This window comes from Mustelus asterias, chromosome 8, assembly GCF_964213995.1.
Source record: "Mustelus asterias chromosome 8, sMusAst1.hap1.1, whole genome shotgun sequence".
Taxonomy (NCBI): Eukaryota; Metazoa; Chordata; class Chondrichthyes; order Carcharhiniformes; family Triakidae; genus Mustelus; species Mustelus asterias.
The window spans coordinates 25,041,610-25,185,788 of record NC_135808.1 but is presented as its reverse complement, the minus strand read 5'-3'; the positions used below and the strand labels follow the sequence as shown (position 1 = coordinate 25,185,788).

General features: G+C 47.1%; 2 protein-coding genes across 2 annotated transcripts; one reads left to right on the top strand and one right to left on the bottom strand.

Annotated features, from left to right (window-relative positions):
• The first annotated feature begins 11,054 nt into the window (after nt 1-11,054).
• Nucleotides 11,055-12,461, top strand: LOC144497856 (muscarinic acetylcholine receptor M2-like). The gene has a single exon (XM_078219294.1). The coding sequence runs from the start codon at nt 11,055-11,057 to the stop codon at nt 12,459-12,461; it is 1,407 nt and encodes a 468-aa protein (XP_078075420.1).
• A 10,294-nt stretch (nt 12,462-22,755) lies between these two features.
• Nucleotides 22,756-78,898, bottom strand: LOC144497687 (netrin-G1-like). The gene is made up of 6 exons (XM_078219129.1): nt 78,656-78,898; nt 54,306-54,949; nt 50,880-51,052; nt 46,945-46,971; nt 28,098-28,196; nt 22,756-22,907 (listed from the first exon to the last, which is right to left on the bottom strand). The coding sequence occupies exons 1-6, from the start codon at nt 78,896-78,898 to the stop codon at nt 22,756-22,758; spliced, it is 1,338 nt and encodes a 445-aa protein (XP_078075255.1).
• Between the last annotated feature and the right edge of the window lie 65,281 nt (nt 78,899-144,179).

Here is a 144,179-nt window from a genome sequence, read left to right as displayed (position 1 = left end):
CCAGGTCGGAGGTGATGAACACAAGGGGTTACGGGTTCAAGGTGAGGGGGGCAAGGTTCAACACAGATGTCAGGGGGACGTATTTTACACTGAGGGTGGTGGGGGCCTGGAATGCACTGCCAAGCAAGGTGATTGAGGCGGGCACGCTGGGATCGTTTAAGACTTATCTAGATAACCACATGAACAGACTGGAAATAGAGGGATACAAAAGAATGGTCTAGTTGGGCACATGAGCGGCGCAGACTTGGAGGGTCGAAGGGCCTGTTCCTGTGCTGTATTGTTCTTTGTTCTTTTGTTCTTTGTTCAGATGGCCAAGAGAGAGGAGGTTGTATTTGTGTATGGAATCAGTTTAACCTCGGAGTATGGTGGCCATTTTGGGTTATGGGTGGCACATGATTCATACATGATGAAGTATATGCTGTGATGATAAAGACATTCGATTGTAAATGGTTAACTGAACCTGTCTGTTCCGTGACTGTAATTAATACCAGTCTCCATGGAGCTGATCTATGTCTCTTGAGGGCTCCACTCTGCTATTAATGAGAGACACCTTTCAATGTGAGCGGGAACATCTCCTTTGACATGAACAATGATCAGTAGCTCCACGGGAATGGACCAATTGAAGATAATTCATTTCATTAATGACTTAGAAAAGATTTACTACCGTCTCCTTGCTGCTATTGGTGTTCCACGTAAGTCTCAATATCGTGGTTTTAGTTCGACAAAATGTATTTCAAGTGCATCACTGACTCATCATTTAAAATCAGCAGTTCCAGCGATTACATTTAGTCAATGATCTTATTTTGTTCTGTCATGCTGTTTTAATTTCACTTTGTTGGATTACTATAAACCAATCCTTTAATCCTGATGACAATGAGTGACACACCCTCACTGCGATCATTTCTGCTACCTGATTTATTTTTCCTAAAATTAATTTAATTTCTGAGTTTCCAACACAGATTATCAATCAGGAATCCGATTGCTATAGATAGAGATAAAAATGCCATGAAATAGAAACTTATATGTGTGCAGGCAGACAACAGATAAACGCTGAATCATTTTGCTCTAATGAATCATGATCAAGTTTCAATAATCGAGGTCACTTCCTGTTATATTTGATCTTGTTACTTCACACAAGCACTACTTTCCATTTGGTGATCACTTTAATTTAATATTAATCACTTTCTGCTGAAGATAACATTGTGACAGTTATATTTCGATAATTGATGCAGATTAATACAGTCAAGGGAGTAGCTAAGTGAATCCTGTCAATTCCTTTCTAGTCGATCCCTTTCTCTTTATCGTCTTATTGTCTATAGTATTTGTAACACTCAGCCCCTTTTACTGGAACAAGTAAAATCTTTTTGTTTCCCAATTCATTCATGGGATGTGAGAGTCTCTGCCTGGGCCTGGAGTCACTTATATCTCAGACCACCTAAGAGCAGATAATTATCTTCCCTCAATGGACATTAGCACTTGAGGTGGGTTTTGATGATGATCAACAATGGTTTAATCGTGATTCCAGGCTGTTTATTAAATATTAGTTGCATCTTTTTCTGTAGTAAGATTAGGACCCTGTTCCCAGAGAGTTGTCCGGAGTCTCAGGATTACTAGTCCAGTGACAATGGCACTTCGCCACCATCTCCCGAGCTTCTTTACTTAGTTGAATGACAAACAAACAGATTCTGGAAAGGAAAAGTCTGCTTCATTTGTCACTCATGAAATTGTTTCATCCCATAAATGTGCGTTTTCTCTACCGGTACCTAATTATCAGGGCTGGAACTTCTGAAACAACACTCTGGCATGATGGCAAATTTCTGACCACAGCTGATGTCCCCATTTACATTGATCGTCGGCTAGAGATCCCCTCTTCTGGACTTTCATTGTGAGGGCTATCATTTCTCTTTTCAATATTTCCAACAATCGGAGATATATGTGCTCTCTGCCAACTTTGCCCGATTTCCTCCCGATTAAGCACACCTTTGGGGATGCAACCATCTTCAATCCTGAATACAAAAGATCCTGCACACATGTCCAGGCCACTGCTTATCATTATTTGCTTGAATTGCACGAGCGTGCTTCTGACACTTATTTCAGAAAGTATTTGTGTTCTGAAGTGATGCCATGGATATATTACAGATTTGGAAGTTAAACACGATTGAGCCTTTGTTATTGGTAGGTGAAGGTCGGACATGCTTCACAGCGACACCGCAAAGGCATGTAGATTCAGGTCTTGTGAATGAAGCATTCTGGCCCTTTATGTCAGTATCTGTTTTTTTTAAATATCTCTTTTATGAGTCGATTATACATTTATAAATATTTCATATATTGTGCTGAGCTCGGAGTAAAATGATTGGTTTTTAGTCACCAAAGTTTCAAAGAAGCAGAACATTCTGGCTGCTTCAATATTGTGTTTTGAGTTTGGTCACAGTCAGAGAAAAAAAAGCCCCATGGTTGCAGAATTCTTGACAATGATGGAGAGTGTGAAAAGGGCACAGGTGGTGCGGATGATCCAGGAGACTCTGAAGCTGATTACTTGACTGTGTAACCAGTGCAGCCTCTTCAGCATACAGAGGTTTTCTGATTAGAGCATGTCACTCTTTACTGTTGCCTTTCAGGCTTGATAGGTTAAAGAGTTTCTAGTCTGATCATGTGTGGAGGTAAGATTCTTCCATATCGATGGGGAAAACACAGATCAGTTGGAGAATAAAGATCATCAGAGCTGAAAGAACTCGATATATCGTTGGAGATTTTCTTGAGTTTGAGGAGAGGAGAGCGTATATACATGGCACAGATGATCCATGAATATTTGATGCTGGTCGTTAGTCTAGCCAACTAATGCAGCAAGATCAGTATACAGAACGTTTCTAATCAAAACAGTCAAAACATTTCCTGGGCTCTCCATCTTGGTAGTTTCAGGAATTTGATGACCAATCCTCTGTGGAAGCAGATGCCTTGCACGTAATCAAGGAAAGCATAGGTCCATGGGACAGAGAGGAAGACACCGGGATAGCAATATTTCAATATGTTACTGGATGTTGTCAAAGCTGTTGACTTCTCAATAAGGTCATAGTGAAGTGGAAGCATTGAGTCAAGCCTGATATATAATCTCCATGTTTCTATCTCTTTCTCATAGTTAACGTAGTGACAATGGTGATCCTGTCCCGGGGAAAGTGTAGTCTCTCCAAATGTGTTACACGTTATCTGGTGGCCATGGCAGCAGTGGATCTACTGTTTGTTATTATCGACATGGCAATAAGACACATTCTGATTGTTGAGCAGAAACATTTTATTTTCGTGTATGTCATCCACGCATGCAATATCCACATCACTCTGCTTCATGTAGCCAGAGACTGTTCTATCTGGTTCACCGTCACTTTCACCATGGATCGGTTTGTGGCAATTTTTTGTGAGAAGCTGAAAAGTAAATATTGCACCGAGAAAACAGCAGTTTTGGCTCTTTCGACAGTGACGGCGCTGATTTCCTTAAAGGATGTCACATGGTATTTCATGCTCATAGACGAATTTCGGCTGTGGAATTCCCCCTGGCTTTGTTCCATACCAAACAATATTAAACAATCACGAATCTGGTTACTGGCCGAATTCATCCACTACATTCTTACACCGGGAGTCCCTTTTCTTCTGATTCTGCTTCTCAATGCTTTCACCGTTGGACACATTTTATTGCCCAATGGGGTCCGAAGGAGACTCCAGGATCGCAGCAGTAGGGAGAGTCCCAGAGTCCCAGAGGTGGAGAGTCATAGAAAATCCATCATTTTATTGTTTGTTGTCTCTGGGAATTTCATCTTGTTATGGTCAGTACATGTGTTCCATTCTATATGGATTCGAATGTGGTTTTTAGGTTATGAGTCTCTATTCGTGTCTCACTGTCTACAGGAAATAGGGTTCATGTTGCAGCTCCTGCGTTGCTACATGCATATTTGTATTCATGCCGTGACTCAGAACAAGTTCAGAGAGCAGTTGAAGTATATGGTCAAATATCCATTTGCTCAACTTGTTAAATTCATTAAATGATGACAAGAACTGGAGAATGTCCTAAATTCTCTGCAAATCCAGTACTCATATTTTTTACAAGCATCACTGACTCACGTGTGGAGGGGAGGGGAAAGGGGCGGCGGGGGTTGGAGGGGATTTCTGTCAAGAGGAAATTGTGAAAATGGTCAGTACTGCGGAGAACAGCAACAATTTACGGCAGGTCATCGATCATCTTGCAATAAAGGAAAATTATGCCTCCGGTTGAGTTTAGTTCGAGTTCAAAGCCACAGCTATCTCGACAGAAATAATCGAGGGATTGAGGTCGAAATGCTGATTGCCTCACCACACTTTCAGGCAGTGCTTTCCGAACCTCGAACATTCGCTTTCAGAGAAGTTTTATCTTTTCTCTCACATCGCATTTGCTTCTTTTAAAAATCAGTTTAAATCTGTGCCCTCTCGTTTTTCATCATTTTACGAGCTGGAACAGTTTCCTTCTATCTACTCTGCTCAACCCCCTCATAATTTTGAAAATCTTCATCAAGTCTTCTCTTATCCTTCTTCACTCCAAGGAGGACAACCCCACCTTCTGCAACATGTTCTCCGATCTGAAGTTACTCAATCCTTGAACCATTATTTTTCCCTTGTTCTATTCATCATCTTGATTTTGTTCACAAGTCCCTCCACACTAAATTAATTTATTTTACAGTCTCTTAAAAGTTTATTTATTAGTCCCAAGTAGGCTTACATTAACACTACAATGAGGTTACTGTGAAAATCCCCGAGTTGCCACACTCGGGTACACTGAGGGAGAATTTAGCACGGTCAATGCATCTAACCAGCTTGTCTTTCAGACCGTGGGAGGAAACCCGAGCACCCAGAGGAAACCCACGCAGACACAGGGAGAACGTGCAACCTCCTCACAGACCCATGCCAGGAATTGAACCCATGTCTCTGGCGCTGTGAGGCAGCAGTGCTAACCATTGTGCCACGGTGCCGCCCCTCAGTTTTTCCATCTACTTTCTTACCTCACCTCCTTTCTTGGCCTTTTCAACGGCTTAGTTTTCGCTCCACTTACTGCAACTTTGCTGCTATCACATGGAGAACATAATGAGAACGATGGACAAGCTATATTGTTCTCATGTAAACAAGAAGGCGGAATATAAACAAAGCTTTAGAAACATGAATCAACATTGAGCCAGGAAAGCGAGGTTTGCAAAGGAAAATTTGGAGTGGATCCTTCCAATAGGTATAATTAAAAAGTAAAGTAAGAATTACATTTTGGGTGGAAATTGATCCTAACTGCTTTCATTGATGTGAACACAGTAAGAGTTTTAACAACACCAGGTTAAAGTCCAACAGGTTTATTTGGTAGCAAATACCATTATTTGCTACCAAATAAACCTGTTGGACTTTATCCTGGTGTTGTTAAAACTCTTACTGTGTTCACCCCAGTCCAACGCTGGCATCTCCACTTCATTGATGTGGACAGGGGTAATGAGAGATCATTCTACTCGCAATGAATCATGTGAAAAATTCATCTGAACTATTGAGTATCTCATCTGGCGATCCAGGGTCCTTGTTTCGGAATCATTTCATATGACTTGCCTAGTCCCCTTAAGGGATCTTCAGCGATGGTGGTGAACCAATCAGAGGATGCAAACAAAATCGTATGTTGTAAAATTTGAAAATTCAGTCCTCTGGGGCCAGCGGAAGCACAAGTTCCGCCGAAAGAGCTCGTTAGTTACCGATAGTCAGCCCCAGGCCCATGCTGTCGCTCTGTAATTACAGGACTTGAATGTTTTAATCCTGGCCCAAGAAAAGAATGACATCTAAGGAATCAGTTCCCCAATATCCAAAGGCCACTGTGCCCTGGATTTCCTCTTTCCCTATGCCAGCTTTAATTTGGCACCAATCAAAGCAATCTCCAGGTGTCATGAAGCAATTCAGGCAGCCAATCACATTGCATTTGGAATACTGCGTCCAGTTCTGGTCGCCACACTACGAGAAGGACGTGGAGGCTTTGGAGAGAGTACAGAGGAGGTTTACCAGGATGTTGCCTGGTATGGAGGGGCTTAGTTATGAGGAGAGATTGGGTAAACTGGGGTTGTTCTCCCTGGAAAGACGGAGGATGAGGGGAGACTTAATAGAGGTGTATAAAATTATGAAAGGCATAGAGAGGGTGAACGGTGGGAAGCTTTTCCCCAGGTCGGTGGTGACGTTCACGAGGGGTCATAGGTTCAAAGTGAAGGGGGGGATGTTTAACACAGATATCAGAAGGACATATTTTACACAGAGGGTTCTGGGGGCCTGGAATGCGCTGCCAGGCAAGGTGGTGCAGGCGGACACACTGGGAACGTTTAAAACTTATCTAGACGGCCATATGAGCGGAGTGGGAATGGAGGGATACAAAAGAATGGTCTAGTTTGGACCAGGGAGCGGCACGGGCTTGGAGGGCCGAAGGGCCTGTTCCTGTGCTGTATTGTTCTTTGTTCTTTGTTTGTTCTTTGAACCATTCTCACAGAAGACAAACCACGATGTGAAAACAACCAAAGCCCTTCACTTTGAATTTGAAATTTACAGATGGGAAGTAAATCATTGATAGCTACCATGAGTTGTGCACTGAAATCGGAATAGGATAAAACAAATAATTTGAAGTCATAACTCAAAGAAAATCGCATGGAATTCGGGCTGCCTAAATGAACACAGAACTGGCTAGGTTAGAGAAGTAAGGAGTAAGACAGAATAGTGGTGGAAAGGTGCCTTTCAGAATGGAGATCTGTAGCTAGTGGTGTTCCACAAGGATCAGTGTTGGGATCTCAGTTGTTTGCAGTAGATGCAAATGATCTGCAGGAAAATATGGGTGGTCTGATTAGCAAATTTGCAGATGACACGAAGATTAGTGGAGTTGCTGATAGTGCGGGGGATTGTCAGAGGATACAACAGGATATAGGTAGATTTGAGACCTGGGCACAGAAATGGCAGAGGGGGTATAATCAGGACAAATGTGAGGTGATGCATTTTGGAGGATCAAATTTAGGTGTGAATTATACTAAAAATGGCAGAACCCTTAGGAACATTGACATAGAGTGATCTGGTCGTGCAGGTCCACCGTTTCCTAAAAGTGGCAACACAGGTGGCCAAGGTGATTAAGCACGCATATGGCATGCTTGCCTTCATCAGCCGAGGCTTTGAATACAACAGTTGTTGAATCATGTTGCACCTATGGAAAACCTTGGTTATGCCACATTTGGAGTATTGCGTACAGTTCTGGTCACCACATTACGGGAAGGACGTGGAAACTTTGCAGAGAGTGCAAAGGAGGTTCACCAGGATGTTGCCTGATCTCGAGGGTGTTCATTGTGAGAGGTTGAATAAACTAGGATTGTTTTCACTGGAAAGACGGATGCTGAGGGGATACCTGATAAAGATCTACAAAATAATGAGAGGCATAGGCAGGATGGATAGTCAGAAGCTTTCCCCAAGGTTGGACACATCAATTACAAGGGGGCACAGATTTAAGGTGAGAGGGGGAAAGTTTAAGCGAGATGTGCGGGGGAGCTTTTTCATGCAGAGAGTGGTGGGTGCATGGAATGCGATGCCAGAGGAGCTGGTGGAAGCAGGCACATTAGCAACATTTAAGAGGCATCTGGATGGTTACACGAATAGGGAGGGAATAGCGGGATACGACTGGAGTAATGGTGGAAGGTTTTTTTTAGTTTAGATAGGGCATCATCATCGGGATAGGCTTGGGCGGTCAAATGTCCTGTGTTGTTCTTTTCTTTGTTCTTTGTTATTTGATCTCTAAGGGAGAAAATTGCCATTGTGGAAGTACAAAGCATGTAATTCCTTAATTATGAAGCTGTGGTAACAGAAGATTAAAACTTTTCACTTTGTTGGAAAGCCAGTTACACCTTATTCAAACTAATGTATGCTTTCCAGTATTTCTTACAAAATAAGGGATATTTTTCTTTAAAGAAGGTCACATTGGGATGAATTGTATGAGATGGATGACATTACCTGTGGTGTAACAGCATATGTTTTTATGGGGAGTGGAATTTGGCCAACCAGCTTCTCTGAAGCAATCTGTGAATCACAGGTTCATGGTGTCTCACATTCTTGGTGAGGCACTTCCTGGCTGTTTGCACATGTTTACATCTCTGTGTCTGCGTAACTAAGAACATCTAGAATAGTCACTTGTTTGCTCGCAATTTTGCAGAGCAGGATTTGCTGAGATGATGAAATTTAACAGCAAAACCGTGAATGTTAAATGGCTGCACTGCATGCTCGCTAATTTCACCCTTTCTCAGACTAAATTAGTCAATGTTCTGGGAGCAGTTATGCAAGTATCCATCTGGTGAACGAGGCAGGGAGGGGTTGGGGGAGCAATTGGAAAACGGAACACAATATTAAAGTTACAGAATGGCGAAATGGGTTTGAAATCGCAAAGTGTATGCTTTACATAAAGGTAGTAGAAACCATCGCATAATATAGCGTAAGTGGACGCCATTTGACCCATCCTGCCTGTGTCAACTCTTCGGATGATCTAGCACATTGGTCCCATTAACCTGCTTTTTCTCCATAACCTTTAAAAGTGTTCCCTTTTTACATATATAAACCGCCATCTAAATAGAACCCCCCAGACCGGTCTGCATTCTCCATAAATTGGAGAATTTGTTAAACAAATTGCCCAAAATCTAGGAATAGAGTTCAATTTGTCAGAATGAAATCGGTACTTTTTTGAAAGTAGGGGATGTGCAGTAAAGGCAGCTAATTGTGTTGAGGTACGGATCAACCATGATACAATTGAGTTGTGGAATAACTTTGCAGGGTTGAATGGCTATTTCTGAGCTTTTCGGACCTGTCATGGGATGACGTCCAGAACAGGAAGTGAGAGAGGCGCAGTGAGAAGGAAGGACATCTGAAAGCTGCAGGAAAAAATTCACAAAGCTTTTAAAATAAATACGAATGAGAAAAATGTTCTTTTTTAGAGTGCGTGCACAAGATGGTTGAATGGCAGAGTAGGCTGGAGAGGCCGAATGTCGTACCCCTGATCTAATGCCCTGTGTGCCTATAATAGGCAGCATTGACTTCAAGATGAATTTTTTCCTTGACCGACCTTAGCGCTTCGTTTAACGAAGTGACGGGGCAAGTCGACAATGGTAATGCAACCAATGCCATATAACTGGATTTTCAAAATAATTCCGAAAAATGTTGCATATTATACATCCCAGGGGTTACCATTGACGAGAAGATGAATTGGACTAGCCATATAAAAACTCTGTCTGCAAGACCAAGACCTAGCTTAGGAATCCTGCGTTAAATAACTCACCTAATGACTCCCAAATTCTGTCCAATGTCTATAAGGAATAAATTAGGAGTGTGATAGAATAATTTCGCCTGCCTGACGTGTGCAGCTTTAATCACATTGAAGAAGCTCCACGCCATCTAAGACAAAGCAGTCCACTTGATTGGTATCCTCTGTATAAATATTCAATCCCTCCAACACCAGCGAACAATGGCAGCAGTGCGTACAATTTTATAACTTACATTGCTGGCATGGCAGCGGCGGTAAGGTGGCACAGTGGTTAGCACTGCTGCCTCACTGCAGCAGTGGACCTGAATGTACGTTCGCCTCGTATCGGCATTGGTTTCCTCCTGGAACTTCAGTTTTCTCCGACATTCCGAAAGACGTGCTGGTTCGGTGCATTGCTCATGCTAAGTTTTCCGTCAGTGTACCCCAACAGGCGCTGGAGTGTGGCGACTTGGAGATTTTCACTGTAACTTTGTTGCAGCGTTAATGTAAGCATACTTGTGACTAATAAATAAATACTTTAGGATACACCAAGGGTTATTCGGCAGCACGTTCCAAACCCACGACCACTACCATCACCAGTTCCAGCGAGAGGATTGTCATTTGAACTATGTCCATTCAGTTCCTACGATTGCTTTAAAATACTATAAAGAGAAAATAACAACCTCGTAATTTATTTAATTCAGTTCACATAAGAAAGCTAGTCATATACTTACTGAAATTATATATTTAAGACCTGTATGAGGTCCCCTTAATGCGACCCATAAAAATCTGTTTTGAAATGAATGATATCCACAAAAAGTGACTCAATCCCAGATATCCCTCTCCCAGAGGTGAAATTTCAACCCTGTCTCACCTATCTGCCTCTGTTTGAGTGCTCATTGTCTAGCATGGTTACAATTTATGTGAGGCATGGATAGCACTAATGCATCTATTCGTCGTGCAACACTTAGAGTCATAGTCATAGAGTCATAGAGGATTACAGCATGGAAACAGGCCCTTCGGCCCAACTTGTCCCATGCCGCCCTTTTTTTAAAACCCCTAAGCTAATCCCAATTGCCCGCATTGGGCCCATATCCCTCTATACCCATCGTACCCATGTAACTATCTAAATGTTTTTTAAAAGACAAAATTGTGCCTGCCTCTACTACTATCCCTGGCAGCTTGTTCCAGACACTCACCACCCGCTGTGTGAAAACATTGCCCCTCTGGACACTTTTGTATCTCTCCCCTCTCACCTTAAACCTATGCCCTCTAGTTTTAGACTCCCCCACCTTTGGGAACATATATTGACTATCTAGCTGATCTATGCCCCTCATAGAGTCATAGAGGACTCACTTCCCTCAGTGATTGAAACTTTCAGCTTTTACTTGTGTTTGTGGTCTGGATGCATGAACTTAAATGAATAAAAAGGGTAAATGTATTCTACCGTAATAGTTAGAAGTTTGCAAAACACAAAACTTTCTGAACTATGAGAAATTGATCATTGAAAGCAAAATCCTGGTGGACAGGTTTGACACAAGCAACTAACTATTAGATATAATTGCATTATATGTGTTATTAGATTACATTACGGCCCGGGAAGATATTAAAGTTTCGAAGGAAATATGTGCTTTTATTATCTTACAGGTAGAACTTCAATCATCAAGTCTTTTGACTTCAACACATCTGAAATCTAGTTCAGGTTTATTATTTTATTTTCTACATTTAGGCCTCGTCAGTATCAAATACACATCAGAGTAAAATAATGGAAAACTCAACACAGATAGGTGAATCTCTCAACAATCAAACTGCTGAAAGAGGGAGTTCTTACAATACAGTCGAAGTGGTCTTCATTGTGATTGTGACAGGATCTTTAAGCTTGGTGACAATTATTGGAAACGTTCTCGTTATTGTGTCTATAAAAGTAAACAGACATTTACAAACCATTAACAACTACTTTCTTTTCAGCTTAGCCTGTGCTGATTTGTTTATCGGTTTGTTCTCTATGAATTTGTACACCATTTACACTGTTGTTGGCTACTGGCCGTTGGGCCCTGTTGTATGTGATTTGTGGCTTGCTCTAGATTATGTTGCTAGCAATGCTTCTGGCATGAACCTCCTTGTCATTAGCTTTGACCGCTACTTCTGCGTGACAAAGCCCCTCAGCTACCCCGTGAAGAGAACAGCCAAGGTGGCAGGGATTATGATCGCAGCTGTTTGGGTGGTGTCCTTTATCATGTGGGCTCCTGCCATTCTCTTCTGGCAGTTCATCGTAGGGGAGCGGACAGTCCGTGAGGGCGAGTGTTATGTGCAGTTATTCTCCAATCCAGCTGTCACGTTCGGCACTGCCTTGGTTGCCTTCTACCTCCCTGTTACTATCATGGTGATATTATATGTGCAAATATCTCATGCTAGCAAAAGTCGTGTCAAGGAGGGTAATAAAGAGACTGGGTCAAGCAAAGACACAGCTACTCAGAGTCAGGTGAAGGGCAAAATAATGAAACCGAATAATTGCAACATGTTCTATGTTCCTAATGGGTTGGCAAATGTAAAAATGCAAAATGACATAATAACTGACGAAATAACAATTGAGAATTGTTGCCAAGGAGATGAGATTGAATTATCCAAAGAGTCAACATCGTCCAGCGTGGTATCAGCAAAGGGGAAGGATGAAGGAACCATGCACGGGTGCAGAAATATTTGTGATGCTCAAAGCAGTTCCAGGATGGATTACCCCAAACTTACTTTCATAAAGGTTGTTCGCAAATATCAGAAAAGTGACTGTGATACCGCTGAAAGAAAAGTTCCAGGTTTCAAAGGCAAGAATGGGAATGAAAGGGACAAGAGAGCAGACCATAAAATTATTATAATGGCCAATGCCCCTGTGAACAAGAAGAAGGGAGCTGTATCTCGAGGGGAGAAAGTGACTCGAACCATCTTGGCCATTCTCCTGGCATTTATCATTACGTGGAGCCCATATTTCGTCACAGTGCTCATTAACACTTTCTGTTCAACCTGTGTCCCGAGCAATGTCTGGACTATTGGATTTTGGCTCGCATATATCAACAGTACAATCAACCCAGCATGCTACGCCCTGTGTAACCCTTCCTTCAAGAAAACCTTCAAGCATCTCCTTATCTGTCAGTACAAGAACATTGGTGCGACAAGATAAACAGAGCTATGAGAACAACTTTGTAAACACTCTGTACCCATTGATAGTGACTTTCATAATGTGCATCTAAATAATACTATTGTTGTGTGCATCTTATGGATCAAACTGCATCTAGTTAATGTTATGTTGCAAGCACATCTGAAATAAATTCAATTGATGCGTAACATTTAGACTCCGCCAGCATCATTCACTTCCTGACCTCATTTTAATCTTGCTTTAAGTATGGACAAATTGTCTGCACTTAGGAGGAGAGTGAAAGGTGGCTGCCTGTGAAATCAAGGCCACATTTGACAAAATGTAGCCTCAAGGAGCCCGAGAAAAATCTGAAGTCAGTGGAAATCATGGCGTAGAAATGGATAACGCAAAGAAGTTGGCTGTGGCTGTTGTAGGCCAGTCACCACAACTCCAGAGCATCACTGCAGGAATTAGTCAAGGCAATATCCAAATCCCACACCCCTTCGATTGCTTCATCAATTACATTACTTCTATCGTAAGGTCAGAAATGTGTATGTTCTCTGATGATTTCACAATGCTCATCGCCATTCGCAACTCACAAATGCTAAACAAGCAAAATCTGACCAATATCTAGACTTGCGCTGACACATGAAACGTAATATTCATGCCACGCAAGTGCCAGGAAATGAACATCGCGTCACAGAGTTTTGCAGCACAGAAAGAAGCCCTTTGCCCCTTCGTGCCTGTGGCCACCATCAAACACCACCTCTAACAAGACAGTCTCATATTCGCCCATTAGCATTTAATGTCATGACCGTCTCTTACTCCTTGGGGTAATCATTGACCAATCACGAAAGTGCACTAGCCATATAAATGCTGTGGCTACAAATGCAGAACAGCGTTTAGGAATCCTGTGATAATTACTCATCTCTTGATTCCCCAAAGCCTGTCCACATTCTGCAAGGCACAAATAAAGAGTGTGGTGGACTAACGTCCACTGTACTGGATGAATGCCGCTGCAGCAACACTCAGGAAACTTGAGGCCGTCCAAGACATGACAGTCTACTTCATGACTACACTATTCGCAAACACTCACTTCCGCCACCACTGATTCACAGTAGCAGCAGTGTGCATCGTCTACCAGATGCACTACAGGAACACAGTAAGGCTCCTTACAGCACATTCAAAACACGCAGCAACTAGCATCTTGAAGGACAAAGGCACCAGGCACATGGGCACACATGCACCCGTAAGTCCCCCTCCAAGCCACACAGCATCATGACGGTGAACTACATCACCGTTTCTTCACTCTCACTGAGTCAAAATCCAGAAACGCCCTTCCCAAGCAACATTATGGGTATAACTATACGATGTCGACGGCAGCGGTGCAAGAATGCAGCTCACCACTACCTTCTCAAGTGGAATTTGGGATTGGCAATAAATGGTAAACTTGCCAGCAACGCCCATATCCCATAAATAAAATAGTCACAAAAAAACACCCATCCTTGTTTCCTGCCATTGAGCCGTTCTGATTTCACGCCCCACTTTCCCTTGGATCCCATGAGATATTATTTTTTCATTAATGTGTCGTGTGGCATTTTGTCAAAAGCCATGTTACAAATCAGGTAGATGGCACAAAACGCTATCCTTTTGATTATCTCCTCAGGTCTTCCATTGCTTTAGTTATGCAGCAGGCTGAGAGGTCCACTCCGGTTCCTATACTTTTCCACACAATGCTCTATTCGCAGACAAGCCTGATTACCCTTTTTCCTTCTGGGTCTCTCTAAACAACAACATATATAATCTTTCAAAATTAGTTCCAATTGCTTTTCCACAACTTAGGGTATGCTATCTAACCTGTAGATCCTCAGGATGGTCTAACACAATCGTTGAGCCTGTCCAGGTTCTCTCGAAGCTTTTTTGCATCATTAACACAAGTTACGTTCCTGCTCATGGATATATCATTGTTATAGATTTTGAACAGCACTTGGGCTTGGCACTATTCTTTGCGCTACCCCAATAGTAATAGTCCATCCCATCCTGACAATGATCGGTTAGTTCATACTCTCCTCTTTCTCTCCTTTCTCTCTGTAATCTATTTTGAACAAAGACTAGTATATTTCCCCAATCCTATGTTCTCTAATTATGCTTCATTTCCTCCTATGGTAACTTATCAAAAGCATTCTGAAAATCCAAATACATCACGGCAACTGTTACTCCTTGATCTATGCTGCCATCCTAAAAAAAATAATTTGTCAAACACGATTTTCCTTTCATAAATCCATGTTGGCTCTGCCCAATTTTAGCATTGTTTTCTAAATTTCCAGTTGACACATTTTTTAGAATAAATTTCAACATTTTCCCACATACTGACGTCAACTCCATTGACCTCCATTCTCCCTCCTCCTATTGTCTGAAATAGTGACCTTACATTTTCCACTCCAGAATCTCTATGACCACCAGTGCATCCAGCTGCAGTATTGTGCACAGTTTTTGTCTCCTGACCTAAGAAAGGATATACTTGTCAGAGAGGGAGTTCAACAAAACTTTACCAGCCTGATCCCGATGTGGTGCTGTTCCTCTATGAGGAGAGATTGAGGATACTCGACTTACTGTCTAGGTACTAAACCTAAATTCTTGGTGGGCTGGGAAAAGTAGATGTATGGAGGATGTTTCCATTGGGTGGCAATGTCTGGCACCAGGTAACATGAACTCAGGGTTAAAGGCAGACGACTTAAGACTGAGAGGAGGAGCAACTTCTGCATTCAGAGTGTCGTGATTATTTGGAATTTTCCACACCCGAGAGTTCTGCAGGCTCAGTCATGTAGTTAGATCGATGTTTAGATGTTAAATATACCACGAGGTATGGGAATAGTGGAGGAACAAAGCTTTGAATTAGAAAATCAGCCATGCTATAATTGAATGTTAGAGTAGGCTAGAGGGGGCCCGTGTGGCCGACTTCTTTCCAATGCCCCATGTTCTAATGACTAGGCAGCATTGATTTTGAAAGGAAAATGTTTCTTCGCCTATCTTTGTGTTTCTTTTAATGAAGTAACGGGGGATGTGACAAGGGTAATGTGAGCAATCTACTATAACTGGATTTTCAAAACACCTCTGCAAAGTGTCGTTTAATATACATCCTGGACATTACTGTTGACCAGAAACTGAACTGGACTAGCCATATAAATACGGCGGCTACCATAGCAGGTCAGATGCTAGGAATCCTGGGGCGAATAACTCATCCCATGGCACCCCGAAACCTGTTCACCATTTAAAAGGCACAAGATAGGGGTGTGACGGAACAATCTCCACTTAATAAGTACAGCTCCCATAATACTGAAGTAGCGCAACACTATCCAGTCCGCTTGATTGAAATCCTAGCCATAAATATCCAATCCCTCCACTATCAACGAACAGAATGTGTCATCTACAAGTTGTACTGCAGCGTCTTACCACGGTTCCTGAGGCAGAACCTTTCAAACACATGACGAATACCATCTAGCAGGACAAGGTCAACAGACATATGGGAATTCCACCAAATGGAGGTTAACTTCAAAGTCAAATGAATCAATAGGAAAATAAAACAAGGAATCATTCCAGATTATGTGGAGTTCAGTGGAAAATGCCACGGATGCGTTGCTAACTGATGTGAATACAAATGGAAGAAAAGGGGAATGAAGGGTCGTTATGCAAAGAGCAGGGATGGTGAGTACTGAATAGGACTACAACAAATTACAGTTAGGCGTTACCAAACTCATAGAATGATAATAAGATTGCCAAATGAAGTTGAACAATGATAAAAATGGGATAGTACGTTCTGGAAGAAAGGATTTGAAGGACACTTACTCATTGGAAGTTGCAACAGGGTAATGGGCCTGGGCTGGCCATGCCAGCGAGCAGGACTTGGTCAAGGCCGGACAGTGATGGCGACTCACTGTCAGGCACACTGGGATCATGCCCTGGTGCCACACAAGTCTGATTCCTACCTGTGCTCGGACTGCACACTGGTACCTGGGCCACGTAGGAGTATAGTTTTGACCACAAGCGTGTGGACAATGGGTCGGGGTGTTAAAGAACAAAGAACAAAGAACAATACAGCACAGGAACAGGCCCTTCGGCCCTCCAAGCCGGTGCCGCTCCCTGGTCCAAACTAGACCATTCTTTTGTATCCCTCCATTCCCACTCCATTCATGTGGCTATCGAGATAAGTCTTAAACGTTCCCAGTGTGTCCGCCTCTACCACCTTGCCCGGCAGCGCACTCCAGGCCCCCACCACCCTCTGTGTAAAATACATACTTCTGTTATCCGTGTTAAACCTCCCCCCCTCACATTGAATGTATGACCCCTCGTGAACGTCACCACCGACCTGGGAAAAAGCTTCCCATCGTTCACCCTATCTATGCCTTTCATAATTTTATACACCTCTATTAGGTCACCCCTCATCCTCCATCTTTCCAGTGAGAACAACACCAGTTTACCCAATCTCTCCTCATAACTAAGCCCTTCCATACCAGGCAACATCCTGGTAAACCTCCTCTGCACTCTCTCTAAAGCCTCCACGTCCTTCTGGTAGTGGGGCGAGCAGAACTGGGCGCAGTATTCCAAATGTGGCCGAACCAACGTTCTATACAACTGCAACATCAGACCCCAACTTTTATACTCTATGCCCCGTCCTATAAAGGCAAGCATGCCATATGCCTTCTTCACTACCTTCTCCACTGAGACGTCACCTTCAAGGATCTGTGGACTTGCACACCCAGGTCCCTCTGCGTATCTACACCCTTTATGGTTCTGCCATTTGTCGTTTAGCTCCCCCCCTACGTTAGTTCAACCAAAATGCATCACTTCGCATTGATCTGGATTGAACTCCATCTGCCATTTCCTTGCCCAAATTTCCAGCCTATCTATATCCTTCTGTAGCCTCTGACAATGTTCCTCACTATCTGCAAGTCCAGCCATTTTCGTGTCGTCCGCAAACTTACTGACCATCCCAGTCACACCTTCTTCCAGATCGTTTATGTAAATCACAAACAGCAGAGGTCCCAATACAGAGCCCTGCGGAACACCACGAGTCACAGGCATCCAGCCGGAAAAAGACCCTTCCACTACCCCCCTCTGTCTTCTGTGACCAAGCCAGTTCTCCACCCATCTAGCCACCTCCCCCTTTATCCCATGAGATCCAACCTTTTGCACCAACCTACCATGAGGGACTTTGTCAAACGCTTTACTAAAGTCCATATAGACGACATCCACAGGGTGTTGTGGCGGGGCGGGGGGAGGGGGGCGGGTGGGGGGAGCGGAGAGCGATGCCATGGTGTTTGACAAAAGCTCTGGTGGATATTGGGGAAAGGAGGGCAAGCGGCCTGTAACTTTTGGCCGAGGGGCCAGTATTATGCAGCTCAGCAGTCTGCGCATTCAATGCTTGAGATCAGGGTACACTCAGCCCTGTGGAGAGAACATCAAGGACAGATAAGTAAAAGCTGTGACGTGGCCCTTCCTCCTCCGTCAGGGTGCCTATAGGCCCCGGGGACACTCCATGGGCGCCAGGACAGCTGGACAGAGCTCCACAAGCCTTGGTGTCATTTGGCTCTGCCGATCCTGGAGGCCCAGATGTGTCTGCCCTATGGTCTATCCTCCCTCTGAGCTGGCCCTCTGAGATTGGGCTAAGCTCTGGAGCCCCTCCACTACAGCATTATGTGAGTGATCCAAGCTCTGGAGCCCCTCAGCATTAGCCGTGCGAGACTGGGCTGAGTGTTGGCCTCGTTACCATGCTGTGCTGGCAACACCTCCTCCGAAAGCACTCCAACTCCTCAAAAAAGCCTTGCAGTCACAGCATCATTACTGATAGCTCATCCGCATTTACATGGTTCTGCTGGTTCAGATGATCGACCCATGAGGTTTGGCACCTGGCCTTGGGGATAGCTGAATCCTCCCCTCCAGTTGACTTTCGCATGCCTGAGTTCTTGGATGTTCCCACCTCCACTTTATGTGCATCAGGGCTGTCAAACGTTCATTAGTAAGTGACCCAGAAGCCTCATTACTAACATGGCCCACCATTGTGACTGTCTCGGTGTTGGCCATTTGTGTTGTTAATGCCTGTCCGATTCACTGGCGTTGTCCTCAAAGGATTCCTCAGGGCCTCCCTGAGATGTCGTCTGAGTTGTCCTGGGGAGTGTCAACAGAAGCAGTACTTGCAAAATTTGCAAGTACTGGAAGCTATGCATATTACTACACCAGGCCCCTTCTTTGTAGGAAACCAGAATATATATAGCATTTTGCCTGTTTCCACTAAAAACAATATATGACAGACATGCACTGACGTATTCCTCAGGGAAATTCCTTCACTAGTCATGTTCCAGCTCCCTGGTTTAAATTTTAAACAATGCTTGGTAGTTTACTGTCAATCAACTGTTGCTTTCTCCATTTCAACTTCTCTATCATTCAGAGTCGACTTGTCAACCAATCATGACATTTTTCTCATCAAGTATAAATTGTTGCTTTCCCCTCATGCTGGTATTCTCGGGAAGTGGCCTGATGAGAAATACGAAAATCTTCAACACATCTACTTTTGCAGCAATACTCAAGTTCTGTATTTCCAACTGACTATTAAAACACGATTAAATTTCTGAAGTATAATTTACATTTTGGTATTCTGCCATTCTCTTCAGCCAGCTTCTTAGTTGCCATTTCTTCACCAAAATGGTCTTTGCTGCACGAAACATTTCAGTAGATCATGAGCCATGAACTAGATATTGCTAATAAACACTTACCCTTCTCCCATTCTGCTTTCCCCAATCCAAAGTTTCCCCACTCTCCCTCCCCTCAAACCCCCACCTTTCCTCTTTATCTCTGTCTGGGGTGATTCTGCCCCCTCCCCCGTTCGGAACATTCTGAAATGATCCTGTGGTGGGAATAGAACAGCAGGCTGTAATTCTGCTGGCAGTGATGGGAGGAACAGAACAGGGACGGTCACAATGATTTTTCTTATGGTCGTATCTGATCAGTTTGAGGGGTTGTAACAGTTTGAGGGGCTGTGTCAGTTAGAGGAATTGTATAAGTATGAAGGACTCTGTTCGTTTGAGGGGCTATATTAGTTCAAAGGACTACGTCCGTTTGAGGGATTGTATTAGCTTGAGGGGTAGCATTAATTTGAGGGACTGTAGCAATTTGAGGAATGGTCAAGTTCCACACATATGAGGACGGCCTCAACCGGGATCTTGGGTTCATGCCACACTATCTGTAACCCCCACAGCTTGCCTGGACTTGCAGAATCTCACTGGCTGTCCTGTCTGGAGACAATACACATCTCTTTAACCTGTGCTTAATGCTCTCTCCACTCACATTTTTTGTACCTTTAAGACTTGATTATCTGTAAAGACTGCATTCCAATCATTATTCTGTAAATTGAATTCGTGTCTCTGTATGCCCTGTTTGTGAGCCTTTCTCCACTCCACCTGACGAAGGGGCAGTGCTCCGAAAGCTTGTGGCATTTGCTACCAAATAAACCTGTTGAACTTTAACCTGGTGATGTTAAACTTCTTATTGTGAGTTAATCACAGTGTGAACTCAGAGTTTTCCTCAATGTTCCTCGTAAGCTTTTCAAGCCTGCTTTTCAAAATTTCAGAACTTCCCTGGAGGGCTTTCCTGATGTTTGAAGCATAGTAATTCCTCATTTGCAAGGCACTGGTCCATTGCATCTGATCCAATGGGAGAGTTTATTCGACTGGAGGGAAGGGGAAAAGAGGCTGTGGGGAAAAAAGGAGGCCAGGAGAGGGCATGCAGCATCCCATTGACAGGCCTTTAAGAGGAGACGCATGGGCTCAGTTGCAGCAGGGACAGGAGGGAAGCCAAGTAGGGAGGGGATGCCGAAGACATCACTACCCAGTTGCTCGAGTGTACAGACAGCAATCCAACTACTTCCAAATGGTTGGGCTCCAAAGCTGCAGGAGGCTACGTCTCTCGAGGGACACAGTGACAACATTATACGACATGATAGGTCCTGAAATCGCCTCCAACTGACTGGGAAGGCCATTCCATGCCAGTGGCTTTGAAGGTCACCATGACCCTCAACTTCTACGCCTTTGGTTCATTTCAGGACTAACTGGAGGATTTGTATGGTGTCTCGCAATAGGTCGCGCCAGTGACTGATTCCATCTTTAAACATTTTGGCACATTCATCCACTACAAGACAGACAACTGTAGCCAGGCAGAGACAGCATGAGGTTCTGTTGCCTGCCGGTCATTTTCCCCACATCCACAGTGTCATAGTTTGCACTCAAGTGGCCAGCAAGGTGCCAGAAAGAATGTGGGGGACTTTCATCAACGGAAAGGGATTCCACTTAATGAATATGCAGATTGTAGGTGGCCATTATCCTGGGAGCTAACGTGATTCTTATATCCTGTATCACTCATAACGAGTCATGGCTCCTGCATCAATGGATCGCGACTCCTGTGTGGCAAGCGCTATCCCTTGAAGAGTTCGCTGCTAACCCTACACAGTCACCCAATAACTGATGCCATGGACAGATGCACTGGGAGTCATGGCTCCACAAGTGTGGTGGGGGAAGGACTATCAGACTGCTCGAGATGTGCTTCATATACCAAGACCAGCCCAGGGGAGCATAGCAGGGTGTTTTAATTGTTATTATTCATTTGCGGGACCTGGGCATCGCTGGCAGACCAGCATTTAATGCCCATGCCTAGTTGCCCGAGGGCAGTTGAGAGTCAACCATATTGCCGTGGCTTGGCATCACCTGTAGGCCAGACCAGGTAAGGATGGCAGATTTCCTTCCCTGAAGGACATTAGTAAACCAGATGGATTTTTCCGACAATCGATAATCGTTTCATGGTTATCAGTAGATTCTTAATTCCAGATCTTTGTTATTTCATTCAAATTCCACCAGCTGCCGTGGTGGGATTTGAACCTGGTCCCCAGAACATTAGCTGAGTTTCTGGATGAATAGTCCAGCGATAATACCATGCTAGGCCCTCAGCTGGGCGGACACAATAGGTAATCACCTCCTGCAAGGGGAGGTGATGGCCTAGTATGTCGGCTTCATCGTTATCGCATGCTGCACCAAGCAGAACCTGGCCCTAACAAGGGGACGGGGATGGGTAAATAGTAGAAGCTCAGGAAAGCAAGACAGCTCCATCGGCCAAAGAGGATGACAGTGCTGGAGGGTCAGAGGAAAATCATGGGAATGCACAGGGTGAAGTTTCAAGGTGGTTGGCAGGACGGTCCGGGGTGCAGGGGCATGAGCGATATCCTGATCCAGAGAACCTACAGCTCGGCAGTCAAGGCATCAAGGTTTATTGGGTCCAATAGCACTGTCTCCTTTTGCAAATAATCATTAAATTAGAAAGCAACCCATAATGTCTGCGCCACACAATGCAATATACTTACAAACTACTGTCACATCTGGGCACTGATTGCGGCCACTCAGCCCGTTGAAGTAAAGAAGATGTTTATGTTATTTCCCGTTAATACACAAAGAGTAAAAACATGTTAAAATGTAACAGAAACTTCCAAATAATAATTGCAAAAAATACTACCCATAACTGACCCCTGCTGCATAAACTTACACACTGCGTGTTGTTGCGTCATCACTACCATCTCCACCCTACCTCCCCTCCCCCATCCCCGCTCTTGCCCCCACCATCAACCCCACTTCCTCGCTGGCAGCATCATGGGCGCAGTCGGCAGACCTGCCCTTCTGGGTGCTGTAATAAACTCGGTGGTCGTCCTCGAGTCGTCAGAGCCTGAGTTGGTTCCAATCGGGACGGTGCACCCAACCCCATGGCTGGGTATTCCTCAGCCATGTGCAATGGTTACTAGACTAATTGCCCTCAACCCAGCGCTCTAAGGGGAGCTCAAAGGGATGGGAGGCAGCATGTCCACGAGCATGAGTTGCATTTTCCCCTCCCTGTTCACCACTGATGGACAAGCACCGAGCAGAGTGACCAGGTGCCCCACCTATCTCTCAAGCTGGCAGTCCCCTTAGAGGTCTTAGCCAATGTGATGACTTCCAAGACTGTGTATGAGACTGGATGGTGTCCTTGAAGTTGCCTCTCCCTCAGTGCGGGACTTTCTACGCTCAGTGCTCTGTGCCAATGCAGTGTTCATGATCCACACAGACTGGTCCATGATGGAGGCCATGGCATGCAGACCCTCATGCATCTCCGCCAGATCTCCCCACCCATCCCCCTGGACATAAAGCATCTAGCACTTGAGCCACTCCAGAGGCTCATCATCTGCCTCGCACTCCACGCTCTCGTGGGGTGCTGCAGTGCTCCCACTGTCGCCATCCTGAGACCTCGCTGTTTCTGCCATCTCATTACGTTAGTGCCCAAGCCATTGTGCAGCCAACGACCTCATGTCCAGCTGCATGTGGGTATCTGCGCTGGTACCTGGTTCTGAGAGATGCTGAGACACAGCTGCGGCTGCCAAATTGTGGTTCTTGGGCTCACCTGCACCTCCTGTGTTTGTCTCATCTGCGGAAGGAAGGCACAATATACTGAATCCAATCATCCTCATAATTATGTATGCCCGCAGGCCTGATGAGGCAATGGAAATATGCTGCATGGTGGTAACTGCATGGGAGCTTTTTTGGACACTCTGGCTGCCACAATGACTTTTTGATGAGAACAGCCCATGATGCTTCCCATACCTACGACACACGCATCTGGGTCTGCATTATTACCCTTATTCCAGACCTAAAGAGACCAGAGGAGAAAACTGGCTGATGGCACTCCTGCCCCAGAGCATCACGTTCGCTCCTGGTGAGAACCAGCAGATTTGGGACTCCCCCACCAATTCGTTGGTGCTCTACGAAGTTGTGATTTGTCTTCTACTGACAATAGAAAGCTTCATTAGGGTTCTATCTCCTTTAAGGTCCATTGGATAGCCACCCGCTGGCCACATTGGTATTTAGTGCGGCATTTCACTCTGGCACATTATTACAGTGAACAAACTGAAACATTTACGGAAAACCCATTGAACAATTACAATGTTAACTGTCGCCATTAAACATTCCCAGCTCAGGTACAGCCACTGGGTTAGTTACAGATTAAAGCTTCCTCTTCACTGTCCCCATCAAACACTGCCAGGACAGATACAGCACGAGGATAGACACAGAGTAAAGCGCCCTGGACACTGTCCCCATTAAACATTCCCAGGACAGGTAAAGCACCGGGTTAGATACCGAGTAAAGCTCCGTCTGCACTGCCCCCATCAAACATTCCCAGGAGAGACACAACACGGGGTTAGATATAGAGTAAATCTCCATCTGCACTGTCCGCATCAAACACTCCGAAAGCTTGTGGTTTTTGCTACCAAATAAACCTGTTGGACTTTAACCTGGTGTTGTTAAACTTCTTACCGCATCAAACACTCCCAGGGACAGATACAGCACGGGGTTAGATATGGAGCAAAGCTCCTTCTTCATTGTCCACATTCAAACACTCCCAGGACATGTAAAGCACCTGGTTAGATACAGAGTAAATCTCCCTCTGCACTGTCCGCATCAAACACCCCCAGGACAGGTACAGCACGGGTTAAATACAGAGTAAAGCTCCCTCTACACTGTCCCCATCAAACATGATGTGGAGATGCCGGCGTTGGACTGGGGTGAACACAGTAAGAAGTCTCACAACACCAGGTTAAAGTCCAACAGGTTTATTTGGTAGCAAATACCATAAGCTTTCGGAGCACTGCTCCTTCGTCAAATGGAGTGGAAATCAGATTTCCACTCCATCTGACGAAGGAGCAGTGCTCCGAAAGCTTATGGTATTTGCTACCAAATAAACCTGTTGGACTTCAACCTGGTGTTGTGAGACTTCTTACTGCCATCAAACATTCCCAGGACAGGTACAGGACGGGGTTAGTTACAGAGTAAACCTCCCTCTGCACTGTCCACATCAAACACTCCCAGGACAGGTACAGCACGGGGGTTAGATACAGAGTAAAGCTCCCTCTACACTGTCCCCATCAAACACTCCCAGGACAGGTACAGCACGGGGGTTAGATACAGAGTAAAGCTCTCCATTCACTGTCCAAATCAAACATTCCCAGGACTGTGACAGCACGGGGTTAGAGTAAAGTTCCCTCTCCACAATTGGTTCCCAACCATTAACGTCACGTGAACACCTTGCATGAAAATGTCCAATCTTGAGAAACACCTGGCAAAATTATATATTTTCGACGGATCTTCTCCCTTATCTGAGTATGACTTGGAAACAACATTGATCATGTGACACTTTATTGCCCTTAATGTCCCAAGATATGCAGGATAGATGGATTAGTGGGGTAAATGTATGGGGTCATGGAACTGCGGCAGGGGGTGGGCCTGGGTAAGATGCTCTGTCAGAGTGTTGGTGCAGACTCGATGGGCCGAGTGGCCTCCTTCTGTATTGTAGGGATTCTATGATGCTATGAATCAAACTGTAAATAATTACATTTATGTTTATCTTTGCGTGATTAGTTTTATTACACTTTGCCAAAAGCACCATCATAAAATATACCCTGCATAAATTTCATTTGCGTGACATCTCACGTTATGTAAGCCTAAACTTGTAGGTGGATGTTCCAACCTCATTTTCCAGTGCGACACACGAAGTTGGTTTGATTAGGATAGACTGAAACCGCTGAAGAAAGATGAAGTCTCAGGTTTGGTTTGAAATTCAGTGTATGTGTTGCTTCTCACAGAGCATGCCAGGAAAATGCTGCCTCGCATTCGGAAAATTGTTGAAAATGGTCAGAAAACTGGTGCAGCATTTTTCTGCCAGCAGGTGGCGCCGGTTCCTAAAGCTCGGCAATAAATTGAACGATGCCAGATTTCTGAAACGCATTATCGAATTGTAATCACAGGAGATCCTAACAATTGTTTTTATTTTCCCTCCATGCTCAATATTTAGGTTGCGAAAGCGGTATCGCCAAAGGAATTGTGAATCCAATCCATTATCGCCTGATATTAGTGAAGAGCATTTCCTAAACGCTGTGCAGTCTTATCTCGCAGTTATGTCGATTTTAGTTTCAAATCCAAACAAAGTTAATTTTCTGCCAGGAAGTGACGAAGAGAACTGAATTTCTGAGCCTGAAAGTAGCTGTTCTAAAACGCAGCTCTTACGGTGCTGCTGTTACGGTTCTTTACAGGCAATGGTCTTATTATTATTGCGGGTATTCGAGTGACTGAAGGTTTCAGCCAACGTTCGATACAGACTAAAGCTCCCTCTACACTGTCCCCATCAAACACTCCCAGGACAGGTACAGCACGGGGTTAGATACTGAGTAAAACTCCCTCTACACTGTCCCCATCAAACACTCCCAGGACAGGTACAGCACGAGGTTAGATACAGAGTAAAGCTCTCTCTACACTGTCCCCATCAAACACGCCCAGGACAGGTACAGCACGGCGTTAGATACATTGTAAATCTCACTCTACATTGTCCCCATCAACCACGTCAGGAATATACACAACACAGAGTTGGATACAAAGTAATGCTCCCTCAACACTGTCCCCATTAAACACGTCTGCGACATTTACAACACGGCTTAGATCAACACTAAAACTCTCTCTACATTGTCTCCAATCGAAAACTACCAGCAGAGGTACAGCGTGGGGTTAGATGGAGAGTAAATCTCCCTCCACATTGTCCCCATCAAACACACCCAGGGTAAGTGCAGTACGAGGTTAGATAGAGAATAAAGCTCCGGCTCCCCTGTCCGCAGCAAACACTCCCAGGATAGGTATAGCACGGAATTAGATACAGAGTAAAGCTCCCTCTGCACTGTCCCCATCAAACATTCCCAGGATAGGTATAGCACGGAATTAGATACAGAGTAAAGCTCCCTCGACACCGTCCCCGAAGACAGGTACAGCACGGGATTAGATACAGAGTAAAGCTCCCTCTACACTGTCCCCATCAAACATTCTCAGGACAGGTACAGCACGGGGTTGAATACAGAGTAAAGCTCCCTCTTCACTGTCCAAAGCAAACACTCCTAGGACTGTTACAGCACGGGGTATGATACAGAGTGAAGCTCCCTCTGCACTGCCCCCATCAAACACGCCGGTGAAATGTACAGCACAGTTGTAATTTAGGCTGAAATCCGTGCTGCATATATCATCGACGTGATATAAGGCTAAACTTGTGGATGCTACAAACTGCTCTTCCAGAGAAACAGATGTGGTTGGTTTGATCAGAATAGATCTGGCGAGGCTGAAATTGCTGGAGAAACATGTCTCAGAATTGGTTCGACGTTCAATAAGTGTATGTTGCTTCTCACACGAGCATGTCAGGAAAATGCTGCCTCGCATTAAGTAAGTTGTTGAAATTGGTAGGGAAACTGCAGCAGCATTTTTCTGCCAGCAGATGGAGGCGGTTCCTCAAACTCAACAATAAGTTGAACGTTTTCAGATTTCTGTAAGTCATTACGGAATTGTAATCACAGGAGAACTCAATTATTTTTCCCTCGATTCTCAATATTTGCATTGAGAAAGTGATATCGCCAAAGGGATAGTGAATCCAATCCATTATCGACTGATATAAATGGAGAGCATTTCCTAAACGCCGTGCAGTCTTTTCCCGCGTGTCAATTTTAGTTCCAAATCTGAACGAAGTTAATGTTCTGCCAGGAAGCGAAGAAGAGGATGCTGCCTGGTTTGGAGGGTAGGTCTTATGAGGAAAGGTTGAGGGAGCTAGGGCTGTTCTCTCTGGAGCGGAGGAGGCTGAGGGGAGACTTAATAGAGGTTTATAAAACGATGAAGGGGATAGATAGAGTGAACGTTCAAAGACTATTTCCTCGGGTGGATGGAGCTATTACAAGGGGGCATAACTATAGGGTTCGTGGTGGGAGATACAGGAAGGATATCAGAGGTAGGTTCTTTACGCAGAGAGTGGCTCGGGTGTGGAATGGACTGCCTGCAGTGATTGTGGAGTCAGACACTTTAGGAACATTTAAGCGGTTATTGGATAGGCACATGGAGCACACCAGGATGATAGGGAGTGGGATAGCTTGATCTTGATTTCAGATAAAGCTCGGCACAACATCGTGGGCCGAAGGGCCTGTTCTGTGCTGTACTGTTCTATGTTCTATGTTCTAAGAGAACTGAAAGGCTGAACCCGAGTGTAGCTGTTCTAAAACGCAGCTCTTCCGGTTGCTGCTGTTACTGTTCTTTACAGGCAATGGTCTTATTATTATTGTGGGTGTTTGAATGACTGAAGGTTTCAGCCAATGTTCGACATAGAGTAAAATTCCCTCTACACTGTCCCCATCAAACACTCCCAGGACAGGTAAAGCACGGTGTTAGAGACAGAGTAAACCTCCCTCTTCACTGTCCTGAATGGAGTTTTAATTCTTAATATGCTGAAAGATCATCAATCGAGCAAACCTGTTTTTTTTTTGGTTAAAGTTATTCTTTCACTAAGCTGGATTTTCCTCGTGGCCAGTGGCCTGGAATTTGTCAAAGGACAGAAGGTGTCAGATTCAACAGCTTGTCCTTGGCAGGGATGAGTTGTGAATCGACTCCTGGAGCCGTTGTTCCTTAGCTGGGCGTTGGAATGTAAACAAATTGCACTTCTAGAGATGATGAGACCTGAAATGACCAATGATATTATGGTTGGATTTGATTGGCCTAATCGAAAGATGCAATTGGAGTCCTGATCAATTCGTTGGCTGATTACCAAGGAACCTTTGAAGCTTTAATGCTGCTAATACAAAGAGCTTGTTCAGGAAGGCGGTGTGAAGAACCCAGGAACCAAGCTCACAAGAAGAGACAATATCTGGAAGGAGAAGAGAACAAAGACCTGATTCCCACTGACAACAAAATACTGTCCAGCTTTTAATTGCAAGTGGAATTCAACCTTAAGTTAAGTTAAGTAACAGATAGCGAGTATTTGGTTTATGCATTGCAAATATTTACTCCTGTTTAAGTAGCTATAGAATAAAGGAAATTGTGTTTAAGTATTTAAAGTCGACTTTGTGTCTTTATCCGCTGCAGAGGTTAAAACGCACAAGATTTGGGCAACACAGGACAGGTACACCATAGGGTTAGATAAAGAGTCTCTCTACACTGTCCCCATCAACCATTCCCAGGACAGACACAGCACGAAGTTAGATAGAGTAAAGCTCCCTCTACACTGTCCACATCAAACACTCCCAAGACAGGTACAGCACGGGCTTAGATACAGAGTAAAGTTCCCTCTACACTGTCCACATAACTTGATTTTGTGTCTCTGTGCCCTGTTTGAGAGCACATTTCCACTCCATCTGACGAAGGAGCAGCGCTCCGAAAGCTAATGGTATTCGCTACCAAATAAACCTGTTGGACTTTAACCTGGTGTTGTTAAAACTCTTACTGTGTTCACATCAACACTCCCAGGACAGGTGCAGCACGGGTTAGATACAGAGTAAATCTCCCTGTACACTGTCCCCATCGAGCACGCCTGTGATATATACAGCACAGTTGTAGTTTAGGCTTAACTCCGTGCTGTATATATCAACGAATTGACACAAGCCTAAACTTGTAGTTATGGTGAATGTTTCAATCTAATCTTCCAGAGAAACAGGTGAGGTTGGCATAATCAGGAGAGATCTGGCGAATCTGAAACCGCTGAAGAAAGATGTCTTAGAATTGATTCGACATTCAGAGTGTGTGTGTTGCTTCTCACACGAGCATGCCAGGAAAATGCTGCCTCGCATTAAGTGAGTTGTTGAAATTGGTAAGGAAACTGCAGCTGCTTTTTTCTGCCAGCAGGTGGAGCCGGTTCCTCAAATCAGCAATAAATTGAACGATGTTAGGTTTCTGAAGCTCATTATCGAATTGTAATCACAGGAGATCCCAACTGTGTTTTTTCTTTTCCCTCCATGCTCAATATTTGCGCTGAGAAAGTGGTTTCGCCAAAGGAATTGTGAATCCAGTCCATTATCGACTGATATAAATGGAATAATATTTCCCAAATGCCGTGCAGTCTTTTCCTGCGTGTGCACTTATGTTAATTTTAGTTCCTCATTCCGAACAAAGTTAACTTTCTGCCAGGAAGTGAAGAAAAGAACTGAAAGGCTGAGCCTGAATGTGGGTGTTCTAAAACGCAGCTCTGACTGTTACTGTTTCTGTAACTGTTTTTTATCGGCAATAGTCTTATTATTATTATGGGTGTTTGAGTGACTGAAGGTTTAGATACAGAGTAAATCTCCCTCTACACTGTCCCCATCAAACACTCCCAGATCAGGTACAGCACGGGGTTAGATACAGAGTAAAGCTCCCTCTACACTGTCCCCATCAAACACTCCCAGATCAGGTACAGCACGGGGTTAGATACAGAGTAAAGCTCCATCGACAGTGTCCCCATCAAACGCTCCCAGGACAGGCACAGCACGGGATTCGATACAGAATAAAGCTCCCTCTATCCTGACCCCATCAAACACTCCCAGGACAGGCACAGCACGGGCTTAGATACAGAAGAAAGCTCCCTCTACGCTGTCCCCATCAAACACTCCCAGGACAGGCACAGCACGGGGTTAGATACAGAGTAAAGCTCCCTCTACACTGTCCCCATCAAACACTCCCAGGACAGGTACAGCACGGGGTTAGATACAGAGTAAAGCTCCCTCTACACTGTCCCCATCAAACACTCCCAGGACAGGTACAGCACGGGGTTAGATGCAGAGTAAAGCTCCATCTACAGTGTCCCCATCAAACGCTCCCAGGACAGGCACAGCACGGGATTCGATACAGAATAAAGTTCCCTCTATCCTGACCCCATCAAACACTCCCAGGACAGGCACAGCACGGGCTTAGATACAGAAGAAAGCTCCCTCTACGCTGTCCCCATCAAACACTCCCAGGACAGGCACAGCACGGGGTTAGATACAGAGTAAAGCTCCCTCTACGCTGTCCCCATCAAACACTCCCAGGACAGGCACAGCACGGGGTTAGATACAGAGTAAGTCTCCCTCTGCCCTGTCCCTATCAAACACTCCCAGGATAGGTACAGCACGGGATAGATGCAGAGTAGGCGCCCTCTACCCTATCCGCATCATACACTCACAGGACTTGTAAGCACAGGGTTAGATGCAGACAAAATCTCCCTCAACACTGTGCTCATCAAACACTTCCAGGACTGATACAGCACGGTGTTAGATGCAGTGTAAAGCTCCCTCTACACTGTCCAAATCAAACACTCCCAGGACTGTTACAGCACTTGGAGACTAAGGCACCTCGTCGGTCCAATGCGACCAGTCGATGTCTATTTACCATACAATCAGCATATTGTTCCTTTTACACTTGGTGTTCTTGCCAATCTGTCCAGATGAGTGAAAGATGAAACAATGTGATGAAATGTCCTTTTTCCATCCGTGAAGCAATGCTCAAGTTTTATGCAGCCAGATAATAAGTTTTCTTGTGCCTAGAATTGAGTGGGTGGGAATCCAGTCAGGCCACCAAAGCTCCAGAACTACCGGACTTTCGACTGGACTGCAACACTGGGGTTAGGGGGTGGAAGATGTGGTGGGACGGAAGGAAAGGAAGCAAATCTCATCAACTTTCCTTATTGGCAGCAAGCACGGAGGTGGCAAGTGTGTGAACAGGATTTCCATTTGGCTGCCAGGTCAAGGTCAGGTAACCCGTGGAAACATCCTGTCAAATATTTCAGGTTGACGTGGTTTCTTCAAATGAAGTGAATATGTGGTCTGCAAAAGAGGAAGTGAAACTACTCATGCTCTTTGATGAAACCACAGCTATCAATTAGGTTATGGCCTATATAAACATTGTGGTTAAGCGCAATGGAGGTATTCAGATGCATTCAAGTATGAAGGGATATGTAAATAAACACAGCTGACTAGAGGCTGAGTGGAAATCCATTAAACTGTCAATAGAAGCATCTTTCAAAGCACTGATTGTTGAAATTAACAGAGGTCAAAGATTTCCAATGCAATACTGAGGATTTAAAAGGCGAGGAAGTCTCAGAGACTTCAAATCAAAGTCATTTGAAATCGATGTATCTTCTCTGTCAAAGGACTTCATAGGAGTTTCTTCACACCTGCAGTTTCTGATGGCAAGAAAAGGAAATTATCTGCTGCATAATGGGGTTATGTAATGATGTTACAGCCTGCCAGGTGACCAGGAGGCATGGAGATTAATGTGACCAGGTGACTTCAAAATGTTCAGAGCTTACAGGCGTGTCAGATGTTGATGAAAGGGCTGCCTGAAATCATGCCAGGGTTGATTTTTACGTCTATCAAGACTAGAAGGGGCAGTAAAGCCACGAGGTCATCATCCCGGGGGAGGGTGGCAATATCAAGCCCTTGTTCCCAGACCAAATCCACCTCACTCCAGAACACTTGAGGGACCCTTTCACTTCAGCCTAGCAGTGGCAGAGATGCAGATGATCACTAGATTGTACCTCCTTGATTCCCCTCGGGGCACAGGTGCCAGGCCAGGGTGTCAATACCAGGGCGCCCAGAGGTAGTGCACTATTGACACTGCAACGGCACGTGACCTGAAGGTGGACCAGAGTGGAAGTCTGAGGGAAGGGTTGGGGTGGGCTGTGGGGAAAGGTTGCTGGGTGGGGTCTGTATAGTGAGGAGTGCTGAATGGGGAACTGAGTGGGCAGAGGTCCGAATGGGAGATCTGAGTGGGGAAGGGGACTAAATGTGTATTTTGACTTTCAGAAGGCTTTTGAAAATGTTCCACAGGTGCAAGTAAACAAAATTGGAGCAGATAGGATTGGGGGTGACATACTGGCCAGGATTGAGGAATTGAGGATTGGTTAACAAACAGAAAATATTTAGAAATAAATAGGTAATTTCCGGGATGGCAGGGTGTTAGCAGTGGTCTACCACAAAGGACGATGCTGGAGCCATCACTGTACAGAGTCCGTGTAAATAGTTTAGATATGGGGACCGAGTGTAACATTTCCAGTTTTACTGATGACACAAAATGAGGTGGGAATGTACGTTCTGAGAAGGATACAATGGGGCTGCAATGGGACTTGGACAGGGTAAGTGAATGGGCAAGAAAATGGCAATATAATGTGACTAAATGTGAAGTTATCCACACTAGAGGGTGGAGGAGTGGCATTGTTGATCAAGAATAGTTTAACGGCTGCGGAAAGGCACTTCGAGGGGGATCTGCACACTGAGGTAATATGGGCTGAGGTTAGAAATAGGAAAGGAGCGGTCACGTTGTTAGGAGTTTACTATAGGCCCCCAAATAGTAATAGAGATGTGGAGGAAGAAATTGCGAAGGAGATTATGGATATGTGTGGCGGTCACAGGGTAGTTGTCATGGGGGACTTTAACTTTCCAAATATTGATTGGAACCTTTGTAGGTCGAATAGTTCGGATGGGGCAGTTTTTGTGCAGTGTGTGCAGGAGGGTTTCCTGACACAATATGTGGATAGGCCTACAAGAGGTGAGGCCACATTGGATTTGGTACTGGGAAATGAACCGGGCCAAGTGTTAGATTTGGTTGTGGGAGCGCACTTTGGAGATAGTGACCACAATTCGGTGTCTTTTGTTATTGCAATGGAGAGGGACAGGGCCGTACGGCAGGGCAAAGTTTACAATTGGGGGAGAGGTAATTATGATGCGATTAGGCAAGAATTAGGGGGCATAAGTTGGGAACAGAAACTGTCAGCGAAAGGAACTAATGAAAAGTGGAACTTTTTCAAGGAACAAATACTGGGTGTCCTTGATAGGTATGTCCCTGTCAGGCAGGGGAGGAAATGGCTGAGTGAGGGAACCATGGTTCACGAAAGAGGTGGAATGTCTTGTGAAAAGGAAGAGGGAAGCTTATGTAGGGATGAGGAAACAAGGTTCAGATGGCTCGATTGAGGGTTACAAGTTAGCAAGGAATGAGCTGAAAAAGGGGCTTAGGAGAGCTAGGAGGGGACATGAGAAGTCCTTGGCGGGTCAGATCAAGGAAAACCCCAAGGCTTTTTACTCTTATGTGAGAAATAAAAGAATGACCAGGGTGAGGTTAGGGCCGGTCAAGGACAGTAGTGGGAACTTGTGTATGGAGTCAGTAGAGATAGGCGAGGTGATGAATGAATACTTTTCTTCAGTGTTCACCAAGGAGAGGGGCCATGTTTTTGAGGAAGAGAAGGTGTTACAGGCTAATAGGCTGGAGGAAATAGATGTTCGGAGGGAGGATGTCCTGGCAGTTTTGAAGAAACTGAAGGTCGATAAGTCCCCTGGGCCTGATGAAATGTATCCTAGGATTCTTTGGGAGGCAAGGGATGAGATTGCAGAGCCTTTGGCTTTGATCTTTGGGTCCTCGCTGTCCACGGGGATGGTGCCAGAGGACTGGAGAATGGCGAATGTTGTTCCTCTGTTTAAGAAAGGGAATAGAAATGACCCTGGTAATTATAGACCAGTTAGTCTTACTTCGGTGGTTGGTAAATTGATGGAAAAGGTCCTTAGGGATGGGATTTACGACCATTTAGAAAGATGCGGATTAATCTGGGATAGTCAGTACGGATTCATGAAGGGCAAGTCGTGCCTCACAAATTTGATAGAATTTTTTGAGGAGGTAACTAAGTGTGTTGATGAAGGTAGGGCAGTTGGTGTCGTATACATGGATTTTAGTAAGGCGTTTGATAAGGTGCCCCATAGTCGGCTTATGATGAAAGTGAGGAAGTGTGGGATAGAAGGAAAGTTGGCCGATTGGATAAGTAACTAGCTGTCTGATCGAAGACAGAGGGTGGTGGTGGATGGAAAATTTTCGGATTAGAGGCAGGTTGCTAGCGGAGTGCCACAGGGATCAGTGCTTGGTCCTCTGCTCTTTGTGATTTTTATTAATGACTTAGAGGAGGGGGCTGAAGGGTGGATCAGTAAATTTGCTGATGACACCAAGATTGGTGGAGTAGTGGATGAGGTGGAGGGCTGTTGTAGGCTGCAAAGAGACATAGATAAGATGCAAAGCTGGGCTGAAAAATGGCAAATGGAGTTTAACCCTGATAAATGTGAGGGGATTCATTTTGGTAGGACTAATTTAAATGTGGATTACAGGATCAAAGGTAGGGTTCTGAAGACTGTGGAGGAACAGAGAGATCTTGGGGTCCATATCCACAGATCTCTAAAGGTTGCCACTCAAGTGGATAGAGCTGTGAAGAAGGCCTATAGTGTGTTAGCTTTTATTAACAGGGGGTTGGAGTTTAAGAGCCGTGGGGTTATTCTGCAACTGTACTGGACCTTGGTGAGACCACATTTGGAATATTGTGTGCAGTTCTGGTCACCTCACTATAAGAAGGATGTGGAAGCACTGGAAAGAGTGCAGAGGAGATTTACCAGGATGCTGCCTGGTTTGGAGGGTAGGTCTTATGAGGAAAGGTTGAGGGAGCTAGGGCTGTTCTCTCTGGAGCGGAGGAGGCTGAGGGGAGACTTAATAGAGGTTTATAAAATGATGAAGGGGATAGATAGAGTGAACGTTCAAAGACTATTTCCTCGGGTGGATGGGGCTATTACAAGGGGGCATAACTATAGGGTTCGTGGTGGGAGATACAGGAAGGATATCAGAGGTAGGTTCTTTACGCAGAGAGTGGTTGGGGTGTGGAATGGACTGCCTGCAGTGATAGTGGAGTCAGACACTTTAGGAACATTTAAGCGGTTATTGGATAGGCACATGGAGCACACCAGGATGATAGGGAGTGGGATAGCTTGATCTTCGTTCCAGATAAAGCTCGGCACAACATCGCGGGCCGAAGGGCCTGTTCTGTGCTGTACTGTTCTATGTTCTACTAAAAAAAACCAAAGATGCACTGTTCATAAATGGGGAGTTGTTGATGTCCAAAGGGACCTGAGTATCGTTGTGCATGAGTCACTTTGTATGTCAGCCTACCTCACAAGGGGATTCGACTACAGGAGTAAAGATGTCTTGGTACAACTTGATAGAACAGGCTTGTCCAAGTATAAACCCAGAGTCAGATGTACCTCTCCCCTTCCCACTCTCCCCTCACCCCTCATCACCCCCCACCTCCCCTCACCCATCACTATCCACCCCTACCCCACCCCCATTTCTCTGCACAGTTTTCAAACTCCTGGTCGAAGATTTGACTTTTATGGAAAAGTCTTGTTTGACCTACTCCTCCAAACACGGGACATGTTTCTCGGGATTTTGCTCCTGATAGGCGGGCTAGTGTGCCATTCAGGGGAAAATGAGGGTGAACACCATCTCTGATTGGAGGAGCAGTGAACACCGGCACTGGTTACCATGGTTGGCCAAGTGAAGTGAGACAACGGCGTGGCTGCAGTTCAGGGAGCCAGGTTCATCTGAACCAAACCCTGGGAAGGCCAAATACGAGTCGGGGCTGGGAGCCCCAGGTCGTGTAAAGAAGCGGCAAGGAAAAGGCGGCACGGTGGCACAGTAGTTAGTGCTACCCCACAGTGCCAGGGACCTGGGTTTGATTCCGGGCTTGGGTCTTTGTGGAGTTTGCATGTTCTCCCCGTGTCTGCATAGGTTTCCTCTGGGTTCTCCGGCTTCGTCCCACAATCCAAAGGTGTGCGGGTTAGGTGGATTGGCCATGCTAAATTGCCCATCAGTGTAAGGGAGACTAGCCAGGGGTACATGCATGGGGTTATGGAGATCGGGCCTGGGTGGGATTGAGGTTGCTGCAGACTTGATGGGCCGAATGGCCTCCTTCTGCACTGTAGGATTCTATGATTCTATGATTTGGTCGTGCTGAAAAAGAGATGTGCCATGGTGGATATGGAGGTGGGAGTGTATGTATGGTAGTGTGAGAGTGAGTTTTGGTGGGAATGAGGTGAATGGGTGTGTGGGAGTGTGGATAGGAATGGGTGAGTTTCTGTGTGGTGGGAGTGAGTGCGTGCGTGGGAGCGAATGAGTGAGGATAGGACTGAGAGTCCGGTGTGAATGTAATTATGTGTGCATGACTGTAAGTGTGAATAGGAGTGAGAAATGTCTGTGTGTGTGTGTTAATCAGTGTGTAGGTGGTTAGAAATAATGCGGCTCAGAGTGATTGTACACAGGAATGAGGGATGAGTGAGGGGGCATGTTTGAGTGGATAAGTGTGTGAGGGGGCTGGGTGCGAGAGCTGATTGAGTGAGGGGCTGAGTGCACATAGCTATTGAGTTAGGAACTGGGTGCAAGTGGATGAGTGAGTGAGGGGATGGGTGTGAGTGGCTGACTTAGTGAGGCAGATGGGTGAGTGAGAGGACTGAGTGTGAGTGAGGGGGCTGAGGGCAAGTGGTTAAGTTAATGAGGGGATGGCTGTAACGAGCTGAGTGAGAGATGTGGACTGACTGAGTGGCAGAGTGAGTGCTGTTGGTGAAAGGCTGTTGGTGAGACTGTGCCTGGAGTGTTCAAATTGGTTCTTATGATCGAAGGAAGGATATTCCTGCCGTCGGGCGCAATGGAGTTTCACCCGACTAATACGTAGGGTGCAGGGGGAGGGGGGAGAACTTGTTGATGATGTGTCCGACAACCGGGGGATACAATCTTGGATTCAGGGCAGGCTAATTAAAACTGAGATGAGAAGGAATTTCTTCACTCAGACGGTGCTGATTCTTTGGATTTCTTTATCCAGAGGGCTGTGGAAGCTCAGGTATTGAGCACATTCAAGACAGAGTGACATCAAGCAATTATGGGTATAGTGCAGAAAAGTGGCATTGAGTTAAATGACAGAGCGGAATCGATGGGCCAAAAGGCCTATTCTTGCCCCTGCACATGCATACAACCATATACACTTCAACAGCACAAGCACATGCACACATCCACACCCACACACCGCACATGCACACACCCATCTGCACACCCACACACCAGCACACACGCCCGCACACACACCAACACACGCATCCACACGCCCACACACACACCAGCAGACACCCACCAGCACACACATACCCTCACACACACCAGCAAGCACACACACCCACACACCATAACATGCACCCCACATGCACACCCACACACCAGCACACCTGCCCGCACGCCCACACACACACCAACACATGCGTCCGCACGCCCACACACACGCACGCACACACGCCAACACATGCATCTGCACACCTGCACACACACCAGCACATGTGCCCACACACCAGCACACACACACGCCCACACACATACCAGCACACGCACCTGCATGCCCACACACACCAGCACATGCATCTGCATGCCCGCACACACACCAGCACACGCGCCCACCTGCCTGAACACACACACCAGCACACGTGCACGCACACACACACCAGTATACTTGCCCGCATGCCCGCACACACACCAGCACACATGACAGCACGCCCGCGCACACACACCAGCACACGCGCCCGCACGCTAGCACACATACACCAGCACACGTACCCGCATGCCAGCACACGCACACACCCACACCCGCACATGCACACACCCACATCAGCACACTCACGCACCAGCACACGCACACCCATCTGTTCTGGGACCCTTACTCTTTGTGATTTTTATAAATGACCTGGATGAGGAAGTGGAGGGATGGGTTGGTAAGGTTGCTGATGACACAAAGGTTGGAGGTGTTGTGGATAGTGTGGAGGGATGTCAGAAGTTGCGGCGAGACATTGATAGGATGCAAGACTGGGCGGAGAAGCGGCAGATGGAGTTCAACCCAGATAAGTGTGAGGTGGTTCATTTTGGCAGGTCAAATAGGATGGCGGAATATAATATTAATGGTAGGACTCTTGGCAGAGTGGAGGATCAGAAGGATCTTGGGGTCCGAGTTCATAGGACGCTCAAAGCAGCTGTGCAGGTTGAGGCTGTGGTTAAGAAGGCATATGGTGTACTGGCCTTCATCAATCGAGGAATTGAGTTTAGGAGTCGTGAGATAATGTTGCAGCTATATAGCACCCTGGTCAGACCCCACTTGGAGTACTGTGCTCAGTTCTGGTCGCCTCATTACAGGAAGGATGTGGGAGCCATAGAAAGGGTGCAGAGGAGATTTACAAGGATGTTGCCTGGGTTGGGGAGCATGCCTTATGAGGATAGGTTGAGTGAGTCCGGCCTTTTCTCCTTGGATAGACGAAGGATGAGGGGTGACCTGATAGAGGTGTATAAGATATTGAGAGGTATTGACCGAGTGGACAGTCAGAGGCTTTTTCCCAGGGCTGAAATGGTTGTCACAAGAGGAGACAGGTTTAAGGTGCTTGGGAGTAGGTACAGAGGAGATGTCAGGGGTAAGTATTTCACTCAGAGGGTGGTGGGTGCGTGGAATGGGCTGCCAGCAACGGTGGTGAAGGCGGATTCGATAGGGTCTTTTAAGAGACTTTTAGATAAGTACATGGAACTTAGTAAGATAGAGGGTTATAGGTAAGCCGAGTAATCGCTAAGGTGGGGACATGTTCGGCACAACTTTGTGGGCTGAAGGGCCTGTACTGTGCTGTAGTTTTTCTATGTTTCTATGTTCCTATCCACACACCAGCGCATGCGCCCACACACCCGCACACACACCAACACATGCGTCCACACGCCCACACACACATCAGCACACACGCACGCACACACGCCAACACATGCGTCTGCACATCTGCACACACACCAGCACATGTGCCCGCACGCCGGTGCACACACACGCCCACACACATACCAGCACATGTACCTACAAGCCCGCACACACCAGCACACGCATCCACATGCCAGCACACCCACCAGCACATGCACCCGCATGCCTGAACACACACACCAGCACACATACATGCTCACACACACACACCAGTATACTTGCCCGCATGCCTACACACACACCAGCACACATGACTGCACACCTGCGCACACACACTAGCACACGTGACTGCACACCCACGCACACACAACAGCACACGCGCCCACATGCTAGCACACACACCAGCACACGTGCCCGCATGCCAGCACACGCACACACCCACACCCACACCAGCACACTCACGCACCAGCACATGCACACACACCCACAGACACCAGCACATGCACACACACACCCATACACACCAGCACACGCACACACCCACACACACACCAGCAAATGCACATACCCACACACACCAGCACACGCACACACACACACCAGCACATGCACACACCCACCTGTACACACACGCACACACACCAGCACATGCACACACACCAGTATATGCACACACCCACACACACACACACCAGCACACGCACACACCCACACACACACACCAGCACACGCACACACCCGCATACACACACACACAATACACACCAGCAGACACACACGCCCTCATATGCACCAGCACACGCACACACATGCACATGAGTACATACACACCAACACACATACTTACACACCAGCACACACATACACACCAGCACATACATACACACCAGCACACACATACACACCAGCACACACACATCCACTCACATACACACCAGCGCACAGACACACCGGCAGACACATACACCCTCATACGCACCAGCACACACACACACACACACACGTACACACCAGCACAAACACACACACGTACACACCAGCACACACACACACACACACACACACACCAGCACACAGACACACACACGTACACACACGCACATACCAGCACACACACATACACACCAGCACACACACACACACACAGTAGCCCACATATACACTCATATATAGACCAGCACAACAGACCCACATACATGCCCACATAGACACTAACATATGCACACAGCAACAAATACACACACCAATACATACACACCAGCCCATATACACACCCACATGCACACCAGCACATACATACATCCACAGATATACCGCCACATACACACCAGCACATATACACCAGCACATATACACGCCAGCACATACGTACATCCACATGCACACCAGGCACATACACACCAGTACATACATACATCCACATGCACACCAGCACATACACACCAGTACATACATACATCCACATACACTGACCCTCTCACACAATGGCTACTTTCATTACTTTTGTGTCAAACTCAACAATTTATTACTGTGACATTGCTGTACCTTTGCTCAGCAATTGTTGCTTTCATTAAAATGTCTTTTTTTTGATGGAAATCAGTTTACTTTTGTTCCAAACCTTTTTTCTGAAATTTACCCATCAGTCCCTTGAGTGCGAAAAACATTTAAATATGTTCCCGAGTGAACAGGTTGGGACAAGCCTGTTGGTGAGACCCCGCCTGGAGTATTGTGTTCAAATTGGTTCTCATGGTCATAGAGAGGATATTCCTGCCCTGGAGTGCAATGGAGTTTGACCAGAATAATACAGAGGGCATGGGGTGGGGGTTTGGGTTGTTGTTGGTGGATTCCAGAACCGGGGGATACAATCTCGGATTAAGGGACAGCTTATTTGAAACTGAGATGAGGAGGAATTTCTATACTCAGAGGATGATGAGTCTTTGGCGTTCTCTATCCCAGAGGGCTGTGGAAGCTCAGGCATTGAGCATGTTCAAAACAGAGTGACATCAAGCAATCATGGGTATCATAGAGTCCGTACAGTGCAGAAGGAAGCCAGTTGGCCCATCGAGTCTGCACTGACCACAATCCCACCCATAACCCCACATATTTACCCTATGAATCCCTCTGGCACTAATTTAGCATGGTCAATCAACCTAACTTGTACATCTTTGGACTGTGGGAGGAAACCGGAGCACACAGAGGAAACTCACGCAGACACGGGGAGAATGTGTAAACTCCACACGGACAGTGGCCTGAGGCTGGAATTGAACCTGGGTCCCCGGCACTGTGAGGTGGCAGTGCGAACCACTGTGCCCCCATGCTGCCTCAATAGTGCAGAAAAGTGGCATTTTGCTAAATGGCAGAGTGGACCCAATGGGCCAAAAGGCCTACTCTTGCCCCTGTGCTCCAAAGACAAACTTGGGAATATTCTCGCACTCATTCATGCAAAGTTTTTTAAAATTCATATATGTGATATGGGCATCACTGGCTGAGCCAGCATTAGTAGCTAACTGCCCTCCATTATAGAGGGAATTTCGCATTGCTGTGGGTCTAGTACACATGTAGACCAGACTGAGTAATGAAATTTCTTCCTCAATGGACATTAGTGAACCAAATGGGTTTTTATGACAATCAATAAAGGTTTCATTAGACTTTTAATTCCAGATTTTTATTGATGTCAGATTTCACCACCTGCCATGGTGGGATTCGAACTCCCGTCCCCAGATCTTACCCTGGATTTCTGGATTACTAGTCCAGTAAAAATGCCGCTGCACCACCACTTTCCCTTATTAATGGCTATTAGCCCTAATCTCACTGCCGTCAATCAGCTGAGGTCTAAGGGTAAAGTTGTGTTGAAATGATTGTGAGCAAGGAATCCTGTGCTGTTGGAGTTGAGTACATCTCCCATTCCGCACCGGCTCCATCATCCCACCAAGCACCTCGCCAAGGCTCCTTTTGGCAGCGCAAGCAAATGATAATTCTGTACCATAAATCTTCAAACAACCTGTTGCCAAGTGTGGAGTGTTCAATTGTGGTAAGGTGCCCAGTGGAGACATTCAGAACCTGTTCAGTGATTTTACAAAATGTAATTATCTGAAATGTCAGATCAAGGAGCTGTGATGATAATTCTTCCAAACTAGAAATATTCCACAGGAGTTCCCGATACAGATTAGGAAGTGATTCCGCTGAACAAGAAATCAATGATGACTAATATCCCCGTCTGGTACACGATCGAATGAAATTTTTGCAGGGCACAATATCTCTTCCATTTTATTGCAGCTAAAGCTTTGAATCCTCTGTGTAAAATAAACTCAGGACAAAGTGATGCAGACAGATGGAAAACTGCCTCACCAGCAATAAAACACTTCACAAGTGCAGTCCCTGTTATTATGTACGAGATACAGCAGCTACGTTGGGGACAGCAAGATCCCACAAACAGCAGTGATTGGCCAGCATAACTGCCCCCCACACCACCACCAGTGCTGCCACTAATGCTCCAGCCCTTCCCCCCCTCCTTGAACCCAATTCACCCCTCCCCTCACTCCAGATCAGGCATAGGCTGCCATTGCCGGGATTTCCACAGTGACAAATATATCCACCAACACAGACCACTATTCAGACAAGAATCACATCGCATTGTGCCATTACAACTAAATAACTTCATCTTAGTACGAAACAATGAGTAAACACATTTACGTTGTGGTCACTGTTCAGGATTATTCCCATGCAGAACCAATGCGGTCTCCATTGATGGAGGTGGAATCTCGTAAGAAGCAAGTCTGGGAAAGTGATTCCACAAAGACCACAGTGGCCAGGATTACAGAGTAACGCTCGCCAAAGCTCAGACTGTGGGGAACTTGGAACTTCTCCTGACATTAACTCAGTTGTTGCCTGGTCCGCACTCAGCAATCCCTCAAGGGAGGGAGGGAGGAAGTGAGGGAGAGAGGCAGAAGGAGGAAGTGGGGGGAAAGAGGGAGAGGTGGGAAGTGAAGGAGACATGAGGGGGAGGGAAAACAGAGGGAGAATGTAACGGAGAGAGAGGAAATGTAGGAGACAGCGGGAAGGAAGGAGAGGAAGAGGGAAGGAGGGAAAGATGGATGAATGATGGAGGGCAGTGGAGGAAAAAGGGAGAAAGTAGTGGCTATTCACAAGAGGTAAAATCTACCAATGAGACCTTAAACTGAAGCTCCTGTCAAATGGGGGTAAGATCCCACAGTCACTAATTGAAGAGGAGCAGGGGAATCTTCCCAGTGTGAATATTGATCCCTCCATGTCTATCATTGAAACAGATTATGTGGTCATTAACCCATTGCTGTTGATTGAACAAGTCCCACATTGGCTGGAAGAGAGCTTTGGGATGTCCTGAGGCGGTGAAAGGTTCAGTAGAAATCCAAATCCTTTCTTTGTCCCAAAGCTGGACATGGGTTGAGTGAGCGGCGATTGGAGAATAAAGATGAGCAGTTGCCTGGGTCCCGCCAGGGGGAGATTCAGAGAGTCCAGTTCCTCTGCACTGTCTGTCCATTCCTTCCCATCTCTGAAATCCAGCCACCCTGGGTGGACTCCGGCCTTGGTTCCAGTTTATCATTCCCGGGAATGCGTGGGGAGCAGGAGGGGAGAGTGTTTTGTTTTTTTCAAACAGTGACTCAGTCAACACCGGATTATCCTTCTGCTGCTCGCACCTTCCAGCGAGCGGCCAGTGCGCTGGGAGTGGATCAGAGCCGGGGGTGGCTGTTAGCAGCAGTGAGCAGCACAGTCAGTGACAGCAGCGCCCGGTGTAAGGTGGGGAGCGGAGGGGATTGTGATGCACATCCTGCCACTCCCTTCGCGCACTGGACTTTCTCACACAGGAGGCCGGTATAGGGAGCAGGGCAGAGACACCTCCCGTTGTCCTCACACACTCCTCCATTCTCACACCGTGTCAGCAGGTTATCACACACGCCCACTGTGAGAGAGCAGAGAAATAGAAAGGTCAGCTCATTAAATAAACTCCCCACTTCACAGATTGTTTCAACTGTCCCACTCTCACTTTTACAAAAAGATTTTAAACAGAGGAAAAATAATTAGAAACCAAGAATATTGCAATGATTAATCAGCTCAGATTCCCAAGGGAATACCGCAAAACCATAAAAAGAGGCCATTCAGTCCATTGTGTCTGCACTGGAAGAAAGATAAAAATTAAATACTCCCTGCCCACTCTAATCCTACCTCCCAGTGATTGCCTTGAATGTTACAGCAGTTGAAGTGCAGATCCAGGTACCTTTTTAATGAGTTTGAGGGTATCTACCTCCACCAGCAAACGAGGCAATGAATTCCAAACACCCACCATCCTCTGGGTGAAGAAATAGTATGCAAAATAGAGTCTTTGAATAAATTAATTAACAATGAGGAAAATGCAGTGGGATTGCAGTAAATAAAGAAACACAGGAAATAAAATTAAGTTGTAAAGTATTCAACAAGAAACTTAAATAATCAACTGGTTTATCAGGGCAGAGAAAGTGTCACTCAGAGGTGACAGAGAAATGGCAGAAATATTAAAATACTTTGTATCAGCATTTCCCAGGATGAATAACATGGAGGAGGCAACATTAGGAGAATAGATTAAAAACGGACATTAATTAAGGGAGGATATCATTGATAAGAGAATCAAACTTAGAGAGGATAACACCCCTGGTCCAGATGGATTATATGTATGGCTATTTAAAGATGTTAGGAAGACATAGCCGAGGCATTAGAACAGAGACAGTAAGATTAATCAGGAATGGGAATACTTCCAGAGGACAAGTGCACAGTTAATGTAATTCCAATGTTTAAAAAATGGAAGAGCAATCAAGTCCAGCATTTGATAGACTGATAAGATTACCATTCCTAATAAGAAGCATAATGGAATCCTTATCCAAAAATGTTGTAGTAAAAGCATCTAGGACTAAAATTATAACAAAAGATATTCACATCGATTCAAAAAAAGAATGTCCTTGTTCTGCACTCTCAGGACAAAACAAGCAGTAATTGCACATGTGGGGTCGGATGCAAACAACAACATGGGTTTATTTAATAGCTGTTAACTCCACAGAGGCTCGATCCAGACTGAGGCAAAGACTGAAACTGTCGATGACAACACAAACCATTCACATGGCTGGACTTGCAAAGTGCCTCTTAAAGTGAAAGAGAACAACTCCAAATAAATAACTGTTCAGTCATATATTGGTTCCACACACACTCCCGGCTCACCTCGGCACCTGTTCCACACTCACTCCCTGTTCACTCCTGGTCCACAAACATTCGCTGATCACTCCTCCACCTGTTCCACACTCACTCCCTGCTCACTCCTACACCTGTTCCACACTCACTCCCTGCTCACTCCTACACCTGTTCCACACTCACTCCCTACTCACTCCTACACCTGTTGCACGCTCACTCCCTACTCACTCCTACACCTGTTCCACACTCACTCCCTGCTCACTCCTACACCTGTTCCACACTCACTCCCTGCTCACTCCTACACCTGTTCCACACTCACTCCCTGCTCACTCCTACACCTGTTGCACGCTCACTTCCTGCTCACTCCTACACCTGTTCCACTCACTCCCTGCTCACTCCTACACCTGTTCCACACTCACTCCCTGCTCACTCCTACACCTGTTCCACACTCACTCCCTGTTCACTCCTACACCTGTTCCACACTCACTCCCTGCTCACTCCTACACCTGTTCCACACTCACTCCCAGCTCACTCCGACACCTGTTCCACTCACTCCCTGCTCTCTCCTACACCTGTTCCACACTCACTCCCGGCTCACTCCTACACCTGTTCCACACTCACTCCCTGTTCACTCCTACACCTGTTCCACACTCACTCCCTGCTCACTCCTACACCTGTTCCACACTCACTCCCAGCTCACTCCTACACCTGTTCCACACTCACTCCCTGCTCACTCCTACACCTGTTCCACACTCACTCCCTGCTCACTCCTACACCTGTTCCACACTCACTCCCTGCTCACTCCTACACCTGTTCCAAACTCATTCCCTGTTCACTCCTACACCTGTTGCACACTCACTCCCTGCTCACTCCTACAGCTGCTCCACACTCACTCCCTGCTCACTCCTACACCTGTTCCACACTCACTCCCTGCTCACTCCTTCACCTCTTCCACACTCACTTCCTACTCACTCCTACACCTGTTCCACACTCACTCCCTGCTCACTCCTACACCTGTTTCACACTCACTCCCTGCTCACTCCTACACCTGTTCCACACTCACTCCCTGCTCACTCCTACACCTGTTCCACACTCACTCCCTGCTCACTCCTACACCTGTTCCACACTCACTCCCTGCTCACTCCTACACCTGTTCCACAATCACTCCCTACTCACTCCTTCACCTTCTCCACACTCACTCCCTGCTCACTCCTGCACCTGTTCCACACTCACTCCCTGTTCACTCCTACACCTGTTCCACACTCACTCCCTGCTCACTCCTACTCCTGTTCCACACTCACTCCCTGCTCACTCCTACACCTGTTCCACGCTCACTTCCTACTCACTCCTACACCTGTTCCACACTCACTCCCTGCTCACTCCTACACCTGTTCCACACTCACTCCCTGCTCACTCCTACACCTGTTCCACACTCGCTCCCTGCTCACTCCTACACCTGTTCCACACTCACTCCCTGCTCACTCCTACACCTGTTCCACACTCGCTCCCTGCTCACTCCTACACCTGTTCCACACTCACTCCCTGCTCACTCCTACACCTGTTCCACACTCACTCCCTGCTCACTCCTACACCTGTTCCACACTCGCTCCCTACTCACTCCTACACCTGTTCCACACTCACTCCCTGCTCACTCCTACACCTGTTCCACACTCACTCCCAGCTCACTCCTACACCTGTTCCACACTCGCTCCCTGCTCACTCCTACACCTGTTCCACACTCACTCCCTGCTCACTCCTACACCTGTTCCACACTCACTCCCTGCTCACTCCTACACCTGTTCCACAGTCAGTGAGAAATGAGGGAGGTTTGAGTGGAGTTTTTTTTTCAGAAAAGTATTCTGGGATCATAGATCTGATATCAGAGAGCATTGTTTATACTTACAGCCCCTGATGACAATGTCCGGGAGGCCTGGAGAGGGAAAGAGAAACAAAGAGTCAGAGATAAGTCTGAATAACAGTCTTTATCTCTAAACATACCAATACCACTCCCCACAGTCAGTGATCATGAGGTCGACCTCACTCAAACTCATGGACAAAAATTTCTCCATGGTCTTTGAATAATATGCTGCATTTTCTGACCACTCACAGCAGCCCTGGGTGAGACGAGATTGAGTTGCTCAATCAGTTTAGTTTGATGCAAGTGGGTATGTGGATTCCAGTAACTCATGATTCATGTGTAAGTGCACAGGGTTAATATGTGAGTGTGTCAGTAATCACATAGAGCCCTCTCCCATTGCTAATTCATGTCACTATCTGTTGACTGAACTCGGTGTGTTCCACACACAGCAATGACCACAAATATCCCTCCCAAAATTCACTGCCCGATTCACTCACAGAGATTTATTATAAAGAGATGTGTTTGCCTTCAACCCTGCCCCAGCTGTTTCCCAGATGCTCATCTAGCTATTAATATTCCATACGCACATTAGTCTTCACCGCATTGCTGCCTGTATATCTGTGTGTGTGTCCGCAATGAGATTTCATCATATTTATTCCAATAGACTATTATAACCTCACCCTCTGCAGAATGTCATCAATTCCACCTTGCCCATTGACTCTGTCATACCTTCCAGAGAGGGGTTCAAAAACCGGAAAAGGCTCTGATAGAGAAAATAAGGAGAATGAGTTTTCAATTGGCAGGAGGATCGGCAACCAGAGGAGACAGATTGAAGATAACTGGGACATGAGCCAGAGAGGGAGATGGGGAAATATTTTTAACTTAACAGGCTGTTATCACTGGAAATTGTGGGAGTGCAAGATCAGTAATTCCAATAGTAACTTTCAACAGGGAATGAAGGAGAACTTTATAGGGTTATGGGGAATGAGCAGGGGAAGTGGGACTATTTTGTTTGCACTTGTTTCATCAAAGCAAATGAATAGGAGCAGGAGGAGACCATTTGGCCCTTTGCACCTGCTCCGCCATTCATTATGATCATTCAACTCAATAACCTGATCCCGCTTTCCCCCCATATCCATTAACTCCCTTTGCCCCAAAAGCTATATCTAACTCCTTCTTGAAAACATACAACGTTTTGGCCTCAACTGCTTTCAAATCCCACAGGTTACCATTTTCAGGGTGAAGAAATTTTTCATCTCAGTCCTAAACGGCCTACACTGTATCCTTCGATGAATAGGCCTGGTTCTGGACTCTCCCGCCATCGTGAACAACCTCTTCCTGCATCTACACTGTCTGGTCCTGTTAAAAAGTTATAAGTTTCTGCGAGATTTCCCCCTCATTCTTCTGAACTCCAGTGAATATAATCCAAATTGAATCAATCTCTCCTCCTTCTATAACAAGTACATCCTTCCTTAGAGAAGGAGACCAAAACTACACACATAATTCCAGATGTAGTCTCACCGATGTCCTGTATAATTGCAGCAAGACATGCCTGCTCCTGTACTCGAATCTTCCAGCTAAGAAGGCCAACATATCATTTGCTTTCCTTAATGCCTGCTGCACCTGCATACTTACCTTCAGTGACTGGTGTACAAGGAAATTCAGGTCTTGCTGCCCTTTCAGATAATGATCTGCCTTGCTGTTCTTGCTACCAAAATGGGTAACCTCACAGTTATCCACATTACACTGCACCTGTCTTGCATTTGCCCACTTAATCAGCTTGTCCTCCTCACAGCTCACTCTCCTACCCAACTTTGTCTCCTCTGAAAAGCTGGAGATATTGCATTCAGTTCCCTCATCTAATTCATTAATATATAATCATGACTAGCTGGGGTCCTAGCACCAGTCCCTTCAATAACCCACTCGTCACTGCCTGCCATTTGAAAAATGACCCATTTATTCTGACTCTGTTTCCTGTCTGCCAACCAGATTTCTATCCATCGCAATACACTACCCCCAATCCCATGTGCTTTAATTTTACACACTAACATCTGATGTAGGACTAGGTCAAAATCCAAATAAACTACATCTACTGGCTCTCCCTCATCAACTCTACTCGTTACACCCTTGCAGAATTGTTTTAGATTTGTCGAGCATGAGTCCCGTTTTGTAAATCCATCTTGATTCAGTCCAATTCCAGCACTGTTCACCAAATGCTCTGCTATAAATTCTTTGAGAATGGACTCTAGAGTTTTTCCCATTGCTGATATCAGGCTGACTGGTCTATAATTCCGTTATTTCTCTACCTCCCTTTTTAAATAGTGTGGTTACAGGAGCTACCCTCCAATCTGTAGGAACTGTTCCAAAGTCTGTAGAATCTTGGAAGTTGACCACCAGTGCTTCCACTGTTTCTGTGGAGATGTCCTTAGGTACTCTAGAATATCAATTATCAGACCTTGGCATTTATTGGCATTCAATCCCATCAATTTTCCCAACAGAGGAACAGTTGGATCTTTGGGTACTTACTCACAGATCCCTGAAAGTGGAAGAACAGATGAATAGGGTAGTAAAAAAGGCATATTGCACACTTGCTTTTTCCAGTTGTGGCACTGACTATAAGAGCAAGGAGGTAATTTTGGAGGACATTGGTTAGGATACAACTGGGGGACTGCATGCAGTTCTGGTCACCTCACTATAGTAGGATGTGATTGCACTACAGAGGAAATTCACTGAGGATGTTGCCTGGGAAGGAGCACTTAAGCTATGAGGAGAGACTTGATGGGCTTGGATTGTTAACTTTACAGCAGAGGAGGCTGAGGTGGGGCGGGGGGCGGGGGGGGGGGGGGGGGAGACATGATTGAGGTGTATACGATTATGAGGGGAATGGACAGGGTGAATAGGAAGCAGCTGTTACCCTTGGTGGAGGGGTCAATCATGAGGGGGCATCGTTTCAGGGTAAGGGGCAGTAGATTCAGAGGTATTTGAGAAAACATGATTTCACTCAGAGGGGAGTGAGAATCTGGAATGCACTGTCTGGGAAAGTTGTGGAGACTGGAAATCTTACAACCTTTAAAAATATTTGGATGACCACTTGACATATGATAACATTCAAGGACATGGGACAAGTGTTAAAAAATGGGATTAGAGTGACTTTAGTGCTAGTTGTTGCTGGGCAGACTCGATGGGCCAAATGGACATTTCTGTATGTATAACTCTGTAACACCATTTTTCTGCTAATATCGATTTCCTTTCATTCCTCCCTTTCACTGAGCCCTATAGTCCCCAACATTTCTGGTACATTATTTGTTGCCTCCATTGTCAAATCAGAACCAAAGGATGTATTTAGTTGTCCAGCCATTTATGTGCTCCCATTATAGATTTCCCTGTTTCTGACTGGAAGGGACCTACATTTGCCTTCACAAATATTTTACTCTTCAGATAACTATAGAAAATTTTACAATCAGGTTTTTTTTATATCCCCGGCCTCTTTAATCTCATACTGTATTTTCCCCTTGTTAATCAATCTCTTTGCTGTATGTTAAACTGCTCCCAATCCTCAGGTCTGTTGATTTTTTTTCCAGCCAATTTGTATCCCCCTCCCTTAGATCTATGACTAGCTCTAATTTCCCATGAATGCCATGGTTTCCCATTTCACTTCTGCACCAGACAGGGATGAACAATTGTTGCAGTTCATTCAGGCACTCTTTGAATATTTGCCATTGCCTATCCACGGTCATCCATTTAAGTATTGTTTCCCAATCCGTTATGAGCCATCAAGAGTTTCAGAAAGCTAGCACAGGCAGGTCAGCCCGAAGGGCAGCCTCTCCCCATGCTGTCTGATTCCCTATCTCATCTCCAGCTGTGTGAGTCTCAGTTTGCAATGAACACAGTCACAGACATCCCACTGAGTTGGACAATGGAGAAGTTGGTGGGAGTGGAGAATGAAATCTGGGGGTGAATCTCTCCGCCTGTTTACTCACAGATATTGGCCGTCCCTTTGGGGATTGGGAGGTAGGAGCCAGCTCTCCACCGCCGCCCTTGAAAGCCTTTCCGGCATCTCCCGCAGTCCGGCCCCGTCGTGTTGTGCTCACACACGCAGCTCAGCCTGTCCCGCTTCATGATGCAGTTGTTGGCGTGAAGATTGCACTTACACCTGGAAAAGAAAGGAGAGCGGGAGATTGTTCAGCACCGGATGGAACCCAGGATTCTCCACTTCCCCCTCTCACCCTTCATCAAGCTTCACCCTGGAGGGACACAGCCACATTTCTCAATGCAGGGGCAGCAGGACAGTTCTACTGATGTTTCTGCCCATTGATTCCGAGCAGCAGCAAGTTAGGGGGGAGTTTGTAATCAGCTCAGCCCCAAACCCTGCAAAGAGAGAACTTGGATTCTTATAGCGCCTGTCCCTTCCTCAGGACCTCCCACTAACGGTAAAGCTCTCTGTAAGTGTACTGGCGAAATTGCAGAATCTTCCTTTCTTAATAACAACAACAACACCAGTACACTTTCATTTCTCTAGCGCCTTTCAATGTAGTTTTAAAAGCCGATCCCAAACTGTTTTGACAGGAGTTTTATTTTAAATCAGCATATATTGCCCATCCCTAATGTTTAGCACTGTGGTACAGTGGTTAGCACTGCTGCCTCACAGCACTAGGGAGTTTGCACATTCTCCATGTGTCTGTTTCTTCCGGGTGCTCCGATTTCCTCCCACACTCTAAAGATGTACAGGTTACGTTGGTTAGCCATGGTAAATTGCCCATTAGTGTCAGGGGGATCAGCAGGGTAAATCCGTGAGGTTACGGGGATAGGACCTGGGTGGGATTGTTGTCAGTGCAGGCATTAAGGGCCGAATGGTCTCCATGCTGCACTGTGGGGATTTTATGATTCTATGCATTCTGAGAATCAACCACATTGCAGTGGATCTGAAGTCACATTTCGGTCAGAACTTGTCAGTGGGTTTCTGGATTTCTTGTCCAGTGACAATTCCACTGCCTCCCCTTGAGTGTTATCAAATCAAATATAACCATTGGTGTCCGTGACTTCAGCTGCCTGGGCCCTCAGCCCTGGAATTCACTGCATTAAACCTTTCCCAATTTGTCAGTGGCATAGTGGTTAGCATTGCTGCCTCACAGCACCCGGGACCCAGGTTCGATTCCCGGCTTGGGTCACCGTCTGGAGTTTGCACGTTCTCCCCGTGTCTGCATAGGTTTCCTCCGGAAAGACATGCTGGTTCGGTGCATTGACCCGAACAGGTGCCGGAGTGTAGTGACGAGGGGAATTTAACAGTATCTTCATTGCAGTGTTAATGTAAGCCTTAGTTGTAACTAATAAATAAATAAGTTTTAAATAAATAAACTTTTAAACTCCTCGAACAGTTAAACTTCCCTCTTCATCCAATCTTTAATTCACCTGTTCTAATATCTCCTCATGCAACTCAATGTTCCACTCTGTCTGATTTACTCTCCTGTGAAGCATTTTGGGACATTTCCCTATTTCTAAGGCGCCATATAAATGCAAGTTGTTGCTGTTTAGTGAAGACAATTTGCAAAAGCCCAAGCACAAAGGGTCACCCTGACCCGAAACGTTGGCTCTATTCCCTCTCCAGTGAAGCTATCAGACCTGCTGAGATTTTCCAGCATTTTCTGTTTTTGTTGTGTTGGGACCGCTCAGATTGGAGGAGGAGGGTGTCAGTCTCTGCAGTGAATTGTGAGAATGTGGCTCTCGGTGACTCTGTGTTAGCAGCTTTGAGCCGCTGTTTCACTCTCTGCTGAAGAAAAGCTTCAAAATCTGCAGTTTGCTCATTTTGCACAAATCCCCAGTCCTGCCAACTTTTTATTTTATTAAATTCAGCAAAACCCAGATTGTTCCTGGGAGACGGCTGAAAGGCAGCGTAAACATTTTCCAGCTTCTGGTCTTTAATTAGTGTCTGAAAATTCTCCAGGATTAAGAACTCTGGTGAGCCTCCTGGAAGCCTGAGCGAAGGGGAACGAAGCCCGGAATCCTGGAGATTGTGCGATGGGCAAATGGGAACGCACTGATACAGATTGAATGGACATTGAACAGGAAGGAAATCCGAAGTCAGAATCATTTACTAAATCATGGACAATTTTGATAGAGTAAATGAGGAGAAACTGTTCCCATTGACAGGAAGGCCAGTAACAGGATGAATTAATTAGGAAAAGATCCAGAGGGAGAGATTTTTTTTTTTACACAGAGTGTTGTGATCTGGAATTCACTGTCTGAAAGGACGATGGAATCAGGCTGAATAATAATTACGAAAAGTTAAGAGGGTGATGGGGAAACAGTGAGGGACTAGGTCTAATTGGATATCTTTTACAGATCTAGCACAGGAGTACATTGACGCAACAGCCTCTTCATCTTCACTCTGATTCTCTGATTTCTGTTGAGACTGGAGGTGGGCGGTGTTGAGAGTGAAGGAATAGGCTTTGTTCACTTGCTGCTGAGAGATTGGCTGAAGAGTGAACGGGAAATTATTCCCTCAGCGTGAGCCAGCCAGCAGAGCAGAGAACTCACCAACAAGCCCATCACCAGAGGCAGGGGGAGCTGTTACAATGCTGGAGTGCACGCACTGCCTCAATGCTAGAGTGTATGCACTGCTACAGTGCTGGTGTGTACGCAGTGTCACAATACTGGACTGTACGCAACGTCACAATGCTAGTGTGTACACACCATCATGATGCTGGTGTGTGCGCAGCGTCACGATGCTGGTGTGCACACACTATCACACAGCCATTCAAGAAAGGATTTAGAGTCAGCACTCAGGCAGCACATGGTGCTGAGTGGCCACAGTAGGGGTGTGCATGAGAAAGGAACTGGGTGATCCCAATCTGTCCGGTAAATCCCTCACCAGTTACTGAGCACTCATTCCAGAAACTCTGGGCAGAAGCATCGAGGAGCTCTCACCCCCTGAGAAACTTCCATAGAATGAGAGTGACTCGAGATGTTAGACTGGCAAAATGATCCAGATGGCCAAGTCTGGCCTACATGTAACTCCAAACCCACAGCAATGTAGTTGACTCTTAACTGACCCTCTGAAATTGTCTTGTAATCTCTTCAGTTGAAGGACAATTAAGGATGGGCAACAAATGCTGTCTTTGCTAGCGATATCCTTACCCCCCAAAAAAAGATGGTGACACTGACTCAATGTTCCCCCTGATTATACTCCACAGATGTTGACCTTGATCCAGTGCCACTCACATCTTCCCCTTGATCATGCTTCTCAAATGTTGATCCAGTTCCCCATCCCCGACATACTTGACCATGTTGGGGCACCCCCCAGATGTTCCCTCTGATGGTGTGCCCCAGATGTTGAGCCTGGCCCTTTGCTCCCTGGAGCTGAAGTCTGGTCTCAGTGACTCTGCCCAGAAGGGTTGGGGAGCTCTCACCTGCCGCGGATGTCCAGGTTGGAGATGGCGTAGAAGTACTTGGACAGGTTGAGTGGGTCGACACTGGTGGGTCCAGTGGCCGGCCGGAGCAGCCTGAGCCGCAGGTCGGTCAGGGTGAAGAAGTCCCTCAGCTTCTTGGTGGTGTCCAGCTGGCCGTACAGTGAGGCCATGTCACCGAGGCGCGGACCCCCGAACTGGGACAAACGTTCCTGGATCTCGAAGCGAACCATTTTGTCCACCTTCCACACGTATCCCCTGGAGTACTCCTCCGTGCAGATGATGTCCAGCACCGAGGCCGGCCTCAGATCCCTGGCCCTCCTCGCCTCCATCCCAAAGGAGTTGAGGCAATCGGCTGCGTAGAACTGGTAAGGCTGCCACGTCCGGCCGTGGTCCAGAGACTTCTCCAGGACCATCTGCTCCGGCCGGCCCGACTCGAAGGTGATGACGATGTCCTCGGTCAGCTCGATACTCTTGCCCCAGGACAGAGTGATGTTGACCAGGAGGGGCTTCGGAAAATTCCTCCAGGAAACACTTTGCCAAAAGGTGTTGGGAATCCGTCCCTCATCATCCAACATCAGCTCAGGTGGGTGTGCGAGCTCGGGCGTGCGAGCGTCACACTCATTGTTGCACATGTACGGATTCTCCTGGGAATAGAGACGGAGTAACATAGGTTAGATATGAGAAACAGTCCCTCTGCAATGAGATATAGATTAGGTGACTGGGCATAATGGACTGAATGGCCTGATTTTGCATCATAAAATGTTATGATTCTTTGATTCTAAATCATGGTGTTACTCAGAGGGGAACCTGGAGGCGATAGTGTTCCTATGTACCTGCTGCCCTTATCTTTCTGGGTTGTGGAGGGAATGGGTTTGAGGGGTGCTGTTGAAGTAGTCTTGGTGAGTTGCTGCAGTGAATCTTGTAGATGGCAAATGGAGTTTAATTTGGGGAAGTGTGAGGTCATGCATTTTTGGTGGGAAGAATCAAAAGGCAGATTATTATCAAAATGGAGAGAGACTGCAGGTGAGTGAAGTGCAGAGGGATCTAGGTGTCCCAGTGCATGAATCACAAAAAGCCAGCAGGCAGGTCCAACAAGTTAAGAAGGCAAACGCATTTTGGTCTTTATTGAAGACAGGTTGGTTTTTAAAAATAGGGAGGTTTTGTTGCAATTGCATTGGGTGTTGGTGAGGCCTCACCTGCAAAACTGCGTTCTTTCCCTTACATAAAAAATTATATAGTAACATTGGAGGCAGTCGAATCATCACCAAACTAATTCCTGTGATGAGAGGTTTGTCCTATCAAGAGAGACTAAATGGTCAGGGTCTGTATTTCTTGGAGTTTAGAAGAGTGAGGGGTGACCTCATTTAAACATATAAGATCCTGAGGGAGATGGTGAGATGTTTTCTCTCATGGGATAGTCTTGAACAAGGGGACATAGGTGTAAGATAAATGGCCTGTCATTTAAAACAGAGGTGTGTAGAAATGTCTTCAAAGTGTGGTGAATCTCTGAAATTCTCTGCCCCAAAGGGTGGTGGAGGCTGGATTATTGGAAGTATTTGAAGTGGAGGTGGATAAATATTTGATAGATCGTGGAATAGAGGGCGATGGGGAAAAGGCACTGAAAAGGAGTTGAGGCTAACATGCATCAGTCATGTTCATATTGAATGGCGGGGCAGGCATGAAGGGCCTGTTGGCCCCATCAAACACGCTCAAGACAGGTACAGCACGGGGTTAGATACAGAGTAAAGCTCCCTCTACACTTTCCCCATCAAACACTCCCAGGACAGGTACAGCACGGGGTTAGATACAGAGTAAAGCTCCCTCTACACTGTCCACATCAAACACGCTCAAGACAGGTACAGCACGGGGTTAGATACAGAGTAAAGCTCCCTCTACACTTTCCCCATCAAACACTCCCAGGAGAGGTACAGCACGAGGTTAGATACAGAGTAAAGCTCCCTCTACACTTTCCCCATCAAACACTCCCAGGACAGGTACAGCACGGGGTTAGATACAGAGTAAAGCTCCCTCTACACTGTCCCCATCAAACACTCCCAGGAGAGGTACAGCACGAGGTTAGATACAGAGTAAAGCTCCCTCTACACTTTCCCCATCAAACACTCCCAGGACAAGTACAGCACGGGGTCAGATACAGAGCAAAGCTCCCTCTACACTGTCCGCATCAAACACTCAGAGGGCAGGTAGAGCACAGGGTTAAATACAGAGCAAAGTTCCCTCCACACTGTTTCCGTCACATACTCAGAGGGCAGGTAGAGCACAGGTTAGAAAAAACACTAAAGCTTCCTCTGCACTATCTTGGAACATGGAATATTTACACACTCTCATTATCTCAGGGAGATGTCTTCATAAATCTGTCGGTGCTACATCATGCTGCACTCTGTACTGGACAGCTCGACAGCTAGGTAATTATTATCACTGTTGTGTTGAAGAATGATGTTCACTGTCTAACTAAAAATAGCTTCTCACCACTAAAATATTTACAGACACGAGTTTTAGAACATCACAGGATTTGAAAACAAGTGTTGTTCCCCATGACCTTTGCAGGGCAATGGAAATGGCAGGGGACTAATTGGAGCATATTTTTCAAAGAGCTAGCACAGATGGATTGAATGGCCAGCTACTGCCATATCATTTTATGATTCTAAATCAGGGTGGTGTGCAGCTTGAGAGGAGAACCTGGAAGCAATGGTGTTCCCATGTACCTGCTCTCTTTATATTTCTGGGTGGTGGAGGGAGTGGATTTAGGGGGTGCTGTCGAAGGACCCCTGGTGAGTTGCTGCAGTGAATCCTGTAGATGGTATACACTGCAGTCAGGGTGCACTCAGGGTGCTGTTAGTCAGGGTGCACTGTTCGTGGAGGGAGCAGGTATGGGAGATGCTGTTGATGGAGACTTGGTGAGTTGCTGTAGTGAATCCTTTAGATAGTACACACTGCAGTCAGGGTGCACTGTTGGTTCAGGGAGTGGATTTAGGGGGTGCTGTCGAAGGACCCCTGGCGAGTTGCTGCAGTGAATCCTGTAGATGGTACGCACTGCAGTCAGGGTGCACTATCCAGGAGAGAGTGGGTTTTGGAGGTGCTGTTGAAGGATCTTTGTTGAGTAGCTGCAGTGAATCCTGATGATCTGACAGACATCTGCACTCCCTGAAATCAGCAACATTGAATCAGCCTAAACTCCTTCTCCAAGTGATCACGCAGCTCACCCTGTTAGAGCAGTAACTGTATGAAGTGTCAGTATACAGCAAGCTATCAAACTAATGTGTGTGTTAAAGATGGAGAGTGTGGTAACAAACAGAGAACCAAGATTAATTAATCTACAATTGTCACAGCATCGACTAAAGTCATTAACTGGAGCTGCATGTTGGAATCAAATATTTTTAATTCACAATGTTAATCGAATCCACTGAATATTAGTAACAGGATCCTAAAGCTGTGTAAATGATGAATGAATAATTGAACAGTACAGATGTTAAGTGTTCCAGAATCACTGTCTCCTTGGGACATCATTAACAGGTCTGTGTCCCAGTGCTATAACTGATGTTTCAATGAAATGATACTGTTTAAACAGTAGTGCAGGGTCTCTGGATGAAAAAAATTGCTGGTGGGAGTTCAGTAGAAAGCACAGAAGGTGTGGAGTGAGATATGGCGATGGTGTCTCACTCCACCATTCCCTCGCTCCACCATCTCCTCGCTCCACCATCCCCTCGCTCCACCATTCCCTTGCTCCACCATCTCCTCGCTCCACCATTCCCTCGCTCCACCATCCCCTCGCTCCACCATTCCCTCGCTCCACCATCTCCTCGCTCCACCATTCTCTCGCTCCACCATCCCCTCGCTCCACCATTCCCTCGCTCCACCATTCCCTCGCTCCACCATTCCCTCGCTCCACCATTCCCTCGCTCCACCATCCCCTCGCTCCACCATCCACTCGCTCCACCATTCCCTCGCTCCACCATTCCCTCGCTCCACCATTCCCTCGCTCCACCATTCCCTCGCTCCACCATCCCCTCGCTCCACCATTCCCTCGCTCCACCATTCCCTCGCTCCACCATCCCCTCGCTCCACCATTCCCTCGCTCCACCATCCCCTCGCTCCACCATTCCCTCGCTCCACCAATCCCTCGCTCCACCAATGCCTCGCTCCACCATCCCCTCGCTCCACCATTCCCTCGCTCCACCATTCCCTTGCTCCACCATCCCCTCGCTCCACCATTCCCTCGCTCCACCATCCCCTCGCTCCACCATTCCCTCGCTCCACCAATCCCTCGCTCCACCAATGCCTCGCTCCACCATCCCCTCGCTCCACCATTCCCTCGCTCCACCATTCCCTTGCTCCACCATTCCCTCGCTCCACCATTCCCTCGCTCCATCATTCCCTTGCTCCCCCATCCCCTCGCTGCACCATTCCCTCACTGCACCATTCCCTCGCTCCATCATTCCCTCGCTCCACCATCCCCTCGCTCCACCATCCCCTCGCTCCACCATTCCCTCGCTCCATCATTCCCTCGCTCCACCATTCCCTTGCGAGAATTTTACAGCACAGAAAGAAGCCCTTCGTCCCATCGTGTCCATGTTGACCATCAAGAACCTATCTACTCTAATCCCATTTTCCAGCACTTGTTCCATAGCCTTGGATGCTATGGCGTTCCAAGTGCTCATCTAAATACTTATGAAATGTTTTGTGGGTTCCTGTCTCTACCACCCTTTCAGGCAATGAGTTCCAGAATCCCACCATGCCCTGGATGAAAAAGATTTTCTTCACATCTCCTGTAAACCTCCTACCCTGAATCTTAAACTTCTGCTCCTAGTTATTGGCCCCTTTTTCATAGAATCCCTACAGTGCAGAAGGAGGCCATTCGGCCCATTGAGTCTGCACCGACCACAATCCCATCCAGCCCCTTCCCCCATAGCCACATGTATTTACCCTGCTAATCCCCCTGACATTAAGTAGCAATTTAGCATGGTCAATCAAACTAACCTGCACATCTTTGGACTGTGGGAGGAAACCAGAGCACCCGGAGGAAACCCACGCAGACACGGGGAGAACGTGCAAACTCCGCACAGACAGAGGCCGGAAATGAACCTGGGTCCCTGGCACTGTGAGGCAACAGTGCTAACCACTGTGCCACCGTGTCACCCTAAATGATAGGGGGCATCTGGATTTGAACCAGGGACCTCTTGATCTGCAGTCAAATGCTCTACCACTGAGTAGATACCCCCTACTTTATCCCCTCTGCTAAGGGGAAATATTCCTTCCTATCCACCCTATCTATGTCCCTCATAATTTTATGCCTCAATCAGGTCCCCCTCAGCCTTTTCTGACACAAGAAATACAATCCCTACTTATCCAGTCTCTCTTAATAGCTGAAACGCTCCAGTCCAGGGAATATCCTGGTGAATCTACTCTACCTTCCCTAGTGCAAGTACTTCCTTCCTATAATGTTGCAACCAGACCTGTGAACATTACTCCAGCATATTATACAGCAGCATACCCTCCCTGCTGTTATATTCAATGCCCTGGTTAATAAAGGCAATTATCCCATATGCCTTGATGCCCACCTTATCTACCTAGAAATCATAGAAACCCTACAGTGCAGAAAGAGGCCATTCGGCCCATCGAGTCTGCACCGACCACAATCCCACCCAGGCCCTACCCCCATATCCCTATATATTTACCCACTAATCCCTCTAACCTACACATCTCAGGACACTAAGGGCAATTTTTAGCATGGCCAATCAACCTAACCCGCACATCTTTGGACTGTGGGAGGAAACCGGAGCACCCGGAGGAAACCCACGCAGACACGGGGAGAATGTGCAAACTCCACACAGACAGTGACCCAAGCCGGGAATCGAACCCGGGTCCCTGGAGCTGTGAAGCAGCAGTGCTAACCACTGTGCTACCGTGCCGCCCTCTGTCCTACTGTCTTCAGAGAATTGACTTGTATACCAAGGTTCCACTGACTTCCTAGGTTCTGACCATTCATTGTATTCCCTTGCCTTGTTCATCCTCCCAAAATGCATCACCTCATATTTTTCAAGGTTAAATTCCATTTGCTACTGTACTGCCCATCTAACCAGCTTGTCTATATCATCCTGTGAACGAAGGCTTTGATCCTCACTATACTAGCAATTTTTGTATAATCTGCTAACTTACTTGTCACAACTCCTACATTCAGGTCCAGACCATTAATGTACACTACAAAAAAGAAGGGACCCATCACCAATCCCTGTGGAAAACCACTGAACACAGTCGTCCAGTCACAAAAACAACTTTCAACATTCACCCTCTGCCTCCTGCCACAAAGCCAATTTTGGAACCAGTTTACCAAATTGCCCTCGATCCCATGGGCTCTGATAATGTTTATCAGTCTCCCATGTAGGACCTTGGCAAAAGCCTTACTGAAGCCCATATATACCACACCGACAGCATTGACCTGAGGCATTCGGCCTCTGATATTCGCGTATGCGTTCTCCAAGGCGGCCTTCACGATACACGACAGCGCAGAGTCGCTGAGCAGAAATTGATAGCCAAGTTCCGCACTCATGAGGACGGCCTCAACCAGGATCTTGGGTTCATGTCACACTATCTGTAACCCCCACAGCTTGCCTGGACTTGCAGAATCTCACTGGCTGTCCTGTCTGGAGACAATACACATCTCTTTAACCTGTGCTTAATGCTCTCTCCACTCACATTGTTTGTACCTTTAAGACTTGATTATCTGTAACGATTGCATTCCAATCATTATTCTGTAAATTGAGTTTGTGTCTCTGTGCCCTGTTTGTGAGCATTTCTCCACTCCACCTGACGAAGGGGCAGCGCTCCGAAAGCTAGTGGCATTTGCTACCAAATAAACCTGTTGGACTTTAACCTGGTGTTGTTAAACTTCTTACTGTGTTTACCCCAGTCCAACACCGGCATCTCCACATCATCTCTCCTGTAGCCAGAGAAGATATGAAAATTGGTGTCAGAGCCATTGCAATCTCCTCTCTTGCCTCCCCTTGCAGCCTCGGATACATCTCATCTGGGCCCTGGGTATTTATCCACTTTTCAGCTCAACATCCTCCCTCTCAACGCTATGTTGCTCAAGTTAATCACAATACCCTTCCCTGATTTATATAACTACATCCTTCTTCTCCATAGTGAACTCAGATGCAACGTATTCATTTAAAACATCACCTACCTCTTCTGGCTCCACACACAAGTTGCCACTGGTCCCTCATGGGCCCTACTCATTCCCAGGTCATTCTGCTGCCCTTAATGTACTTATAAAACACCTCTGGATTTTCATTTATTATACACGCCAATGACTTTTCATGCCCCCTCTTTTGCTCTCCTAAATTCTTTATTCAGTAAGCCCCTGGTACTCCTCGAGGGGTTCCTTCCTTTGTTTCGAGCCCTCGGAATCTGCCATAAGTTTTCTTTATTCATTTGTGGGACATGGGCATCGCTGGCTGGCCAGCATTTGTTGCCCATCCCTAGTTGCCCTCGAGAAGGTGGTGGTGAGCTGCCTTCTTGAAACGGGGTAAAACTGTGTTTATCCCAGTCCAACACCGGCATCTCCGCTTCTTGAAACGGTACAGTCCATGTGCTGTGGGTTACCCACAATACTGTGAGGGAGGGCATTCCAGGATTTTGACCCAGCGACTCGAAGGAATGACGATATATTTCCAAGTCAGGATGCTGAGCGCCTTGGAGGGGAACTTGCAGGTGGTGGCATTCCCATGTACCTGCTGCCCTTGTCTGCCATATTCCTTGACATCCAGAGTTCTCTGGACTTGTAGCTCCCATCCATCACTTTCACAGGAACATGTTGGCACTGTACTCTCTCCATTTGCTTTTTGAATGAATCTCACTGCTCTATTGTAACTTTTTCTACAAGTAGCTGCTCCCAGTCCACTTTTGCCACATCCTGTTTTATCCTATTAAGATTGGCCCTCTCGCATTTCAGATCATTTATTTCCTGTCCATCTTTGTCACTTTCCATAACCTACAGAGTTATGGTCAGTCACCAAAATGCTCCCCCATTGAAACTTCTAACACTTTCCTGGCTTCATTGCCTAAACCTAGGTCCAGCACTGCCCCCTCGCTTGGAGGACTTTCGACAATCTCTCTCTCTTCTTAATCTCTAACCAGGACAAGGTTTCATGTCACCTCTAGACTCGACCGTGCCAAATCTATCCTACCTGGTGTCCCATCTTGAAACTGTTGTAAACTTCAGTTCACTCAAACCACTGCTGCCCATACTCTCACCAAATCCCACTAACCCAGCGCCCCAACCCCCTCCCCACCCGCCCTCTGCTCACTGAACTCCATTTACTCCCAGCGCAGCAACACTTCAATTTGAAAATTCTCATCCTTATTTCATGGGTTCAGCTCTCACCTCTCCCTGTTGGTTTAATCACCTCCATAGTCATTGAGGTTTACAGCATGGAAACAGGCCCTTTGGCCCAACTTGTCCATGCCGCCCTTTTTTTTAAAACCCCGAAGCTAGTCCCAATGCTCACATTTGGCCCATATCCCTCTGTACCCATCTTACCCATGTAACTGTCTAAATGCTTTTTAAAAGACAAAATTGTACCCGCCTTTACTACTACCTCTGGCAGCTTGTTCCAGACACTCACCACCCTCTGTGTGAAAACATTGCCTCTCTGGACACTTTTGTATCTCTCCCCTCTCACCTTAAACCTATGCCCTCTGGTTTTAGACTTCCCTACCTTTGGGAAAAGATATTGACTATCTAGCTGATCTATGCCCCTCATTATTTTATAGAACTCTATAAGATCACCCCTAAGCCTCCAATGCTCCAGAGAAAAAAGTCCTAGTCTATTCAGCCTCTTCTTATAATTCAAACTATCAAGTCCCGGTAGCATCCGGGTAAATCTTTTCTGCACTCTTTCTGGTTTAATAATATCCTTTCTATAATAGGATGACTAGAACTGTACACCGTATTCCAAGTGTGGCCTTACCAATGTCTTGTACAACTTCAACAAGATGTCCCAACTCCTGTATTCAATGTTCATTGACCCACATCTCTGCAGGACTTCTGCACTCCTCCAACTCAAGCTTTTTTGGACATCCCCAACTTTAATCAATCCACCATTAAGTGGCTTTGCCTTCAGCTGCCTGGACCCTGAATTCTGAATTTGCTCTGTAAACCTTTTTTGATTTCTCCACCTCCTCCTCTCCATTTCAGACAGTGCAGCATGGTAGCACAGTGGTTAGCACTGCTGCCTCACAGCACCAGGAACCCGGGTTCAATTCCAGCCTCGGGTCACTGTCTGTGTGGCATTTGCATGCTCTCAGTGTCTGTGTGGGTTTCCTGCCAGAGTCCAAAGATGTGCGGGTCAGGTTGATTGGCCATAGTACATTGTGGGACACTATCAAGGGTAAATAGGGAATATGGGGATCTGGGTAGCCTGGGTGGGTTTGTGGTCAGTGCAGACTTGTTAGGAGAAGATGATGGCCTAATGGTATTATTGCTAGACTATTAATCCAGAAACTTAGCTAATGTACTGGGGACCCGGGTTCGAATCCCCCCCACAGCAGGTGGTGGAATTTGAATTCAATAAAAAATATCTCGAATTAAGAATCTACTGATGATCATGAAACCATTGCTGATTGCCGGAAAAACCCATCTGGTTCACGAATGTCCTTTAGGGAAGGATATCGGCCATCCTTACCTGGTCTGGCCTACACGTGACTCCACAGCCACAGCAACGTGGTTGACTTTCAACTGCCCTCTGAACAAAGGCAACCAGGGATGGATAATTAATGCTGGCCAGCCAGAGACACCCATGTCTCATGAATGAACAAAACAAAGATAGGTCGAATGACCTCTTTCTGCACTGCATGGATTTGATGATATCTATTGTGTATCTTTGACAGAGATTTTGATCAATTTCCTCATATCTCCTGGCATGATTTTTGTTTTGCTTGATTTACTCTCCGATGAAGCACTTTGTGTTGTTTCTCTCTGTTAAAGGTGGTATATAAACACAGGTTGTTGTTGTTGAAACAGTCATTGCACATCACCACCCAGCCCAGGCAGAGAGAGTGAGAGCGAGAGAGAGAGACAGCAGCTTCCTGCTGTGTGTGTGGCAGCATCAACAAGAGATTCCTGTCTAACCATCATATATTCCTATATATTCCAGAAACTCTTCCTGACACACTGGAGTGCAAACACAGCATCTTATGAATCAGTGTTACCTCGACAAATCCACTCACCATTTGACATTCATTTCAGAGCTTTAACGTGTTGTTATCTTGCATTTACAATGTGACGTGTGACTAAGATCCTGTCGGTCTCACCAATTATAAACCACTCACTATCAGCAGGTTCAGTTCCCCAGTCAATGATGTTCGCTAATGGGTTATTAAGGATAAATGCTAATGGCTTCAAAAAAGGCCAAGCCCACAGATTCCTGTTGCTGCCCAACAGCCAGTTTGTTCTTGTGAGTTTACGTAGCACCTTTAACATAGCAAAATGTCCCAAGGTGCATCACAGGAATGTAAATCACCCAGCGATTGGCATCGAACAACATAAAGAAATGTTAAAGGTGTTTCTCAGCAGCTCACTTAGAGAGGGAAGTTAAAGAAGAGGGTGGGGGAGGGGGGGGGGGGGGGGGGGTGGTAGGAAAGAGGGGTGAAGGGACCAGGATTTAATCATGTGGGTAACATGCTGTAGAATTGCAGCATTTTCCTTCTCCAGCCTGTGTTAATTTTAGATTTTTTACTCACAAGCGTCAATTGTAAAAGGAACAAGTTGGTCACAAGACACCTGGTAGTTCTGAAATCTACATAGAATTACATTGAGTTTACAAACACGAAACAGGCCATTCAGGCTAAAACAGAAAATACCGGAAATTTTCAGCAGGTCTGATAGCATCTGTGGGGGGGGAATAGAGCCAATGTTTCGAGTCTAGATGACCTTCATCATAAACAGTTCTGACGAAGAGTCACATAGACTCGAAACATTGTCTATGCTCTCCCCACAGGTGCTGTCAGACCTGCTGAGATTTTCCAGCACTTTCTGTTTTTGTTTCAGATTCCAGCATCCGCAGTATTTTGCTTTTTTTTTCCATTTGGCCTAACCTGTCCATGTTGGGGTTGATGCACCTCCTCCCACCCCCTGCATCTCATCACATCAGTAAATCCATCTCTCTCTCGTGTTTATCTAACTTTCTCTTATTATTCACCTCCACCACTCCCTCTGGTAGCAAGGTCTATATTGTCACCCTCTCTGGGTAAATATATGTTCCTAATTTCCTAATTCCCTGTTTGATTGTTTTGTGACTATCTCATATGACCCTAATTGTGACCTCGTCCCTGAAACTGGAAACATCCCTGCCACATCTACCTTAGTAAACCCCTTCATAAGTTTAAATCACTCTATCAGGTCCCCACTTTGAGGGAAAAGGATCTTCAGTCTGTCATAGCTCCATTGTGCTATATTTAACTCAATGTAAAGCAGCCAGATCGAGCAGGATAAGGTGTGCAGTGTCAGGATTGTTAGTGGATTAATAATCAAGAGCTTGCAAATTCAAATCCCACATTGGGCAGTTTCAGAATTTGAATTCCGTTTCAAAATGCTGGGGTCAGTGAAAGTTGGATCACTGCGGAATTCCAGCTGATTCACTAATATCCTTTCGGGAAGTGTGGTTGGAGAGCCGACTGCAACAATGATTTCAACAACAGTAACGGCAAGATTAGCTGTTAGAGCAATTGTGACAATGAGAGTCAAGAATGCTGAGATTTTTGGTCAAGTTATAATCAAAATTAGATGCAGATCATAAAGTTGTTGCAAGATGTGACCTGGCACTTCCTGTGCTGACCAAAAATGGGAGAATGTTTAGATAAAGCTCGACTCTGTGGTGCCGAGATTTACTGCCAGACCCATACATGGGTTAAGGCTATGTAACCCACATGCCATTTAAACTAAGCATTAAGGAGTTGTTTGTGAGTAACTCCATTGACCTGGTTTAACAATGTGATTGGTTTCACCAATTGGCTGGAGTGCCAGAGAATGTTCTGGAAGAATATGGGAAGTTTAGGATAAAGATATATGTTTCAGCCTTGGTCTCCAGTGATAACTCGACCATCGCAAAAGCGCCCTGAAAGAACATCTTCAAAGAAGATGAAGAATCACAAGGATTCAGGGTGGTATAGTGGCGCAGTGGTTAGCACTGCTGCCTCAGCACCAGGGACCCAGGTTTGATTCCCGGCTTGGGTGACTGTGTGTGGAGTTTGCACATTCTCCCTGTGTCTGCATAGGCTTCCTCCAGGTGCTCCGGCTTCCTCCCACAGTCCAAAAATATGAGGGACAGGTTGATTGGCCATGCTAACTTACTCCTTAGTGTTAGGGGGATGTCAGTGGTATGAGTAGGGTAAATATAATGGGTCACAGGGATAGGGCCTGGGTGGGATTGTTGGTGTCGGATCGATGGGCTGAATGGCCATTTTCTGAACTGTCGGCATGCTGAATCTACATTGGGAATGGACTTGGTCGCTCCATTCTGAACCGTGTTTCTGAATCTATTTTCAGTTGGAGGGACAAATTTTCCCATCCTGACCACCTCGGGAATTGTAGCAGGTGGGGTAGGTGGGGTGGGTGGGGGGGTAGGGTGGGGGGGGGGGGGGGGGGGGGGGGGGGCGGTTTGGAGGGGGAGGGGGGGCGGTGTTACACCATGCAAAGATCTGTTGACCTCGGTCATGATTTTTCACATTTGGGGTAAGCACGGCTGGAAAATCCTGTCCAAAGTGTAAGAGTTTCGGTTAAAGATTTGGAGTTTCAGTTAAGAGATAATGTTGAAGTGCTGGGGGCAGATTCTACCGTTCTGCCTGCCACGGGAATCGTGCGGGCGAGGGGCAGACCATGTATAGGCCGTTGACCTCGGGCGGGATTTTTCCGTTTCGGGACGAGTGTGGCCGGAAAATCCCACCTGAATAGTTAAAGTGTTGCAACTTTTGTAAATTTAAGTTTGGTACCAAAAGTGTTAAATAAACAAAAGTTTGTTTAAGAGAATTTGAGTCGAACCCTGTTCTTTTGGTTAGTCATGATGTGGAGATGCTGGCGTTGGACTGGGGTAAACACAGTAAGAGTTTTAACTTTTGGTTAGTAACATTAAACTAAATACCTGGAAAAGATTTGTAAATTTTGAGCATGATAACAAAAAGAAAGCTATTTTTGCTGGTCTTTGGTTTCCCAGGTAACAGGCAAATCCTTCAGACTGACCTTCTCTCTTTGTGGCCTGACTTTTGGTGATGGGTATGTGGTCCAGTGACACATTATTGACAGGATCCTGTGTAGATCAGTCCTGATCGATCGCAATCACCTTTCATTCAACACTCAACTTTCAAATGCACTCCACATCCCTGCTGTGGGAGTCTCTGTAACTCCAGTCCCACGCCAGCACCCTCTGAAGTGGTTGAACGAGACACTCAGTCACATCAAGGCTGCCAGTAGCTCAGGAGTGAGGCCTGGCTCCACCTTCTGGGGGTAATTAGGGAGGGGTTATAAATGCCAGTGAATCCCACACCCGAGGATGAATTTACTGAAGGAAATGGCAGAGGATTTATGTTAACATCTTGTGAGGGAGCTCAGTGGGATTATAAGTGCTGGAATTTAATTATAAAGAGTGTGAATTGGCAGAAATGAATGTCTGTCCAAGTTAATGAAACTCAGGCTTTGGAATGAGAAGACAAGGGAGTGGGACAGAAAGCAGATTGGAGAAAGAATCTCCAATAAGTGTTGGTGCAAATCCAACGCTATTGACAGGCCCCTGTTGTGGATCAGTCCTTGAAGGCCACAGTCACTCTTTCATTAAAAACTAATCCCATCTTGAAACCCTCTCTCCCCAGTGGGTGACCTCCTTCAAATAAAAGGTCTCCGATGAAGGGAAGTCTTCCCAACTGATCTCTCTGTCTCCTCCTCCTCCCTGCCACCCAGTTCCCCAGCCTCACTGAACCTCGGGACTTTGAGCGGGTGTATGGGTACCCCACCAACTGTCCATGAAACCTTATTCAAAGGACCACTTTAATCCCAGCCTCACTGATGCTCTGCCACTGAGCAGCTGGGGGGAAGAGGGTGGTGAATGCAGGGGGAAGTAAGGCAGGAACTCACAGCAAGAGCTAAACACCATCATCAAAAGACATCAAAATCCAAAATGGGGTCAAAATCCTGGGACTCCCTCCCTAACAGTATTGTGTGTGGGTGCACCGAAAACATGGACTACAGGGGTTCAAGAAGACGGCTCACCATCACCTTTTCAAGGGGCAACTGGCGATGTGATGTCCTATGTGATTTCATATAAAATAGTGTCTTGTGAATGAATCAATGCAATGTGTGTGTGTGTGTGTGTATGTGCGTGTGTGTGTTGTGCATGCGTGTGTGTCTGTGTGTGTGTCTGTCTGTGTGTGTGTGTGTGAGAGAAAGAGAGAGAGAGTGTGTGCATGTGTGCACATCTTATTGGAAATGTATCCCCGTGTATGTGGTGTTTGTGTGTGAGCGAGAGTGTGTGTGTGTGTGCATGCTAAATTGGAAAATGTATCCCTGTGTATGTGGTATGTGTGAGGGGTGGGGGGGGGGCGGGTGGGGAGGTGGGGGGGTGCTGGTTGGACAGCATAAAAGAGAGATTGAAGTAAAGGTCACAATGTCAGATTCTGTGCAGGGGTGGGCAGCGAGCCTATTAAAGTCCATTAACTTTGGTGGGACTGGAAAATTCCGCTTGCGTACAATTACGCCCAGAGATCGAGAGAGATGATGAGAGAGAGGAAAGAGAGACATGAAAAGAGGAAGCACAAAGATGAACAATTGGTTTTCGTTGGGTCATCCCAGCCAGGAAAGTATTTTTAAAGTGTGGTCATTATTGCAATGCCGGACACCCCAAGTGCACACAGCAAGATCCCACACAGAGCAATGCAATTATGACCAGATAAACTGCTTTGAGTAATCTTGATTGAAGGATAAATATTGGTTTAGGGACACTGGGAGAGGACTCAGCACTGGGAATGTCAGACTGGATTATACACAAGTCTCCAGGGTGGGAACTTGCATATGCATTTCAGAGAGAATTTGGACTCTGGACTGGTTCCTACAGATTAGAGGGTAGCTAATGTAAGCCCACTATTCAAAAAGGGAGGTAGAGAGAAAACAAGGAACTATAGACCAGTGAGCCTAAAGTCGGTACTGGAGAGTCCATTAGCAAGGATTTCATAACTCAGCATTTGGACGGCAGTGGTATAATCAGACAAAGTCAGCATGGACTTTACTGTCTATGCAAAGGACAGCAAAGGGAAATCGTGTTTGTTGAATTTATTGGAATTTTTTGAGGATGCAACTAATAGAGTTGACAGAGGAGAACCAATGGATGTCATTCATTTAGACTTCCAGAAAGCTTTCAACAATTGTCGCACAGAACAGATTATGTGTGAAGTTAAAGCACATGGGATTGCAGATATTGTCTTGAGATGGATAGAATGCTGGTTAGCAGATAGGAAGCAAAGAGTTGGCTTAAATGTGTCTTTTTTCTGATTGGACAGTGAATAGTGGTTTCGCAGGGATCTGTGCTAGGACCCCAACTGTTCACATGATACATTAATGGTTTGGAAGAGGGAACTGAATGTATTATCTTTAAATTTGCAGATGCTACAAAGTTGGATGGGAGGGTGAGCTGTGAGGAAGATGCAGAGATGCTTCAGCATGATTTGGACAGGCTAAGTGTGTGGGCATATGCATAGCAGATACATATATTGTGGATAAATGTGAGGTTATCCACTTTGGTAAGAATAATAGGAAAACAGATGAATGGGTGCAAATTGAGGGAGGCGGCTATTCAGCGAGACCTTAGTGTCCTCGTGCATCAGTCGCTGAAAGTAAGCACGCAGGTACAGCAGGCAGTAAAGAAGGCAATTGGTATGTTGGCCTTAATATCGAGAGGATTTGAGTTTAGGAATAGGGATGTTTTGCTGCAATTGTATCAGGCATTCGTGAGGCCTGGAGTATTGCGTGGAGTTTTGGTGTCCTTATCTGAAGAAGGATGTCCTTGTTATAAAGGGAGTACAGCGAAGGTTTACGAGGCTGATTCCTGTGATGGTAGGTCCATCATATGAGGAGAGACTAAGTTGATTAGGATTATATTCACTGGGGTTTAGAAGAGTGAGCGGGGATCTCATAGAAATTTATAAAATTCTAACAGGGTTAGACAGGGTAGATTCAGAAAGAATGTTCCCAATGGTGGGGGAGTCCAGAATTAGGGGTCATAGTTTGAGGATAAGGGGTACACCTTTTACGACTGAGGTGAGGAGAAATTAATTCACCCAGAGGGTGGTGAATGTGTGGAATTCATGACCACAGAATGTGGTTGAGGCCAAAACATTATCTAGTTCCAAGAATTAGATATAGCTCTTGGGGCTAAAAGGGATCAAGGGAAATGGGGGGGACGGGGGGAAGCAGGATATTGAATTCAATGATTAGCCATGATCAACATGAATGGTGGAGCAGGCTCAAAGGGCCAAATGGCCTCCTTCTGGTTTCTATGTTTTTAATGAGAAACAGAGAGAGAGAGAGAGAGAGAGAGAGCAACAGGAGATGGAACCGAGAGTCCTCATCATTTTAAATTGCTCGACAGAAAAATCCATGCCCTGTTGACAGGGTCAGGGGTCAGTCAATCAGCCATCTCCACAGCAACGATACATAATTCTTCATATATTCTCCTCTCTCAGCTGCTAAAGTGAGCAGAACATTCCCAGAGACAACAGAGCAGTCAAGGCGCTCTGATCCGGGAATAAAGAGATTGGTAAAAATTTAATGAGATATTGGTCCGGGTGAGGATTAGTGGGGATAAAGTCTACAGCCTCAGATTTAATCCACTCTTTCTCAAATGCTGCATTTCCATCAGAGTATTGAGGCTTTAGCCGTAGAAACAATAGACTGCCCTACTACAGAGTGAATGTACCATCTCACGCATACGTAGTATTTCATCCCAGTCACACTGCGTCTCACTGTACTCAGTGTCCCATCTCTCTCTCTCTGGGTCACAGTGTCTCCAGTACCCACTGTTCCATCTCTCTCTCTCTGGGTCACACTGTCTCCAGTACCCAGTGTTACATTTCTCTCGCACTCTGGGTCACATTGTGTCGTCTGTATCCAGTGTCCTATCTCTATTTTGCAATGTGGAGTCAAATCTGTTTGCCAAGTCCCTGTTGTGGCTGAGCTATTCTTTTGGGCAAAGTCAGTAGGAGTTCTGTTTCGTAGCCTGAGAAACACTCAAATCAATGACACAAATTGACACTAAAGTGGAATTGGATGCAAACACTTTGAACGGGTGCCAGAGATTAATCAAATGGGGGATTATAGAGTCACCAGAATATTCCATTTACAACACTGAGATCGATGAGAATTAACTGACGCCTTTCAGTCTGGGAGAGCTGAGAAAATGAACATCTCATCTCCAACACCAAAGTGCGGCGACTTCCACCTGTGTAACATGGTGTGGTTCAATCCCTGCCTCATCCCATCTGCTGATGAAATCCTCAGCGAACTCTTTAATTTGATTTGCTTCGATTTAATTTGATTTAGTATTGTCACATGTATTAGCATACAGTGAAAAGTATTTTTTCTTGCGCGCTATACAGACAAAACACATACCGATCATAGAGAAGGAAAGGAGAGAGTGCAGAATGTAGTGTTACAGTTATTGCGAGGGTGCAGAGAAAGATCAACTTAATGCAAGGTAGGTCCATTCAAAAATATGATGGCAGCAGGGAAAAAGCTGTTCTTGAGGTGGTTGGTATGTGACCTCAGACTTTTGTATCTTTTTCCCGAAGGAAGAAGGTGGAAGAGAGAATGTCCGGGGTGTGTGGGATCCTTAATTATGCTGGCTGCTTTTCCGAGGCAGTGGGAAGTGTAGGCAGCGTCAATGGATGGGAGGCTGGTTTGTGTGATGGATTGGGCTACATTCATGACCTTATGTAGTTTATTGCGGTCTTGGGCAGAGCAAGAGCCATTCCAAGCTGTGATACAAGCAGAAAGAATGCTTTCTATCGTGCATCTGTAAAAGTTGGTGAGAGTCGTAACTGACATGTCAAATTTCCTTAGTCTTCTGAGAAGGTAGAGGCATTGGTGGGCTTTCTTAACTATAGTGATTGCAAGGATGGGGGGAGGTGCAGGGACCAAGATAGATTGTTGATCTGGTCACCTAAAAACTTGAAGTTCTTGACTATTTCTACTTCGTCCCCATTGATGGTGACAGGGGCATGTTCTTTATACCTTACAGACTCAACTATTAAAGCACTGTCCTGGCCAGCCTCTGAGATCATCCAAAACTGCTGTTCACATTGACCCCCATCCCAAATCCCATTCACTCCTCGCCCCTATTCTTGATGAATCACATCATTCTTATAGCGCAGGAGGAAGCAATTTGGCCCATCCACCGTGTCTGCACCAGCTCTCCAAAAGGAGCATCATGACTTAGTGCCGTTCCGCTGCCTTTTCCCCATACCCCTGCACATTGTATAACGCCCTCTCAAATCCCTCAATTGAACCTGCCTCCACCACACTTCCAGACAGTGCATTCCACAAGTTTTTTTTTCACACCACATTTTCTCCTTTTGCAATTCACTTTAAATCTGTGCCCTCTCTTTCTTGATTATTTGACCAGCAGAAACAGTTCCTCGCCACATTGGATTGTGGTCTGGCAAAACCTCAATATCAATATTCTCCTGTCGGCTCCCAGCCGCACAAACCTCTAATATTGCAGAGCTTCTTCAGTTCAGCACATCCACAGTTTTAACCACTAGGGGGCGGTGTCGACAGTACCTCCGGTTGCCATTGCCCTCAACTCTGGATTTCCCTCCCTAACGCGGTCCAGCTCCCCAACTACCTATTCTCCTGCCAGGTCCTCCATTAGAACCTTCCTCAAATCATATTGCCCACCTCTAATGGCCTCCAACAAAACGGTGATGAGTCACCTTCTTGACAGCTGAATTCAGCCCTTTCAGAGGGCAGTTCAGAGTCAAGCACGTTGTTGGTAGTCTGAAGTTACAGATAGACGAGGTCAGTAAGGGCAGCAGATTTCCTTCCCTACAGGCATATTAGTGAACCAGATGGGGGACTTTTGTCATGACGATCTAGTCATTTCATAGCCTCATATTATTGAGATTTTTATTCCAGATTTATTCAATTAACGGAATTTAAATTCCTGCGGCAGGTTTTGAACTCATGTCTGTGGAATATTAGCCCAGATCTCTGGACTCTTAGTCCCATGACATAACTACTGATATCGAATTTACATTTACATTCTGTCTAATTTACAGTTCAAATAAAGTCCATTGAAATGTAAAGTAGATTAAATTCATCCCATTTTATGTTGACTCAGACATTCAATTGATGAATTAATCTGATTGAGGTTTTGCTGTATTTGTGAAGAGCTGGGATTCTGAATCACTCTTTCCTCTGATCTCCTTTGTTGAGCAGGTTTAGTGACTGAGCTCCTGAATGTGTGTATATATGTGTTGTGTGTGTGTGCGCGCGCACATGTCACTCAAATGAGCCTCCCATCTATTGACTCTGTCTACACATCCCGCTGCCTCAGAAAAGCAGCCAGCATAGTCAAGGACCCCACACACCCCAGACATACTCTCTTCCACCTTCTTCCATCGGGGAAAGGATACAAAAGTCTGAGGACACATACCAACCAAACAGCTTCTTCCCTGCTGCCATCAGTCTTTTGAATAGACCTACCTCGCATTAAACTGATCTTTCTCTACACCCCAGCTATGACTGTAACACTACAATCTGTACTCTCTCCTTTTCTTCTCTATGTGCGGTATGCTTTGTCTGTGGCGCAAGAAACAATACTTTTCACTTTATACTAACACATGTGACAATAATAAATCAATTTTTAAAAAAACTTGCGTGTGCCTGATGTGTGTTGCAGGGAAGGAGAGATAGGGACAGGATGACAAGTCAATAGCTTAATCTTTGAACTTCTCCTGCCAGTACTAATATGGGAAGTGTCAGAGTTTCTGTTGAGCAGTGCTGTCTGTTCAGGTCAGATTGTAAGAGGGAAATGAACAATGTGACTGGTCTAAGAGCAGAACCCTAACCCCAATATCTCCCTCAGCCAATTCTCAAACCCCACTGCGGGGACTGTCACTGCCCTTCTCTGGATTGCTGCTTCAGTAATGTAGCCCCAACGCCACCCATACCCCCAGGGTATTATATCACCACAGCATCTGTGTAGGAATAAATGTCTTTGCACCAACGTCAGAGCCACAGGCTGAATACATTCTCACCCTGGAGTCTTTCCGTCTCCTTCACCCACTCACACCGAATACAGAATCAGAAAGCAGAAATTCAGGAGACGGAGCAGATTGGGAAAGGAGGAATGAAAGCATGTGTCAAAAAAAAACACAGCTACAGAATCAAAAATATAAAGTACGAGTTAAAGGCTTCCAGAGTCACACACGTTTTTCATGCTTTAACAGGGCTAACCTGTTAACAGAGCTAACAGGGTGGACAAGAAGCCAATATTTATCCTTCCACCAACATCACTACAAACTGATGATCTGGTCATTACCATCTTGCTCTCTCTCTGAGATCTTGCTGTGCACATTTGACACGGATGTGTTTCCTACATTACAACAGTGACCTACTGCTGCTTCTACTTTCTATGTCTCTGTGGATTTAAAGTACTTAAGTTTATTTATTAATGTCGCAAGTAGACTTACATTAGCTCTGCGATGAAGTCACTGTGAAAATTCCCAAGTTGCCACACACTGGCGCCCGTTTGGGTACACTGAGGGACAATTTAGCATGGCCAATGCATCTAATCAGCACGTCTTTCTGACTGGGAGGAAACCGGAGCACCTGCAGGAAATCCACGCAGACGTGGGAAGAATGTGCAGACTCCACACAGACAGTAACCCAAGCCAGGAATCGAACCCGGGTCCCTGGTGCTGTGAGGCAGCAGTGCTACCACTGTGACGCCCATAAATGCGGGATCAGAAAATTTAATTTGATGATCCGCCATGTTCAAAATGACTGTCGGAGCAATTTCGAAGGGCCGAATGGCCTACTCCTGCTCCTATTTTCTATGTTTTTATGACTGCCCTTCAAAGAGTACCAAGGAGGTTAAAGTGGGACAGTGACACCGAGTCTGGTCTCACTGGGCACTGATCAATGTTTCAACTGCACTCCAGACAGTGCAACATGGAACAGTGGTAAAATTTACCCCAAAGACTGGTGGTATTTTTATAACAGCTTACTAATTGACCTGGAGAATAATTCCCTCTGATAAACGACATGTCTGTGATAAATTATACATTTTCAATTATTGCTGAAACATATGGCTTGTTATTAAATCAGCAGTTCTCCCTCGAACAATGATGTAGGAAGTCGTTCTACTGAGGAGATGATTCATTTAACCAGAGAACTATTAAGATTTAGAAATAACCCTGAATTTACATCTCAATGACTTCATTGTCATATAGCCAATCAGATCAGATTGTCAGGCAAAGTGAGATCCCAACTATATTCAGCAGAATCCAGTTTGGAACGCTCCAGATAAAAATCAGGCCACCAGAAAATGAAATGCCTCCCAGCAGCCCTGGAGAAACTGCATATTATCGATCTCAGTGGCCAGAAATACAATTGGACAGGTTCCTCACTGGAGATATTGGACAGAGTCAGAATCATTACATTATTACAGTGCAGAATGAGACCATTCAACACATAGATAAAAGCAAAATACTGCAGATGCTGGAATCTGAAACAAAAACAGCAAATGCTGGAAAATCTCAGCAGGTCTGACAGAATCTGCGGAACCATAGAACCATAGAAAATTACAGTTCAGAAACAGGCCTTTTGGCCCTTCTTGTCTGTGCCGAACCATTTTATGCCTAGTCCCACTGACCTGCACTTGGATCATATCCCTCCACACCCCTCTCATCCATGAACCCGTCCAAGTTTTTCTTAAATGTTAAAAGTGACCCGCATTTACCACTTTATCCGGCAGCTCATTCCACACTCCCACCACTCTCTGCGTGAAGAAGCCCCCCCTAATATTCCCTTTAAACTTTTCTCCTTTCACCCTTAACCCATGCCCTCTGGTTTTTTTTCTCCCCTAGCCTCAGCGGAAAAAGCCTGATTGCATTCACTCTATCTATACCCATCAAAATCTTGTACACCTCTATCAAATCTCCCCTCAATCTTCTACGCTCCAGGGAATAAAGTCCCAACCTATTCAATCTCTCTCTGTAACTCAGCTTCTCAAGTCCCGGCAACATTCTTGTGAACCTTCTCTGCACTCTTTCAATCTTATTTACATCCTTCCTGTAACTAGGTGACCAAAACTGTACACAATACTCCAAATTCGGCCTCACCAATGCCTTATATAACCTTACCATAACACTCCAACCTTTATACTCGATACTCCGATTTATAAAGGCCAATGTACCAAAGGCACTCTTTACGACCCTATCCACCTGTGACGTCACTTTTAGGGAATTCTGTACCTGTATTCCCAGATCCCTCTGTTCAACTGCACTCTTCAGAGTCCTACCATTTACCCTGTACGTTCTTCTTTGGTTTGTCCTTCCAAAGTGCAATATCTCACGCTTGTCTGCGTTAAATTCCATTTGCCATTTTTGAGCCCATTTTTCTAGTTGGTCCAAATCCCTCTGCAAGCTTTGAAAACCTTCCTCACTGTCCACTACACCTCCAATCTTTGTATCATCAGCAAACTTGCTGATCCAATTTACCACATTATCATCCAGATCATTGATATAGATGACAAACAACAATGGACCCAACACCGATCCCTGCGGCACACCACTAGTCACAGGCCTCCACTCAGAGAAGCAATCCTCCACAACCACTCTCTGGCTTCTTCCATTGAGCCAGTGTCTTATCCAATTTACTACCTCCCCATGTATACCTAGCGACTGAACCTTCCTAACTAACCTCCCATGAGGGACCTTGTCAAAGGCATTGCTGAAATTCTCTCTCTTTGGAGAGAGAATAGAGACAACATTTCAGGTCCAGACGACCTTTCGGACGAGGTTCATCTGAGCTCGAAATATTGGCTCTATTCTCTCCCCACAGATGCTGTCAGTCCTGCTGAGATTTTCCAGATTTTCTGTTTCCATTCAGCCCATTGTGCCTGCATTGACTCTCCGAATGAGAAATTCACCAATTGTCATTCCCCTGCCTTTAACCCAGCATGTCAGAAACGATTCAGCATATTACCCCACCGAAGATATTAGACAGTCCATCTACCTCACTGGAAATACTGGGGCAGCACAGTGGCATTGCTGCCTCACAGCGCCAGAGACCCGGGTTTGATTCCCGGTTTGAGTTGCTGTCTGTGGAGTTTGCATGTTCTCTCCATGTCTGTGTGAGTTTCCTCCGGTGCTCCAATTTCTCCTACAGTCCATAAGATGTGCTGTTTAGATGCATTGGCCATGCTAAATTCTCCCTTAGTGTGCCCGAACAGGCACTAAAGTGTGGCGACTACGGGACATTCACAGTAATTTTATTGCAGTGTTAATGTAAGCCTACTTGTGACACTAATAAATAAACTTGAAATGGACATAGTCCATATATTCCACTGGATATACTGGATAGAGTTCATGTATCTCACTGGAGATACTGGATAGAGTTCATGTACCTCACTGGAGAGACTGGACAGAGTCAGAAACATAATTGGACATATTCTCCAGAGCAGATACAATCCCAGCTTCTCCAGTCTCTCCACATCAATTGAAGTCCCCCATTCCTGCAACCATTCTGCTAAATCTCCTCTGCAACCACTTCCCAGACTGCCATCCTTCCCAAAGTGCAACCATAGAATCATAGAAACCCTACAGTGCAGAAGGAGGCCATTCGGCCTATCGAGTCTGCACCGACAACAACCCCAACCAGGTCCTATCCCTGCTTAGTTACACTGCTAATCCCTCTAACTATCACATCCCAGAACACTAAGAGTTAATTTAGCATGTCCACTCAACCTAACCCGCACATCTTTGGACTGTGGGAGGAAACCGGAGCACCCGGAGGAATCCCACGCAGACACGGGGAGAATGTGCAAACTTCACACAGACAGTGACCCAGAATTGTCCAGAATTTAAACATGATACCCCCGGCGGCGGTCTAACCAGTGATTTATAAATGTTTCTCAATGTACAAACATTGAGTGTTTGTACTCAATGCCCATGTTAATAAATCTAATGTGGGAGCTTGGATAGAATTCACTTTGGTAAAGGCAGTTCAGTGAGTGTCCAGTCACAATGTGACTCAAAACAGAAGCTGGTTCAGAAAGGTTTCTACTCACCAGTGTGCAGTACATCTCAGGGCTCTGTCCACATGTACTGTTGGGGGGATCCAAGCTGATCTTCAGGAACCTGGTGAGCAGGCTGGCCTCGGGCTGGCAGGCCATGTAATCCCAGCTCATCCCCTGGTCCCAGTAAAGCCGAGTCTTACACAGGTCATAGTGACCCCAGGATGGGAAGTGCTGTGCGGCCAGAGACAGAGTCACACAAAGGGTCTGAATGGGCAACAGACTGGACAGACACATCACTCCAACTGGATCCCACTGGGAGAGGGGGAATCTCAGTGTGTCTGGGGATGATTCAGGAGGGTCTCCACTCTGACTGGATCCCACTGGGAGGGGAAGTAATCGCAGTCTGTCAGGGATGATTTAAGCAGGAGGCCTCCACTCTAACTGGACCCTCACTCAGAGAGGAGGGATCTCAGTGCTAGCAAATGCTCCAAGACGCTTTCCCAGTGTTGGCACTGATATTCCAGATGTTAGGATTCCAGCTGTTTTTCCCAGTGTTGGTGCTGATATTCCAGGTGTCAATATTCCAGCTGTTTTTCCCAGCTGCTCGCTGTCAGGCAATTTCTGATTGGCCGATCAGTCAGTACTGGGAGCCAGTGTGGTGACTGTGTCCTGACCAGAGTCCGTTTCCCATCGATCATCTCTTCCTCTGGAATCAACTCCCTGTTCAGAAAGAAAACAAACCAATAGGTTTCAGAACAGGTTCTGCTCCTGACCTTCAATCTTTCACCCCTAACCTCAGCCTCTGCCTTCCATTGATTGCAACTTAACAAAAATAATGACATGCAAATCACTGCAGAAAATAGCGGAAATATAAATGGCACAAGGAAAGGTTCCAAAAGAGACAAATGGCCAATGAATCTGTTTATTTTGTGATGTTGATTGAGGGGTGAATAATCACCAGGACAGTTACGAGAATCCCACTGTTACTTTGAGAAAGAGTGGCTGTATAATCTTTATATTAACACATGAGGGAAAAACACTGGGATTAAAATGAAAGATCACAACTTCAACAGTGTGATGCTCTCTCAGTACTGACCCTCTGACAGTGCAGAACATCCTCAGCATTTACCCTCTGACAGTGCAGCATTCCCTCAGGATTGAGTCTCTGACAGTGCAGCAATCCCTCAGTATTGACTCTCTGGCAGTGCAGCACTCCCTCAGTACTGACCCTCAGAGACCACAGCACAACACAGTATGGATCCTGAGGCAGCAGCACTTCATCAGTACCTCCCCACTGACAATGCAGCTCTCCCTCAGTACTTACCATCTGACAGTGCAGCGCTCCCTCAGTACTGACCCTCTGACAGTGCAGCACTCCCTCAGCACTGACCCTCTGTCAGTGCAGCACTCGCTCAGTACTGACCCTCTGACAGTGCAGATACTCCCTCAGTACTGACCCTCTGTCAGTGCAGCACTCATTCAGTACTGACCCTCTGACAGTGCAGCACTCCCTCAGTACTGACCCTCTGACAGTGCAGCACTCCCTCAGCACTAACCCTCTGACAGTGTAGTACTCCCTCAGTGCTGACCCTCTGACAGTGCAGCACTCCCTCAGTACTGACCCTCTGACAGTGTAGTACTCCCTCAGTGCTGACCCTCTGACAGTGCAGCACTCCCTCAGTGCTGACCCTCTGACAGTGCAGCACTCTTTCAGCACTGACCCTCTGACAGTGCAGCACTCCCTCAGTACTGACCCTCTGACAGTGCAGCACTCCCTCAGCACTGACCCTCTCACAATGCAGCTCTCCCTCAGTACTGACCCTCTGACAGTGCAGCACTCCATCAGTGCTGACCCACTGACAGTGCAGCACTCCCTCAGTACTGACCCTCTGTCACTGCAGCACTCGCTCAGTACTGACCCTCTGACAGTGCAGATACTCCCTCAGTACTGACCCTCTGTCAGTGCAGCACTCATTCAGTACTGATCCTCTGACAGTGCAGCACTCCCTCAGTACTGACCCTCTGACAGTGCAGCACTCCCTCAGTACTGACCCTCTGACAGTGCAGCACTTCCTCAGTACTGACCCTCTGACAGTGCAGCACTCCCTCAGTACTGACCCTCTGACAGTGCAGCACTCTTTCAGAACTGACCATTTGACAGTGCAGCACTCCCTCAGTACTGACCCTCTGACAGTGCAGCACTCTTTCAGAACTGACCATTTGACAGTGCAGCATTCCCTCAGCACTGACCCTCTGACAGTGCAGCACTCCCTCAGTATTGACCCTCTGACAGTGCAGCACTCCCTCAGCACTGACCCTCTGACAGTGCAGAACACCCACAGCATTGACCCTCTGACAGTGCAGCACTCCTTCAGTACTGACCTTCTGACAGTGCAGCACTCTTTCAGAACTGACCCTCTGACAGTGCAGAACTCCCTCAGTACTGACCCTCTGACAGTGCAGCACTCCCTCAACACTGTCCCTCTGACAGTGCAGCACTCCCTCAGTACTGACCCTCTGACAGTGCAGCACTCTTTCAGAACTGACCCTCTGACAGTGCAGAACTCCCTCAGTACTGACCCTCTGACAGTGCAGCACTCCCTCAACACTGTCCCTCTGACAGTGCAGCACTCCCTCAGTACTGACCCTCTGACAGTGCAGCACTCCCTCAGTACTGACCCTCTGACAGTGCAGCACTCCCTCAGTACTGACCCTCTGACAGTGCAGCACTCCCTCAGCACTGACCCTCTGACAGTGCAGCACTCCCTCAGTACTGCCCCTCTGACAGTGCAGCACTCCCTCAGTGCTGACCCTCTGACAGTGTAGCACTCCCTCAGTGCTGACCCTCTGACAGTGTAGCACTCCCTCAGCACTGCCCCTCTGACAGTGCAGCACTGCCTCAGAACCACACGAGGAGTGTCAGCCGCAATTCTGGGTCCGATTCCCTGCACTGGATTTGAATCAGCTCCTTCTGCTGAAGATGAAACTATAAAAATAAAAAATCTATTCACACTGCCAGGTCAACTCCCCTCAATCTGAGACTGCAATTGAAGCAGCTAGTTTTGTAGATGTCAGGAAGCACTACAAAATCGTAAAGCTATTACCCTTTCTCCATCCTCTCCCATCAATGTATCGCAATGGAAAAGCAAAAATCTCTCCGTCTGATATCGCTTTAAACAGTAACGCCCATCCCACAACCCATTTTACAACATTAGGTGTTACTCTGAGCTGTGACTGATACACAGAATAATACCTCGGATATATATAACAAATTCTCAAGATAAATACTATGGGTGTCTAAAAACTGCTCCAGTGTGAGCAGAAATAGTCTTTGAATATCTCACTACCTCCCACATAATGCTGTTACCGTTCTGCTCGAATGTCACAAAATATAGTGTCATCAAAAGTAAATGGTTCAAACCCCCCAGCACACACTCACCACCTCCAATCAAACCCCCCCCCAAACACACACTCACCATCTCCAATCAAACACCCCCAACACACACTCACCATCTCCAATCAAACCCCCCCAAACACACATTCACCATCTCCAATCAAACCCCCCCCCAAACACACACTCACCATCTCCAATCAACCCCCCAAACACACACTCACCATCTCCAATCAAACCCCCCCCAAACACACACTCACCATCTCCAATCAAACCCCCCCCAAACACACACTCACCATCTTCAATCAAACCCCCCGCAAACACACACTCACCATCCCCAATCAAACCCCCCCCAAACACACACTCACCATCTCCAATCAAACCCCCCCCAACACACACTCACCATCTCCAATCAAACACCCCCCAAACAAACACTCACCATCTCCAATCAAACCCCCCCCAAACACACACTCACCATCTCCAATCAAACCCCCCCAACACACACTCACCATCTCCAATCACCCCCCCCAACACACACTCACCATCTCCAATCAAAAAGCCCCCAACACACACTCACTATCTCCAATCAAACCCCACCAACACACACTCACCACCTCCAGTCAAACCCCCCAACACACACTCACCATCTCCAATCAAACCCCCAACACACATTCACTATCTCCAATCAAAAACCCCCCAACACACATTCACTATCTCCAATCAACCCCCCCCCAACACACACTCACCATCTCCAGTCAAACCCCAAACACACGCTCACCATTTTCTGCCAAATCCTAAACACCTTAATTTTTCAGAGATTGCGTTGCATATGTTTTGGTGAACATTACACTGTTATCGAGGTTTATTCGGGCTACAGAATGTTGCACACATAATGAGTGTTTGGTTGGATGTTTTTACAGAGATAGGTATGATTTTAGTGTTTGGAGATGGTTACAGAGATATGGAATGATGTCGGGTCTGGAGGATGTCCCTCAGATAGGGAGGGTTGTCGGTGTCGAAGGATGTTATAGAAATAGTTAGGGGTGTAGGGGCTGTAGGAGGTTGCATCAATATGGGGTGTTGTATTAGTTGGAACTGGTTAGAGTTATGGAGAGTTTTAGGGCTGTAGTGGTGACAGAGATAGGGAGCTTTTTTGGGTAGAGATGCAGGCTAATTCATTGGGAAGCCAGGTCGAATCCCACCAGGGCAAGTGGTTGAATTGAAATGCCACAAAACATCTTGAAGTAAAAATCCATTGTTGACCATCAAACCATTGTCAATTACCATAAAATACCACAACTACCTAACTGAAGTCCTTGAGAGAAGGAAATCTGCCGTCCTTACCTGTTCTGGCTTTCATGTGACTCCAGTCCTTCAGCAACCTGGTTGACTCTCATATGCCCTCTGAAATGGTCGAGCAAGCCACTTAGATGTATCCAACCACTACAAAGAAAATAAAAAGGAATGAAACTGGATGGACCACCCTGCATCGCCTGGGAACCCAAATGACAATGGCAAACACAGCCAGGTTTGCCCTGGCATGTCCTCCCTGCAGACATCTGAGACTTGTGTCAAAATTGGGAGAGCTGTCTCACAGACTGGTCAAGCAACAGCCTGACATAGTCATGCTGGTAGAATCTTACCTTACAGATAATGTCCCAGACACCGCCATTACCATCCCTGGACATGGTAATGGCGGTCTTGTTCCACCGGCCGGACAGACTCAGCAGAAGTGGCCGCACAGTGGCACAGTCGGGAGAGAGTTGACCTGGGAGTCTTATGGCACCTGATCAATCAGTACTTTTTTGAAACACTCTTTGTGTTGAAAACCACTTCCAGGAAGTATTGAGGGTGGCATGGGTGCAGATTGTTATCTGGATGGGGGACTTCAATGCCCATCGCAAAGAGTAGCATGGTCGCACCACCACAGACCAAGGTGGCTGAGACCTAAAGGGCATAACTGCTGGACTGAAACAGCAGCAGGTGAGGAAACCAACAAGATGGAAAAACATACATAAGACCATAAGATATAGGGGCAGAATTAGGCCATTTGGCCCATCAAATCTGCTCCGTCATTCAATCATGGTTGATATGTTTCTCATCCCCATTCTCCTGCATTCTCCCCAGGTCCCTTGATCCCCTTATTGATCAAGAACCTACCTGGCCTCCACAGCCCTCAGTGGCTACGAGTTCCACAGATGCAACATCGTGGTGGTGAATTCATCTGGCGACACAGTGGCACAGTGGTTAGCACTGCTGCCTCACAACTCCAGGGACCTGGGTTCGATTCCTGGTTTGGGTCAATGACTGTGCGGAGTTTGCACATTCTCCCCGTGTCTGCGTGGGTTTCCTCTGGGTGCTCCAGCTTTCTCCCACACTCCAAAGATGTGCGGGATAGGTTGATTGGCCATCCTAAATTGCCCCTTAGTGTCCCGAGATGCGTAGGTTAGAGGGATTAGCGGGGTAAATATGTGGGTTTACGGGGATAGCGCTTGGGTGAGATTGTTGTCAGTGCAGACTCGATGGGCCGAATGGCCTCCTTCTGCACTGTAGGGTTTCTGTGATTTTTTTACTCACCCTCTGCTGAAGAAGTTTCTCATCTCAGTTTAAAATTAGCATCCCTTCACTCTGAGGTGGTGCCCTTAAGTTCTAGTCTCTCCCACTAGTGGAAACATCCTCTCCACATTCACTCTATCTCGGCCTCTCAGTATTTTGTAAGTTTCAATTTGATCCCCCCTCATCCTTCTAAACTCCATCGAGTATAGACCCAGGCTCCTCAATTGCTCCTCACATGACAAATCCTTCATTCCTGGGATCATTCTTGTGAACCTCCTCTGGACCCTTCTTTCCTTCCAGCACATCCTTCCTTAGGTATGGACCCAAAACTACTCACATTTACATAACCAGATGCATAACCTGATCCTCTCCAACCTGCCTGCCGCAGATGCATCTGTCCCTCACAGTGGCGGTAGAAGTCACCCATGCTCAGTCCTTGTGAAGCCAAAGTCCTATTTTGACATTGAGGATATACTGCACCATGTTATGTGGCACTACCATCATGCTAAATTGGACAGACATTAAAGAGATCTTGAAACTCAAGCCTGGGCATCCATGAGGTGCTGTGGGCTATCAGCAGATTTGTACACAAACACAATTTGTAACCACATGGCCGGTCATATTTCACACTCTACCATTATCACCAAGCCAGGGAACCAACCCTGGTTCAATGAAGAGCAAAAGCCACACAAGCTTTCGAGGCTCTGAGCCCCTTCTTCAGGGGCTCCTGAAGAAGGGGCTCAGAGCCTCGAAAGCTTGTGTGGCTTTTGCTACCAAATAAACCTGTTGGACTTTAACCTGGTGTTGTTAAACTTCTTACTGTGTTTACCCCAGTCCAACGCCGGCATCTCCACATCAATGAAGAGTGCAGGAGTGCATTCCAGACTAACACTCGGCATAACTAAAGTTGAGGTCTTAATTGTGGTAGGGTGGCACAGGAGCACACAGGTTAGCACTGCTGCCTCACAGTGCCAGGGACCCGATTCAATTCCTGGCTTGGGTCACTGTGTGGTGTCTGCACGTTCTCCCCCTCATGCTCCGGTTTCCTCCAACAATTAGGTGCCTTGGCCATGCTAAATTCTCCTTCAGTGTACCTGAACAGGTGCCGGAGTGTGGCGACTGGGAGATTTTCACAGTAACTTCATTGCAGTGTTAACGTATGCCTACTTCTGACACTAATAAAAAAGTTTTATTAAATAAAACCTGGTGAAGCTACAACACAGAACTTCTTGCATATCAAGCAGCAAGTAATAGACAGCTAAGCAATTCCACAACCAGCACCTAAGCTCTGCAATCCTGCCACATTGAGGCATGAATGGTGGTGGACAATTAAACAATGCACTGGAGGAGGAAGCTCCACAAGTATCCCCATCCTCAGTGATGGAGAACCCCAACACATCAGTGCTAAAAATAAGGCTGAGGCATTTGCAACAATCTTCAGCCATAAGTGCTGAATGTACGTTCCATCTTGCCTGCCTCTGGAGGTTCTCAACATCACAGATGTAAGTCTTTAGCCAATTCAATTCACTCCACATGATATCAAGAAATGGCTAACGGCACTCGACACTGCAAAGGATATTGGGCCTGGTAATATTCCAGCAAAAATACTTGTGTTTTCAAACTTGCCACACCCCGAGCCAAGCTGTTCTAGTACAGCTGCAACACTGATATCTACCTGGCAATGTGGAAAATTGCCCAGGCATGGCCTGTACACATGAAGCATGGACAAGTTGAACCCAGCCAATTACCGCCACCATCAGTCAATTCTTGATCATCAGTAAAGCAATGGAAGCAATCATCAACAATGCTATCAAGCAGCTAACTCAGCAATAACTTGCTCACTGATGCTCGGTTTGAGTTCTGTCAGGATCACTCAATTATGACCTCATTACAGCTTTGGTTCAAACATGGAAAGAAGTGCTGAATGCCAGAGGTGAGGTGAGAGTCATTGCCCATGAGGTCAACGCATTATTTGACTGAGTGTGGCATCAAGGAGTCCCAGCAAACCTTTAAATCAATAGGAATCAGGGAAAAAATCTTTTGGAGTCATACCTGGTACAAAGGAAGCTGGATGTGGTGGTTGAGCGTAAATAATCTCAGTTCCAGGGCAGCATTGAAGGAGTTCCTCAGGGTAGTGTTCTAGGCTGAACCATTTTCAGCTGCTTCATCAATGACCTTCCTTCCATCATAAGGTCAGAAGTGGATGTTCGCTGATGATTTCACAATGTTCAGCACCACTCGCAACTCCTCAGAAGCTGAAACAGTCCCTGTCAAAATGCAACAAGACCTGGACAGCATCAAGGCTTGGTTTGACAAGTGAGAAGTAAGATTGACGCCACACAAGTGCCAGACCATGACCATCTCCAACAAGAGAGGATCTAAATATCGCCACTTGACTTGCAATGGCATTACTATTGCTGAATCCCTCACTGTCCCTTCCAGGGGCTTACCATTAACCACATACTGAACTGGACGAACCATGTAAATGCTGTGGCTATAAGTTCAGGTCAGAGGTTAGGAATCCTGCTGTGAGTAACTCACCTCCCATCTCCCAAAAACTGTCCATCTACAAGGCACAAGTCAGGAGTGTGGTGGAATACTCTCCACTTGCCTGGATGAGTGCAGCTCCAACAGCACTCAAGAAGGTCAACACCATCCAGGACAAAACAGCCTGCTTGATTGACACCCTATCCATAAACATTCATTCCCTTCACCAGTGAAGAGGTACTAACTGCAAGATGTGCTGCAACTCACCAAGCTTCCTCAGGCAGCACCTTCCAAACCCATGAATGTTACCATCTGGAAGGACAAGGTCAGCAAATACTTGGGGATAACACCACCTGGAAGCTGCTCTCCAAGTCACTCACCATCCTGACTTGGAACCTTTTGCCATTCTTTCATGTCACTGGCTCAAAATCCTGGAAATCCCTATCTAACAGCACTGTGGGTATAGCCACAGCACACCACAAGTATTGCAGTGGTTCAAGAAGACAGCTCACAACCACCTTCTCAAGGGTAATTAGGGCTGTGGAATAAATGCTGGGCCTCGCCAGCAAAGCCCATACTGCATAACAATGAATTTTAAAAAGGGAGGCTGGAGGAGGTTACAGCGATAGAGAGGGGTGCAGGGGCTAGACGAGATTACAGAAACAGAGGGGATGGAGCATATTGCAGGAATGGGGAGGATGGTGTAGGCATTGGTGGAGGTTATAGAGGTCGGAAGGTGTGTTGGGATGGCAGAGGTTACATGAAAGGACGGAGTGCAGGGGCTAGAAGAGGTGATAGAGTTGGGGGCAATGCAGGGATTGGAGGAGGTCATAGAGACAGGGTGGGAGAAGGGGCTGGAGGAGGTTACAGTGATAAGAAGGACTGTAGGAGTTGCAGGATGTAACAGAAATAGGGATGGCTGTAGCAACTGAAGGAGGTGACAGAAACAGGGAGGAGTGTAGAGGCTGGAGGACATTCATAGAATCATAGAATCCCTACATTGCAGAAGGAGGCCATTCAGCCCATCGAGTCTACACCAACCACAATCCCACCCAGGCCCTATTCCCGTAGCCCCACATATTTACCCTGTTAATCTGCCTGAGACTAGGGTCAAGTTATGATGGCCAAACAATCTAACCCGCACATCTTTGGATCTGCAGAAAACAGATTTTTAAAAAATTAATTCATGGGAAATGGGCGCCGCTGGTTGGACAGCATTTAATGCCCATCCCTAATTGCCTGAGGGCAGTTGAGAGTCAACCACATTGCTGTGGCTCTGGAGTCACATGTAGGCCAGACCAGTTCAGAATGACAGATTTCCTTCCCTAAAGGACATTAGTGAACCAGATGGGTTCTCCTGATAATAAACAATGGCTCTATGGTCATCAGTGGATTCTTAATTCCAGATATTTTTTGCTGAATTTAAATTCCACTATTTGAACCCAGGTTCCAGAACAGTAGTTAAGTTTCTGGATTAATAGTCTAGCAATAATATCACTAGGCCATCGCCTCCCCTTAGATAGGAGTGGTGTAGGGACTGGAGGAGGTTACAGAGACAGGGATGGGTGTAGAGACTGGAGGAGGTTACATAGATAGGAGCGGCGAGGGAACTGAAGGAGGTTACAGGGACAGGGATAGGTGTAGGGACTGGAGGAAGTTACAGAGATAGGAGCGGTGTAGAGACTCAAGGAGATTACAGAGATAGGAGCAGTGTAGGGTCTGTTGGAGGTTACAGATGTGGAGATGCCGACGTTGGACTGGGGTAAACACAGTAAGAAGTTTAACAACACCAGGTTAAAGTCCAACAGGTTTATTTGGTAGCAAAAGCCACACAAGCACGGGACACAGTGGACAGAGTACCCTTCGTTGTCCAGTACTTCCCCGGAGCGGAGAAGCTACGGCATCTCCTCCGGAGCCTTCAACATGTCATTGATGAAGACGAACATCTCGCCAAGGCCATCCCCACACCCCCACTTCTTGCCTTCAAACAACCACACAACCTCAAACAGACCATTGTCCGCAGCAAACTACCCAGCCTTCAGGAGAACAGTGACCATGACACCACACAACCCTGCCACAGCAACCTCTGCAAGACGTGCCGGATCATCGACACAGATGCCATCATCTCATGTGAGAACACCATCCACCAGGTACACGGTACATACTCTTGCAATTCGGCCAACGTTGTCGACCTGATACGCTTCCGAAAGCTTGTGTGGCTTTTGCTACCAAATAAACCTGTTGGACTTTAACCTGGTGTTGTTAAACTTCTTACGGAGGTTACAGAGACAGGGATAGGTGTAGAGACTGGAGGATGTGCAGTGATAGTGGAGTCAGGCACTTTAGGAACATTTAAGCGGTTATTGGATAGGCACATGGAGCACACCAGGATGATAGGGAGTGGGATAGCTTGATCTTAGTTTCAGATAAAGCTCGGCACAACATCGTGGGCCGAAGGGCCTGTTCTGTGCTGTACTGTTCTATACTCTATGTTACGGAGACAGGGATGGGTGTAGGAACTGGAGGAGGTTACAGAGATAGGAGCGATGTGGAGATTGGAGGAGGTTACAGAGATAGGAGCGATGTGGAGATTGGAGGAGGTTACAGAAGCATCAGGCTGGATGCTCTCACTGTCAGACTTTGCTGGAGTTTGATGAGGTTGCGATATTTCCTGCTGTGTTTATTGGGGATTATTTTCACTTTCACTTTAACTCCATAAACTGCAGATCAATATAAACAATTCCACTTTGAGTACAGGCAAGTTGAGTTTGAATTTTTTGACAGCTCCAAGCTCAAGGCAATTTGTATCTTGCCCAGTTTGTGGTGCGGGGTGTCGGCTGGTTTGATATCCTCGCTCTGGAAACAAGATGATTTCCACATTAAATCAAATGTTGGGGAAAGTTAATCTAATGCCATTCAGGAGCATCAAAGACCCCACGGCAAAACAGAACACAATCAGAATCCGGCTGTTCATCAAAAACTCATTTCCAGCAACATTGATTTAATTCTCACCCAATTCCACTGTTTGTGTGTTCAGGAATATTTCATTCTTATCCATTAAATAGAGAAAACTCCTTCCGCATCTCAAATCAGTTTTAAAGTCAGGCAATGTGGGAATGAGTGAATGGGGAGATTTCTCAGTGAAAATCAATTATTCCCAATGCTGGGAGGGGGTCCATGGAGTGAGATTGAGTGGACCCAGCAGGAGACGGTGTTCAGTGTTCCAACCTCTCAGTCCCATGGTGTGAGATTGAGTGGGAACAACAGGAGGCAATGTTCCATCTCCCAGCCATTCTGTCCCAGAGGGAATGGGAATATGAGTTTGTCAGTGTTGGAAATTGTCTGATTCTGGGAAGCAGTGTGCCTCACCCTGCACTGCACTGTCCACAAGCTCCCATATACACATATCCTGCAGTAAAATGGAAACAACCCTCTTTGACAAACATCCACCCCTGGCTGAGTAGAAACTCCCTTCCACCAAATGTGGGGTAGAAGATAGCCACTACCTTCAGAACCCACCATAAACTCCATTCCTCAGTCCCTGACTCCATCCCTCTCCCTGGTAACTATCTAAGGCTGAACAAGTCCATTCAAAATCTTTGAGTGGTATTCGACTCTAAGTTGAGTTTCTGGCTCCCATCTCCTCTCCATCATCAAGCCCAACCATTCCCACCTCCTCAGCATTGTCCATCTCCTGTCTCAGCTCCTCTCCTGCTGAAACCCTCACCCATTCTGTTGTTACCTCCAGACTAGACTATTGCAGTGCTCTCCTGGTCACTCTTCCATTTTCCATTCTCTGTATCTTGAAGCTTAAGAAATGCTCAGTTGCCCACGTCCTAACTCACAGTGCATCCCAGTCACCCATTCCACACAGTCCCGTGTTCCCTGATCCACATTGGCTCTCAGTCCAATAATACCTCAATTCCAACTTCTTATCCTGGTTTTCAAACCACTTCCTATCCCTGTAATACCCTCCAGCTCCACAGCCTTTGTCATCTTTGCCCTTCTCCAATGTGTACCTCTTGCACATCCCTGATTTTCATCGTTCCAGCGTTGGTGGCCGTATCTTCAGCTACCTGGGCCCGAAGCTCTGGAATTTCCTCCCTAAACCTCTCTCCTCCTTTAAGATGTGCTTGAACCCGAGCCTTTTTGTCCAAACATTTGGTTATTTTGTGTCTGGGTGTCACCTTTAGATTGATATCTGCTCCCATGAAGCATCTTGGGACATTTCACTGTATTCAAGGCGCCATAGAAATGCAATAGCAAAACACTGCAGGTACTGGAAATCTGAAATATGAGCAGAAAATGCTGGAAAATCTCAGCAGCTCTGAGAGCATCTGTGGAGATTGAAACAGGGTTAACGTTTCAGATTAATGATCCTTGTCAGAATCAGACATAAATGCAAGTGTCGCAATACAATGAGAATGTCCATCCAATAGAATATATCTAACCATCCTACAATCTTCACATGTGCTGTGCAACTCCGACCCTCCTATACAATTCTACATCTCCTTTACAATTCCAACATCATTTACAGAATTCCTACATTTTCGATACAATACCAACATCTGCTGTATAATTCCCACCGTTTTACACTATTCTGCATTCCCCCACATTTCCCACGCATTCCCTTTACCATTCCCACATTTCTTATACAATACCTGCATTCTTCAGCTCCAATGTCGGATGCCTTTTCTCTATTGCGAACATTGCTCCCATAGAATGCAGCCAGAATCTCCCTCTCCAATCCCTCTCCTATCCAGTGCCATCAGCAACCTGCCTGACCCCGGCAGAAGCCACCAATCACTGCTATGAACATGAAGGTGATCCGGGGAAAGTGGAGAGCACAGGAAACCTTGGGAAGAGAATCCCAGTCCTGGGAGATGGAAAACTGCAAAATATGTGGGAAGTGCTGGAGAAATGCGAGATGGTTCAACAGTTAAACCAGAGAGAGAAAGGAGGGGTTAGGAGGGGAGAGGGAGGATGGGAGAGGCGAGGGGTGGGGAGAGGTGAGAGAGGGGGAGGAGAAGGGAGAGAGGGGGGAGAGGCGAAAGAGAGGGGAGAGAGAGAGGGGAGGAGGAGAGAGAGGGGAGAGATGGGAGAGAGAGTGGGAGAGGGGAGAGAGAGGGGAAGAGGGGAGAGAGGGGAAGAAGGGAGAGAGGGGAGAGAGGGGAGAGAGAGAGGGGAGTGAGAGGGGGAGAGGGGACAGAGAGGAGAGCGAGAGGGGAGAGAGAGGGGAGAGATGGGAGAGAGAGTGGGAGAGGGGAGAGAGAGGGGAGAGAGAGGGGGAGAGGGGACTGAGAGGAGAGCGAGAGGGGAGAGAGAGGGCAGCGAGAGGGGGAGAAGGGAGAGAGGGGGGAGACAGAGGAGAGAGAGAGGGGAATAAAAGGGGGAACAGAGACAGGGAGGTAGAGAGGGGGAGGTAGAGAGGGGGAGGTTGAGAGGGGGGAGGTGTGAGTGGGGTGAGCAGGGAAAGGGGAAAACGAGAGAGGAAACTGGAGGGAAACGGGAGGAAATGAGGGAAGCTTGAAAGAGGGGAGAGGGGGAAGAAGAGCATGAAATTGGGCAATGGGAGGGAGAAAGAGGATGGAAGATAGGAGGAAGAGAGAGGTGTAGAAGAAAGAAAGTGATTAGGGATCAATAGAGAAATTGGGATAATGAAAAAAAAGGGGTTGAGATGGTTAGATAGAGATGGAAAAGTGAGATAGCTGAATGAAGAAATAGAGAGCTGGATGGAAAGATGGGGGATACAGAAATAGAGATGGAGAGATGAAGATAAATGTAGATGGAGAGAGAGATGAGGACAGAGAGAAGGAGATAGATGGAAACAGAGAAGTGAAAAGCTGCTCCGGGGGCCGGAGATTCACAGATTGGAAAGTAAAAAGTGTATCCAGGAACAGACTGGAGCCGCTCCACCTGGGGATTCCGCGTGGTCCTAAAGCCCGCAGCATCACTTTTAACTACTTTTAAACTGCCCGAATCAAATTGTATCAAATTCAGCTTGGCTTTAGGCTGTGAAAAGTGCTGTTATTTTCAAAACGTAAAGTGTTGGAGGGGAGACGATAGTCCAGGCATCAGGCCTGATGTCTGAACTACCTCAGTGATCTGTTCCTGTCGCTGTTTCTATTCTTCCCGGGAAAGCTGGCTGATGTCCCAACCGTACAGGAATATGGGGAAAGAGCAAGTGGGACTGACTGAATGACTAATAAAGAGCCAGCACAGGCATGATGGACCGAACGGCCTCCTCCAGCCAATCTTCCCATCCCATAATACTCCTTTTCAGATCCCTTTGACTTTCTGAGTAATTGGCCAGACCTCCTACACTGGGATCATTCACCGGTTTCCCAGTGAGAATTCCTCAGGCACCAACATGCTCAGTGTCCCGAGACTCACTGAATAAACAGATGGTCTGCTTTTGGTATCACATTGCTGTTTGTGGGATCTTGCTGTGCATAAACAGGCTGCTGAGTTTCCACCATTAACACAGTGACTGCACCTCATAAAACTGGCTCAAAGCTGTACAGTGCTTTGGACCATCGCTGAGCTGGTGAAAGGGGTTTTAGAAATGAAAGTCACTTGTTTAGGAATCAGCAGGGATGTGAGGATTGTGTGAGGAGATTGAATCTTGACTAATGTGACAGGACACTTATATATGCAAGTGAGCATGTATGTTTGTGAGAGTGAGTGTGCATGTTTGTGAGTGAGTGTATGTATGTTTTAAAGTTCATTTATTAGTGTCACAAGTCGACTTACATTAACACTGCAATGAAGTTACTGTGAAAATCTTCTTGTCACCACACTCTAACACCTGTTTGAGTACACTAAGGGAGAATTTAGCATGGCCAATCCACCCAACCAGCATGTCTTTCGGACTGTGGGAAGAAACCTGTTCGAGGAAACTGACAGAGAAACAGGGAAAATGTGAAGACTCCGCAGACATTGACCTGAGCCGGAAATTAAACCCGGGCCCCTGGCATTGAGGCAACAGTGCCAACCACTGTGCCACCATGCCCCCCATCACCGCGAGTATGTGTGTGTGCAGGTGTGCTTGTGTGTGGGTGAGTGTATGTACATGAGTGTGGAAGCATGAATGTGCATTTTGTATATGGGAGTGTGTGTGTGTGTGTGGTGTGTGTGTGTGAGTGTCTGCATGTGTTCATGAGTATGTGTCTGTCTTTGTGTGTGAGTCAGTGAGCGTGTGTGAGTGTACATGTGAAAATGAATGTGTGTGAATGAGTGTGGGTCGGGAGTGTGAGTGTATGTATGTGTGGAACATAATATTGTGTTTGCTTTGAGTTTGAGGGGAGGCACGGTGGCACACTGGTTGGCGCTGCTGCCTCACAGCGCCAGGGACTTGGGTCCAAGACCGGCCTCGGGTGACCATCTGTGTGGAGTTTGCATGTTCACCCCGTGACTGCGTGGGTTTTTTCTGGGTGTTCCGGTTTCCTCCCACACTCCAAAGATGTGCGGGTTAGGTTGATTGGCCGTGCTAAATTGACCCTAGTGTCAGGGGGATTCGCAGGGTAAATGTGTGGGTTTATAGGAATAGGGCCTGGGTGGGATTGTGGTTAGTGCAGACTCATGAGCCGAATGGCCTCCTTCTGCACTGTAGCCATTCTATGATTCTAACTGAATGTGTATGTGTGTGGGTGTGAGGAAGAAAGTGTGTGGAATTGTTATTATGTGTAGTTGTGTGTGCCGAGTGACTGTGTGTGCGAGTGTTGACTCACTCTGTCACTGAAATCCACCCTCTGTGCTAAACTGTTCCACACTAACTGCTGTCTCCAAACGAACCACCATCATTCTCTCCCACTTCTTAATCATTCTTCATCATTAGTATCCCGGAAGATTCAATCCCGACTGGAAAGCGGACTAAACTTGGAATCGAGTGGAATAAATGATGTGAAACGGTGAAAAGGGAATTCTCTCCCGAGCTCTACTCCACGGTCAAGAAACGACAGACAACAATTAAACTGTTAGTGTTATAAAACCTTAGAATAGCAGCAGCAATAACTGGGGATTTTAGAATGATTTCTGTATACTGATCCTTAGATTCGATTTAAAAGATCTCTGAAGGCAAATAAATCGATCAAAATCAGAGTTTCGAAATTGCCCAATCCAATATTAAACACCGATTTCTGCGTTCCTTTCATTTTGATCAGTGAAGCGCTTTGGGGTCTTTTACTAGTTAACGGGCGCTGTACAAATGCACCTCTGTTGTTGTTGATGTGGTCTGCCCACTGTCCACACATTGTAACAAATTGATGAGCTTGGGCTGTAACAGAATATACATTCCCCTACCCAGAGTCACCCCCCCCCCGCCCCTCCCCCCTCGCCCCCCGATCTCTCTCCCCCTCTTTCTCTCTCACTCACCGGCTATTCCTGATGGAAAATTCCTGTCTGGATTCTTTCTGCCTTTGACTTCGCCTCCGAACCAGCTCCACTTTCAAGCTCCCAGTGGGAGTCGGTTTGTTTTTTGAGAGTCCTGTCTTCACTGGAGACGAGGTGGGGAGACCGGGGTGGGGGGGGGGGGGGGTGGAAAGGTTCCCTTCTCCCCAAAGCCAGACAACTCCACAGCCCCCGGATCCACGGCAGCAGTAGCGGCGGCGACACTGACTGCACCGACACAGGGGAAAAGTCAGCACTGGGCAGACTGAGGGAGTGAGCAATCTTTTCACTCAGTGTCAGTGCTGACTCGGGAAAGCTTTGCTCTCTCTCTCTCTCTTTCACACACACACACACACACAAACAAACTGCCTGTGGGGGGAGGAGGCTGGAATCCAAACAGTGTCCAGAATCCTGCAGCCTGGAATAAATGAGGCACCTCACTCCACCGCCACAATGACCCTCAATGTCATTGCAAATTCCTATCCTCAGGCTGACTTCCCCTCTGGGGCAGAGTCCTGTGTGTGGGATCTTCACCCACATACCTCAGTTTGTGTATGTGTGTGGAGGGAAAGAGACATGTTCACTCATTCTAATCTCTATTTCCATTAACCCTGTCTCAAGTTTATTTATTAGTCGCAAATCAGGCTTACATTAACACTGCAATGACGTTACTGTGAAATTCCTCTCATCGCCACAATCCGGCGCCTGTTCGGGTCAATGCGCCTAACCAGCATGTCTTTCAGACTGTGGGAGGAAACCGAGCACCCAGATTGACACTTCTGACCCTTTGCCCCTGTTTCTTAAGCACTGGATCCCTTGAACCTTTGAATAGTTTTAGCCACTGGCTGGAGACAGAATCAGTTCCAACTGTGATTCCTCCCAAGGTCGAATATCCATCCGAGTGCATGGCCGACCAGCTCCCCGCCCCATGTCCAGTTGGGGCGAGGAGCAGAACTGGTGAATCCCAGGACGACAAGGAGCCACTGGGAGGGGGAGGGATGGAGATTCAACCCGTTAGAAACAAGGAGTAAGAAAGTGGTTTGAGAGCGGGAGTGACAGGATTCCTCCCGGGATGTGGAAGCACTGGGGGTTGGGATCACACCGAGTGATGTTAATCCCAGTTCCTGAATTCTCAGCTCAGCTCACTTCCCTGGATTGTTAATCTGCGAACAGGACAGTGAAGAATTGAACTGAGCTCAATGGCATTGGACCCTGGGCGTTCCCTGCTCCACCCAAATAGAAAGGAAAAGCAGGAATTGAGGGAGGGTGAGGCTCGGGGAGAGGGGGCAGAAGGGAATCTGAAATCTGCCCTCATTTACTGCCCGTCTCCAGAGAATACACAAATTCTCCTCATTCTGAATGAGAATTAGGTGTGAACCCAGCCCAGCTCCGGCTCACAGCCGCTAAAGAGAGAGAAAAGTTGCATTGGTATAGCGCCTTTCAAACCGCTTCCCAGCCAATGGAATACACATGCTATAAAGTTTGCAGCCTGATAATTTAACCCGTTATCTCCAGTGGGTGGGTGTCCAATGCTGCCCATGGTTATTTGACCAAATAAATCTGTTGGACTTTAACCTGGTGTTGTTAAACTTCTTACTGTATTTGACAATTTACAGGGTCAGTTTTCCTGATTGTCTAATCTTTACCATTCACCCTGTCTCTGATCCCATTCCCCAGACTCTCACCGCACTCACACTCTTCACTGGCGAATTTGTCTCCCAGAATTTATCAACTCACATCATTATCCAGCCGACGATATTAATCTTAAAGGTAACATGCTAACCTTTAACTAATTGCTCAGGGAGCCGCTTTCACTGGGCTGCTTGATGAATATTTAAACTTGAATATTTTTTCTCAAGGAAAATGATCAACTAATCTGTCGCAGTCATGTCAGTTAAGGGAGAAATATTGGTCGCAGATCAGAGGGAGAGTGGGGCGATAGATTTTTCTTCGAAATTCTGGCCTTGGATTATTCATTACTCACTTGAGAGAATCAATAAGACCTTAGTTAAATGTTTAATTTGAGACACAGCATCTCTGATTAATAACCTTCCAACAGTGCAGCACTCCCACAGAACTGACCCTCTGACAGTGCAGCACTCCCACAGAACTGACCCTCTGACAGTGCAGCATTCCCTCAGTACTGACCCTCTGACAGTGCAGCACTCCCTCAGTACTGACCCTCTGACAGTGCAGCACTGCCTCAGTATTGACCCACTGTTATGCTGCACTCCCTCAGTACTGACCCTCTGACAGTGCAGCACTCCCTCAGTATTGACCTTCTGACAGTGCAGCAGTCCCTCAGTACTGACCCTCTGACAGTGCAGCACTCCTTCAGTCGCCCTCTGACAGTGCAGCACTCCCTCAGTACTGACCCTCTGACAGTGCAGCACTCCTTCAGTCGCCCTCTGACAGTGCAGCACTCCCTCAATACTGACCCTCTGACATTGCAGCACTTCCTCAGCGCAGTCCCTCAGAGAATACATGTAATCCTCAGCACCTACTCTCTGACAATATGTCACTGCCTCAGCATTGTTCCTCCAACAATGCAGCAATCTCTTTTTTATTACCCCTATGGCAATGCCACGTTCGTTTAATTGCTGCTGCCCCCTGAAAGTGCAGCAATTCCTCAGTACTGCCTTTCCAATATTGATCACACCCTCTGCATTGTAACTCTGACAGTGCAGAATCCCCTCAATACAATGCATCCAACAATGCATCTCTCCAGCCGTATTTTCCCTCTGTCAGTGCATACTCTCTTATTTAGTGCAGACATTTCTCTGTACAGACCCTCTGACAGTGCAGCACTCCCTCAGTACTGACCCACTGACAGTGCAGCACTCCCTCAGTACTGACCCACTGACAGTGCAGCACTCCCTCAGTACTGACCCACTGACAGTGCAGCACTCCCTCAGTACTGACCCTCTGACAGTGCAGCACTCTCTCAGTACTGACCCCAGTGCCGGATTTAGACTTGGTGAGGCCCAAAGCTATATAAAGCTTGGAGGCCCCTTGTTAAAAAGTTACACCTAAAGGTCTCACAAAGGTGCATCCCAATAAAGGACCTTGGGTCACCACAAAAAAATTGAAAACATAATTATGCCTTTTAATTATTTAATAGCAAGGTATTTAAAGTGAAAAATACAAATTATTTTCAAATGAATGCATTTACTGATTACATATTTATCATTTGGCTTGATCTCTCTCATAGATTTTGGTAATTTTGGTAATTTTTTGAGTTGCTCTTCAAGCTGGTGCTTTCTTTTTCTTTTCTGGTATCCGCTCTTAAATGTTCTCTTCATTGTAAACCTTCTGAAATTTTGTGAGGCCCCTGCGGATTGTGAGGCCCTAAGCTGTAGCTTGTTTAGCTTATGCCTAAATCCGACACTGACTGACCCTCTGACAGTGCATGCTCTTATTTAGTGCAGAAATTTCTTTGTACAGACCCTCTGACAGTGCAGCACTCCCTCAGCACTGACCCTCTGACAGTGCAGCACTCCCTCAGCACTGACCCTCTGACAGTGCAGCACTCCCTCAGCACTGACCCTCTGACAGTGCAGCACGCCCTCGGTACTGACCCGCTGACAGTGCAGCATTCCCTCAGCACTGACCCTCTGACAATGCAGCACTCCCTCAGTACTGACCATCTGACAGTGCCGCACTCCCTCAGTACTGACCATCTGACAGTACAGCACTCCCTCAGTACTGACCCGCTGACAATGCAGCATCTCTCAGTACTGCCTTCTGACAATGCAGCACTCCCTCAGTTCAGACCCTCTGACCATGCAGCACTCCCTCATTACTGATCCTCTGACAGTGCAGCACTCTCAGCACTGACCCTCTGACATTGCAGCACTCCCTCAGCAATGACCCTCTGACAGTTCAGCACTCCCTCAGTACTGACCCTCTGACAGTACAGCACACCCTCAGTGCTGACCCTCTGACAGTGCAGCACTCCCTCAGTACTGACCCTTTGACAGTGCAGCACTCCCTCAGTGCTGACCCTCTGACAGTGCAGCACTCCCTCATTACTGATCCTCTGACAGTGAGACACTCTCAGCACCGACCCTCTGACAGTGCAGCACTCCCTCAGTACTGACCCTCTGACAGTGCAGCACTCCCTCAGTACTGACCCTCTGACAGTGCAGCACTCCCTCAGTACTGACCCTCTGACAGTGCAGCACTCCCTCAGCACTGACCCTCTGACAGTGCAGCACTCCCTCAGTACTGACCCTCTGACAGTGCAGCACTCCCTCAGTACTGACCCTCTGACAGTGCAGCACTCCCTCAGTACTGATGCTCTGACAGTGCAGACTCTGTTTGCTGACAGCAGTTCACTGGAGAAATTGAATCTGTAAATGTTGGCATGTTTGGTCTGAATGTTAATGATGGACAATGCACCAGTGAACTCTGTATGTGGTACAGACGTCTCCCTGACAGAATCTCTGTGATGGGTAGGGTTACATCTCAATCACTCCCTCTGCTCTCTTTCTACTTGCCCCGTGCTCTCTTGATGTAAAATCTGTCACTTTTACACTGAGGCATCAAGAGAAGGAGCAACAGGGCCATCACTCCCATAGTGCTCCTCCTGATCCTCAGACAGGGCAGCCTAGTGTGTTTCCTCACCGCTCCCCTACCCCTCCTCCCGCCCACAGTAACACTCCCCCCCTCCTCCCAACCCCCTCCCCCACCCCACAGAGGGCTTCTTTCCTCAGGATGAGACAGGAAATCAAAGCCTAATCTGTCTCCAGGTGAGATCCTTCAACACCAACTCATTCCCATAATGTGCACAACATCATTTGTTCTCCACCGTCTGTTCAAGTGAACATTGAGGTTTGAATGTTAAATATTTATACCTTGCAGACTAATTAAAGATTCTCACACAGCACATTAATTCACTAAACATTGGAATTGAAGAGGCAGTTTCGACGGTGACATTAGCATCAGGTTTACATATTCCACATCCATTGATAATCAGAATCAATTATTTAACATCAACATTCGTGAGGTGACTCATTTCTCATGTTCGGAGCTGTGGGTATTTTTAAGACATTGATTCTGGGATAAGGGTGTCACAGGCAAGGCTGACATTTACTGTTTGTCCCTGATCACTGAGAGACTGCTCACCCTTTCAGTCTGGGTCAAATTAACCCTTCATTGTCCTAAGGGTGGATTTGCATCAAGCTCCTCACAGCCCCTGAATTACTTTTGAAGTGTAGTCACTGTTATAGAGCAGGAAATGTGGCAGCCAATGTGTGCATAGCAAGATCCCACAAGCAGCAATGAAATAAATGGTCATATATCCTGTATTTTATTGGATGTCAGAGATACTTTGGGATGAGTGGGAGATCCAGTGGCACGGTGGGAATATCCCTGCCTCTCAACCAGATGCTCTGGGTTCAGGTCCCACTTCAAGACCTGATGGCTATGGAAAGTGTGTTCATAAACAGGTTGATAATCAGCCTGTAAATGCTTCCAATACACCAGGTAGGTGGTGAAAGCAGGTAGTTCCCTGGTCAACCATATCTTTTTAAACTTCATTTACGAGATGTGAGCATCACTGGCTATGCCAGCATTTATTGCCCATCCCAAATTGCCCTTGAGAAAATGGTGGTGAGTTGCCCTCTTGGACCACTGCCGTACTTTGCCAAACAAATGATGAACCAATCCAGAGGCAGTCCATGGTCAGCAGTGCCCCCTGAGGACCTGGTACCTGACCAGGGAGGGACACAGAGTGGTGGAATTTCAGGTTCCAACCGTGACATGAAAGAGGGTGGGACAGACATTCCTGTTTCTGTCTCGGGAGTATTTCCCCATTAAGAAGTTTAACAACACCAGGTTAAAGTTTATTTGGTAGCAAAAGCCACAAGCTTTCGGAGCCTTAAGCTTCTTCTTCAGGTGAGTGGAAATTCTGTTCACAAACAGAGCATATAAAGACACAAACTCAATTTACAGAATAACGGTTGGAATGCGAATACTTACAACTAATCAAGTCTTAAAGGTACAAACAATGTGAGTGGAGAGAGCATTAAGACAGGTTAAAGATGTGTATTGTCTCCAGACAGGACAGCCAGTGAGATTCTGCAAGTCCAGGCAAGCTGTGGGGATGACAGATAGTGTGACATGAACCCAATATCCCGGTTGAGGCCGTCCCCATCACAGACCAATGATTGGAGGGGAATGAGGGGGATAATCACTGGAGGAATGGAATCCAGATGCCTTCCATTTCAGATCTTTCACATCTGAGCTCGGGTAACAGCTCAGAGCAGTAACCTGACAGCTCAATCCACCCAACCACATCCTGTCAGCATAAGAGAGGCAGTTTGCAGAGATCGCCATATTTCTGTTTCCCTGCCTCTCATTCTCTCTCCTGACCTGTCTCTCTCTCTCTCTATGTGTCTTTCTCCAGTTATGACTCTCTGTCTCTATCTATCTTTCTCTCTCTCCCTTTATCTCTCTATCAGTTCTTCTCCCTGAATCATTCTTTCTCTCTTTCATCATTTCTCCCTCTGTTTCCATCTTTCTGGCGCTCTCTCTCTGTCTTTCTATCTGTCCTTGTCTCTCTCTCTCTCCACTTTTTCACTGTCTGACTCTTGTCCTTGATCTGTCTGCATCTTTCCCCTGTCTCGATCTTCTTTGCCTTTGTTGCTCTCTGTTTGTCTCCCTCTTTCTTTCTATTCTGTCTCTGGTCTTTCTGTCCCCCTCTCTGACTCTGTCTCTCCATTTTTCCTCTGTCTCTTCATCTCTCTCTCTGTGTCTCTATCGCTTTATCTGTCTCCTTCTCTCTCTCCCTCTCTCACAGCCTCTTTTATTGTTCTATCTTTCTGCCCCTAATTATGTCTCTTACTCTATCACCATCTGTTTCTGTCACTTTCTGTCTCTCCCCCTCTCTTTCTTTCTGTCTCTGGTTTTCTGTAATTTGCTCTATCACTATGTCTCTGTCCCTCATCCTGACTCTCTCGCGCTGTGTCCTATGTTTCCACAACATAAACAATTGTGTCCTGTCTATTCCTGTGTTTTTGTGTAAAATATGGTTTGAGGTATTGTATTCCCTTGGTGAAGGATAAATTCAATTCCTGTTTGTTAAAGATGAGACCAGTGTTTGTTGTCTGTGAACCCTTTCAGTGGTGAGAAGAGAAAGTTTCTCTCTCACCAGCTCCAGGTTCTGCCATCATTTAACTAGATATTGGGATGAAAGCCATGTGCTCCAGTTTATAGGGACTGAACCAGTCATTATCTAGTGTTAAAAAACCTTAAACTGTGGAAGACACGCTCTGACATTATGCTTCACCTGCTCACTGATGTGGGAGCATTTAAATGCAAAGAATCACAGAATCTTACAGCACACACAGAGACCCTTCAGCCCATCATATCTGTGTTGCAGCTTTGAAAGAGAGCTCCAATTATTCCCATGCCCAGAATCCTGCAATTTTTCTCTTTCAAGCGTTTATCGAATTACCTTTCTGAATGTCCCTGCTGAATTGCCAGTAGAAACAGTTTCTCCTTAATTACTCCATAAAATTGCTTCATAAATTTGAACCCCTCGATTAAATATCCTCTAATTCTTCTCTGCTGCTGTATTTACTGAACCCTCAGTACATCAGAGAATGAATATCCGGAGATCTCTTTTACTCTGGCCCTCATTGGGATGTCACAGATTGTTTCCTGGCAATGGTTTGCTCAGTAACCAGTTTTCATTGATACATTCTAATCCAAAGGGATGGAAGGTGGGGGATTTATTTTGTCCTGAGGTGTTGTGAGTGACGGGTGATTGAATCTAATGTTCGACGCGTTCCGCACAGTGTTGATACTGGGGACACAGACAGCCCATTCTGAGGAGATGGATCTCACCCAGGACAACACTGGAAGCAGCCAATTAGCTGCGACATTCACCAAACACAGCAACAGGCCAGGAGCCGAACTTGTCTCCGAGAGAACTTGATTAAATTCAAAGAATCTAATCGAGCCGGGGGACTGTTTAACAATATCACAACATGTCTCCCTGTATCCATAGCAACAGACAACTCTACGCTGCTGCACTGAATCCAATCAACTACATTTCACCCAGCACTGGGAGTAGAGGCTGTTGTCTAACTCCCCATTCTTTACTCTCATAAGGTAAACTCTTCAGACTAACTTGTGTATTTGAGACTAATTCCTGGTTGGAGCAGTGACTTTAATACATTGCTCGGTGTCAAGACCTCAGTGTGAACAAGGATGACCAATTCAATAATGACTGCCCTTGCCTCACAGTCTACCCATCCATTTGATTACATTACAATCATCATGTCACAGAATCAGAGAATTGCCCAGCACAGGGGGAGGCTATTCGGCCAAAGAGCTTTTCGGGCAGCACGGTGGCACAGTGGTTAGCACTGCTGCCTCACAGCGCCAGAGATCCGGGTTTGATTCCAGCCTTGGGTGAATGTCTGTGCAGAGTTTGTACATTCTCTCCATGTCTGTGTGGGTTTCCTCCAGGCATAAGGTTTGCTCCCATACTCTAAAGATGTGCTGGTTAGGCGGATTGGCCATGTTAAATTGCCCTTCAGTGTCAGGGGAGATTTGCAGGGTAAATACATGGGATTGCAGGGATAGGGCCAGGGGGGAATTGATGTCAGTGTGGGCTCGATGGGCTGAATGGCCTCCTGCACTGTAGGGATTCTATGATTCTCTCCAATTCTTCCCACTCCACTGCTCCTTTCCAATATCCCTGCAAATCATTCCTCTTCCATTTGATGCCTAATTCCACTTTGAAAGCTATTATTGAATCTTATTTTATTGCCCTTTCAGGCAGCGCATTCCCGATGACAACTCAATGAAGACTGCCCCCCACCATCAATAGATTTTCTACTTGTCTTCCCATTCTGGATCTTTTACCAATTATCTGCAATCTGTATTCTCTGGTACTGACCCACTTGCCACTGTGAAAGGCTTCTCCTTATTTACTCTTGCTGCATAAAATCATCAAATCAGTGCAGAATAGGCCATTCGACCCATTGGCTGGAATTTTACCGCCACACCCGCTGTGGAATCGGGGCAGGCTCTGCTCTCAGAACGGAATTCTTCATTGGCCTCGGACGGGATTTTACAAGACTCGCCCAAGCGAGGTCATAAAATACTGGCCATTGAGTGTGCAACGACTCTCCATCAGAACAACTTCCCAGGCCCTATCCCTGGAGCCCCATGTATTTACCCTGCTAATCCCTCAAACCTGCACATCTTGGAACACTAAGGGGCAATTTAGCATGGCCAATCCACCTAACCCGCACATCTTTAGAGTGTGAGAGGAAACTGGAGCACCCAGAGGAAACCCACGCAGACACGGGGAGAAAGTGCAAACTTCACACAGTCATCAAACGCTAGATATAATGATGTTCGACTACAATTCTAAATCACTGGTTTGGACTCAGCTTGAGAATTGTTTCCGGTGCTGGGCTCCACACTTTAAGAAGCACATCAGGGCAATTGTGCAGAGGAGATTTACTAGAATGCTACTGTGAATCTGTCAGAGCAATAGAATGAGGGCATTTAGGCTCTCATGGCTGCAGCAGTTCTCTGGTTGAGCAACATGCACACAAAAATAAAATGTACTAAATGAGCCGTTTATTAAGTGCACGATCAAATAGAAAGTTATGCTACTGCTAAATTGCACCTTCGTGTCAGGGGGATTAGCTAGGGTAAATGCATGGCGTTATAGGAATAGGGCCTGCGTGGGATTGTGGTCGGTGCAGGCTCGATGGGATGAATGGCCTCCTTCTGCCCTGTAGGATTCTATGATTCTATGTATTCGCCCCTTGCGTCATAAGATATAATTCAACCACCATTCTGGTTATCATCAGCATACAAACATACGAATTAGGGGCAGGAATAGGCCATTCGGCCCCTTGGGCCTGCTCTGCCATTCTATAAGATCATGGTTGATCTCATCATAACCTCAAATTCACATTCCTGCCTAACCCCCGACAACCTTTCACCTCTTTGCTCAGCAAGAACCTACCTAGCTCTCCCTTAAAAATATTCAAAGGTCATCAGAGCAGGACAGTGGTTAGCACTGCTGCCTCACAGCATCAGGGACCCAGGTTTGATTCCGGCCTCGGGTGACTCACTGTGTAGAGTTTGCACCCCGTATCTGCATGGGTTTCCTCCGGGTGCTCCGGTTTCCTCCCATTGTCCAGAGATGTGCAGATTAGGTGTGTTGGCTTTGCTAAATTGCCCCTTAGTGTCCCAAGATGCGTAGGTTAGATGGATTAGCCATGGTAAATATTGGGGTTACGGGGATAGGGTGTGGAGAGGGCCTGGGTAAGAAATTCTGACAGAGCCGATGCAGATTTGAAGGGTCATAGAATCATAGAAATCCTACAGTGCAGAAGGAGGCCATTCAGCCCATCGAGCTCGCACCAACAACAATCCCACCCGGGTCCTATCCCCATCATCCTACATATTTACCCTGCTGATCCCTCCAACCTATGCTTCCTGGGATACTAAGGGGCAATTTAGCATGGCCAATCTACCTAATGAGCACACCTTTGGAGTGTGGGAGGAAACAAGAGCATCCGGAGGAAACCTATTCAAACACAGGGTGAATGTGCAAACTCCGCACAGACAGTGACCCAAGCCGGGAATCGAACCCAGGTCCCTGGAGCTTTGAGGCAGCAGTGCTAACCACTGTACCACCGTACCGGATCAAATGGCCTCTTTCTGCACTGTTGAAATTCTATGAGTCTGCTTCCACTGCCTTTTAAGGAAGAGAGTTCCAGAGACTCACAACCCTCTGAGTGAAAAAAAATCTGCTCACCTCTGTTTGAAATGGGCAACCCCTTATTTTAAAACAGTAAACCCTAGTTATAGAGTCTCTGACAAGTCATCCTCTCCACAGCAAGATTGCAACAATTTAAAATGATGAATATTAAAAGTTTGAAATCGCTATATTTGGAGAGACAGGAGAAACGGTCTTCATTCTCTTTAGAGAAGAGACGATGAAGGCTAGCATGCAAGTTCAGCAGACAATTAGAAAGGCCAGTAAGTATGTTGGCCTTTATTGCAAAAGGATTTGAGTATAGGAGTCGCATAGTTGCGCTTCAAATGTATGGAACTATAGTCAGACCACACCTGGAGGACTGCACGCAGCTTTGGCTTCCTTACATTCGAAGTAATATTGTTATCACAGAGGAACAAAGGTTCACCAGACTTTTTCCAGGATTGCAAGACTGTCTTATGAAGAGAGATTGGGCAAACTGGGCCTGTATTCTCCCGAGTCCACGATCATCCTCAACACCGGTGCTCCACAAGGTTGTATTCTCAGCACCCGACTAGACTCCTTATATACCTATGACTGTGTGGCCAAATTCCCCTCCAATTCGATTTTCAAGTTTGCTGACGACACCACTGTAGTGGGTCGGATCTCAAACAATTTCGGGACAGAGTACAGGAATGAGATAGAGAATCTGGTGAACTGGTGCGGCAACAATATCTCTCCCTCAATGTCCACAAAATGAAGGAGATTGTCATAGACTTCAGGAAGCGTAAAGGAGAACATGCCCTTGTCTACATCAATGGGGATGAAGTAGAAAGGGTCGAGAGGTTCAAGTTTTTAGGTGTCCAGATCACCAACAACCTGTCATGGTCCCCCTATGCTGGCACTACAGTTAAGGAAGCCCAATGCCTCTACTTTCTCAGAAGACTAAGGAAATTTGACATGTCAGCGACGACTCTCACCAACTTTCACAGAAGCACCATAGAAAGCATTCTTTCTGGTTGTATCACAGCTTGGTATGGCTCCTGCTCTGCCCAAGACCGCAAGGAAGAACAAAAGGTAGTTAATGTAGCCCAATCAACCACGCAAACCAGCCTCCCATCCATTGACTCTGTCTACATTTCCCACTGCCTCGGCAAAGCAGCCAGCATAATTAAGGACCCCACGCACCCCAGATATTCTCTTTACCGCCTTCTTCCGTCAGGAAAAAATACAAAAGTCTAAGGTCACGCACCAACCAACTCAAGAACAGGTTCTTCCCTGCTGCTATCAGACTTTTGAATGCACTCACCTTGCACTAAGTTGATCTTTCTCACCACCCTAGCTATGACTGTAACACTACATTCTGCACTGTCTCGTTTCCTTCTCTATGAACAGTCTGCTTTGTCTGTACAGCGCGCAAGAAACAATACTTTTCACTGTATGTTAATACATGTGACAATAATCAATCAAATCAAATCAAATCAAATCAAGTCAAGATCTCAAACGTAGAAAGTACTGAGAGGAATAGAAAGGATAGATGTAGTTAAGATGTTTCCCCTTGGCTGGGGAGCCAAGGAGCACAACGTCAAAATGAGGGAGAAGGTGCTAAGAACCAAGAGGCATGATGGCACAGTGGTTAGGACTGCTGCCTCACAGCGCCAGGGAGCTGGATTCGATTCCTGGCTTGGGTCACTGTCTGTGCGGAGTCTGCATGTTCTCCCCATATCTGCGTGGGTTTCCTCTGGGTGCTCCGGTTTCCTCCCTGAGTCCAAAGATGTGCGGGTTGGGTGGATTGGCCATGCTAAATTGCCCCTTAGTGTCCCGGGCTGTGTAGGTTAGAGGGATCAGTGGTGTAAATGTGTGGGGCTGTGGGGATAGGGCCGGGGGGGGGGGGGGGGGGGGATTGTTGACTTGATGGATGGAATGGTTCCTTCTGCACTGAAGGGTTTCTATGAGGAGAATTACTTTTACTTAGAGGGTTGTGAATCTCTGGAATTGTCTACTTCAGAGGGCTGTGGAAGCTCAGTGATTTAATATGTTTAAAGCCAGTGACATAAGGGATTTGGGGATAGTGTAGGGGGAGAAGATATCAAGTGGCTGATCATCTATGACATTATTTATGGTGGTGCAGGCTTGATGGACTCAATGGCCTTCTCCTGCTCCTGTGTTCCTCGAAGGTTAAAGGAAAGGTTTGATAGTGGTGTTCAAAAGCATGAAGAGTTTCGATAGAGTAAATAAAAAGAAACTGCTTCCAGTGGTAGGAGGGTCGATAAAGAGAAGGACACGGATTGAAGGTGAATCGTCTCCTACCGATATCATCCTATGATTCTATGCTTCTAATACATTCCAATATATCACATTACAATTATATGAGCTGAATTTTTACCAACTTGAGAATCTAATGGCCACCGAGGAGATAAAATTCAATGTTGATCATACACAGACTCTTAAATAAAAGAGTCTCCTTTTCCCTGAGTGACTGAACCCAAACATTAGAAGGAAATCCGAGATCTGGCTCACTCAGAGAAAATGAGTCTGGCCGTGTATTTTCATATTTCTCAATGTTGCCGACATTGGTGTGAATGAATTCTCAGTGTAGCTACTTTTATCTGTGAGACTGTGTGGTTTCCAGCTCACTCAAACCTGCTTCAATATTGGGTGGGAATTGCTTCCTCCACAGGCCCAAAGCCTGCAATTTAGGCCCATCGATTTAATATAAAAATTCTGGACAGAAAGTGAAGCAGTAAATGATGAGGCCTTGATCCCCCCTGTCTTCGGGCCTGGGCTACGGGTGAACTGAGATCAGGGACATAAGCCTCCTGTTGGCCCAGTCACATGTGTTTCTGAGTTCCCTATTACTGAGCGAGTGCAATTTAAAGTACGGCTTTCATCCATTAAAATGAACCATGAAATAAAGTAATAATGCTGACAGGATGTGGCTGAGCACTGATTATGGGCTGTTGTGTGTGTCTGGAGTTTGTAATGAATACACTTGGTGCAATCTCTCTCTTGCACCAGCTGACGTACACATTCCCCTGTGAATATATTTCCATGTTCATTCGCTGTTTGTGTGAACTGATCACATTCTCCCGTCTGTGCTGGGAATAAATCCATTTCCAATTGTCGCCCTGCGGCTGATCGGAGGAACTTTGAAGGATGAGTCATGTGTTGGAATTCTTCAAATATACAAAGGATTTACAGAACAGAAACAGGCGATTCGGCTAATCTGGTCTATGCCAGTGTTCATGTCCCACATGAGCCACCTCACAGCCCTCTTCATCCCATTCTATCAGCATTGCCTTCAGTTCCTTTCTGCCTCATGATCTAACCCAGCTTCCCCTTCATATGTTTATTCTATTGAACTCAACAACTCTGTGTGGTAGTGAGATTTACATTTTCACGACTCTTGGAGTAAAGAAACTTCTCCTATGAAATCCTCATTAAATGGGTTCGTGACTATTTTAGAGTTCTGCCCCCTTCATCCTCAATTCGTACGTTCCAATTAATATTTGAACTTGTTCAGGGGCTGCTCCTATCGATGATGGAACAGACTTGGGGGGCTGAATGGCCTCCTGTTCCTACGAATGTTCCAAGTGGTCTCCACCTTTTCCTATGAATTTTTTTTCATGTGGATGGTGGGATAGGCTTGCCAGGCTGAATGGTCTTCTTCTGTTCCTGTGAATGGTAAAACAGGCTCAAATTGCTGATTGGCCTCCTCCTGTTCTTATCAATGGTGCAACAGCCTCAAAGGGACAAGTGGCCTCTTCCTCTTCTTGCAAATGTTGGAAAGGCTTGAGAGACTGAATAGTTTGATCCTATTGCTATAAATGATTGGTAAGAAGTCTCACAACACCAGGTTAAAGTCCAACAGGTTTATTTGGTAGCAAATACCATAAGCTTTCGGAGCACAGCTCCTTCATCAGATGGAGTGGATATCTGCTCTCAAACAGTGCACAGACACAGAAATCAAGTTACAGAATACTAATTAGAATGCGAATCTCTACAGCCAGCCAGGTCTTAAAGGTGCAGACAATGTGGGTGGAGGGAGCATTCAACACAGGTTAAAGAGATGTGTATTGTCTCCAGACAGAACAGCTAGTGAGATTCTGCAAGACCAGGGGGAAAGCTGTGGGGGTTACTGATAATGTGACATAAATCCAACATCCCAGTTTAGGCCGTCCTCATGTGTGCAGAACTTGGCTATCAGTTTCTGCTCAGCGACTCTGCGCTGTCATGTGTCGTGAAGGCCGCCTTGGAGAACGCTTACCTGAAGATCCAAGGCTGAATGCCCGTGACTGCTGAAGTGCTCCCCCACAGGAAGAGAACAGTCTTGCCTGGTGATTGTCGAGCGGTGTTCATTCATCCGTTGTCGTAGCATCTGCATGGTCTCCCCAATGTACCATGCCTCGGGACATCCTTTCCTGCAGCGTATCAGGTAGACAACGTTGGCTGAGTTGCAAGAGTAGGTACCGTGTACCTGGTAGATGGTGTTCTCACGTGAGATGACGGCATCCGTGTCGATGATCCGGCACGTCTTGCAGATGTCTAATTAGTATTCTGTAACTTGATTTCTGTGTCTGTGCACTGTTTGAGAGCAGATGTCCACTCCATCTGACGAAGGAGCAGTGCTCCGAAAGCTTATGGTATTTTCTACCAAATAAACCTGTTGGACTTTAACCTGGTGTTGTGAGACTTCTTACTGTGCTTATCCCAGTCCAACGCTGGCATCTCCACATCATAAATGATTGGGCCAGGTTTGAGGCGCTGAATGGTTCCCCCCTTTTCCTGTGAATGCTGGAACAGACTCCAGAGGCTGAATGGCTAGCACTTGTTGCTTTACATGATGGAACAGGCTTGAGGGGTTAAATGGCCTCTGTTCCTCTGACTGGTGGGATAGTCTTGATGGGCCGAATTCCCCTCCCCCCCTCCCCCACCCCCCCCCCCCCCCCCCGCCACCTGCCCACCCCTCCCCCACTCCTGTGAACACTGGAACAGGCTCAAAGGTCTCCCCATGCACCCCAACCCCCCACAGCCCATACCCGCCCCGTTCCTGTGCTGGAAGAAGCTGGAACCCTGGAGGTTTGATGTTGTTGGAAGTGTCAGTGTGAGTCTGTCACTGTCCCAATAAAGCAACCATTAACAGGACTGAGTGAATTGGTGATGAAACATGTTGTGAGCAACATTGGTCTGAGAAAGGGTTTACTCAGATACTGAGATGTATGTGACGAGAGTTCTCCCCACAATTCGAGTGTGTCAGTGTTCCTGTCTGACTACACAATGGCTCACAGACTCCAAGTAAACCAGGAAAAGGCAATATTTTTTTGACAATGTCTGATCCATTGCTCATTGGTGAACATTACTCGGCAACTTTGATATTGTGTGATTGCACTGCTCTAGTTAGTATTAATATCAATGATTGATATTCACTCTCTGTTAAATCCCATTAATCACTAGTTATGTTGGATATCAATGATTAATACCCACCTCCTTTCTGTTAAGTCCCATTAATCATGAGTTAATTTTAATATCCATGGTTGATATTCACTGCCTTTCTGTTAAACATCATTTATCACTAACTAGGTCTAATATTCATTCTTATTATTCATAGTATTTCTGTTAAACCCTCTTCATCACTAGTTATAGAACATAGAACATAGAAAGCCACAGCACAAACAGGCCCTTCGGCCCACAAGTTGCGCTGATCATATCCCTCCCTCTAGGCCTATCTATAGCCCTCAATCCCATTAAATCCCATGTACTCATCCAGAAGTCTCTTAAAAGACCCCAACGAGTTTGCCTCCACCACCACCGACGTCAGCCGATTCCACTCACCCACCACCCTCTGAGTGAAAAACTTACCCCTGACATCTCCTCTGTACCTACCCCCCAGCACCTTAAACCTGTGTCCTCTCGTAGCAACCATTTCAGCCCTTGGAAATAGCCTCTGAGAGTCTACCCTATCCAGACCTCTCAACATCTTGTAAACCTCTATCAGGTCACCTCTCATCCTTCGTCTCTCCAGGGAGAAGAGACCAAGCTCCCTCAACCTATCCTCATAAGGCATGCCCCCCAATCCAGGCAACATCCTTGTAAATCTCCTCTGCACCCTTTCAATGGCTTCAACATCTTTCCTGTAATGAGGTGACCAGAACTGCGCGCAGTACTCCAAGTGGGGTCTAACCAGGGTCCTATAAAGCTGCAGCATTATCTCCCGACTCCTAAACTCAATCCCTCGATTAATGAAGGCTAGTACGCCGTACGCCTTCTTGACCGCATCCTCCACCTGCGAGGCCGATTTAAGAGTCCTATGGACCCGGACCCCAAGGTCCTTCTGATCCTCTACACTGCTAAGAATGGTACCCTTCATATTATACTGCTGCTTCATCCCATTGGATCTGCCAAAATGGATCACTACACACTTATCCGGGTTGAAGTCCATCTGCCACTTCTCCGCCCAGTCTTGCATTCTATCTATGTCTCGCTGCAACTTCTGACATCCCTCCAAACTATCCACAACACCACCTACCTTGGTGTCGTCAGCAAACTTACCAACCCATCCCTCCACTTCCTCATCCAGGTCATTTATGAAAATGACAAACAGCAAGGGTCCCAGAACAGATCCCTGGGGCACTCCACTGGTCACTGACCTCCATGCAGAGAAAGACCCCTCCACAGCCACTCTCTGCCTTCTGCAGGCAAGCCAGTTCTGGATCCACAAGGCAACAGCCCCTTGGATCCCATGCCCTCTCACTTTCTCAAGAAGTCTTGCATGGGGGACCTTATCGAACGCCTTGCTGAAGTCCATATAGACCACATCCACCGCTCTTCCTTCGTCAATGTGTTTGGTCACATTTTCAAAGAACTCAACCAGGCTCGTAAGGCACGACCTGCCCTTGACAAAGCCGTGCTGACTACTTTTGATCATACTAAACTTCTCTAGATGATCATAAATCCTGTCTCTCAGGATCCTCTCCATCAACTTACCAACCACTGAGGTTAGACTCACCGGTCGGTAATTTCCCGGGCTGTCCCTGTTCCCTTTCTTGAATATAGGGACCACATCTGCAATCCTCCAATCCTCCGGAACCTCTCCCATCTCCATCGACGATGCAAAGATCATCGCCAAAGGCTCCGCAATCTCCTCCCTCGCCTCCCACAGTAACCTGGGGTACATCCCATCCGGTCCCGGCGACTTACTAACCTTGATGCCATTCAATAGTTCCAACACATCCTCTTTCTTTATGTCCACATGCTCGATCCTTTCTGTCCACCGCAAACCAGCAGTATAACCACCCAGATCCCTTTCCACCGTGAATACCGAGGTAAAGTATTCATTAAGCAACTCCGCCATTTCTAACGGTTCCGCACAAACTTTTCCCCCTTCACCTTTTAAGGGTCCTATGCCTTCACATCTCATCCTTTTACTCTTGACATATTTGTAGAAAGCCTTGGGATTCTCCTTAATCTTACCCGCCAAGGTCTTCTCATGACCCCTTCTCGCTCTCCTAATTTCCTTCTTAAGCTCCTTCCTACATCCCGTATACTCCTCTAAATCCTTAACACCTCCTAGCTCTCTGAACCTTCTGTACGCCTCTCTTTTCTTATTCACCAGGTTCATCACAACCTTCGTGCACCACGGTTCCCGTACCCTACCAACACCCCCCTGTCTCATCGGAACGTTGTCATGCAGAGCTCCAGACAAACATTCCTTGAAAATCCTCCACTTTCCTTCGGTACTTTTCCCCAAGAATGTTGGTGTTAATATCTGTGGTTTATATCCAGGGTCTTTCTGTTGAACCCAATTTATAACTAGTTAGAGTTAATATTCATAGTTCATGAGGATTATCTTCCAAAATTCTACAGATTCTGGAATGGTTCCTGAAGGAAGCAAATGTCACCCCGCTGTTTAAAAAGGGAAGGTGAGGGAAAACAGAACGTTACAGACCCCTGGAAGATATCAGGTGCAGGAAAAATGTTAGAATCTATTATAAAGGATGTGATGAATGGACACTTGAATAATTGTGATCTGATTAGGCGTCGTCGACATGGATTTGTAAATGGCAAATCATGTTTGACAAAATTAGTTGGAGCTTTTCGAGGATGTTACTAACAGAATTGACAAAGGGGAGTCAGTGGAGTTATTACAGTAATGGCACAGTAGCATAGTGGTTAGCACTGCTGCTTCACAGCACCAGGGACCAGGGTTTGATTCCTGGCTTGGGTCACTGTCTGTGTGGAGTTTGCACATTATCCCTGTGTCTGTGCAGGTTTCCTCTGGGTGCTCCAGTTTCCTCCCACATTCTGAAAGACGTGTTGGTTAGGTGCATTGACCCGAGCAGGTGCCAGACTGTGGCGACTAGGGGAACTTCACAGTAACTTCATTGCAGTGTCAATGTAAGCCTACTTGTGACTAACAAATAAACTTTACTTTACTTGGATTTCTGCAAGGATTTTGAGAAAACCCCCCACTGGAGGCTGTGAGCAAAATTAAGGTACATGTGATCGGCTGTGAGTAATGGGGTACCACAAGGATCAGTACTCGGGCACCAGCTTTTTCACAGTGGGATTCAATGATTTGGATAATGAGACCAAATGTAGTCTTTTGGCTAAGATCAAGTGTATATCTGGTTGTGCACTTGGTCGAAGCCAATGAGGTTACACTGAGGCTTCACTTGAAGAAATGTTTTAAAAAGCCATCTTGGCCTTTTGGCTGACGTGAAATTCAGATCAAGCCCGGGAGAGGATGTAATGCCTCATCTTATCAGCCTGGATCTGGTTTCATCAAGACCAAGACAGGAGTATGGACTGTCTTGTCGGCTTGGATCTGTAATGTCTCTCATGTCGGGACTCTGTTTGGGCCAAATTGGATTTTTGATCGGAAATAAACATAGAACATAGAACATAGAAAGCCACAGCACAAACAGGCCCTTCGGCCCACAAGTTGCGCCGATCACATCCCCACCTCTAGGCCTATCTATAGCCCTCAATCCCATTAAATCCCATGTACTCATCCAGAAGCCTCTTAAAAGACCCCAACGAGTTTGCCTCCACCACCACCGATGCCAGCCGATTCCACTCACCCACCACCCTCTGAGTGAAAAACTTACCCCTGACATCTCCTCTGTACCTACCCCCCAGCACCTTAAACCTGTGTCCTCTCGTAGCAACCATTTCAGCCCTTGGAAATAGCCTCTGAGAGTCTACCCTATCCAGACCTCTCAACATCTTGTAAACCTCTATCAGGTCACCTCTCATCCTTCGTCTCTCCAGGGAGAAGAGACCAAGCTCCCTCAACCTATCCTCATAAGGCATGCCCCCCAATCTAGGCAACAGCCTTGTAAATCTCCTCTGCACCCTTTCAATGGCTTCAACATCTTTCCTGTAATGAGGTGACCAGAACTGCGCGCAGTACTCCAAGTGGGGTCTAACCAGGGTCCTATAAAGCTGCAGCATTATCTCCCAACTCCTAAACTCAATCCCTCGATTAATGAAGGCCAGTACGCCGTACGCCTTCTTGACCGCATCCTCCACCTGCGAGGCCGATTTAAGAGTCCTATGGACCCGGACCCCAAGGTCCTTCTGATCCTCTACACTGCTAAGAATGGTACCCTTCATATTATACTGCCGCTTCATCCCATTGGATCTGCCAAAATGGATCACCACACACTTATCCGGGTTGAAGTCCATCTGCCACTTCTCCGCCCAGTCTTGCATTCTATCTATGTCTCGCTGCAACTTCTGACATCCCTCCAAACTATCCACAACACCACCTACCTTGGTGTCGTCAGCAAACTTACCAACCCATCCCTCCACTTCCTCATCCAGGTCATTTATGAAAATGACAAACAGCAAGGGTCCCAGAACAGATCCCTGGGGCACTCCACTGGTCACTGACCTCCATGCAGAGAAAGACCCCTCCACAGCCACTCTCTGCCTTCTGCAGGCAAAAGGTACAAAAGAAATTTTAAAAATCCAACTTTGCAGATGACACAAAGTTAGGTGGGAATGCGTGTTGCGAGTAAGGTGCAAAGTAGCTTCAAGAGGATTTGGGCAGACTTAATGAGCGTGCAAGAACATGGCAGATGGAACATCATGTGGAAAAATGTGAGATAATCCAATTGGGTCGGCAGAACACATATGCCGTGTATTTCCTCAATGGTGAGAGATTAGAAAGTCTAGATGTACAAAGGGACCTGGTTGCCCTCGTCAATAAGTCACTGAAAGATAACATTCAGGTACAGCAGGCAATTAGACAAGCTAATGGTATGTTGGCCTTTATCACAAGAAGATGGTGATGTCTTGCTTCAATTGTATAGAACCTTGGTTTGATTGCACTTTGGAGTTGCTGTGGAGTTTTGGTCACCTTATCTTTGGAAGGATATTATTACCTTGAAGATAGTGTAGTGACTGTTCACCAGACTGGCTTCCAGGACATATGGATAACAGTCATGGTGATATCCAATGTCTTTCTGTTACAGCCCGTTTATCACTACTTACACACTGGGCCCGATTTCAGCAAAACTTTGCACCCTCGCGGTAAAGTTGGGCGTCGGGCCTATACCGCGATCTGCACCCTATTCCGAGCAGATCGCGGCTTTACCGACACCCGATTTGGGCGTGGGTCCGGCCCGCGCTCAAATCGGGCGGCCCGACGATTTAAATGCATTTGCATGCATTTAAATCGACTTAATGAACCACGCGCCCACCCCTACCACCAAATACCACTTTACCGTCTTCTGGCCCGTTCCGCATCCGCGCTGTAAGCGACCTGCAAAATAAAAGTCTGAAGTCGTCGCTGCAGCTTCCGAAGAGCAGGCTCAGAGCCTCCAACGGCTCTCTGACTCAGCTCCTCCTCTGGGGAGGAGGAGAGGGGGGCGGGCCTCAGATCATCCTCTGGTTGGGGGCGGGGGGTGCGGGGGAGGTTGGGACGCAGATAATCCTCTGGCCGGGGGGAGGGGTGGTGTCCGCTGCCAGTCTGCGGCCGATCGGTGGAGAGGGAGGGGGCAGGGGGTCCGCTCTGCGGCCGATCCCTCCTCCCCACCGGAGGAACGAATCCGTGCGGCCAGGCCATCCCACAAAACCTGCAGGATGAAGTGATTCCTCGCTAAGAAGATGAAGCAGAACCGGCCAATTCCACAGTGGCCAATTCCACAGTGGATCCGCATGAAAACCGGCAACAGGATCAGTACAAGTCCAAGAGGAGACACTGGAGAAGGACCAAGCTGGGCCTGTAAAGGGATACACCATCACTGGTACACTACCAGCCACAGATTACTCTTCCCTATCGGGACAAGAGAGCGGGAGAGTTGGCTGTGGCTGGTAGTGTACCAGTGATGGTGTTTCCCTTTACAGGCCCAGCTTGGTCCTTCTCCAGTGTCCCCGCTTGGACTTGTGCTGATCTTGTTGCCGATTTTCATGCAGATCCACTGTGGAATCGGCCAGTTCTGCTTCATCGTCTTTGCGAGGAATCGCTTCATCCTGAAGGTTTTGTGGGATGGCATGGCCGCACGTCCACTCCGGCAGGAGGGATCGGCCGCAGACTGGCAGCGGATGCCCCCCCCCTCCCCAGAGGATGACCATCAGAGAGCCGCTCTCTCCGCTTTCTGCTTCTTTTTTTCGCGCCCGGGCACACGCTCTGTCAGATTCTTTTTGAACGGCGCATACATAGAACATAGAACATAGAAAGCCACAGCACAAACAGGCCCTTCGGCCCACAAGTTGCGCTGATCATATCCCTCCCTCTAGGCCTATCTATAGCCCTCAATCCCATTAAATCCCATGTACTCATCCAGAAGTCTCTTAAAAGACCCCAACGAGTTTGCCTCCACCACCACCGACGTCAGCCGATTCCACTCACCCACCACCCTCTGAGTGAAAAACTTACCCCTGACATCTCCTCTGTACCTACCCCCCAGCACCTTAAACCTGTGTCCTCTCGTAGCATTGATGTGGAGATGCCGGCGTTGGACTGGGGTAAACACAGTAAGAAGTTTAACAACACCAGGTTAAAGTCCAACAGGTTTATTTGGTAGCAAAAGCCACACAAGCTTTCGAGGCTCTTCAACCGATGCTATACACTAGATACATCGATGACATTTTCTTCCTTTGGACTCATGGTGAACAATCACTGAAACAACTCTATGATGACATCAACAAGTTCCATCTCACCATCAGGCTCACCATGGACTACTCTCCGGAATCGGTTGCATTCTTGGACACGCGCATCTCCATTAAGGACGATCACCTCAGCACCTCACTGTACCGCAAGCCCACGGATAACCTCACGATGCTCCACTTCTCCAGCTTCCACCCTAAACACGTTAAAGAAGCCATCCCCTACAGACAGGCCCTCCATATACACAGGATCTGCTCGGATGAGGAGGATCGCAACAGACACCTCCAGACGCTGAAAGATGCCCTCATAAGAACAGGATATGGCGCTAGACTCATTGATCAACAGTTCCAACGCGCCACAGCGAAAAACCGCACCGACCTCCTCAGAAGACAAACACGGGACACAGTGGACAGAGTACCCTTCGTTGTCCAGTACTTCCCCGGAGCGGAGAAGCTACGGCATCTCCTCCGGAGCCTTCAACATGTCATTGATGAAGACGAACATCTCGCCAAGACCATCCCCACACCCCCACTTCTTGCCTTCAAACAACCGCACAACCTCAAACAGCAAGGGTCCCAGAACAGATCCCTGGGGCACTCCACTGGAAAATGTCCACAGCAAACTACCCAGCCTTCAGGAGAACAGTGACCAAGACACCACACAACCCTGCCACAGCAACCTCTGCAAGACGTGCCGGATCATCGACACAGATGCCGTCATCTCACGTGAGAACACCATCTACCAGGTACACGGTACCTACTCTTGCAACTCGGCCAACGTTGTCTACCTGATACGCTGCAAGAAAGGATGTCCCGAGGCATGGTACATTGGGGAAACTATGCAGACGCTGCGACAACGGATGAATGAACACCGCTCGACAATCACCAGGCAAGACTGTTCTCTTCCTGTTGGGGAGCACTTCAGCGGTCACGGGCATTCGGCCTCTGATATTCGGGTAAGCGTTCTCCAAGGCGGCCTTCGCGACACACGACAGCGCAGAGTCGCTGAGCAGAAACTGATAGCCAAGTTCCGCACACACAAGGACGGCCTCAACCGGGATATTGGGTTTATGTCACACTATTTGTAACTCCCACAGTTGCGTGGACCTGCAGAGTTTCACTGGCTGTCTTGTCTGGAGATAATACACATCTTTTTAGCCTGTCTTGATGCTCTCTCCACTCCCATTGTTTTGTTTCTTAAAGACTGGATTAGTTGTAAGTATTCGCATTCCAACCATTATTCATGTAAATTGAGTCTGTGTCTTTATAAGTTCTGTTTGTGAACAGAATTCCCACTCACCTGAAGAAGGGGCTTAGAGCCTCGAAAGCTTGTGTGGCTTTTGCTACCAAATAAACCTGTTGGACTTTAACCTGGTGTTGTTAAACTTCTTACTGTCCTCTCGTAGCAACCATTTCAGCCCTTGGAAATAGCCTCTGAGAGTCTACCCTATCCAGACCTCTCAACATCTTGTAAACCTCTATCAGGTCACCTCTCATCCTTCGTCTCTCCAGGGAGAAGAGACCAAGCTCCCTCAACCTATCCTCATAAGGCATGCCCCCCAATCCAGGCAACATCCTTGTAAATCTCCTCTGCACCCTTTCAATGGCTTCAACATCTTTCCTGTAATGAGGTGACCAGAACTGCGCGCAGTACTCCAAGTGGGGTCTAACCAGGGTCCTATAAAGCTGCAGCATTATCTCCCGACTCCTAAACTCAATCCCTCGATTAATGAAGGCTAGTACGCCGTACGCCTTCTTGACCGCATCCTCCACCTGCGAGGCCGATTTAAGAGTCCTATGGACCCGGACCCCAAGGTCCTTCTGATCCTCTACACTGCTAAGAATGGTACCCTTCATATTATACTGCTGCTTCATCCCATTGGATCTGCCAAAATGGATCACTACACACTTATCCGGGTTGAAGTCCATCTGCCACTTCTCCGCCCAGTCTTGCATTCTATCTATGTCTCGCTGCAACTTCTGACATCCCTCCAAACTATCCACAACACCACCTACCTTGGTGTCGTCAGCAAACTTACCAACCCATCCCTCCACTTCCTCATCCAGGTCATTTATGAAAATGACAAACAGCAAGGGTCCCAGAACAGATCCCTGGGGCACTCCACTGGTCACTGACCTCCATGCAGAGAAAGACCCCTCCACAGCCACTCTCTGCCATCTGCAGGCAAGCCAGTTCTGGATCCACAAGGCAACAGCCCCTTGGATCCCATGCCCTCTCACTTTCTCAAGAAGTCTTGCATGGGGGACCTTATCGAACGCCTTGCTGAAGTCCATATAGACCACATCCACCGCTCTTCCTTCGTCAATGTGTTTGGTCACATTTTCAAAGAACTCAACCAGGCTCGTAAGGCACGACCTGCCCTTGACAAAGCCGTGCTGACTACTTTTGATCATACTAAACTTCTCTAGATGATCATAAATCCTGTCTCTCAGGATCCTCTCCATCAACTTACCAACCACTGAGGTTAGACTCACCGGTCGGTAATTTCCCGGGCTGTCCCTGTTCCCTTTCTTGAATATAGGGACCACATCTGCAATCCTCCAATCCTCCGGAACCTCTCCCGTCTCCATCGACGATGCAAAGATCATCGCCAAAGGCTCCGCAATCTCCTCCCTCGCCTCCCACAGTAACCTGGGGTACATCCCATCCGGTCCCGGCGACTTACCAACCTTGATGCCATTCAATAGTTCCAACACATCCTCTTTCTTTATGTCCACATGCTCGATCCTTTCTGTCCACCGCAAACCAGCAGTATAACCACCCAGATCCCTTTCCACCGTGAATACCGAGGTAAAGTATTCATTAAGCAACTCCGCCATTTCTAACGGTTCCGCACAAACTTTTCCCCCTTCACCTTTTAAGGGTCCTATGCCTTCACATCTCATCCTTTTACTCTTGACATATTTGTAGAAAGCCTTGGGATTCTCCTTAATCTTACCCGCCAAGGTCTTCTCATGACCCCTTCTCGCTCTCCTAATTTCCTTCTTAAGCTCCTTCCTACATCCCGTATACTCCTCTAAATCCTTAACACCTCCTAGCTCTCTGAACCTTCTGTACGCCTCTCTTTTCTTATTCACCAGGTTCATCACAACCTTCGTGCACCACGGTTCCCGTACCCTACCAACACCCCCCTGTCTCATCGGAACGTTGTCATGCAGAGCTCCAGACAAACATTCCTTGAAAATCCTCCACTTTCCTTCGGTACTTTTCCCCAAGAATGCCTCCTTCCAATTTACCCGTCTAATTTCCTCCCTGATGACACTGTATTTCCCTTTACTCCAGAGAAACACTTTCCTAGCCTGCCTGATCCTATCTCTTTCCAATGCTATCGTGAAGGAGATAGAATTATGATCGCTATCCCCAAGATGCTCACCCACCGAGAGATCCTCCACCTGTCCAGGTTCATTAGCCAGCACCAGATCAAGTACAGCCTCTCCTCTAGTAGGCTTATCCACATACTGTGTCAGGAAACTCTCCTGGACACACCTAACAAACTCCTCTCCATCCAAACCCCTAGCCCTAGGGATATTCCAATCTATGTTTGGGAAATTAAAATCTCCCATCACGACAACTCTGTTATTCCTACATCTCTCCAGGATCTGTTTCCCCATCTGCTCCTCAACATCTCTGTTACTATTGGGCGGCCTATAGAAAACACCCAGCAAAGTTACCGACCCCTTCCTGTTCCTAACCTCCACCCACAGAGACTCCGTAGTCAATCCCTCCACGGCGTCCACCTTCTCTACAGCCGTGACACTATCCCTGATCAACAGTGCCACTCCCCCCCCTCTCTTGCCTCCCTCCCTGTCCTTCCTGAAATATCTAAAACCCGGCACCTGAAGCACCCAGTCCTGTCCCTGAGACATCCAAGTCTCCGTAATGGCCACCACATCACAATTCGAAGCAGCAATCCACGCTCTAAGCTCATCCACTTTATTCACTACACTCCTGGCATTAAAATAGACACATCTCAGACCTTCAGCCTGAGCACTTCCCTTCTCCATCACTCGTCTAACCTCCCTCTTACCCTGTCTACATTCCTTATCTATTTGCGAGCTAACCTCCTCGCTCTCAGTCCCCTCATTTCGATTCCCTCCCCCCAACCTTTCTAGTTTAAAGTCTCTCCAGTAGCCTTAGCCAACCTTCCCGTTCAGAACTCCGATCAGCCCGCCAGCGCTAAGCCCCGCCCACAGCGTGAATCGGACCGGAGCCGGCAAAACGCATATGGGTGCGCTGGAAAGAGGATTCCAGGCTCGGATCTATTTGACGCCCGGATTTGGCACTTCGACTCAAAGTGGTAAAATCAGGCCCCCTAGTTGAATTATTGTGCAATTCTGGGCTCCACACTTTAGGGAGGATGACGGAGCCTGTTATAAAAGGTGCAGAGGTGATTTACCAGAGTGTTTCCAGGGATGAGGGAGGGACTATAGAGGTTGGGAATAATCCCCTTCGAGTCATGGGGTGGAATTTTTTGAGATTTTTCTCAGTGTCCAGCGAGCATGACAAGGCGAGAGTTCCTGATCCATTTTTAGGGCGGGTTTTCATGCCCAATCATATGCACTCAGTCTTTCAAAATCCAGGCTAGACCGTTTCCAGCCGCAAGGGGCAGTGGGACAGACAGCCTGCAGCTCAGATTGGAGCCACAAACTGCTGAAAAGCAGAATTTTGTTTTTAAAAAACAGCTCTGCTGACAGAATCTGCCCCCCCCCCCCGCCCCCGCCACCCCCAAAGGGCCAGATACAGCCACTCCCTTCCCTTCTCGGACATTGGAGAACCCCCCCCCCCCCCGCCCTTCCCCCACAACATGACTGACTCCCTTACATCGCCCAAACTACCAGCAGCTGATCTGCCCCAACAAGGGACAGCTCCATAAAAACCCCCAAGAATGAATAGACAGGCAGGTGGTGCAGGAAGTAATGGCCTCCAGGAAGACAGCTCCCCGCTTTCCGGATGCTGATCTGACCAGGCTGCTGGAGGCAGTGGAGGCCAGGCAGAACACCCTCCTCTCTCCAGCAGCACGTCATCCCAGATGAAGGGATGGAAACGCAACCTGGTAGGCGATGGCATGCGTTAGTGCCAGGACACTGACCAGGAGAATCAGGAAGCGGTGGCACAAAAACCTGAACAACCTAATCCGGGGCAGCAATGGTGAGTGTTTAAACTCATTTAGCATCTTCCCCCTAAATGAACCCCAGATCCCCAACCCCTAGTACCCTGCATGCTTTCAGCCCCTGACCCCCAAGCATCTCTCTTTTCCCCCCGAAGAGTATCACAATCCTTGCCGTCTGAGGGCCCCCCCATGGAGCCCTGCAGGACTTGTACCATCAGATTTTCATGGTTCCTTCTGTGTCCACAGGAGAAGAATGCACATAATCGCTGGGAGAGGGTGAAGACAGGGGGTGGTGTGCCTGAGATCTGGGTCCTCACCCACTTTGCGGAGTGGGCACTGGAGCTGGAAGGAGAGATGGGGAGGTGGGCCATTAGTGACAGTATGGTCAGGCTGGAGCATAGACGTGAGCACCTACCAATCCTATCCTTGTTGGAGAAATCTCAAGTAAGTTGCATGCAGCCCAGATTCCTGTCCCTCCCTTGTGTCCTGTGTTGCAGGAAGGGACCCTGACGTTCCTGGGCCACCTGGCATCGTGGCCCCCACTGCTGCTCCCACCCATCCTGCCCTTGAAAGCTTGGAGGACTCCTCAGAGGAAGCGGATGAAGACACCTCCAAGGCCGGCACCAGTTTTGCATCAGCTTCCACCTCCTAACTTACCATCCCAGAGACTCTCACATCGCTGGGTCATTAATGGCGAGGCATCTGGGTCACTCTCTGTTGTGCATGACATAAAAGCTGATGTGCATCAGGTGGAGGAGGGAACGTCCGAAGCCTCTGGCAAGCAGGGGCCTGCGGAGGCGAGGACTCAGCTGGCCCCAGGCTACATGCTGGGCCTCTGCGATAACTTCTTCCTCAGCTACTGGAGATGCAGCAACAGAGCCAGGGAATGCAGGAGGGACTGACAGCAACACTGGACCAACTGTGAGGCTGTTGGGAGGAGTCCCAAAGCTTTCAGGTGGACCAGCTATTGCCTGTCTTGCGTGGTTCCCAGGCCAACACTGCAAGGGTGGCGTCTGTGGTGGAAAGCCTGGGGCAGGAAGTCCTCACCATGAATGGCAGGGTCCGAGCGATGGCCGAGTCACAGGCACAGTGGAGTCCCAGAGGGCCATGGCACAGTCAAAGTAGGCCACAGCTGAGGGCCTCAATTACTTCTCGAGATTCTGTGGCCTGTGGCTGAGAGGCTCAAGTGCTTGCAGGAGACCCGGTGGGACAGTGCTGAGACACAATGAGCTATGGCAGCAGCCCTTGAGAATGTGGCCCAGTCACAGAGGGTCATAGCTGAGGGGCTGCAGAGAGTGGCCCAGTATCAGAGGGCACATGATGCTGCCATTGACAGGTGGACCCCGACTCAGAGGGCCATCGCAGAGAGCTTGACCACATGGCAAGAATGCGAGTGGTCCTCCAGGACTGGCACGGCCAGGTGATGCCGGAGCTTCTGGAGCTCATTGCAGAAGCAGCGCCATCCCACAGAGTGGCCCAGGGGCCCATAAGAACCCCGAGGGAGGAGGTAGGGCTTGAGTCCATGCCAGGGCCTTCCACCCAGGAGACTGTGCCTGTGGCTACACTTTCTGAATTCCCCCCTTCCTGTCACCGGGGCATCTCAGGGGCAGCGGGATGAAGATGGTGTCATGGATACATCCCTGACACCTGGAAGCTGTCAACTGCCTGTCAACGCCAACAACTGCCAGTTTCCAGATGCAATTTTACATCTCATCCGCTTCATCCTGGACCACAATATCTTCACCTTCAACAACCAGTTCTTCATCCAGACACACGGAACAGCCATGGGGACCAAATTTGCACCTCAATATGCCAACATCTTCATGCACAGGTTCGAACAAGACTTCTTCACCGCACGGGACCTTCAGCCGGTGCTATACACTAGATACATCGATGACATTTTCTTCCTTTGGACTCATGGTGAACAATCACTGAAACAACTCTATGATGACATCAACAAGTTCCATCCCACCATCAGGCTCACCATAGACTACTCTCCGGAATCGGTTGCATTCTTGGACACGCGCATCTCCATTAAGGACGATCACCTCAGCACCTCACTGTACCGCAAGCCCACGGATAACCTCACGATGCTCCACTTCTCCAGCTTCCACCCTAAACACGTTAAAGAAGCCATCCCCTACGGACAAGCCCTCCGTATACACAGGATCTGCTCGGATGAGGAGGATCGCAACAGACACCTCCAGACGCTGAAAGATGCCCTCATAAGAACAGGATATGGCGCTAGACTCATTGATCAACAGTTCCAACGCGCCACAGCGAAAAACCGCACCGACCTCCTCAGAAGACAAACACGGGACACAGTGGACAGAGTACCCTTCGTTGTCCAGTACTTCCCCGGAGCGGAGAAGCTACGGCATCTCCTCCGGAGCCTTCAACATGTCATTGATGAAGACGAACATCTCGCCAAGACCATCCCCACACCCCCACTTCTTGCCTTCAAACAACCGCACAACCTCAAACAGACCATTGTCCGCAGCAAACTACCCAGCCTTCAGGAGAACAGTGACCAAGACACCACACAACCCTGCCACAGCAACCTCTGCAAGACGTGCCGGATCATCGACACAGATGCCATCATCTCACGTGAGAACACCATCCACCAGGTACACGGTACATACTCTTGCAACTCGGCCAACGTTGTCTACCTGATACGCTGCAAGAAAGGATGTCCCGAGGCATGGTACATTGGGGAAACTATGCAGACGCTGCGACAACGGATGAATGAACACCGCTCGACAATCACCAGGCAAGACTGTTCTCTTCCTGTTGGGGAGCACTTCAGCGGTCACGGGCATTCGGCCTCTGATATTCGGGTAAGCGTTCTCCAAGGCGGCCTTCGCGACACACGACAGCGCAGAGTCGCGGAGCAGAAACTGATAGCCAGGTTCCGCACACACAAGGACGGCCTCAACCGGGATATTGGGTTTATGTCACACTATTTCACATAAATATTTCTGCTTTTTTCCTCCTGAGTCTTTATCATGCGATCCTAGAATCAGAATTTATGTCACACTATTTGTAACTCCCACAGTTGCGTGGACCTGCAGAGTTTCACTGGCTGTCTTGTCTGGAGACAATACACATCTTTTTAGCCTGTCTTGATGCTCTCTCCACTCCCATTGTTTTGTTTCTTAAAGACTGGATTAGTTGTAAGTATTCGCATTCCAACCATTATTCATGTAAATTGAGTCTGTGTCTTATAAGTTCTGTTTGTGAACAGAATTCCCACTCACCTGAAGAAGGGGCTCAGAGCCTCGAAAGCTTGTGTGGCTTTTGCTACCAAATAAACCTGTTGGACTTTAACCTGGTGTTGTGAGACTTCTTACTGTGTTCACCCCAGTCCAACGCCGGCATCTCCACACCTGGAAGCTGGACAGGGCCCTCAAGGTGTCACTGGTTATAGTGGGTGGCAGGCATTGACAGCGACTTACAGCATCTGCCATTGAATCACCAGAACCCACGAGAGATTACCTACCCCCCCAACCCCCCCCCCCCCCCCCACCCCACCCCACCCCCCCCCCACCCCACCCACCCAACCTGCCTTTGGGCCCCGCATGGGAGTTATTGCTCCCATACCCACCACCCAGATGTGGGCCCAGTTGCCAGCGTGCATGCGGAGCTCAGGTAGGAGTGAGACTAGTTTGCACCAGGGCATCATCACAATGGTGCATAGCGAGTCATCATCACCCTCCTGCCACAGGAACTCACTAACCCAGGCCCACCACTCTGGTGTGACAATGTTGCAGGAGATTGCTGGACTCCAAGGTGGGGGGTGGGGGGTTGGAATAGAACCTACATGCGGCAACACAGGCCCATAGTGACCAAAGTGCGTGGTGATCAGGGCCTCTCTCGCAGCCCTCGTATGCCTGACCTCTGCTGCTGCCAGCCCTCCAGCGCCTGGGTGGTGTTGCTCGTTGTCCTCCTCCTCCTCCTTTTCCTCCTCCTTGTCCCCCTCCTCCTGCTGGGCGGCCTCTTCCGCAGCGACATCCAGCTGTTTGGCCTCCACTTCCTCCTTCTCCAAAAGGTCGCCTTGCTGCTGCGCCACGTTGTGTAGGGCACATAACACCACCATAATGCAGGACGATATCAGGGGGTGTATTGGAGGGCCCTGCCAGAGTAGTCCAGGCAGCTGAACCAAATATTGAGGAGCTCCATGCACGGCCCCAGTATTTAACGGGTGCTAACCTGGGCCTCATGAAATCGAGTCTCCACAACAGTCTCAGGCCTCCACACAGGTGTCATCAGCCATGTCCGAAACGGGTATCCCATGTCCTCCATGAGCCATCCCTGCACCCTGGGCTCCTCTTGAAAGACCTCCGGGATACCTGAGCTCCTCAATATAAAGCTGTCATACACGCTGCTGGGGTATCTGGCGCAGACGTACATGATGTTCAGCTGATGGTCACACACCAATTAGAACATAGAATAGAACATAGAACAGTACAGCACAGAACAGGCCCTTCGGCCCACGATGTTGTGCTGAGCTTTATCTGAAACCAAGATCAAGCTATCCCACTCCCTATCATCCTGGTGTGCTCCATGTGCCTATCCAATAACCGCTTAAATGTTTCTAAAGTGTCTGACTCCACTATCACTGCAGGCAGTCCATTCCACACCCCAACCACTCTCTGCGTAAAGAACCTACCTCTGATATCCGTCCTGTATCTCCCACCACGAACCCTATAGTTATGCCCCCTTGTAATAGCTCCATCCACCCGAGGAAATAGTCTTTGAACGTTCACTCTATCTATCCCCTTCATCATTTTAGAAACCTCTATTAAGTCTCCCCTCAGCCTCCTCCGCTCCAGAGAGAACAGCCCTAGCTCCCTCAACCTTTCCTCATATGACCTACCCTCCAAACCATGCAGCATCCTGGTAAATCTCCTCTGCACTCTTTCCAGCGCTTCCACATCCTTCTTATAGTGAGGTGACCAGAACTGCACACAATATTCCAAATGTGGTCTCACCAAGGTCCTGTACAGTTGCAGCATAACCCCACGGCTCTTAAACTCCAACCCCCTGTTAATAAAAGCTAACACACTATAGGCCTTCTTCACAGCTCTATCCACTTGACTGGCAACCTTTAGAGATCTGTGGATATGGACCCCAAGATCTCTCTGTTCCTCCACAGTCTTCAGAACCCTACCTTTGACCCTGTAATCCACATTTAAATTTGTCCTACCAAAATGAATCACCTCACATTTATCAGGGTTAAACTCCATTTGCCATTTTTCAGCCCAGCTTTGCATCCTATCTATGTCTCTTTGCAGCCTACAACAGCCCTCCACCTCATCCACTACTCCACCAATCTTGGTGTCATCAGCAAATTTACTGATCCACCCTTCAGCCCCCTCCTCTAAGTCATTAATAAAAATCACAAAGAGCAGAGGACCAAGCACCGATCCCATTGTACATTTATTGAGTGAAAGCCCTTTCTGTTCATGAATCTTCCTGGATTCTTCACCTGGGCTTTGAGGGTCTCATGGGTACAGTCTATAGCCACCTACACATTTGGCATCCCCACGATGGCCGCGAATCCTGCAGCCCGGGTTTCCTGCTGGACCTGGTCCAGGTCACATTTAATATATTGGCCAGCTGGGGCACACAAGTCATCCGTGACCTCCTTCACACACTTGTCGACGGATGGTTGGGAAATGCCACAAAGATCTCCACTGGCGGTCTGGAAGGACCCGGTGGTGTAAACGTTTAAGGTGGCCGTCCCTTTCACAGCCACCAGGAGTGGGTACCCGCCCCCCCCCCCCCCCCCCCCCACCCCGTTCCTCCAGGTGCCAGGTCCTGCAACAAATGGCACAAGGAAGCACAGTAGTAGAGTGGTTAGCACGGTTGACTCACAGCACCAGGGACCTGGGTTCGATTCCCAACTTGGGTCACTGTCTGTGTGGAGTTTGCACATTCTTCCCATGTCTGCGTGCGTTTCCTCTGAGCGCTCGGGTTTGCTCCCACAGTCCAAAGATGTGCAGGTTAGGTGGATTGGCCGTGCTAAATTCTCCCTCAGTGTACCCAAACAGGTGCCAGAGTGTGGCGACTCGTGGATTTTCACAGTTACTTCATTGCAGTGTGAATGTAAGCCTACGTGTGACTAATAAATAAACTTTAACTTTAAAAGGTGCCGCACTGTCTCCTTTTAGAGCCGGAGCCGTCGGTGGAATGTGATGTCTGACAGTTGCTCAAAGGACACTCATGTGCAGAACTAACAGGGTCTCTGCTCCCTCCTTCCCCTGCCCGTCCCCATGCCTCGGGGTGAATAGTGACCATGTCCTGCCTTCGGCGGCCATCTCCCTTTACACCTGTGAGTGGTAAGGACTGGGCCTCCTCTGCCCACAATTCATCCTCAACCTTCTGCTCCTCCTCCTCAGCTCCAGCAACAACCAAAAGATCAGCAAGATCAATGGGTTGCATTGCAAAAGCTATCTCGTCAATGTGAAGGGAGGGAGAATTTGGGAAAGGGGAGAGATAGACAGAAAGGTTAAAGAACTCTGCTCACCCCCAGTCCATGATGTGGAGATGCTGGCGTTGGACTGGGGTAAACACAGTAAGAAGTCTCACAACACCAGGTTAAATTCCAACAGGTTTATTTGATAGCAAAAGCCACGAGCATTCGGAGCGCTTGTTCTCCAAGGCGGCCTTCACGACACACAACAGCGCAGAGTCGCTGAGCAGAGACTGATAACCAAGTTCCGCACACATGAGGACGGCCTCAACTGGGATCTTGGGTTCATGTCACACTATCGGTAACCCCCACGGCTTGCCTGGACTTGCAAAATCTCACTAACTGTCCTGTCTGGAGACAATACACATCTCTTTAACCTGTGCTTAACGCTCTCTCCACTCACATTGTCTGTACCTTTAAGACTTGATTATCTGTAAAGACTCACATTCCAATCATTATTTTGTAAATTGAGTTTGTGTCTTTATACGCCCTGTTTGTGAATAGAACTCCCACTGGCCGGACAAAGGGGCAGCAAGCGTTCCGAAAGCGAGTGGCTTTTGCTACCAAATAAACCTGTTGGACTTTAACCTGGTGTTGTGAGACGTCTTACTGTGTTTACCCCCAGTCCAGCCATACACACTCCCCACAACCCCCCACAGACCCCCAGCAACACACACTCCCCATACCACCCCTAATCCCAGAATGGCAACAGAGCCCACTCCCCCATTCCCCCCACCCCCGACTCACAAATCCACACCCATAGCCCATGCAATAGTGGCCACAGACAGTATTGCTTGACAAGTCCTGAAGCTGCAGCACTGCTAGTTCAGAGAGTTCGGTAAGAAGTCTCACAACACCAGGTTAAAGTCCAACAGGTTTATTTGGTAGCAAATACCATAAGCGAGAGTTTCCAGCCCATCCCCCACCAGCAACAATGTTTGCTGCTGCCTGCACTCAGACCCAGAGTCAGCGCTAAGATCCGAGGTCAACGCTCTGAACCGGGTCCACACTGAGAGTCCGAAGTCGGACCCCATGAACAAGAGCAATCCCCCACCCCCGCCACATACTCGCAGGCCCACCACCGACCTGCAATGCAACATGGCCGCCATGAAACAACCCCCTCTGAGCAGAGACTTACTTCCTCACTCATCCTTTCTGCTCAAGGGCCTGGATGTTACTTTTATACATGAGGAGTTTTCCTGACCGATCCGGCTGCAGCGAATGCGGTGGTTAAGGCAGATGAGCTGGGACGATTGGGAGTGAAACTCACTAATTACATTGAGATGATTGCAAAAAAAATGCAAACTGACGTTTTGCCCATTTTGGGCGGGCTCCCGATCGAGTCGCTTTTTAAAAATCGGTAAAATGGGAATGAGTGCGAAGGCGGGCGACATTCCCGCTAGTCGCATCACACCTGATTTTACGACATTTTCCCACTGCAAAACGGATGTGGTGAGGTCGTAAAATTCTGCCCCATGGAGTCATACAATGTAGAAAAGACCCCTCGGCCCATCGAGTCTGCACTGACAATGACTACCACCAAGGGCGTATAAAATCTCATTTTCCTGCAATTGTCCATTTTCCCTGAATTTAATGAGATTTCAAGTGCTTCTCCAAATACTTTTTTAAAGGTTGTAAGGATTCCAGCCTCCACTACCTTCCCAGGCAGCGCATCCTTGATTCCCGCCACCCTCTGAGTGAAAATTTATTTTCCAAAATACCCCAAATCTCCTGCCCCTCACCCTGAAACTATGCCCCCTTGGGATTGACCCCTCACCCAAGGGAAACAGCTGCTCCGTACTCACCCTGCCAATACCCCTCATAATCATATATACACCAACCATGTCCCCCTTCAGCCTTTTCTGCTCTAACGAAAACAATCCAAGCCTATTTACATTCTCTTTATAGCTCAAATGCTCCATCCCAGACAATGTCACTGGCACAGTGGTTAGCACTGCTATCTCACAGCATCAGGGACCCAGGATCAATTCCAGCCTTGAGTGACTGTCCGAGTGGAGTTTCCATGTTCTTCCCGTGCCTGCGTGGGTTTCCTCCGGGTACTCCGGTTTCCTCCCACAGTCCAATGACGTGTGAGTTAGGTTGATTGGCCATGCTAAATTGCTCCTTAGTGTCTGGGGAACTAGCTAGGGTAAATACATGGTGTTATGGGGATAGGGTCTGGGTGGCATTGTGGTCAGTGCAGATTCAATGGGCCAAATGGCCTCCTTCTGCACTGTAGGATTCTATGGTTCTATCCTGGTGAATCTCCTCTGTAGCCCATCTGGTGCAATCACATCCTTCCTATAGTGTGTCGTCAGAGCACATAAGTTTAAAAGGGATTGAAATAGAGGTGTTCAACATTATTAAAGGGTAAATATCACGGTAGCACAGTGGTTAGCACTGCTGCTTCACAGCTCCAGGGACCTGGGTTTGAATCCCGGCTCGGGTCACTGTGTGTGTGGAGTTTACACATTCTCCTCGTGTTTTTGTGGGTTTCCTCCAGGTGCTCCGGTTTCCTCCCACACTCAAAAGATGTGCGGGTTTGGTTGATTAGCCGTGCTAAAAAAAAATTGCCCCTTAGTGTCCTGAGACGCGTAGGTTAGAGGGATCAGCGGGTAAATATGTAGGGATATGGGGGTAGGGCCTGGGTGGGATTGTGGTCGGTGCAGACTCGATGGGCCGAATGCCCTCTTTCTGTACTGTAGGAATTCTATGATTCTATAAATATTGAGAAACTTTTTCCAGTAGTAGGTTGGTCAGTGACCAGAGAACAAAGGAACTAGAGGCAACAGGAAAGAAAACATATTTTTACACAGCGGGATGTTCTGGTCTGGAGTGCACTGCTTGAAAAGGCAGTGGGAGCAGATTCAACAATAACTTTAAAGAAAAGGAATGGGACAAAAATTTGCAGAGGAACAATTTAATGGGGAAAGAGCGGGGTGGGAGTAATTGGAAACCTGTCTCAAAGGGCTAGCACAAGCATGATAGACTGAAGGGCCTCCATCTGTGCTGTCTGATTATGTTAAACGCCAACAGTTAGAGTCTGACAGCAGCTCTGAGCAGATTGCTAGGCGACCCTCAGATGAATCAATTTCTCCCGCGACCGACCTTTTAGTTTACTCGCTGAGTGAGCTCAGGATCTTTAATTCCATTGTTACGCTTTTCCTTTTTGTAATTGGGGGAATTTATTGCTGGTTTCTGCCTTATTGCTCACAGCTTCTGATGAGCCTTTCCATTATTTAACAGGCAGCGTGAGGCTGAGGTTTATTTACGGGAGACTGCGCACACAGACTGGTATTATGGTCTGGGTGGCGATCACCAGCTCAGGGACGGTGTCAGCTCAGGTTTAATAACTTCGGCAGATTCCAGGCAGTCCCCTGAGGTCCCCTAACACGAGAGTCACTGAGCAGCAATGCTGCAGGAATTATAGCAGACAGCAATCTGACATTTTAACCACAGATAGATTTCTATTCACTGAAGGTGTTGGAAAGTGAAGGGCATGAGTTTAAAATGACAGACCGGGTGGGTGGGGGGAGCGGGGTGGTGTTGGATTTGTGGATTTTAGACAATCTCGTCCAATTATTAAAAAATAAGTACTTGCATTTCTATAGCCCCTGTCACCACCTCAGGATAATCTTAGATGTGACCAGCAGCCAACGACGTGTTTTTGAAGTGAGTTCACTCTTGTGATGTAGGAAACACAGCTGCCAGTTTGTGCACAGCAAGATTCCACATACACTCGCAGAACAGAGGGGCAGCAAGGTGGCACAGTGGGGCGGCACGGCGGCACAGTGGTTAGCACTGCTGCTTCACAGCTCCAGGGACCTGGGAGCGATTCCCGGCTTGGTTCACTGTCGGTGTGGAGTTTGCACATTCTCCTCGTGTCTGCGTGGGTTTCCTCCGGGTGTTCTGGTTTCCACCCACAGTCCAAGGATGTGTGGGTTAGGTGCATTGGCTGTGCTAAATTGCCCCTTCGTGTCCCAGGATGCATAGGTTAGAAGGTTTAGCGGGGTAAATATGTCAGGTTACAGGGATAGGGCCTGGGTGGGGTTGTTGTTGGTGCAGACCCGATGGGCCGAATGGCCTCCTTCTTCAAAGTAGGGTTTCTATGAGAGGGGGAGCCCATTTAGCCCTCGAGTTGGAACTGGCATTCGATTTTCTCATCGCTAATCTGTATCTTAATTCTAATCGCCCGTCCTTGTTCCTGTATCCCATAAAATCCCACAAAGCAAAGACATAATCTGAGGTTTGGAAATTTCCTTTTGACCCCCTTACTCTCTCCTACACCTTAAAGCATCTCCTTAAACCTGCCTCTTTGATCCAGCTTTTAGTCAACTCACCTCATATCTCCTCATGTGGTTTGGAGTCAATTGTTGTCTGATTTACACTCCTGTGACATGCCTTGGGATGAACTCCATTCCAAGAACTCCTTACTATATAAATGCAACTTCTGGTTTGACCCCATCCTATAATCGAATTCCACACACGTACAATTAAATCCGCGAGAGACGGTAATAAACAAACCAATAAATTTCAGAGTCAGAGATTCCCGAGCCAGACTTCCATTCGATTCACCCGCTTTCTCCAATTCAACCTTTCGCTGAGATGTTCATTCCAGCCTTTCTTTATTTTAATCTCCCTGACGATTGAGGCTCAGGTTGTGTTTGTGGAGCTCTGTGTTCCATTTCATTTCCTTTAATCCCTGTTATATGTTACCCCACCCTCACTGGTGAAACATCGAATATTAATAAACCCGGCTCACCGTCAGTTTCCATTTTAACAATCAGTTTAGAGGGACCTGCGGAACAATGGGGACCATTCAACCCCTCCATCCTGTTTCACATTCATAGGAATAGGAGGAGATTATTCAGCCCCTCGATCTTGTTCCACGTTCATAGTAACAAAGAAACAGGAGACCATTCAGCCCTTCGATCTTGTTCCACATTCATTGGAACATAGGAATAGGAGAAGAACCAATTGGCCTCTCGATCCTGTTCCACATTCATAGAAGTGTAGGAATCGGGGAGGCCATTCAGCCCCTCAGTTCAATTCCATTATTCATAAGAACATGAGGAGGCCATTCAGCCAGATTGTGCTGTTCACTATTTATAAGAATAGGAGGAGGTCATTCAATCCCTCTATCCTATTCCATATTTACAGGAACATAGGAGCAGGAGGAGGCCATTCAGCCCTTCAACCCTCTTCCACATTCATAAGACCATTGGAATACGAGGAGGCCATTCAGCCCATCGAACCTGTTTTATAGTCAGGAATGTAGATATAGGAGGAGGCCATTCACCCCCTCAACCTGTTCCACCATTCAATGAGACTATCACTGATCTATATCCTAACTTCATTAACCCGCCTTGGCTCCATATTCCTCAGACAGTAAATCTCCATTGAACTCAGATTCATCATCTTTATGAATTCATTGGGCAGCACGGTGGCACAGTGGTTAGCACTGCTGCCTCACAGGCCTAGGTACCTGGGTTCGGTTCCCGGCTTCAATCGCTGTCTGTGCGGAGTCTGCATGTTCTCCCCATGTCTGTGTGGGTTTCCTCCGGGTGCTCCGGTTTCCTCCCACAGTCTGAAAGACGTGCTGGTAAGGTGCACTGGCCGTGCTAAATTCTTCCTCAGTGTACCCGAACAGACGCCAGAGTAGCTCCATTGCAGTGTTAATGTAAGTCTACCTGTGACACAGATCAATAAACATAAAGCAAAAGTTGACACCTACTTCTTCCGCTGGGAAATTTTCCACATTTTCCCCACCCTTTGTGTGAGGAAATTTGTTGGGGGCGGCACGGTGGCACAGTGGTTAGCACTGCTGCCTCACAGTGTGAGGGACCCGGGTTCGATTCCTGGCTTGGGTGACTGTGTGGATTCTGTACATTCTCCCTGTGCCTGAGTGGTTTTCCTCCAGGTTCTCTGGTTTCCTTCCACAGTCCAAAGATGTGCAAATTAGGTGGATTGGCCATGATAAATTGCCCCTTAGTATCAGGGGGATTAGTAGGATAAATACGTGGGGTTACGGGGACAGGGCCTGGGTGGCATTGTTGTTGGTGCAGACTCGATGGGCCAAATGGCCTCCTTCTGCACTGTAGGGAATTCTATAATTCTATGGGATTCGATGAAACGTTTCCTAATTTCTCTCCTAAATGACCTGACTCTGGCTTCCGGGTTCTGTTCTATTTCCCTCACCTCCCCCTCCCCCCCACTCACACAGCGGCTGAAGTTTCTCTCTATGGGCCTGATCAATTCAATGTATTGGCGGAGAGTGGTATCAGCTCCCAGTCTCCCCACTGTTTTGCTCGAGAAGATCGCCTCGTTAGTGAGGGACTGTCGAATCGCTGGTTTTTAATGCTCAGTTTCAGCCCCTTTATGAACAGAATTGTTGGAGCTTGGATTCTCTTGGGGGCATCGCACAGACTGAATATACATTTGTGTCTCAGTCACCGAAACTGTTTTTTTATTTATTAACCCCGTTCACACCACACTGACCCTCCACCCCAGCCATCAGCTAATTAGGCTGCGAGGATTTAATAGCAGTTTGGAGTTAATAAGAAGGTTGAGCTCAGTGCCTGGAACATTTACAGGAGCAATCTTTCTATCTGAGCTCCCTGTATGACCAAGGCATTAAACCGTCATCATAACTGAAGGGCTGCTCTGCAATCTGAGCATGTTGGGATGCTGGGGAGAGGAGAGACCTTTGCTTCCGTGTCTACAAAGAACTTTATCATCCTCTGTGTACAGCACCTGACAATGGGAATCTTTGTACTGAGCGCGATTCTCCATCGACTGCTGGAGAGGAAGAGAGCGTTTTGATCTGAGACAGTTTGTGGAAAGGGCCTCCTGCAGGATCAGAAACTTCAGTACAAGAAAGAAAGCATTTACATTTCTAAAGCACCTTTCACTACCTCAGGACGTCCCAGAACACTTTGCAGCCAAATAAATACTTTTTAAAATAAAGTTTAGTTACTGTAATAAATTCAGAAATGTAGGTAGTGTAAAATGTTAGCCTGAACTCTGCTGCCCGTGTGCTAACGTGCACTCAATCCTGTCCCCCTGTCACCCCCTGTGCCCACGGACTGACATTGGCTCCAGGTTAAAGTCAAGTCCTGATTTTGAAATTCTCTTTTCAAATCCCTCCATGACCTCGTCCATTTCTGTCTCCAACCCACAGCAACCGTCCCAGATTATCAGAGAATCCAAACAGTGCAGAAGGAGGCCACTCAGCCCATTGAGTCTGCACCAACTCTCCAATAGAGCATTTTACCCAGGTCCATCCCACAGGATCTCTGCTGTCCTTCCTCTCAGGCCATTTGAGCATTCCTGTTTCATCACTGCACTATTGGTGGCCATGCTCCCAGCTGCCCAGTCTTTGGAAATCCCTCCCTGAACCTCTTTGCCTCTTCCTACCCCACTCCCAACCCCTCCCCCACCTGCCTCTCCTCCTCCTGTGACACGCTCCCTAAAGCCAACCTCTTGGCGTCAGCATTTGGTCAAATGACCCAATATATACGTGCCTCGGTATTCAATGTTTTGTTACGATGCTCCACCAGGCGCTACATGAATACGCCCTACCACTGTTTTTGTTGACATGATGTGGAGATGCCGGCGTTGGACTGGGGTAAGCACAGTAAGAAGTCTCACAACACCAGGTTAAAGTCCAACAGGTTTATTTGGTAGAAAATACCATAAGCTTTCGGAGCACTGCTCCTTCGTCAGATGGAGTGGATATCCACTCCATCTGACGAAGGAACAGCGCTCCGAAAGCTTATGGTATTTGCTACCAAATAAACCTGTTGGACTTTAACCTGGTGTTGTGAGACTTCTTACTTTGTTGACATGGGCAGCCAGATCCTACTTTCTAAAAAGGTGATCATCAATTGACGTTGTGTGAGGCACGCTGGAGAGAATCATAGAATTACCTACAGTACAGAAGGAGGCCATTCGGCCCATCAAGCCTGCACCGACAACAATCCCACCCAGGCCCTATCCCCGTAACCCCACGTATTTACCTTGCTAGGCCCTCTGCCACTAAGGGGCAATTTAGTATATCTAATCAACCTAACCCCACATCTTTCGAGCTCCCATGTAATCCAAAGGATCCCTACAATGCAGAAGAAGGCCATTTGTCTCATCAAATCTGAACCGAACTGCAGAAAGAATATCCCACACTGGTCCTCCACCCTATCAACCCCACACATTTAACATGGTCAATCCGATTAAACTACACATCTTTGGACATTAACGGGCAATGTAGTATGGCCAATCCACCTAAACTGCACACGTTTGGGCTGTGCAAGGAAAGCAGAGCACCCGGAAGAAACACACAGAGACATGAGGAGAATTTGCAAACTCCACAAGTCACCATGCCACCCATGTTGTCTGTCCCCTTCTTCCAACAATGCCATCGGATCTTTAACATCCAACTCCGAAGACAGACAGGATCCCACTTGAACTCCTCCTCTTAACTTCTGAACCCACAATCTCCTGACCTCGAGTTGGGATTGCTGCCAAAGAGTCATTGCTGAGACACATTTACAGGGATATGGAACAGAGGCAGTGAAAGTGTGCTGAAGTAAAGATCATCCCTGATTTAATCTCATTGCAGAACAGGTATGAGGCGCTTATTGATTTAATTATTTTAATTATTTATTCTTGTCACAAGTAGGCTAACACTGCAATGAAGTTACTGTGAAAATCCCCCTCGTCGCTACACTCCGACGCCTGTTCGGGTACACTGAGGGAAAATTTAGCATGGCCAATGAACCTAACCAGCATGTCTTTCAGACTGTTGGAGGAAACCAGAGCACCCGGAGGAAACTCATGCAGGCATGAGGAGAACATGAGGATTCCAGACAGGGACCCAAGCCGGAAATCAAACCCGGGTCCCTGGCGCTGTGAGACATGATGTGGAGATGCCGGCGTTGGACTGGGGTAAACACAGTAAGAAGTCTCACAACACCAGGTTAAAGTCCAACATGTATATTTGGTAGCACAAGCCACTAGCTTTCGGAGCGCTGCCCCTTCGTCAGGTAAGTGGGAGTTCTGCTTCATCAGGTAAGTGGGAGTTGGCACTGCTGTGAGGCAGCAGTGCCAACCACTGTGCCACTGTGACCTGAATGGCTTCCTCCTATTCCTGACCCATCCACCCTACCTGCTGCCTCACACCAATAGGAATTGGAGACACGTAAGTAAGGGAAAAATTTAAGAGCGTTGTAAGGAAAGAGCACGTAACTGGGAATAATTGGAAAATTCATTCCAGGATCCAGCACTGGGACAATGGGCTGAATGGCCTCCTCCATTGCTCAGGGCTTCTGTTAAGTTTTGCCCCGACCTTTAAAGAGTTGTATTAACTCATCCCTCAGACAACATCTCCCCAGTGAAAATAAATTCATCCCAATTTAAAATATCTCCCTTCAGTATTTTTCACTCAAGAATCAATTTTATCTTAAATATGAGAATAAAATGTGGGCAAATCTCACCGGGTGTCACCTTTAAAGAGCAGGAGTGGAGATAAACGATAGCAGCGTGCTCATTATTTGTCTCTGACTCCGTGAAGGAGCTGAATTATTCATCGGATACCTGGATCATGCTGAGAGTCACATTGAAACTGATTCAGATCTTTGACAAAGCATTGATAATCCTCCGGCAGTAGAATGCTTCACTCAATATCATTTAAATAATGAATCTTCAATCCGATTTTGCGCCCCAGATCATAACAAAAAAAAGATTCCTTCAGAAAGGGAAAGTAACTCAACAAGCAGGTTACAATCATAACACCTTACAATGCAGAAGGAGACACTTCAGCCCATCATGTCCCTGCCAGCCCTTTCGAAGAGTGACTGAGTTAGCTCCAGTCCCCTACCCTTTTCCCATTTTCAAGTATTTATAGAATCATAGAATCCCTATAGTATAGAAGGAAGCCATTGTGATGTTGGGATTGCACCAACATCAATCCCACCCAGGCCCTATCCCCATAACCCCATGTATTTACCCTGCTAGTCCCCCTGACACTATGGGGCAATTTAGCATGTCCAATCCACACAACCTGCACATCTTTGGAGTGTGGGGGCAAACCGGATCACCCAAAGGAAACGCACGCAGAAACAGGAACAACATGCGAATTCCACACGGACAGTGACCCACAGCCGGAATCGAACTCTGGTCCCTAATGTGGTAAGGCAGCAATGCTAACCACTGTGCCGTTGTGCTGCCCTAAATCCAATTCTATTTTCAAAGCTATGATTGAACCCGTTAGCACCATCCGTTCAGACAGCACATTCAAGATCATCATAACGCACTTGTGTAAAACACATCTTTCCTCATTTTGCCTCTGGTTCTTCTGCAATTACCTTAAATCCATATCCATTGGTTTTCAATCTGTCAGCTCGTGGAAACACATTCTCCTTATTTGCTCCCTCAAACCATTCCTCATTCTGAACACCTCTGTCTAATCTCCTTTCATTGCTTTTGCTCTGAGGAGAATAATTCCCAGCCTCTCCACTACCTCCACATTAACTGAAGTCCCTGGTACAATTCTCATCAAGCTCCTCTCACGCACTCTCCAAAGCCCTGTCATCCTTGCTAAAGCGCGGGGCCCAGAATTAAACACAATCCCCCAGCTGTACTCCAACCAGGCCTCCCGTTCTGGGCCTGTGCTTGCAAAGATTGATTTTTTTTTTCATCACTGATGCTTTCTGAAGTGATTCTCCAAGATCAAAACATTTGTACTTGTCCCAGAATTTAAAAAGATAATTTCAATGATGGGAAAGAGCTGCGATCAGCACCTTCCAAAGCTTGACGCTGGTGTGTGACTCAGAGGGGAACCTGGAGGTGATTGTGTTCCCATGTACAAAGAACAAAGAACAGTACAGCACAGGAAACAGGCCCTTCGTCCCTCCAAGCCTGTGCCGCTCCTTGGTCCAACTAGACCAATCGTTTGTATCCCTCCATTCCCAGGCTGCTCATGTGACTATCCAGGTAAGTCTTAAACGATGTCAGCATGCCTGCCTCCACCACCCTACTTGGCAGCGCATTCCAGGCCCCCACCACCCTCTGTGTAAAAAACGTCCCTCTGATATCTGAGTTATACTTCACCCCTCTCAGCTTGAGCCCGTAACCCCTCGTGATCGTCACCTCCGACCTGGGAAAAAGCTTCCCACTGTTCACCCTATCTATACCCTTCATAATCTTGTACACCTCTATTAGATCTCCCCTCATTCTCCGTCTTTCCAAGGAGAACAACCCCAGTCTCTCCTCATAGCTAAGACCCTCCATACCAGGCAACATCCTGGTAAACCTTCTCTGCACTCTCTCTAACGCCTCCACGTCCTTCTGGTAGTGCGGCGACCAGAACTGGACGCAGTACTCCAAATGTGGCCTAACCAGCGTTCTATACAGCTGCATCATCAGACTCCAGCTTTTATACTCTATACCCCGTCCTATAAAGGCAAGCATACCATATGCCTTCTTCACCACCTTCTCCACCTGTGTTGCCACCTTCAAGGATTTGTGGACTTGCACACCTAGGTCCCTCTGTGTTTCTATACTCCTGATGACTCTGCCATTTATTGTATAACTCCTCCCTACATTATTTCTTCCAAAATGCATCACTTCGCATTTATCCGGATTAAACTCCATCTGCCACCTCTCCGCCCAATTTTCCAGCCTATCTATATCCTGCTGTATTGCCCGACAATGCTCTTCGCTATCCGCAAGTCCAGCCATCTTTGTGTCATCCGCAAACTTGCTGATTACACCAGTTACACCTTCTTTCAAATCATTTATATATATCACAAATAGCAGAGGTCCCAGTACAGAGCCCTGCGGAACACCACTGGTCCCAGACCTCCAGCCGGAAAAAGACCCTTCGACCACTACCCTCTGTCTCCTATGGCCAAGCCAGTTCTCCACCCATCTAGCCACTTCTCCTTGTATCCCATGAGCCTTAACCTTCTTAACCAACCTGCCATGTGGGACTTTGCCAAATGCCTTACTGAAATCCATATAGACGACATCCACGGCCCTTCCTTCATCAACCGTTTTTGTCACTTCCTCAAAAAACTCCACCAAATTTGTAAGGCACGACCTCCCTCTTACAAAACCATGCTGTCTGTCACTAATGAGATTGTACCTGCTGCCCTTGTCTTCCTAAAGTAAAGTTAAAGTGTATTTATTGTCACAAGTAGGCTTCCATGAACACTGCAATGAAGTTGCTGTAAAAATCTCCTTGTCGCCACACTCCGGTGCATGTCCGGGTAAACTGAGGGAGAATTAGCATGGCCAATGCGCCTAACCAGCAAGTCTTTCAGACTGTCGGAGGAAATGGAGCACCTGAAGTAAGCCCACACAGGCATGAGGAGAATGTTCAAACTCCGCACAGACAGTGACCCAAGCCGGTAATCGAACCCAGGTCCCTGGCACTGTGAGGCAATAGCCACTTTGCCACCGTGCCGCCCCATATGTCGTGGAGGAAGAAGGTTTGTGAGGTGCTGTTGAAGGAGCTTCGGCGACTAGTGTCAGTGAATCATATGGTTGCTACACATTGTAGCCACGGTGCACTGAGTGATGGTGGGAGGGGGTTTGTGAGGTGCTGTCAAAGAAGCCCCACAGGTTGTGGTAGTGAATCCTGTAGATGGTATACACTGCAGCCATGGTACGTCGGTGGTGATGGGAGAGGATATTTAAGGTGGTGGATGGGATGTCGATCACTTGAACTCGTCCATCCAGGGGGAAGAGATGTCACCATGTTGTGATCAAGTGTAAACTTCCTCTTTTAGTGCTGAGAATCGCCTTTTGGGCTTTGACTGAATACTGAGTCCAGTCGAACCTCATTCCCCAACTTCACTCAACATTCACAGCGGGCATTGATAAAACTTCCCAGTGAATACCATTCCCATTGCCCTGTGTGAGTGTTTATCCTCCAGCTAGGTGTGGACAAAGAGAATATATTAAGGTAGATAACAGGTGAAGATTGAAAGCCAAGCCTTTATTTTGCAGTGACTTGCTTCATCTTACAGTGGAACTGATGGTGAACTGATCTCTCTCGGTGAGGCAGGCCCATGGTTCAGTGTATCAAATACCTACAGCTTGTGATCCCAACACTAACCTGTCAGACCGCACTCTGTCAACACATCACTGGGAAAGTTTTCGGTGGAAAGGAAGATGGTTCCTCTCACTGTTGAGAGTCTTGATGCTATAGACAGCAAGAGGTTTTTGGATCAGATTAGAAATCTCCCACACTCCTTGTACAGAGTGTGTTACAGTTCATTGCAGAAACTCTGCCTCAAACTGACAGGGATTTGTCGAGTGATCGCAGCCTCAGTTCTCCGATTCATCGTTTCATTGGAATCTCTCCTGATTTACAAAAACACAAGAAGACTGTGCAGAAGACTGAGTGCCAAAGAAGCAAATCTGCGTGTTTCCCAACCGGAAACCATGGATGAACAAGGATAACTACTGCTTGCTGAAATCTAGGTCTGAGCCGTTCAAGTCAAGCAACCCTGACCTATACAAGAAAGTTAGTCATGATGTGGAGATGCCGGCGTTGGACTGGGGTAAACACAGTAAGAAGTTTAACAACACCAGGTTAAAGTCCAACAGGTTTATTTGGTAGCAAAAGCCACACAAGCTTTCGGAGCTCCAAGCCCCTTCTTCACCTGAAGAAGGGGCTTGGAGCTCCGAAAGCTTGTGTGGCTTTTGCTACCAAATAAACCTATTGGACTTTAACCTGGTGTTGTTAAACTTCTTACTGTCTATACAAGAAAGCCAGATATGATCTAAGGAGATCCATCAAAGATGCCAAAAGACAGTATTGGACCAAGCTAGAGTCCCAGGCTAGCCACACGGATGCCCGCCAACTATGGCAAGGTTTGCAAGGCATAACACGTGACAAGATGAAGGCATGTAAAATCCAACGCACCCCTCCCTGATGAGCTCAATGCATTCTCAATGCGTTTTGAGCAAGAGGTCAGCGAGAGAATGCCCTCCACCCTGGAAGCATTGGATGAACCTGTATCTGAGGTCACCATTGCAGATGTCAGAGCAGCTTTCTCAAAGTCAACCCATGGAAAGCGACTGGCCCAGTGGGGTACCCAGACAAGCACTCAGATCCTGCGCAGATCAGCTGGCGGTGGTATTCGCAGACATCTTTACCGCTCTTTACAATAATCTGAGATCCCTATCTGCTTCAAGAAGATGACCACCATCCCAGTTGCAAAGAAAAGCCAAGCAGCATGCCTTAATGGCTATCATCTGTTGGCTCCAACATCCATCATTATGAAGTGATTTGA

Bases quoted from the DNA above. Each gene is read 5' to 3' on its own strand.
- LOC144497856 (XM_078219294.1), top strand. From the start codon at position 11,055: ATGGAAAACTCAACACAGATAGGTGAATCTCTCAACAATCAAACTGCT.
- LOC144497687 (XM_078219129.1), bottom strand. From the start codon at position 78,898: ATGTGTCTGTCCAGTCTGTTGCCCATTCAGACCCTTTGTGTGACTCTG. The intron at 51,053-54,305 runs GTGAGAGCTCCC...TTTCTTTTCCAG, and splicing joins AACCTGGACATCCGCGGCAG to GTGTAAGTGCAATCTTCACG. The intron at 22,908-28,097 runs GTAATCAGCCAA...TTCCTTCCGCAG, and splicing joins AAAGCTTCAAAGGTTCCTTG to ATGAGACAAACACAGGAGGT.